Source organism: Acomys russatus, chromosome 27, assembly GCF_903995435.1.
Source record: "Acomys russatus chromosome 27, mAcoRus1.1, whole genome shotgun sequence".
Classification (NCBI taxonomy): Eukaryota; Metazoa; Chordata; class Mammalia; order Rodentia; family Muridae; genus Acomys; species Acomys russatus.
The window spans coordinates 26,757,881-26,902,059 of NC_067163.1; the positions used below are offsets into that span (position 1 = coordinate 26,757,881).

General features: G+C 39.7%; 1 protein-coding gene across 1 annotated transcript; it reads right to left on the reverse strand.

Annotated features, from left to right (window-relative positions):
- Positions 1-15,166: 15,166 nt before the first annotated feature.
- LOC127209837 (rho GTPase-activating protein 7-like) lies at positions 15,167-115,399 on the reverse strand. Its single transcript, XM_051169475.1, has 4 exons — positions 114,231-115,399; positions 33,870-34,019; positions 30,157-30,294; positions 15,167-15,274 (listed from the first exon to the last, which is right to left on the reverse strand). Exons 1-4 carry the CDS (start codon positions 115,251-115,253, stop codon positions 15,167-15,169), a joined length of 1,419 nt encoding a protein of 472 aa, XP_051025432.1. The 5' UTR covers positions 115,254-115,399.
- Positions 115,400-144,179: the final 28,780 nt, after the last annotated feature.

Genomic DNA, 144,179 nt, shown 5'->3' on the forward strand with positions numbered 1-144,179 from the left:
CCTGGGTTTCTATTTATGTTTTAATTGGTCAGGATCCAGCTTGCCCGGCTGGGACTGTTTAGTTTCTCATTAATCATCACACTTCAGGATTGAGACTCTGACATTCAGAAGGACAGCATTAATTTCATTATTCTGGTTACATAGTATGATTTACTTCCTTTTATAAATAGTGTAATCTGATCATACAAGCACCTCATGCCTTAAGAATTATCCCATTAGAAAGCCACTGAGAACTTTACCTACCCCTACCTTACTATTAGATAGAAACTGCTTTGTTTGTTTCCTTATTTCTATACTAATAATATTATATGGTTAAGTTCATGTAGTATGTGCAATATACTCCTTTTCTTTTTTCATGTTAATGTTATGGCACCTGTTTTCAATGTATTTTTCTATTTGTCCCAGAAATTTTAAGGAGCTAGCAAATGGTTAAAAAGTCCCCTTATATATTATTATATTGTGTATTTTACAGACAGTTCCAGATAAGGTATTAAGGGACTTTTGGGGGAAATTTTCTGCGGGAAAGCCAAACGTTCACGTTGGCAGGGTAGATGGGATATAATCAAGCTATACGTTCAAGGTAACTTGAAGAGGCTGGTAGGTCCTTTTGCCTGAGTTCCTTTCATCAACTATGTATATCACCACCCTCTTCTGAGGAAGTCTGGGCTTTGGGCTGGACATTTCTGTAAATTCTAGAGTACACTAGACTAGATCTGTGATGTAGTCAAGGCAGGATAAAGAAAATTAAGAAAGCATTTCTTGAAACAAAAACAAAAACAGCAACAACAAGAAAACCAAAGCACGGAGCCCAAGAGCAGCTGGATACAAAGAGGGGCAACCAGTAAACCATTTAGAGAACTGGACAACTCTGTAGCTTCGTGGTCTGAAAGAAGAAAGTGGCTCAATTTGCATCAGCCAATTGACAAGGCAGAGATTCAATAACAGTACTTAGCTTGAGTATGCCTAGGAAGTTGACACCAAATCTGTAGACAGTGACCTCAGTGCCACTTTAGAGCAGTTGTTCTCAACCTTCCTAATGCTACAACCATTTACTACAGCTCCTCATGTGGTGGGGACTCCAACTACAAAATTATTTTTGTTGCTTCTTCGTAACTGTAATTTTGCTACTGTTATGAATCATAATATAAATTTTATTTTGGAGATAGAGGTTTGCCCAAGGGTTCACAACCCACAGGTTGAGAACCAATGGTGTAGAGGCTGACCAGGAAGCTTCAGTGGTTTGCTGGGTGCTGTCTAATTAAGTGGGGGACTCACAGTATCATGGAGTCTAGTTTAAAATTGTTTTCTTAATGTCTTCCATAGTGGGGCACAAAAGCTTGACATTAGCATGCTTGACAGGGTACAGTTAATTTCTGTACAGGCTATAGCACATGGTGTCAGTGTTTAGCAGTTTAATAATGTCAGGGATGAGGCAGGACTTAAAAGTGAACTCTGATCTCGGTTAACCTTTGCTATTAGCTTATATCCTTTCCTCTTCTGAGCATGGTGGACAAGTGTTGCTCATAACACAAGATTAAATTATCTGTTCCCTAATTATCAAATGGATGTTAACTGTACCATGAAAATGAATCTATCAACAAGGAGAGATGTGGACAAAGAAAAAGGCCCTTGCACAATACTGAAAATAAAACTTACACTTACCCTGATCTCTGCCCCCAGATCTGTATGATTTGGCCATTTCCCTGTAGACCACACTGACCCCATTCTATTGCTAAAGCATTCCATGGCCTTTCCTGTCTCAAGATCTTTGCCCTGGACATTTCCTGTCTCAAATTCTCTTCTTTTGGCTCTTGTCACCTATGAGGTTGGCTTTTCATCAGATAAGAATTCCAATGTCCCAATGGGGCCTTTGTAGAGTGTCCTATTGTAAGTTTAGCTGCTTCGTGTCTATTTTTTCTAGTAGGTACTTACTTTTCATGAGGCTGTTATTCAGTGAATAATGCAAGTCAGATCCATATGATACAAGACATGGAGTTAGAGTTGGTCTCAGCCATCATGGAGACGCCATACATTAACACAGGACCTACACATTAACCAGATCACTTTACAAGTAACTCTAGGTCCTAATTTTATTAAAATCCACAAAGATATCCCACGCCTGCAACTCGGTGTTTCACTTTAGGTTTGTTTGTATTGGGAGATTTGCTCCTTGAAATACTTACACCCCAAGGGTAGTGCCCTTGTTTCCTGGCTGGTTCTATACTGTGTTCTCTCAGCAAGGGCTTAAGAACCCAGCATATGCCATTCACAAAAGGAATTCTAAACACTTATATTTACTCTTAGATTTCTTGAGAACCATGGGGCTCCTAAGTGTACAGTTATTCTTACTTTATGGACTAACACACTGCCACTCAAATAATCAATTCGCCCAAGACCCTAAGAAAGATGAAATTGACCCTACCTCATCTAAAAATAAAACAAAAGAAACAAACAAACAAACAAAAAACCCCAAAAAAGTCTTTCTATTATACTAAAGGCCTGAGAGAGATGAAGAATAAATTGATGTAAATTTTTTTGTTATGATACAGAATCTAAAGCCATTGGTTAAAGTATTTTCACATGTTCTCCCCATGAAACAAAAATAAAACAGCAAACCAAAGCAAACAACAGCAACTACAAAAACACCGTGCCAGAGCCTCTTGAAACTTTGTTTTCCAACAGCCTTGTAGAAGCACCACAACCTAGCCTGCCAAGCATGCTCAAACATTTCTCAGTATTCTGTGATTGCAACATGGATTTTACTTGGAACTCTTCACGTTTGGCAGAAGAACTACAACTCGAACACTCAAGAACAAAGCTGCATGCTTGTGTGGCTTTGCTTTACTAGGTTAAAGACAATCAGGCACAAAGGTACATAGGCCCTTAACCCTTTCTGGGCTCCAAGAGACTCTTTGAAAATGGAAAGTGGTGCAGTGGTGTCTTTGCTACTTATGACTTGAGTTATAAGGAAGTGTGCATGTGTGTAGACCTATGTGCTTGTGAACTTGTACGTACTTGGAACCACATCAAGGCTCCTACACTTCTCTTTGTCCCAGGAGCTTTTAGTCAGGGTCTTGGACAATATACTGTTGGACTTCAACTTCAGAAGAAAGAGACAGGGGCATGAGAAGGAGAAAGGAGTAAAACATTTGGAAAAGCAACCTCTCAATCCCCCATAAGAGAAAAGAGAACAGAAAATAAGGTCAATGTTTGTGCTCTGGCTTTTTGGATGACACGTCAACATCTGCTGGAAGTCAGTGCACCGAGCTTCCCTACTTTGCTCTTCCATCACAGTCAAACATTGCTCTAAGTGTCCATTTGTTCCATAGCCCCAAGTACTGGCACATGAATCTCTGTGCTTGTGTAGATTCCTCTTTTGGACTAGGGACAGATGATTTTAAAAAAATTGTCATATGCTATTAGGCTTCTTTGAAAACTTTTCAAGAAATAACCAAAAACCCATCATTTTCCCCCACCCTAATTTAATGTAAATAATTTACATATTAAGAAAAAACTTATATTTCTAATTAACTTACTTTTATCTAATTCTAATTCATTTACATTTATACTATCAAAACAGTAGTTATTATCTAAGACTCCTTTTAGTTTCCTAAGTAACAATTGCCAAATTCCCCATGTCTAAGATGCATCTCATATTTTCTCCAGGATTAAACTCTTGCCACATTTGGATGTACATGACAAATCTGTGTCCAGAGGCTTTCAACATTTTCTTCAACTGGAACAAATGTCTTCCTGTTCTGATACTTAATTTACATTTGATTCAGTTTGCATTCCATTTCCTATAATTCTTAGCAAACTCATTCCCACTTCAATTTCCATTTCACAACCCCAGTCCTCTTAGTACTCCTCACAGAGGTCAGGAGAGTGCCCTGCAGGGACCCTTCTGTTGGCAAACTGTGAGAAAAATACTCTGAGTCAGATTGATGAAATTTTCCCTTTGGAAGAGAAGTGTGTACTGGACTGTAGTCTGCAGTAAGTCAGGGTCTCTCCACCTTGGACCTGGTGTCTAGGGCTGTGTGTCAGGAGCTGATCCAGGCCGTCAGTGCCCTTTGACTCACAGCGAGCTCTCCATGAGGAGGAATTACTGGCCTCAGTTCATCTCAGCATGCTCCATTTCCAAAGAGCTCTGGAAAGGGGGAGGGTTCTCCTATAGGTGTGATCAAGGCTCAAAAGTGAGGACCTTTGCATCTCTACAGGAACCCATGCCAGACGCCGCATTTTATTTCAGATCTGGGAGTCTGCCTTCCTCGATTAAGCACATACAACACCTTCATTGTGTGCCCTTGATCAGCAGCCCCTCCCTCTAGGCTTCCAGACATGTGTCATTTCCACCGAATATTTAGTAGCGCATAACTGCCTGAGGTGGGAAGACCGGAATGCGAGGCATGCCTCACCGAGGAGTAGAATTCTTATTTTGTCAAAAATGACTCAAGTGTTCATGGAAACGTCTACCTCCCAGTCCTATTCTTAAAAAATAAATAAATATAAGGAGTTCCCCATGTGAGAGGCACACAAGGACTCAGGTTATTCATTTCCATGACGTCACTCACAGCAGGCCTGTCTGGAAAAACACTTTCATCCCCTGCAAAAAGAGGAGGGAGGGAACAGGCCATTGAGAAGGCCTAAGGGCCAGGACTTTAAAATGCAAAGTGAGTCTAAAAAAGCAACCCTTCAGCCAGGTGCCTTTGGACCAAAACCCAGATCGATCTCTGTACTTCAGCTGAGTGTGTACTGTGTGGAGGCCATAGAAGAACAGACTAGCAGGGGAAACATTTCTATAGACAGTCTGAGTAGCTGCTCAAACCTAGGCCTCCCATAGACCCAGCACTCTAACAAGGGCATCTAGAATACCTGGGATCCCTAGCGCTCTGCCCAAAGCAGCTCTGAGCTTATCTATTTTGTGTAGGTAGTGTGCTTTAATTTATTCAGCACACACCTACCAAGCACACACTACAAGCTGGGCAGTGTCTAAGCATGTTGATTCAGTAGTCAAGGCAGATATGGCTCTTGAGGCCATGGACCCAGTAGTCTCAGGACCTTTTATAGGATGGTCATGAGTGGTGGTCCAATCTTTGAAGATGAATTCTCTAAAACTCAGGCAAGTAAAGCCTTTGGAGGAGGAAAATAAAGAGACGTGGCTGCAGAGCATCTCTTACCTTCACGTCTCTGTTCTTATGGCCAAGTTTAGGCAAGAAGATTAGAGAGCTCATGTAGACGAGGTGCAAATCGCAAGCCTTCGACTTGGCTCTAGCAAGGTGCTGGCTCCACAAGACTCAGAATTCTCAAGACCAAGTCTCTGCTTCCTGCTTGGGTCACAGCGTACTTGGCTGGAGTTCATCCCAGGAGTCTTTCTTTCCACTCTTGCTTGAAGCCTCTTCTGCAGGTTCACCTTGGTAACTGTTACTACACTATGATTGCTCTATTCTTGATTCTCATTCTCAGCAACGCAGCATAAATACATAGAGACCTGAACTGTGAGGTAAACCTCTATGTCCCATTGTGCTGAGCACAGAGTAGACGTGTAGATTTAATGAGCTTCCAATAAGTTCATTTTTTTTAATTCAACCTAACCATAAACATTTTCATAGTGCCGCATGCTCAACATTTTTAGGGAATGGGGGAACTTGGCAAATAACAAACAAACACACAAATAAATAATCACTACTGTTTTCATCAAAATTGTCAAAGGGTGGTTTTGTCCATTGATATTTTTTAAATCAAATGGGACATTTTTGGTTCTTGTCTTATTTATATGGTTTTTCTCTAGCTTTACAAAAGTTCAAAGAATGCTTTCTAGCACAGTGCTATTTATCTTCTCTGCAACAACACATTCCTTTACTTTGGAGCATTCAAATTCCATTTTCCTGGAGGGTTTTTTTTCCCCTTAATTTTTAGCAACTCCAAAAGAAGCTTGGAAGTCATCCACCTTCTTTCTCTTATAGACCATAGTATACCTAATTCCTATTGTCCCCTCTCCCACTAAAAATTATACCTAGAATGTCATCATATTAGTCTACCCTCTGCTAACTGTCTGGATTGTTATGTTTGTCTGATAACTGCTCTCATATTCTTCATCACTGCTTGTGTATGCAGGTTGGTCCTTACATACTGTCTCCTGGAGCTCCAAGTAAGGATTGCCTCCTGGCCTCTTGTCTCATGAAGAATGGAAGCCAATGGCTTGGACCAATGAGATGGCAGACAAAAAAGCAGGTGCGAGCAAAAAGTAATGCTGCATATGCATGAAAATGTCATTCCGAAAGCTATAAGTTTACTTGTGAACTAAAATAATCACAAAGCTGGGAGTGAAAGAAACCAGTGAACCAATGGCGGTCCATGGGGCCTTGAATGGTTTGTCCTCTTGATTCTTGCTTAGTGACTTTTTTGCTGCTTTTCTCAGCCTGCTTTGTCCCTTCAAGGTAAATACGTACCATTATCTCTACTGCTCTTTAATACTCAAAATGCTAATGTCAGCTCAGTGAAGCTCATTTTGGTTACTCTGTACATCATCCATTTTTCTGAGGGCATCCAACCATTAAACATACTGAATTATATACTAATTTGGTTGGTTTGGTGTCCATCCATATACCGTTGGCTTTAAAATACCAGGAATTTGAATTTATTGCTTCATTTATTGGTATTGTGGTCAACTTCACACATTGATATAGAGTGTGTAACATACAGTCGGACAAGCACTTGCTGACTGACTGGCTGAATGTTGCTGTTGCCATGGCTTTAGCTTAATCTTTTCCTTTGGAGGGCTGGCTTCCAGTGTGGCTGAAATCAGGGGTTAAACCCAGTGTCAACAGTATGTCCTTCTTGCTCCACAACTAAGCTCTGTTTATCTCTTGCTACATTCTTGGGACTTCTTTGTTTGAGGCAGCAGGAAACATAGTTTTCTGGAGCATCACCCTATAGCATCACTTCTATAGCTTTTTTGGGAAAGCATAGCTAGACTGGCTCAGAGCAAGAGAATCCTAATTTTCCCATCCCTCCTGACACCCCACACATTTTCCCATCCCTCCTGACACGCCACACAATTACAAAGGCTCAACTTTCAAGACTAGTTTGGTTACATCATAGGAACCAAGTATTGTGTCTTGTCTGGGGTGGGGTCTATGAAGGTTAGTTTTCTATCAGTTTGACACAAGCTCGGGTCATCTTGGAGGAGGGAACTTCGAATGACAAAATCCCTTCATCAGACTGGGCTGTAGGGCATTTTATTGATTAATGATCGAAGTGGGATAGCCTACATTACCATGGGTGGTATCACTCCTGGGCAGGTGGTCCTGGGTTGTATTAAAAAAGCAGGCTGAGTAAGCCAGTAAAGCAGCATTCCTAGATAGTCTCTGTTTCAGTTCCTGCTTTCAGGTTCCTGCCTTGAGCCTTTGTCTTGACTTCCATTTAGGACAGACCCTGATCCAGTTGTGTAAGCCAAGTAAACCCTCTCCTTTTCCAAGATGGTTTTGGTCATGGTGTTTTATTACATCAATAAAAAGAAAACTAGGACAGGGTCCTTAAATGAAAGTTGAAGGTTGTTTTCACAGACGAAAATAGAGAGGTAAAATATTCCCTATCTTGACATCATTTTCCAGTTGCTCAATCATTTAGAATTCTTATTTCCCCCTCCTTTACTTTATATATACAACAAACTACTTCATTATAGAGATAGTAATTCTTTAATGTATTTTTTGATCTATCCATGCCTTTTCTTTTATACTCCTCACAATTTAATTAAAACACCATCATTTTGAACCTAGATTATTACAACAGTCTCCAAATCAATATACTTCTCTAGAGTCATTTTGATGTATTCTGTCTCCACTCAAATGAGATTTTTCACAAAATGTAAACATGACTCCCGTCCTTACCTTTCTCTCTGATCTCTCTGCCTGTGTTTGTGACTGCCTCTGTCTGACTTCTCCCCTCTCTTCCTTTCTACCTGTGATGGGGAGGAACCACATTGTTTCATGCTAATCTGAAATACTGCTATTCCCCAAAGGGACAGCAGGTGACCCTTCCCGTGTTTAATCCTTTGTTCACACAGATCCTTATGCCTGGAAACTTCTTTCCTTAGTTCTCTATGCGGTAGATTCATCTGACCTTAAAGTGTCAACATGCGGTTTTCTGTATCATTTTTCCTTGATTCTTTTGGCGCTAATTCAGGCATTCCACACAGGCTTCCTTGAGTGAGAAGTGGTTAGTTGTTAAAGTCTGTTTCTCTTCCACTGTACACCTCTCTCCAAGAGACCTGTTGTCTCTTTTCTTTTATACTCCTGGCATCTTAAGAAGTGCTTGGCACGTAATAGGCACAAAGTAGGTGATCATCAATAAATAAAGTAAATCCAGTAGTTGAGTTTTTAAAGAGCATTGCCATTACTAATTAAGTACACCCTAAAGGAGGTAAAGAAAAATTTGACTCCAGATTGGGATGTTGTGAAGAACCAAATTTTCTTGAAAATATAATGACCTGGGAATGGTAGGAACTGAAAACCAATATGTGGAAGTGTTCTAGGAGCTCATCTTCCTGTGGCTTTATATATTTTACTTGTGGGGAAAGACTGCTGCCTCATCACCACACACATTTCACTTGCTACCTCTTTTGAAAATGGTGTGTGTGTGTGTGTGTGCATGCGTTTGATAATGGAAAATAGGATCCGAAGTGTCCAAATAGATGTGATCACATGACCTTCACTAGAGCTTATTTTATACCTCCAGAGAGGTCAAAGGTTCAAAATTATCTTTCTTTATAATCGCTAATGAAAACTAAACATTTATAGTGAGAACTTCTAGCACTAATTTCATTGGTTCTTTGCGGCTACTTTCATACACCAGCGTTAGCACCGCTTGAGGGTTGGTGGTCAGTTCACGGCATTTCAAGAAAACATCCAAACACATTCCTCAGCCCTGAATGGGAGGACCACACATCTTCAGGCACCAACACAGGGAGGAAGCCCTCTCTCACTGCTTGTGTTTGTCACCCATGGAACACTGGTGCGTGCTCATGGACATCTGTATCAAACATGGTTCGTTAACTCTCTTCACAGTTTGTGTGCTTAAGTATGTCTTCAGAATTTAAAGGAGAAAAGAACACACCGCCCCTCGACAGAGGAAAGTTAGCAGAGACAAACAAAACATTTATCTTATAGGAACCAGTCATACTTATTCATTTTAATATTCTGTTTAACACAAAATCTTCCAGCCTAACAGAGAAGGGCCTGTGTGGTGAGCTACTGAGAAGCCAGGGGAACAAATATTCCAGGAATGTATGTATTTATACATCATGATATGTGTTCTTTGGAATATTCCTAATGAGGCACGATTGTCAGGATTTAGTCAGGCAGCAGCCACCATGGGTGGGCCAAGGCCAAGCAACAAGAAAGCACACCTTCTGAAAACTACAAGGACAGCTCTGGCCCAAATCCAAATGACAGCTATTAAGTGGAGGGCAAAGAGAGATGGTTGGATTATTAATCTTCACAGTCTCCATCTCCTCAGATAATGGCCACATTCACCAATGTCATATGGAACACAGTCGTGTATTGTGGCGTTTTCCATGCTCATGAAAGACCTCTTCATTTTTCAGTTTTCCCTGAGGTAGAATATTCCAGTCTTTCTGAGAATTCGACCTAGTGAATTGCTCCTTATCTTGTTCTAAGACATGGCAGACAAGGATGTCCTTTCTGAGATGTTGAAATTCTCTTCTTCTCAGTTAATTTAATTGTGGCGGTTGGGTAATTTCTCAATTGTTTGTGTGTTTCTCCTCAGTACAAAAAACACAAGAATGTGAATCAGCTCAAAGAAAAAAAACTGTTGTAGGATTTAAACAACACAAAACATATTATGTAAAGCAGTCAATTTTTCAGAAGGATTTTTATGCCTTACTTTCAGGGATCACACTGACTCTATCCATTGGGGGCAGAAAAAAGAGTATCCTAGAGGGATCGCTGTGTCTTTTTAGGATAGTCACCTCCATAAATGCACCAAACTTTTGGGAATCTCTTTAAAAAGGGTTAGGTTCATTATTTAACTAAAATTAAAAGGTTTAAGAACTAGTTTAGTAAAACACTAAGTGAAAGAGCACACAAGACTTGTGTATTTTGCATTCACACATAAAGCATATATACCTTTAGAAAAATTAGGAATGATTTATAAATGCATGGTGCTTTGCTTATAGAAACAGCTCACTTTGTAGATTTCTACTGCTTTTCAAAATGTAATTTAAGCTCTGCACTATAATAAAATGGAATAGAATAAAAGAGAAAAAGTGAGAATAGAAGACAAACTATCTGGACATAGAAAGTGGCATTTTCTGCATAAAGAAGTGTGTCTGGAAACCAGAGACCTAATATGTTTTTCTGTTTAAATTAGTCCTGGTGCAATTGGTCTCAGTTTGGAAGAGAAATGCAAAGTTGAGGTTGCGTACTTTGGTGGACTTTGTGCTGGAGCAGGGAACTCAACCCTCTGACGTTGCTGGGCAAAGGGTCAGGCTGAGTCCATTTGAAATTCCTCAAATCTTCTGTCTAAACAGGAAGTTTCAGTGACTCCACCACCATCATCACTGCATTTGATGAGCATTAAATAGTAGTTTACATACTCGATACCTTGTCCACTAGTCAATTTCAAAGAAAGCAAAGTGCTTGTGTCATTTTATCAAGTAAACGGTTCAGCAAAGTACTGGGTAACGAAGTGGGTAAAAACAGGAGAAAAAAAATATAATGAACATCAGTAGCAAAGTATGAGGGAATAATGACATTCTGCCTGTCAATGGCTGAAAAAGTTTAAACTGCATTGCTCTTACTTCTGCCCTAAGACAAAGCACTGAAAAAGGGATGTCTGTTTACAGTGTTGGCATCTTCCAAGGATAAAGAATGAGCGATGGCTTTTGCAGTGCATTGCAGATTAGTCACATTACAGCGAACATTTTGCAATGATGCTTGCAATTATTTACTTGTTTTCTTCAATAATAGGGAGAGAGAGAGAGAAGGATACTGCAGGTGAGCCAGGCCAAATTCCTAGGATTTGCCACAGACAAGAGGTTTCCTTCCTGTATTTGTGTAAGCCTGTACTTCCTGGAGCACTGGCTCAGCAATGTGTGAAAGCAAGGCTGATGTCCGGAATCTCTCTCTCTCTCTCTCTCTCTCTCACACACACACACACACACACACACACACACACACACACACACACACGTGAAGCTCTGCGCCTGTCCTCTAATCCAGTGCTTCTCACCCATCCTAAATGCTGCGACCCTTTAATACAGGGCTTTTAGTCAAAGTTGCTCATGTTGTGATGAGCCCCAACTGTAAAACCATTTTTTTGTTGGTATTTTTATAACTGTAAATTTTGCCACTGCTAGGAAACAATGAAACATAAGGTAAATAACTGTCGAAGGGTCATGCAGTCCCCAAATGGGTTGTGATCCACTGGTAGAGAAACTCTGCCCTAATCTCTACCCAAGACGCTTTGAATCAGCTAGTCTTTGACTATGGAGAAAGAAATGGTTAGTGTAGAACACACGAGAGCAGAGTTAGGTAAGCACTGTTAAGGGACTGGGAAGGTAGACACAGGGGTACATGTGTGGTTAGGCCAGAGCTAGCAACGGGACAGTGGAACAACATTGCATTTTCCATCTTTCTTTAGGATTCTGCCTCATGACATCTTTTGAAAGGTTTGGAAAAGTAACACCCTGCTTTCCTCTGTGTAAGTCCTATGCTTGATTGAAAGATAATTCAGGCTTTTCCCAGCCAACATTGGATCTTAAAAACCTGGTAAAAGAATCAGGGCCGTGGGTCCCGTTGTGTGAAGCCTCTTGACTTGTTAAGACTTGATGACCGGCCATTTGGTGAGAACTGTGTGTATCAACAGATTATAAATGTGAGAGAAGGAAAACGGAGACCCTGGCGGAAACCATCAGTGACAGAGGTTAAAATTGGCCCCGTGCCATTTTTAGACCTATGCACAGGCTTCACGCACTCACACCGTGACTCGGTAGCTTTTAGTTTCCTTATACTCAAGTGTTTTTGTTGGGGGTAAGTTAGGACAGCAGGATTCAGCACAGATTTTTAAAGGCCTGACCAAAAATTTTTACTAATTTGCACTTACAGTTTCAAGTCTGGGACAGCACCTTGTCTCTATCTGAATATTCTGTGCCTTGTATACAAGCTTAACACAGGATAAGATCTATATGTGGTTTGATGAATGAACGAAGTGGAAATACATGTGAGGAAGTAGTAAGAAATCACACTTCTACATAGCCAATCTAGCCATTGAAAAATGTATTGCATAGAAAATAATCTTCAAAGGAATTATAATATGAACAGCTGTATGGCAAGGTGAAAGGTGCCAGACATGAGACGTTATTGAAAGAAGAACATTTATATGGTAAGCATTTTTGTAAAAGACTGAAAGTCTTTCGAGGTGAACCGTTTTGAAAAGAAAGTGCGTAGAAATGGTAACAGCAAATTGATATTGAGTCAATACATTAATTTTGTATGAATTCTTAGACATATGAAACCAAGTCACGTATTCCCAGAGGTCTTTTCTTGTCTGTCCCTTGGTCTGCATTTTCTATGAAATGCACACTTGCGTGCCATGATGAGTCCTGGAGTGTCCTCTGTGAGTGTAACTTCCTACACTTCCTGAGGAGTCATTTCAATCTGCCTAAACTTGGAACATCAGAGCAGCAAATTCAACTGGGTCACTCCTAAAGTAGAAAAAAAAAAAACCATGAGTTTGTAGAAAGCAGATTTGTGTGACCTTTTGTGTACATGAAGTGATGCAGATTGACCACAAGATGGCAGCATTTAGAAAGGGAAAACTAAACAAGCAACCAGAAAGGGCAGAAAGGGGTTGTGTTAGGGGTTTTCGCGAAAATGTGAAGGAAGCGAAGCAATGTCATTGTGAACTGTGAAGTATTTGATTCTCAAAACTGCAATTTTAACAAAAAAATCAAGAAGGTTCTTTGGTAGAAAGCAGAAGCACAGACATGTTACAAATATTATTTTTCTGATTGATGAATGTTTAAAAGCTATGCATTTTTCTTAAGTCTATTTTAAGATCAGCCATCTGATTGCATGCGTTTGTTTCATTTTCAACAACACTGCAAGTTGCTCATCAGATTGCAACAATAACAGAATCTTCTTTATATTCCTGAGTTTCATAACTTTAATTTAATTAAAACACACACACACACACACATACACGGCAGCCTATAGCTCTAGTCTTTGCAATGTTTTTTCCAACTCATACAGGGAGTGGAACTATACATAATTCACCATAACTTTGTTTCCTCTGTGAAACTTAGAAACAAGCCAGGAAAATAATTGGAAAAATAACACGTACTGAGGGCAACAGTAATGAAAAATTGAAATAGTTTAGGTTGTGTGCTTCTTGGTTTGAATACATGCAGTTAATATTTTCTGGCTTTAAGACAATGTTTTAATGACAAATATTTGTAGGTATTCTTTAAGAAAATATTATAGTCAAGATTCAATATTTCAAAAAGTTTAAGAGAAATGTTCTTTTCTCTTGAGTGTGAATGCACTCAGGTATCCTTGGGGCCCTGTTCCTGCTACACAGGCTGCTGATGTAAGATTCTGTCATCTTTAATCCCTCAGAGCCAGCCTGACCTAGTTCTCTTCCCTGCTGCCGATTTGCCCATTAGAGATTCAGGAAGATACTTAGAGCTAAAACGTCCTTCATCTAGTGAACCTGCAGAAGCTTCCAGATCTGAGCCCAAACTTAACTTGTTGAATGAGAGAGATCTTCCCCATCTGTGCACAAGACTATCTGGCCAGGATGAAAGTAGTGTCATGACCATTCCTGAGAGCTGACACAAATCAGACTCAGCAACAGACAGACACTTATGCCATGCAGAGCACAAATGAAAAGCATGTCAAGAGGCGTGTGCTAATGCACACCTTTATGCCCAACATTTGGGAAGGAGAAACAGGAGACATTGTAAGCTAGGGGCCAGCCTGGGCTACATTCTGGACTGTGGGGCAGCCCAGTGGTGGAAGGCTTGGTTAGCATGTTTAAGGCCCTGTGGGTGATCCCAGGTATCGCAAACTGATGAACAATAGTAATTATTATTCCTGGATTAATACTATGATCTGTTTTAAACCAGCCCCCATCCTTTTTTGCTTTATTGTATCCACATTTGGTGTGTGTAATGGCGCTGATGGTAAAGTCACTGTGCATACAGTGTTGTAATATTTTGACATGCCACGTGATAAGCATGTGTTTTGACACTATTTTTAAGGAAACAGCTTTCATATTTCTCCCTCTTTTGCAATTATAAATCATCATACACCTTTGGGATGCCTGTACTTATTTTTAATTCTGGTTGTATATGGTTTTCATGGTGAATGACAAAAAGACAGCACCACGACCTTGAGGTTTTAATGCCCCTCCCAGGTGTCATACCACTGATGACAGCAATGAGACAATGTGTTCTTGGCACTTATGTCACAGTTCAGGACACAGATCTGTGTAAAATTAAAATTGCACCCAAACCCAAAGATGACAGATTTAATATAGAAGTGAATTGTGAGGCAGATTAAACCATAGAACTTGACAACATAGGTGGAGAAAATGATCCCCCTTCAAGAATATGAACCAGGCTAGCACAAAGGTGGCCCCATGTCCAATCCCTAGTATAAACAGAACAGAACAGCTGTGACAGAGGAAATTCAATTTTTAGTGTCAGTAAATGAAGCCTGGCAGCACACAGCTATGTCCGTTTCGTCTCTTTGTGCTGGAGATGTAGCTGTGTGGTAGGGAGCTCAGGCTCAGAGCTCCCTTCTTAGTAATAGGAAAGAAAATGTACATTAGAAGGGCTGGGGGGAAAAGTGGCTTTGAAGTAAGAGTTGCAAACAAAGTAAAATCAAAGCAACTCTTGTCCTAACAAAAAGGGTATTGTAGGGTACCCGTTCTCATTTCAAGGCTGATGGCAGGAACTTAAAAAGGAAGTGTTAGATGAGGACAGCTCGATGAGTGTCCCTGCAATGTGAAGGACGCAGGACCTGGGTTTGATCCGGAACATAGGCGGTAACGAGCCAAAGGATGCAATTGTGTTGATATCAGTTGGGGTCTGAGGTCTGCCAGTGCTGAGCATTTTTCATGGTTCACAGTTGGATCAAAGGAGTCACACCGTCATCTGTTCACAAAAACTAAGCAGAGCTGTGGCCAGACCCCGGACAGGAGAAGCTAAGAGTGTCATACAGTCCTTGTGGCTATATGGGAAGTAAGTGACCTGCAAACAGGAAGTCACAAAGGCCATGCATTAAGAGAACTAGAGATGATGTCACATATTGCCCCAGCCCTGTGTGGGCTGAACATTCCTTAGGATTGGTTTGCATGATCAGTAAAGCACAAATAGACAAGATGGCTTTGACAGCTAGTGCATTAAAGCCTTGCAGCACCTGATTGGTCTCCCTATGGTTGCTCACTCTTAGTGGGGCCTATGCTAGGTCTAAGGGAACAATATTCTGCTGCCTCATAGAGAGGCTCAAGTGAGGGGGATTTACCATGTACCTGAGTCAGCCATCTTGGAAATGGATGCTCTGGACCAGTGGTTCTCAACCTTCCTAATGCTGTGACCCTTTGATACAGTTCCTTACGCTGTGGTGACCCAATCGTAAGATTATTTTCATTGCTACTTCATAACTGTAATTTTACTAGTTATGAGTGCAATCATAATATAAATCTGTGTCTTCTGATGTCTTAGGCGACCCCTGTGAAAAGGTCATTTGACCCTTCCCCAAAGGGTTCTCAACGTGAGAACTGCTCTTCTAGATTATCTGGTACCTCACTGCAACCTCCTGAGAGACCCTATCCTAGAACTAACTGTGTGAGTGATCTGCTCCCAAAGTCCTCAATCTGTAAACCACAAAAAGATGATAATGTCTTTTTTAAAATAATATCCATTGAAGCTACCAAATTAAGAGCAAAGATTTGTGACATTGCAATGTAATTAAAACAGACTTCATTACCAGGAATCCAGTGTCTCTTTAAGACACTAAACAAAAGTAAGGCCTTAGAAAAGTGAGAAAATATCAGAGAACCTGTCAGCTTGAGGCAGGTGGATGCTAATGGACGAGGGAGCAGAGAGTGCTAGTCAAAGGCAGAACAGTGTGAAGGGCACCCCGTTAGCATTTGCTAAAAGCTTAAATAGAAGAAATCCAGTGTTACTTGACAAGGCAAATCCTTGGATAAAGGTAAACGTTTAGCAACATTGTGGTAGAAAATAGGACATGTGCCCACCAGCTTAGTGACAACCCAAGGGGATTTCCAGGAGAGAGGACTGAATGTTCTAGAAATAACTGTATGTAACTGTACTAAGATAAAAGGCAAGCAGTAAGGTCGAACCTGCTTTGTCAACTCTTCCCTCTGGGCAATTTAGTGGCTGAGATGTGTCTATATGGTCAGAGGTATATGTAATAGGCATACTATCCTAACATTTACTGACAATAGATCACAAGGTTGTTTAGAAACAACAGTTTGGTATTCATATAATGTTAACATTTGAATACGAAGGAGAAGGCCACGCCTTATGATTTTACACAAAGAATTTGTAAACTCTTGCTGAATATGTGATTCTTCACAACTTTTCAGAATTGATTGCATGTGTGTATGCGTGTGTTGTGTGGTTTTGTATGTGTGCACTTGTGTGAGGCATGAGAGCGCATGATGAGGCCAGAGGCAGAGCATCGGGTGCCTTACGCTATTTCCCTGACCATTATTCTCTCAAGATGGAGTTTCTTTCCTTTCTTTTCCACTATGCTGGTGGCCAGAGAGCCCCAGAAAATAATCCCCATCTCTCCTTTCCACAGCAGTGCTGGCATTACAGGCCACATGGCCACAACAGCTCTTCACATGGATACTGGGGATCAAAAGTCAGCTCCTCATGTTTGCGTAGTAAGTGCCTTTACCCACTGACTCACTTCCCCAACCTAATAGTTTTATTTATAACCATCAATGCTCTAACTACTGCTTAGCATAAGTATGTAGCTAAGAGATTAAATGAATATGTTTAAGGCCATTTTGGAAATTATTAGGAAGTCTGCTCTTAAGCAAAGCCAAGGTTCATTTAAGATTTAAAACACACACACACACACACCTCAGAGAGCAATTTTGAAGATCAAATTGTCTAACACAATGTAATCCAAACATATGGTGATTTGAAACTTACATGCTGACAAATGACAGAAGAAAAAAATTCAGTCCCTGCTGTCTGATAGCTAATTGACAATGTTTCTGTATAAACACACAACCTTGTATGCATAGTTAAAACTCTGCAGATCTAACATGTAATAGTCTAGATTCTCAACCAAGGTGTTGCCACAGCATCCCTTGGTTGCATGGCATGGCCGTGAACATGTGTGCTCAGAACCAAGGCTGCAGTGCTGTTGTGAAATGCAACACAGCCAAGTGATGTAAAACACATCCCATATTCACAACACATTTGATTTTGAATTTGCTTTGGTTGATGTGCATTCGGAAAACATTTACTGCTGCCAAATTGTTCATGGCCCTCCACGTTCATTGTCATGGTGTTAACTGTTAGCTTGGCTTAATCTAGAATCATCAGAGAGTTGGACCTCTGGGCATGCCTAAGGGGATTATCTGGATTGGATTAATTTAGGTGGGACCACCCATGTGGGTGGGTGGAGCCCTTTTCTGTCTGGGATGTGGGAATGCCTAAGCGGAGAGAGGGCACATCAGAGTACATCCATGCCGCTCTCCTCTCCCTGCTTCTTGATTGGAAATAAAATGTAGTCAGCTGCCCAACTTCAGATCTTGATCTAAAATAAACCCTTTCTCTCTGAAGTTGCTTTTTTGGTCAGGATATTTTATCACAGCAGCAGGAGATGTAACTATGACATTATATTATTAAAGAGTCTTTGGTGAGAGGCTGGGAGTCTGAGATTCTACGCAGGTTGTGAATAAGAGGATATAGGATGCTCATAGTGACAGACAGAAAAAGCAAATTAACTTTCCTTGTGATCACAAGTAGCATAAGGTGGCATTCCTACGGAAACAATAAAATACAAACTGCTAGATGTTGGGTGACAAGTTTTCCTCTGTAAGTCTTTGTCATTCATCGTAACCTTCAGAGAATCACCCACACTTAAAACTGGCATATTGCATTGTATGTAGATTAGTCTCCGATCTTCGATTTAAAAGGAAAAAAACCTTCATTACATTTTCTTTTCTTTTCTTTTCTTTTTTCTTTTTTGCTCTTGATCTTTATTTTCCATCAAACTCGTTATTCTTTCAGTTTCCCAAACTGTGCATCTTGGCCACTTTCAAACTCCATTAGTTCTATGTCCAGTCATGTGGCTGGTCTGTATTTTCCTTGTTTCCTATCCTTGGCTTCTTGAGGCCTTCTTGCTTGGATCTGTATGCCAACTTCTACATGCCCCCCCTTTTTTTTTTAGCTAGATACAACAACATTCTCCACATTGTGAACTAATTTTCCTGTACTGCTTATAGGAGTCAAGTTCTTTAAAATAGAAATCAACCATTTCTGTTGACTTCCTGTTTAAAAATCATCGCCACATTTCCATTACAGTAATGTCTGTTTCTCCATTTTGTCAGTCTTCACATTTGCTCTAAAAGCCACTCCAGTCATATGTTTGACTGCTACAGGCACATGCACTGTATCTTATTGAAATTAGGTTGCTTATAATACCCTGTACAGATTGCTTGTGGGAGTCTTGATGGTTTTTGCATGAGATTCCACACTCTACCTGGAAAACTCTTGGTGACTGGTCCATTGTTAGTTCCCTTGGCAGCTCTTAAGTGAAGATTTTCCTAAGTAAATTTGGTAATAATATCAATTGGTTACAGATTACAACATTTTTCAAAACCCAATACTGCTGTCTACATCTGTGGTAGAAAGTGAAAATGGCTATTAATGTCTACTGTCAAAAGCCTATACTTAGTGTGGTGGTATTAACCTGCTATCATATCACTAAAAGACACAGAACCCTGATAGAATTTTAAATAAGCCTTATTTCACCTGGGGCCGAGCAGATATAAACCCTTTCCCAGCCACCCCATCCCATGCTATTTGCTGTAATCATTCCTATCCGGCTACTTCCCACCCATAATTCCACAAACCCTTGTACATGCTTTTCATCTGGACCGCTTCTCTCCAACACTGCTTCAGAGTAAATTCCTTCCGGCCACGTGGTTCTCTCCACACTAACCCATGGCCATGTCGCTTCCTTCTTTTCTACTCTCTCTCCTTCCCATGACCCTTTGCCACCACCCCCACCTCCGAACCTTGGCCACACCTACCTCATTTCTGCCCCGCCCAGGTATAGAGGCATTTTATTAGTCAAACAGAGAATATCTTGAGGCAAGGTTACACAACCACATTTGGGGTAGGTGATAGTTTGTTCTTACGAGACAGCAAACAGACCTCAGGGAGCAAAATAATTAACAATCAAATACAAAGCACCAGACCGTGCTGTTACATGCGTCAGCCTACACAGTCCCTGAAGGCAAAAGCCATGGCATGAGTGTTAATATTCAGAAAGTCCTTCCTCAGACTGCCCTGCTGCTGGGGAGTAGAGTAGCAGCTGCCAACAGCTGCAGCTGCTTGCCCTGTTGGGAAATGTTCTTGACCTGGAGAGGCTACCTCATGCAAGGGTACACGATTCTGTAGAGGCAGCCAAGGACCAAAAACAGACTAGTGCGTGAATGGACAGCAACAGAGCAATTGCTTTAGTTTGTGAGGACTGTGAGGAGCTACCCAGGCTCCAGAGCTCTGGGCTGACTCCGCAGAGGCACACGCCAGCTCAGTGTAACTCTGCCTCAGCTCAACCTGACTGTCCTTCTGTCCTGCATGTCTGTGTCTTAGATCACTATGCCATCTCTAGGCAATGCCTGATCTTGGGTTCGACTCCAAAGATTCTGATCAAATATTTATACCCTTTGGAGAAACAATAAGTTTTGTTTCACAACAGTAGTAGTACTAGAGTTTGGCTACATTAAACATTAAAAAGGCATTTGCTTTTTATCTCATAAAAATATGGGCTAATTTTATACATAGGTTGATTAATAGGTATATACATAGCTAATAACTCGATTCTTTACCTTTTAAGATAATGCCTTCAATTAACTTATGAGTGTGAAAAAATAAAACAGTATTGGTAAAACCCTTCCTTTTGACAAATTTTCTATTTTTGTTCTATATAACTATATGAGAAATATGAAAAATGAAAATAAGATGCATATAGAGCTTCTTACCAGAGTAATATATAGCAATGCATTTAATACAGACAGAAAAGCCACGAATATGTTACCAGTGGAGGAATGATCACCCAGTTTGATGTATACTCTAAGTATCAAATGCAAAATTAAACACTTGTTTAACATTTGCTAGTGCAATAGTATTAAATCAAAACTCTATTTGTTCTGAGTTCTAAATTTTCAGGTGGGTATGATCAAGATACTTTAAATCTTTTAATTTATTCCAAATGACAAACAGAGCACTAAAAAAAAAAAAAAAAAAAAAAATCAAGAGTTATATCTAAAACTAGAGGTCAGAAGTATCGAGTTATCGAGGCCAGCGGCGTCACAAGCCAGGGCTGTGTGTGGCTGTTCTGATCTGTCGTGGGCTCTCTTATTCTTCTAGTTTGTGATTGCCTCTCCGGGTTTTGACTCATAGGAAGCCTAGGGTGCTGCCAGTAGGGAGCTTCTGTGTCAGAGACTCACACACAAATTCCTCATCACATCCCTCTCTCCTATTTGTTTAGTCTGAGCTTTAAGTGAAATTTGTGCTATGGATAGCTCACAGGCCAATCCTTACAAATAAAGATAAAAATAAATCCTGCTAGGGTAGAGGTTGGAAACCCAGTCTGTGATGTCTTGACCAGAATACGTGATGTGAACAGCATTGATTTGTTTGTCTGACTCTGCATTTCAGAACATGTCTAATTGAGTAAATGTCCATTTAATCAATTACTATGGTCTCTTCCCAAAAACCAAGACTTCAAAATAGATTGACAGAACACCAACAGGCACTGTATCTAGTTATTCGTAGGACAGATGGGATAGTTTGTTTCATGCACATCAATCGATTTTTCTCTGAGGACTACACTCACCTAGTAGATATGATTACAGTGTCTTGGTAACACAATGGGAACACAGAAACCCACCCAGAGTAGCAGGGACACCATGCAGCTATAGAGCAAGGCTATTAATTTGAAAGCAATATGAAGAACAGCCCCCACTTTTTCTTCCTCTGTTCCTTCTTTCCTCTTCTCTTTCTTTCCTTCCACCTTTTCTTGTCTCTTCTCTTCTCATCTCGTCTCTCCCCCACACTTTGTCCAAAAGAGTTGTGAAATGTCTTCCAGGCTGCTCTTGAACTCACCGAGTATTCCATCCAGTCTTTCCTTGGCAATTCTCTTTAGTGCTGGCAGCACAGACATGTGCCATCATGCCTGTGAGTGTCTCAGAGCACTGAACGGATTAATACCACACAGTTCCCTGCATTCATAGTTTTGTTATATGTTTGGAAATGCTCAGATTTTTGACCTTCAGAATACTGAAATGCTCGGTAGATATTCTCATTTTTTATGTCTTCATTTAGAAATTTGGTATGTGGTAGACCTTGCCCACAGCTATAGTTAAGAAGGGCCTCTGTGTAAACTTTGTCTCCTTGGTATTGAACATCTGTGTGGCATTGCTGGTTATACATTTCAAATTGCTTCCACCGTCTTGAAGAAATGAACGCAGAGGCTGCCAAAGGCCAAGGGTAGAATTATTTATCAACCTGTTAGCATCAGGTTAGAAAAACATGGGGAGACACTGTGTGCATAATTGGAATGTCCAGACAACCAGGTTAGCAAGCGCGACAGGAAGGTAAGCCCGTGAAGATGGCTGAGCGGCATTCTTTCTACTCAGAGTTGTGAGTTATGTTCCTGGTTGCTGCAATGTGGCAGTCTAGTGGCTTGTCATTCCATAGTGCACAGAAATAACTGGAAGATGTTATTTTTCTTGGGTGAAAAGATGAACTGGATTCAAGAGCTACACAGGTATAGAGGGCACTGCATTTCTCATGGTCACAATAACATGCAGAGCACAGTTCACTCTATGACATCTCAGGTTGTGGGGACGACTTTGTAATACTGCTGATTGTTTCTTGACCTAATGAAATCTATGCAGTCCACACTGTTCCCTCTTTGTTGGTCTTTCATTTAGTTTTGAGAGTTTTCTCCTGTCACTTTGTGCCCAGGCCAAAGCCAGCAACTCAGGAAGGAAGAAAGGCACGTTTGTTAACCCATGAAGTGCTTCAAAGTTCTAACTCAAAGTTTGGTATTAAGGACTAAGATATACAAGGACAAGTTTGACTTACTCTTGGCAAACTGAAAGTCCTAGATCAAAAGTGAAAAGATGTATTTAAGGAGGTCGAGGCGGCAAATGCCCCCCAGGACAGCTTTTCCTGTGGTGTCTGGAAATATGCTGGAAACATTGTCATTTCTTACAGTTCACACACAGAGTGGGAGAATGTTGAATTGATATTAAATATAAAAGCAAATGGCTCTGGAAAATGTGCTTTTTCAAGCCCTGCATTAATGAACTACACAATTTATTGTCATTTACAAATCCAAAATATGAAAGGGGACTCCATGGTGTTTCTAAGTTGTAGAATTCCGAGCAATTCCTCATAATGATCAATGACTAATTTCACATTTAGAAAAAATTTCTAGCTTTTTCTGTTGAAGTGGTTTCTCTTTCAGCAGAACTTCAAACTGTTTCTCTTATAAACAAAAATGATTTTTGTGGACATAGGCAAATATTTCCTTAAAACTCCACATGCTTTACATTATTGCTTAGCTATGTCAGGACAAATTTGCCACATTAAAAAGCATGAACATCAAAGGCATTTTTATAAGATGATTACATTTTTGCTTGAAATTGTAAACTGTACTAATTCAAATTTCTTGATGTTTGAGATGACTAAATAACTTTTCTTAAAAAATATGTGTGTCTAGTGATGAAATGGTTCAGTGAGCAAAGACTCCTCCTCAAGCCTCCTGACTGGAGCTTGATCCTCGGAACCCACATGGCAGAAGGAAGGAACTCACTCCTGAAAGTTACCCTTTAACTGGGTGCACACACTCCCATGCACAAGTGAGTACACACACACACACACGCGCGAGCACACACACACTTCTGTTTGTCATTTCTTCCTTTACCATTTTATTAGTGTATAAAATGAATAATGTGTGATATTAAATGTATTTAAAATCATACATAGTTTTTAATCTATCATAATTTTTCTTTCTATAGGACTTTCCTATAGGACAATAAAAGGAGTGCTGGTGGCTGTCATGTGCAGAATTGTGTTTTCTGCTTCAGTTTTGGATTAAATAGTGGAAAACACTACACAAAATTACTAGCCCTGTTAAAAGTTCTACCTGATAATAGCTAACAAGACATGTTATAATGTATAACCAAGTCTAGATATTGATAAAATAGATTGGGGACATTATAAGTGCTTTTTCTTTCACTTGCACTCTGTAGACAACAAGAACAGCATTGGCTTGTTTTGAGTCAATGAATTTGAGTAGCAACTTGTGGTTCTGTAAAAATGGTTAAACTATAAATTGGAGAACAAGACGGTTTGGGCCATATCTTTTTAAGTGAAGGAAAAAAAGATTATCTATTTACTTAGTTAATATGTGTGGGTGTATGTGTGTAAGTGTACACTGCATGTGCACATTTGTGTGTGTGTGAATGTGGGCGTGGTATGCATGAAGAGGTCAGAGGACAACCTTGGGATGGGTTTTCCCCTTTCACCATGTTTGTCTCCATATTGTTTATTCACTGTATACATTAGGTTAAGTGGCTTACAGATTCCAGGGATTCTCTCGTCTTCATCTTCCACCTCACTGTAGAAGTGTGTTGTTGTTATTATAGATACTCAATCTATGTGTTAGACTTTTACATGGTTTCTAGAGATTTGAATTCAGGTTTTCATACTTGTGTGGCAAGTGCTTTTACCTACAGAGCTATCTCCTCGGCCATATATATGTCAGCCCCTTAGCACTGGCATTATTACTAGCATGTATCACCCTGTCTGTATTAAGACAGTGTTATCAAATGCCTTAAGCCTTAATAGCATTCATTAAGAAATGGGTTGATGAAATGAACCGAATTTTTTGAAAGAAGAGAGGTAGTAGGTAGTATTTTAAAAGTATTTAGCATGCTGGAACGATGGTTCAGAGGTTAAGACCACTGTTGTTCTTGCAGAGGACATGAGGTTTGTTCCTCTTAGCCACATTAAATGGCTTACTAGTGCCTGACAATACAGTTTCAGAGCATTCGGCACAATTTGTCTTCTGCAGGCACCTATGGGTGTATACACCCCTCACATATAAATTAGAAAGAATCTTTAAAAGTGGTGTCTAACATCCATAGCCATCAGAGAAATGCAAACATAGACTGCTTTGAATCCCGTATCTCTTGATTCAGAACCGCTACCATCAAGAAAGTTGGTAGCAAAAGTTGGCTAGCGTGTGGGATAAAAAGATGCGTTCTATAGTGATGGGGATATAGGCTAGTACAGCCTTTATGGAAATCAGCATGTAGGTTTCTTAACCATGTAAAATTAAAATTACCAGATGATTCAGCTGTGCCATTCCTGGGCATCTTCCCAAACTCCCAGTTTACCACTGAGATGCACATTGCACCTTCATGTTATTGCTGTACATGTCACAAAGCAAAGAAATGGAACGAGCCATCAACAGATAAAGGGATAATAAAATTGTGGCACATATACACAGTGGATTTTACTAAGTTGTAAGAAAAAATGAAAAATTCAGGAAATTGGATGGATCTGAAAAATATTATTTTATATTATTTTAAGCTGGGCAACCCAAATTCAGAAAAAACAAAAACAAAAAGCAAACATGTTCTCCAAAATATGGAGATCACATATATGCACATATATGTGAGTGTATGTACAAGAGATGAAGGGAAGGTGAAAGGTAGTGCTGAGAAAGCAGGGTACGAAGGGGGAAGAGGACAAAAGGACACATGTGATATGGGGCAGGGGAATGATCCTAGGGGTGGGAAGGAGTACGGGCAGAAGAATCAACCAAAATAAATGTTTGAAAATGGCACAATAGGGCTGGAGAGATGGCTCAGAGGTTAAGAGCACCGTTTGCTCTTCCAATGGTCCCGAGTTCAATTCCCAGCAACCACATGATGGCTCACGACCATCTGTAATGAGATCTGATGCCCTCTTGTGGCGGGCAGGCACACATGTGGGCATAATACTGTATAAGTAATAAAAACAAACAAAAGAAAATGCTACAATAAAGCTTGATGCTTTGTATGCTAACTACAAAAGCTAGACTAGTAAAAATTCAATTGATGAAATAAAATTAGGAAATAAACAAAACCCAACCAAACAATAAAAGAATGTAAAAAAAATGTTACTCATATTCACCATCTTTCCTTACAATTTTTATAGATGACAACTCCATTGACGAGCAAATGTCAGACTGGAAAGGTTACCGCCTGATTTGATTATACAGTGGGAAAATGAGTAGGGCATATGGACTGGCCTCTCTCATTTGACCTCAGAGTGAACAGCTGTGCTCTGGGGTCACGGCAGGCAATTTTCTTTTCAGTACAATGTAAACTGAGTAAAAGAAACTCTACAACTGTCAGTAAAGCAGTTAAGATGTCAAGATTGGCCACGCACTGGCCGTTCATATGTAAGCGCAGACTCACAGAGTGTGGCACACTGTTGAGGCTCTATGCTGAGCATCTTCCATCAGTTTTAGGGAGGATCTGTTCTGAGCTCTCCTTGAAAGCAATCAGGTATAAGACTGGGTATCGTTCTGCCTTCCCTCAGCTCCTACCCCTCCAGGAGTGGACGCTTTCCACACTATCTGCTTTATCTTTACTCCGGTAATAATCAAAATAGTGGAAGTTGAATGCAACTCACTGAGTTGGAGCTATTGTTGCTACTTTGAGCTGAAGTAACCTATATATGACTTTTAATACTATAGCAATGACAAACACTGAAGGTTAATTACGTCTCCTCTTTGCAAGCCCGCCAACCAATGACTGGCTGTTAGTTAACACAGTACAGAGTCCACATTGGTGGATTCTCATGGCCCCCTAGGCTGGTGAGGATGTACTTACTGGTGAATTCCAGAGGTTCCTTAGGTTGTTCAGGATGTACTCCAGGCTGTTCTGCCCTGACTTGCTGAACAGATGCTAGTTCTTATCACCATTATTAGTATCTTGGTGGCGCCAGGCAACTCAAGGAGCTCCTCAGTGGGAGCAGTGGGAGACGAAGGTAAACCATCTTACCTTCCTTCACATAGCCTTGTTGGTGTTGCCAGTTATTCTGCATAGCTAGGCTGATTCTGTCGCTCCAGTTACGTTTCACAAGTAAAGCATGTTCTTGTCTTGTTATCTGAATCTTACTCTTTCTCCATAAAAGCACAGTTAAACGTGATTACACTAACATCTGCATTTTAAAGCATCCTTAAGATAAACAACAACAGCAGAAAGGGTGAGAGGCAGAGAAAGCTTGAGACAACTTCTTGGAACAAAACAAGGGCTCTCACTATCATCATTCTTCTTCATGTAGTTCTGGATAGCTTTGTCAGAGGCAAGAGAAAAACAAAACAAAACAAACAAACAAAAAAACAAAACAAAAAAAAAACAAAGGCAAACAGATCAAGGAAGAGAAAGTGAAATTATCCTTGTTTGAGGATGACATGATTGCTTATGAAGAAAACATTACAAAACCCACCAAACTAGTTGGAACTGATAAATGAATTCAGTAAAAATGTACAACACAAAATCAACAAACATTTCTATGTATTAATAATAAATGGTTGATTTTTTTCTTTTAGGAAAATATTCTTTGAGGAGATGTAGGAACTAGACTTCATTGTAGGTACAATGATAAGTACTTTGAATGTAGTTAGGGATTATGCTAGCTTAGGAAAGTGGTGGTTGCAGGTTCTTCTCCAAGATGCATGACTTCATTAGCTGTGAGCAGTTGGCTAGGTTTCCAGGGCCAGCCATACTTTCTCTCTTGTTGAGTAGGTCTTAAGTCCAATTAGAGATCTGTTGGTTACTACCAAGGTATGTGGGCTACTTCTGAACCCTTAGGGTTATCATGCCATATGGTTTATAGGCATCATAGCTGGATAGGATTGTCGGTGGGATCCTATTTAGAACACTATATCCAAATACTCAGATATAAATTTTACTGAAGAAGTAAACAAGAGGCAGCAAGATGGCTTAAAGGGTAAAGGTCCCGCCAGCAAGGTTGAAGACTCGAGTTCCATACCCAGGACATATTTGGTAGAAAGAGAAAACTGACTCTAGGAAGCTGTATTTTGACTTCCACACATGCACATATGCCTGCACCCACAAAAAAATAAACACAGAAATGCAATTAAAACACTTAAGGAAAGAAGTAAAAGATATCCCCCAGGAAAATTATAAAACAATGGAAAAAACTATAGAGTCTACAAGAAAACAACATAATTCCATACTCATCCACCAGAAGCCTTGATAACATGTTCATTCACATGAACACAGCCTCTAGGTAGACTGCAACCATGAGCAGAGCAATGACAATTATCATAGACAAAGAATGAATGAAAGAAACAAGATAAAGACAAAACATTTATGTGAAAAGCTAGGGCTTTGTAATACTTGATTTCAAAATAGACTGCAAGGCTAAAATGAACAAACCACCATGATTCTGACACAAAGCAGACGTAAACCAATGAAACAGAATAGATTACCCTCCCCTCCACATACACAGAAAGTCAACCCATAGCTACAGCTAACTGATTTTGGCAAGTGACCAATTGTGTATATCATAGAAAGAATTGTCTCCTCAAGTGGTGCTTATATGAAAACTGAAGAGGGAGGCAGAAAAATGTTACTAGATTCCCATCTCTCAAGATGGACAAAAATAGACTCAAAATGACCAAAGAATCTAATAAGGACTCTATGCTTAGAAAATACAGGAAAAGCACTTCATGACATTGTAACAGGTGAAACCAAGGTCATGTGGTGGTTTGAATGGAAATGCCCCCCAAAGGTTCATATATTTGAATGCTTGGTCTCAGTTGGTAGAACTATTTGGGAAGAATCAGGAGGTGTGGCTTTATTGCAGGAGGTGTGTCCCTAGTATTTGAGGTTTCAAACTGTCAAGTCATTCTCAGTGAGCTCTCTCTGTCATATGGTTATTGTCTCAATATGTAAGGTCTCAGACAATTCCAATTACACCAATATGACCAGGGCACACTACATACATGCATCAAATTATAATAGCAGACCTCATAAATAAGCATACATGTCAAACAACACCTTTAGGAAAATGTAAAATGAATTTTAAGACGGCTGTAAGCACCACCTGCTTTTAATCATATACATTTCAGACAAATGGAGAAACATGGAGAAACGTAATAAATATTGAGGAGAATCTACAATCCATTGCCAGTGTTAACCTGTTCTTTAGAATTAGTCCAGTCCTGGGTGGTAGTCACATCATCATACAAATGGCCAAGACTCTAGATTTCTACAGATGAGAAACCCCATTAAGTGAAACATCTAATATTAGTGCATTCTTATGCCATAAATGCTGTATTTCAATCAAAATATGAGAAGAATAACTTCTACCCACACTGAAATGGCAGAACCTGTAGTGTCCAGATTTTAAAAAGTATGTAGCATCTTTATACTAAATTATACATGAAGGATTTAAGACCACCAAGGGCACAAAGGCAGTGCAACATTGCACAGGGCTCTATAGGTCATTAAATAGCCTCTATAAAATGGTAAGCAAAGAAAGTTTATCATTAATATTAGAACAATTTCCATTAGAGTCTGCCTATTATCACATGTTACTATTGATGGTTTTTTTTATTGTATCCCAAATCAACATTATGCATGTCTTTTATTCCCTGCATACATAGCACTCTCAGTGTTGTAGCATTTCCTCTCATTTTACTGATTAAGTGTCTACACCCCTTTGCTAAAATGGAAACCATTTAAAGAAGTGGGTAACATATTATTTCTCTAGATATTTTTCTGTTTGGCATAGTTCATGGTACATAGTAGATACTGTGTAGATGTTTAGCAACAAATTATCTGAATATAAGTGACAGTGGGAAACTTAACTCCTATCTATGTAAAACTAAAGCCAGGCACATCTACTATTTCAACAGCATGCTTTCATTCTTCTTAAATCCCAGGGAATCTACCACATTTCAAATTCTGAGTATTCTTTTAGTCCCATTTTAGAACTGCCTTTATTTTAAAGACGGGAAAACAAACAGTACGAACTCATTTCTCTGTGTTAAGCTAACATGGGGATTAAAAAAATAATATGGCTCTGTGATTTTCACAGAAGTAGCAGAGCTTATTTTGGAACTGTGTGGACTTTAGATATTTGAAGCCGCAATTACTCCCCCATAAATGTTACCTTTTAGAGTCAAATACTATTTTGCTACTGCAGGTCACATTGTACTTAAAGGAAAAGGTCTTTTATTCAGAGTTTCCTGCACTGTGTTATTCTGTGTGAGAACTCTCCTTTTCGTTTGGGTTGATGGCATTGGAAGTCATCAGGGCAACAAGGACAGCAAATGACACTCCATTAAACATTGGGTTTCCCATGCTTTACATCACTGAATGTCCACAAACTATGATGGAGCGATTTCACACATCTGTAGTTCTGCAGATCATCGTATTGCCACAGGCAACATCTTATCAATCTATCCATCCATCTATCATCAATGCTTAGAGATTTTCTAACGAGTATGTGGTGTGGTCAAGATTATAATACCAGAAAACCCATCTCCACATTTTACACTCTTGAGTCTTTAAAGTTCTGTGACAAAAATTCACGGGCCATAATTCTGAACTCATGGGCTGTTTTAGTGAACTACTTAAGCAAATATTTGTGAAAATAAACAGCATGCATTTTTAGGGTGATGCTCCAGCAAGTAGTATCAAGCTGATACAGCTAAGACTCCAATAGTCATGCTTGCACACTCAATAGATGACTGCCAATGCTCAGGTCATGTTTGGCAACACTGACTGCTGAGTCTGAGGTTGTTTACAACTTACCATGGTTTTGGGTTTGGTTCCAGAATTGCTCGTTGGAGTAGCTGATAGATTGGTAGACCCGGTGTTAGAACACAGATTCACCTGTGTGTGATTTCCTGAGGTACTGTCTGTTCCACTTTCACATCCTGACTCTGGATCCTGTTTATATAAAAAAAAATGCACAGCCATGAAAGAAGGCACAAGAGTGTCCCCTACATGTCCCTTTCCTGCCATCTGCAGCCTTCACGCCCAGTAATTCACTTGCCTCACATAGGTAATGAGCTGCCTTCCAGGCTCCCTCACAGGACCTCATGAATACCAGAGAAAAACTTTCCCATTTTAGTGCACAATGTAAGCAATGCTTTTGCCCTACATTATAAACCAGGAATAGTATTGAAACTAACTTTCCACTGACGGAATGTTATAAGAGATATATAGTGGTTAATGAGTATGCAAGAGGTGTGTGCTCGCATACACATATGTGTGTTCACATGTGTCCACACGTGCCTTTGTGAAGCACATAATTATAGTCAAACTTCTTGTGCCTGGAATAACTTCCAATTAGACCATTTTTATGTCTTAGCATGGGAAACAAAAACATATATTATTCTAAGTGAAATGTGACTCACTTGAATTTCAAACTGAATTAACATGAAATGGATACCAGCAAAAAACCAGGTCGTTTATGACATTAAATGTATATCTATGAGCAGTAGACAGTTCATTTAATTTGCTATGTTTTTTCCGTGTGTGTGTGTGTGTGTGTGTGTGTGTGTAGCAGACGCCTTTTGCGTTTATTTTGCCTTCCTATTCATGACTTAATGAAGTGGTTAACATGGTAATCTTTTATTTTTCTAACCACACAATAATAAGTATGAGGTGAAGTAATTATTTTTTTCAATATATGCATCTTGTGTTGGTAGTTTGCACAGACCACACTTTACAGCTATATCTGACTCAGCTCATTCTTCCTGTGTGGAAAGTGTTATTATCATCAGCGAAGAGACAAAGGCATTCAGACTCAAGGCAGCTCTCTGGATTAAACTCACATCCAGGGCAGAGCTGGTATTAAATCTTGGGTCCTGACCTCAAAGCTCAACCTCATAACATAAGGTCTGTGCTGTTTTGCTGAGGGCCTGAAACACAACTAAAGAAGCAGTTCATGCAGCTGTGGATCTGAAGCTTACTAGAAATCCCTCTCTCCACTTCTCATTGTGAGAAATCACGGGTCATCTCTTCCAAGGTCCCTCACTCATTCCTCCCCATTTAACCATTACCCCCATTACACTGGCTACTCTTGCTTTTGTCATGTATCCGATGCCGTATTGGACTTTTGGGTATCATTGCTACCCTATGCTTTCACTGTATCTGGCAGAAGGAATGCACGCAGCTCAGGGGAGTTCTTCCTGTGGTGGGTTATCTAGGATGTTATGTGCCATAGAAGAGGTCTGTATCCTAGTCAACCATGGCATGAAATAGTGGGAGCCCTGCGATTCATCCTTTACACAGATATTCATAGCACACCATAAAGCTTCGCTGGTGATATTCACTATAAAGATGATAATGGAGGCCAGATGATTCCTATGGAGAATATTCAAAGTGATTCAATAGGAAAACTTAAATCAAGAATCTGGATAGAAGATGTAAAGGGAAGAATTAGCAAGAGGGGGTATTGAGGTCCACAAAATGTAGTTGATGAGGAGGTAATGGGAGAAGCAGCAGCCATCAAATGAGTAGTGAAAGTCAACGTGGAAAACACACTTGGATGCTACGGATAGTGCATGTACTCCTGGAATGTCACATCAGGGACAGGTAGTGTGGAGTTGATGTAAAACTGGCCAAGAATAAATTCAAGGACTACAGGCTAGGTAAAAAGAATATGAAACTCTGGGCCACAAAAGGTTTAAATGGAGTGATGCTTGACCAAAAAAAAACTTTTATTTTTATGTCTGAAATGAAAGAGACCAAATGCCATCTGTATCTCTTCTCTGTATATACAGTGAGCAATACAGTCTTAAGCTAAAGAACTTAGAAAATTAGGAAGACCAAAAACCACTGCACAACAGTGACCGAACTCCTTCAAAGGCAGGGATTTGGCTTTAGCCTATGTATTTCTTAAGCTTCTCTATGGTGAGGCGGAAGTGTCCTAAGGGATTATTAATATCCACTTGGTTACACATTCAGGCAAAAAACCATTGGTGGTTCAAAGCCAGAATATCTTGCTATTGAAAAGAAAAGGCCTTGGAAAGATTTATGATGTGGAAGAATGGAAGTTGGCTTTCCTGAAAGATGTGGAAGTGGCTCTTGCAAGCTGTGAGTCTCTTGGCAGCATCTCACTCCCCATCTGTGTGACCCCAGCAAATCCCTCATCCTTCCCGAGGCTCAAGGTGCTCATCATCAGATGAAGAGAATGAAGAAGGAAGCAACACACACAAAGCTTACCATGCACCGACTAGTACTGTTTTCTCCTCCAGCCCCACCCCCATCTCCCACCTGGCACCCATTCTAAGAGATCACATCATTACTCAGCCTTAATGGACTGTCACATAACGGAGGCTCAACGTCAATATTTTGGGTTACAAAATAAATCAGGTCATGGAGTTGGGAGAATCTATTAGGTTTTCTCTAAGCAGCTTCATCAAATCTTTCCTGCTTTCCTTTAAGATTCGCTTCACACAAACACTGCTCTGTGCCATCCCAGTCTATGGTTTCCATTTATGTTCTTTATTACATAAAACACTCATTCTGGGCATTTTCTAAGTGTTCTTATACAGGGTGGGTGGGTTAGGGGAGGAGTCATTGCTTCACTGTATGCCATGTTCTTCCTGCTTAAGTAAAATACATGATGGAGCAGGAGTGTGGGGTTGAGGAAGTTTCTCCCTTGTCTCTCTCTGGGTTAATGCTCCTTGGTGAATGATCAAGGTCATATTCATGACACCAGAAGGCTTTCATTCCCTGGCACAACTGTCAAAAGCAGCCGAGAGGGCAGGTGAAATAAATGTTATCATTAGCTTTAAACACACAAAAAGCAAAAAACGAAACAAAACCAAACAAAACCAAATCAAACAAAACAAAAAACAGAAAGAAAGACCAAGAGTGACCCAGAAACTGTAAAGATTGACAAATAGTTTTGAGGCTCAGGGACATGTATTGTTCAGTGTTTGATATGGGTGTAGGGTGAAACAGAAGAGAATCATCACTGGCCAAGCATACTCTGGGCCAGATCCATGCAAGTCTGCTTATGTATATTAGCTCATTGTCTCCCTAATAAGCCCTTAGTTAAACAGTGAATCTTTGTGTGTATCTATCTCTCTCACATGATCCTACAGTTGAGAGATTAGACAATTTTCTTATGGCTTTGGCTAGTCAGTTATAAAACTTAGATCTAAAACAGTCACTAATTGTTCGATCACCTTCAGTCATTAACATTCCTAATGCTTCTGCTGACATATTTTGTTTTACTCCAACTGTAATGATAAACAGAGAGTTTACAAATGGCCAGTCTGGGCTATGTAGCGAGTTTAAGGGCAGCCTGGACAACTTCTTTAGTCTGTGTCTCAAAGTAGAAACAGGGCTGGTGATATATATCAAAGTTGAAGATTGTTTGCTTAGTGAAAAATAAAACAAAACTAAACTAAAAAAAAAAAACCTTAACAAACACTAATCACTACAGCCAAACAGATGCAGAGGGACACTCTTCCACCAGGAGAAAGAGTAGGGAGCAAGTAGCTCACAGGCACATGCCGCCGCAGGTTCGTTGGCGTGCTGGATGGAGAGGAGGCCGTGCTGAGAGCATGCTCGATGTCTTGGTCTAGTTGGTCCAGTTTCATAATTAGCAGCACCATGGAGTCCAGCCGTGTCCTGTCTCGATCTTCCCTTGTTTCCTGAGGAACAGAACATGCTGTTACTAAATCTGAAAGGCCATTTCTTGGAAAGAATAAAAAGTTCCCTGTTCTTCATGGTGACAAAAAGGACACTGGATAATGGGCAGTCTTCTATTTGACAGGGAAGGGAAGGTCTGGTCTGGGTCATCAATAGTCCCTTCATGGAGAAGATGCTGACCTAGTGCCAAGAGTGCATTTTACATGAATATTCAGCACATGAAAAAAAGCAGAATGACTATGAGTACTTACACACACTTCCAGCTTCTAATTAATTATTAGTGGGAGAATTTATTTATAAGAGTTTTATTTTTAGGGTATACATTTATTTTGTATGATTTTAATCATTGTGAATTTGTACCTAAGAATGTATGTGAGAGAATATTTGCACCAGAATAATTTTAATTAAGGGAAATACCGTGGAAAAAATGAAGTTAGGCCGAGTTTTTTTGCTTGTGTCATGGGTAGTTCTCTGCATGCAACACTTACCTATTACTGTTTTGAGCTATGATACTGCGAAGAGTCCTTTGTAAATCTCTTATTATCTTTCCACACACTTAAAAAGAGGCCCCCACACCAACTAAGGACAATGCATGCGAGAACCTAGACTCCCTGTGCAGATCTAGCCAGTGGACAGCTCATTCTCCACGGTTGTGGGAGAGCAGGGAAGTGCCTTTGACATGAACTCTGATGCCCCAGATTCGATCACTGCCCCTTGGCGGGTAGGCCCTGTGGACACACAGAGGAAAGGGATGCAGGCTATCCAGATGAGACTTGATAGGTTGTGGCCCCCTCAACCTATAGGTCCCCTCTCCCCCTGTCAAAGGTCTAGGGGAGGGGACTAGGACAGAAGAGGGAGGGAGAGTGGGAATCAGAAGATACAAACAAGGAGATAACAATTGGGATATAATACAAATAAATTATAATAAATACAAAAAAAGTGAATAAATACATTTTTTAAAAAGAGAACAAATAGACCCCATAGTGATGTGTGTGTGTGCGTGTCACACGTGCGTGTGTGCACACACACACACACAAGCACATATCTCCAAAGCTTTTTATCTTGACTACTCTAAGATTTAGACATATATTTGGAAGGACTTTGATTTAAAGCAGTAACTAAAACGTCTATTGTCCTTGTAAAATTACTTGGACACAACTCTATAGAGTTCCTGTGTGGTCAAATAAAGTCAGTTAGTATTGGGAGTCTCAACCCTGTGTGCTATGCAAAGGGTCAGGGCCGAATAGGATATTGAGTAAAGAAAAATAAAGGACCATGTAAAACATAGACAACTTCTTTAGGAGGACAGCTCGGGGAGAGATGCAATGGACCTAGGTCCAGTTCTTTCAGTGTAAAGCCTCAATTGTGACTCAGGTTGCCAACTTCCCATATTTGTTTGCTGAGAACCAACTTTAGAAGGACCGATTATGGCCACACTCAAAGAAGGGAAGCAAAGTCATATTGGGACCTAGATGTGTCCACAGAGGATGCCAGGCTGGGGCTTTGTTTCAGTAACAAGTATCACTAAATGATGAAAGTAATGAATAGGACTCTGACATTTTGTCTTGTTCGGGGTCCTCTTCTCCCCTCTTCTCTCCTCTCCTCTCCTGTCTGTCTCTCTCTCTTTGAGTACATGTGGTAGGTGTACATGTTAATGTGGATGTATGCACACATGGGCAAGGGTACATGTGCACATGGGTGTAGATGAGTATGGAGGCTTAAGATGGGCATTAGACATCTTCTTCGGTGACCCTTCACCTTTGTTTTTTGAGATATGGTCTTTCACTGAACCTGAAACACATTAATTTTTGTAGACAGACTTGGCAATGAAATTTAAAGGTCCATTTGTCTCTGTATTCCAGAGAGAAGCTTGCTGAGAATCCTGGATTTTACATGTTCTGGGGTCCAAAGCCCCCATCCCCAGGTTTGTGCAGCTGACATTTTACCAACTGAGCCACCTCTCAAGTCCTTGGCATTTCTTTTAGTCCTTTTAAATTCCCGAGAACAAGGATGTCATGGGTTAATCTAATTCTATAGATATATTCCTTAAATAGGAATCTAATTCTATGGGTATATTCCTTTAAAAGCCAAACAAAAATGTTTTTGATACAAAGAACAACATTTCAGAGGTTAAATACTTGATTTATTATATTAAATTGGTCTAAGACTCAATTATTAGTTATCTTAACTTCTTTTCTAGTTACAGTGATATGTTGACAAGACCAATTTAGGAGAGAAAGGGTCCAGAATTACAGGAAGTCAAGGAATATGAAGCTGATAATCATACGTATCTATAACCAAGAGCAGATGGCAGTGAATTAGCACACATGTGCCAGTGCTCAGATTTCCTTCTTTACTCTTACACGGTCCAGAATCTTCTGCCTAAGGAATAGTGATACCCTTGGTTGGTATGTCTTTGCCCTTCAATTAGCTTCATCAAAGTAATCTCCATCAGATATGCCTAGAGTCTTTTTATAGTTTTGTCAAATTGATGGTTAGTAGTAATTAATTTGAACATTTTTATTTTATTAAGAATTTTATACACAGTAAAATTTCATAATACCCCATTCTTCCCACCAAGCCCTTTTTATTATCCACAGCATTTCCTATACACAATATAATATCTTTCTGTTTTTATTTTTGCTTTTGTTTTGTTTTGAGACAAAATTTTATTATGTAGACCTGGCTGGCCTGGAACTCAAAAACCCACCTGTGTCTGCTTTCCTAGGGAAGTGCTAGGACTAAACGCATGTGCCGCTATGCCAGTTCATTTTATTATTTTTATTTTTTCTGATTACCCACCTAGTTAATCTACCCATCCATGTATAGATGTGGGCCAACCAAAACTAGATATTCTATTTTTGAAAACAGAAAATTTCCTTGGTTTAAAATATAAATACAAAACGAAGAGGCTAGTTCTTTTCCCACAAAAACAGACTTTAAAATTAAATTGAGATTTTGGAACATCTTCCAATTTATTCAGGAAACTATGTAACTCCTATGATTTGATTTATTTTCATTGCCCCTTTCTTGAGGAACATCTAATGACTGATGGAAAACCGTGAACCACTGGGTTTAAAAGTATCTGTATACACAAAAATGAAATCTAAGCTTTATATTTCATCCAATAATGATACAGAACTTTGTTACATACAAAGCTGTTCTTTTCATAGTGAAATCCTCCTTATAACCTGAAATAAAGGTTCTGGAAGTATTATAGATCATTGCATCAAATTTCTTACAAGTCCTCCCAAAATTGGGGGAAAATCTTACTATAGTATCATTGAGCGAGTCCCTTAATTACTGTATCAATGTATTCTTTATATAATGTCCACCAATTTTGAATCTAAGTCACATTTGGGAAGGTGAATACTTGTGCATCTCTGTGTCCACATGTGGCTTTCTTTGGCTGTCATTCCCATCTCAATTATAACAGCCTCAAGGCCAGAATCGAGTTTTCTACTTAACAGAAATGGAATCAAGTCCTATACTCCAGAAGCAACAATTTTTCAGGAAAATCAGAGAGATCAATACAGCCAAGAAATAATAGCACACAGGCCTTGGAACATAGAAGCTCATAGTTTTCCAGCTACTGGTTAAAGTTGGATGCAGCAGTGCATCCGCCAGAACCCTGGACTCACCAGCGATGGTCTCAGAAACAATTTGTCTTTGAATCTGCTGGACATTAAGATTATGCTCTAAAAATATTTTGATGGCTATTGGCTGAGCATAAAATTATTCCAGTGATTTGCCAGAAGGGGAAAACCAAACAGTCTTGCCCCACGGTATTCTCTTACAAAGTTACACCTACGTTACGCCTACGTCTCTTCTCTGTCCTCCGTGGCTACCTTCTTACTCACCATCTATTACAGTCACTTTGAAATGTCAAGAGTTTTTATGCCACATATTCATAAAACCACCCAAAATAGAGTTACCAGAAACCTGATGCTTTGTATAAATATCCCTATCCGTATTTTTAAAGCTCAATTTTTAACATCTCAAGAAGTTCTACTTTTTCATACATTCAGGGCCAAACTCCAGCAAATAGTTCATGCCTGAAAATACAATGGTGTCTTTGCAGATTGATTCTGCACTTTTTGACTTCTTTAATGGAGATTTAATTTCATTCTGTTACTATGGTCCATGAAGAACAGTTTTTATCACATTAAATTATTTATTTATGAATTAGTTTTTCTGGAACTTCACTCCTCAATGCAAAGCCAGTGTGATAAATTTGCCTCCCCTACATCTACTTTTCCTTTTTAAAGTGTTGTTACAGCTATTTTAAGTGAGGCATCATTAAAAGGACTGAATATCCATCAGCAAAGAAGACAGCACTCCTGTTACCCTGAATGTTATGATCAGCCCTATGGAAACAGACAATAAAAATGAACAGATTCTTGAATAGCTTCAAATAGAAACCAGTGTAAGAACTTAAAAATAGAATAATGAGATAAACAGCTACAGCATTCCTGTCTACCTATATATGTCCACAATATATAAATATATAAAACAATTAACATATATTAATTAATATACAACATGTTAACCAATATATCAATGTATAATATAGAAAATTAATATCCAACATATTACAAAAATATGTAATATGGTCAGGAAAAAGCTTTCTGTGGAAATTGAGAGTCCAAGAAGAATGGGAAGAGAGGAGGTGCGGATGATGATAGGGTAAAGATAGAGATAGAGGATGGAGGGAAGTGGAGAAGGAGAAAGACATAGAAGGGGAAGAGTGGAGAGCTGGGAGGATAGTATTCCTAGTGGAATATAGAAGGATACAAAGGTAGTGAGACTACAATGAAATCAGTCCATAAAACACCAGGTTTGGGAGAATGGAGGTAGGGGAGGAGTAGGGCAAGGGAGTGGGAGCACCTGCACAAATCAGAGTTGGCTTGGAAGGTCATTGTAAAGAGGCAAACTTACTCTTTGTGTAGCAGAGCTCGTTGAAAGGACACAGGGAGTGATGCACTGTGTTTTATAAACTCTTCAATTTATTTTTAAATATGGTCAAAGAAAGATAAGTAGAACCTCAAGCACATTTGATACCAAGCAACGCCACATGATTAATAAGTGCCATTATTCTAAGGACTCTCTTCTAGTTCTTGCTTTCTTGTGCTGAGGTCTGAACTATACAGACAGTATACTGTTTATAAAGAGACAACAGGGTATTTATAAGAAAGACATACATATTGTGACTTTGAATGTGAAAAATAAGATCAACAAGCAACAAAGAAGGCCTCATGAGATTAAAAAGCCAATGTACGGCAAAGGAAACAGCCAAGTGAAGAGATGGTCTACAGAATGGGAGATGATCTTTGCCAGATATACATTCAGTATGTAATTAATTATAGAATACGCAAAGAAGGTAAAAACTAAACAACATGAAAACAAACATTCCAACCAGAAAGTGTGCTATGGAACTAAATACGGAGTTCTTAAAAGAAGAAACAAGTGACTAGTACACATTCTGAAAAGGGTTCAAGATCCTCATCTATTAGGGTTGTACAAATTAAAACTACGTTGAGATACTAGTGGCATGGCTATCATCAAGAAAACAGATAGCAGCCCACGATGTAGGGAAAGTGATCTCTTACGCACTCTAAGTGGGAGTGTAAATTGATTCTGCAACGATGTAAATCAGGATGGAGATTTCTCAAAAAGCTCAAAATGGAGTACTCCTATCCAACTATACCAACCCTGGCCATACACCCAAGGACTCTCTATTCTACAGTAGAGATATTACAATATGTGTGTGTGTGTGTGTGTGTGTGTGTGTGTGTGTGTGTGTGTGTGTATTTGTTGCTGTTCTAATTACAATACATAGGAAGTGGAATCTACCCAGATGTCTGTTAACAGGTGAATGGGTAATTAAAATATGGAACATATCCATGGGGACATTTTATTCAAACATAAAGAAGAGTGAAATTATATATTTGAAGGCAAATGGGTGGAACTGAAAAAATATAGTAACTGAGGCTACCCATGTGTAAAAAGACAAATATTATATGTTTTCTGTTTTAAGCGCATGCTAGACTCCCATTTTTGTATGTGTATTTACTAGAGAATGAGTCTCGGTATAGGTAGCCAAACCACAAATGAGCTCAACACAAGACAAAAAGGCTTTGGGCCACAGGGGAGGGTAGCAAGCATATGTAGAAGTGGGAGCAGGGATATTAAGAGTAGAGCCATATAGAGGAGATAGGGACAAAGAACCGGAAATGAGTATGGGCTCCAAATAAAAGTGAGTATTTAAGAAAATGCCACAAACCCTGCAACGTTGGAACTAATTAAAAAAGAGAGCAATGCAGTTCATATGCTTTAGGTAGGGGTGGGCAATCAATATGTGTTGGTAATTGTTAAGCAACTGGCTCTTCAGATAAAAAACAAAGTGCACATTTGCACATCTGTTTTTCTGCTGTGTAATATTCCCTGGTCAGATTTCAAGCTATCATCTCAACATAAGCCAAGGCTGAGGAAGAGGCCATCAAGCCTGTCACGGGGGCTGGTATATTGGGTCTGCAGGAACTAAGACTGCGGCCCAGCAAGAGGGAGATAGTTTTGAAGGAAAACATTGATTATTAAACCAATGGGAATTATGAAAACTGAAATGACGCCTTTGATCTATTTTGTGCAACTATTTTCTATCACACTTGCTTCCGTTGCCAGCTAAGGTATGGTCTATACGGTATAAACTTGAATTAGGTGTTTCTCTTAATTATCCTCTTTTCTCTCATGTCTATATTCCTTGCCTTATCTGTCATTTGTAAAGTTCCTTGTGCTTCTGTAAGTCAGATTTATATTTTTATATTTTTATCAAGTCAAAATGTATTATTTAGATGTGGAAACACAGAAAGGTGAAGTCATCTTGTCTGATTTGTACCCAGCAATCATTCAATATAGCTTTGCATGGTTATATCATGTGCTATTTGCTGATTTCATACACATGCTTATACAGCTAACAGTTTTAGGATGTTGTAGAGCTGGTCTGTACCCCTCTCTAATGTCTCAGGTTCCTTTTCTAGGCCAGCAGTTCCCAATCTTTGTAAAGCCATGACCCTTTAATATAGTCCTCATGTTCTGGTGACCTCCAGTCATAAAATTACTTTTGTTGCTACTTCATAACCATAATTTTGCTACTGTTATGAGCTATAATATGAACATATGATATGCAGAATATCTGATGTGCAAGCCCTCTGAAGGGGTCGTTTGATCACCAGAATGGTTGCAACCCACAGGTTGAGAACCACTGCTTTAGGTTGAAGCCAAAGAAGTATTATCTGTTCTATGAAATTCTATGAGAACTTGGCTGCTTCCATTTATTTTTATTTTTTAAAAATTATTAATGCATTTTTTACACATATATATTTATATTATTACATACCTATATAATGAACTGCATACAGCAAGAAGAACCAATCTCTACTGTTTTTATTTTATGGTTTTTCTAGAGAAATGTCCACAGTTCTGTTTCCTTCTTTGAGTTGGGAGAAGAGTTGCAAATCAAGTCCAGGGTGAAGTGTATGCCAAGCACACTTTATTACTGAGCTCCACCCTTACGCCTCACCTCCTTAAGTCACTTCTCATATAACATATTTTCAGATTGTCTCATTATTTCCATTTACTCTTCTCTGGATATGAATAATCCTGTCAACAGGACAGTTCATGATTGGTGCTCAGAATTAAACATATTGCTGTATGTATTCTGCTCTCCTGTGGCGAGAAGGATAGGCAGGGACATCCCCATGCACAGATAGCCTCAAGAGCGCAGAATCTACAGCTGTTCAGAACTACCATGTGCAGAGAGAGCCACAGTCGTTTTTTTCCTCCTATGAGGACAACGCACTTATTGGACTGCACTGAACTCCAGTCAGGAGTGTTGTAAATGTCTCCTTACCCAACACACACCCAGGTAGGATAGAAACAGAAGCATCCTATTGTTTTAAGATTGTAACTGATGGTTGGCCAAGTGTAGGCAGCGTGTGTTGCTTCTCTGGATGTTTCAGTTACCTATATCTCTCTCAGACACTGGTCAGTAGAGACTAGGCAGATTGGATCAGGATAGAGCGTCTATTCAGTATGAGTTGCTGTCCGTGTTGAAAACTCAACAATGCTCTTTATTTAGGCTAGAAGAGATACTTGGTCTGTGGCCAGTGAGGGGACTTTGATTGTGGTGGTATGTGGGAGGATACACATCTCCCAGAAGCTTCTGAACTGGTTAGGTTTAAGCGATAGAAATCTCCCTGATGCTGCTTTCCTTCTATGAAGGGAAGACAAGCCCCACTGTGTTTCCTTTTCCAAATGCCCTTAATTATGTATCAACACTGAAAGCACTCACACATGGTGGTAGGCAGGAGGTACCCACTGCCAGACATCAATACAGACTGAAGACAATATAAAGTCCAGAGAAAAATGTCTTCTCCTGCCCACATTGGCTCTGTTCTAATGTCAAGCATGTGGACAAGAAAGAAAAAAAAATTTCAAGAGAATAGCCCCAACACTTCCAAATCATGGTTACTTGGCAGAGCAGATTCAACACTGACTGAATGCATAGTTTGTCAGGGAGCCCTCACCTCCTGTAGATAGCCATAATCAATGCAAGGCTGGGCCAGGAAAAGGGCCACGACTTCCTGATTCTGAATTCAAGGCGCTGGCCCAGACACTGTCTTCAGTTCCTCATGCCTCTTCCTGACTCCTCTGAGCCAGTGATACTCTTTGCTTACCCATAAAAGAAAGGGACCTTTCAGCAATAGTCTTGGCTCCCTTTCACCCTCAATTATTTGATCTGCAGCCAGCTGGAGTAGTATGGAATCCCATATTAGTGTTACACGTTTCATTTGACAATAAATTCCTCTTTCTAGACTTTCCTTTCTTAAAATAATATCCTATTTAAAGAACTAGAAAGTTATTTAATCTTGGCTTTTTTTTCTTTCGGAACAGTGAAGATTTTCATATGGACTGACAGTCAGAAGTTGAAGATAATAAAGTTTTCCTTTGTCAGCACTTCCAGGCAAGTTAAGAGCGACAGCTTTAATTTTCTCTCTATTTTTCAATAGGAAACAATGGTCGACTTAGAGGAAATAAAGTTTTCCTTTGTCAGCACTTCCAGGCAAGTTAAGAGCGACAGCTTTAATTTTCTCTCTATTTTTCAATAGGAAACAATGGTCGACTTAGAGGAAATAAAGTTAAACCTGTCCTACTTGCCAGGCATCCTCTTTTCAAGCTCTAGTTCTTTGTGTAATGTCCTTCATATCATATGTGCTGAAATACTGGTGATTACAGGTGGTAGGAAAGGACAAACAACTTTGTCATTTAAAGTTACTACCAGGAAACTAGGTGTGGTATTATAACCTGGAATCTAAGCACTTAGGAGGCCCATGGCAGGTTCAACTCCAAATAAACTTACATAGTGAGAATATGTCATGAAGCACCCAGTCCAACCAAACAACCAAACAACCAACCAACCAACCAACTGACTGACCAACCGACCAACCAAAACCAAGATGCAAACAAACCCTACATTGCTATAAGGAATCTTTTAACTTATAAGCAGTTATTAGGCAATAACCACAGCCTTATATGAATCATTATAGGCATGCTTATTAATCTGCTCCTATTTATATTTATAAGGCAAGGTAAAAGAAACTGGTATGTCCTTAGCTTGAACTTTGACAATCACTGTTCCGGTGTGTGCATCAGAGTTTATGGGTACAGGGCCCCCAGAAGCAAAAGTGACGTTATCTGAGACCCTGTTAAAAAAAGACAGGTATTCCATCTCCAACCATAGAACTTGTTGCTGCTGCCACTGCTGCTGCACGCTAGTGTTTTAGAGCCCTGAAGAAGGTCAGTATTGATAGACTGAAAGAGAGAGAGAGAGAGAGAGGGAGGAAGGCATGATGGCAGAGCTGGAAAAAATCTGTGTCCTCTGATTGGTGCCTAATTATCCATGAATACTTTTAGGCCAGTGAGATACTTCAATTCCACAGGTGACCTCCAAAGCTATGTTTTCCGTTTAAACCTACATGCATTTGGATACCTAGAAAAAAATGCATCTTTATTAAAACAGCACACTGACTCACATATGGGGGGGGGCACCATTTTATTGTTATTACTTAACAGTAAAGTGGGTAAAACCACCTGGTTATTGAATTGTTTTCTCGTCTGTTTCCTGTCTTCATGCCTTCTTTCCAACACTGAGTTTTATCTCTACAGTCCTGAAAACTTTCACCTGCTAATGGGGGTGTAGACAAGGCCAAGCTACTCTGCTTTTTATGAGATCCACAGTCATATTCACTACATATGTAGTGATGGTGAATACTGTTAGAGATTGCACAGAAAGACTTTCTGGCAAAAATGAGGACAATTGGAATTAGATTCCAACAAAGAGGAATTCCATAATAAAAAATCTATTAATCCTCATAATAACATATTAAAGGAAAAAGAAAATAAATAAATGCCGGCATATTTGTAACATTCCAAATGTGCTTTAAATCACCTGCTAGTGACTAAAAACAGAAAAAAATATTAAAAGTTGCCATCACTAACCAAGAGTTAAATTAAGTGTTTTTCACTCAGGTAAGATACAGACACCTGGGGAAGCACTGAGGCTTACTTGCAAAACTGAGCAAAGTAAGAATGCTTGCTATCACACATACTAGACAGTGCTGTGCATGAGATCCTGGCTTTTATAACACTACTACAATAAAAGAAGATGTTTATGGTATAAGGACGAAGTTTCTTGAGACCCTTGAGTGTAAATAACTAGACAATCCAACACTTTATGGACACCAATCAAAGAACCCAACTCAGATGAACCCGAGAACATGTTTGTCCTTGGCTGTGAGTTATTAAGAATAACAGCATCATTGTAGCAACAAAGCTGTAGAAAGTAACTGAACTAGAAATAAAACCCAAAAGTTTTTAGAAACAAAAATCATGAAAAAACAAGAAATGCCAGTGAAGGCCATAAGAGAAGACTGAACAAATTGAAAGAAGTATAAGTTCTCTGGAGGGGAAATTTTCAGAAGGCTTTTCAACATCTTGTCTCATTTGTTTCCCCAAGTGGAATATCAGCTCTGCAAGGGCAGTATCAGGACCAAACCTTCCTTAAAAGATCCAGGAATCATGGCGCAGTAATCTGCATAAAATATCATACAATAAAGGTTTTTTTAAATGAATAGATAAACTATTAATTCTATTTGGATTAATTCATGAATTCACAGAGTCTAAAGGAGGGAATAACATTACTTTGTGAATTAGAAACTTACTTTGTAATGGTAACTTTAAAAAAAATTAAATACTTACTATTTTTATCTATATGAGTGTTTCAATAGAATGTGTGTATATTCTTCACTTGCATGCTTGGTGCTCTTAGAGGTCAGGAGAAGGTATTGGATCCCCTGAAACTGGAGTTGTGAGGCATGTGGATGCTGGGATTCAAACCTAAGTCCTCTGCAAGAGCAACAAGCACCCTTAACTACCAAGTCACATCATTAGTCATGTAAAAGCTAATTTAAACTCCCACAAAGAACCAGAAACCCCCAAAACCAAACCAAACCAAAGCAACAACAACAAAAAACAACAAAACCAAACAGAAGTACAGACAAATGTATAATCATGTAATCCAGGAAGTGCATACTTGATATTTGTGCAAATGAACTGATGCTTATTTAAAAGAAAGCAGAATTAAAAAAAAAACAAAAACTGGCGCTGGGTGTGGAAGATCACACCTTTAATCCCACACTCAGGAGGCAGAGGCAGGCAGATCACTGTGAGTTCAAGGCCAGCCTGGTCTACAAAGTGAGTCCAGGATAGCCAAGGCTACACAGAGAAACTCTGTCTTGAAAAAACCAAAAATAGCAAAAAACAAAACAAAACAAAAACCCAAAACAAACAAACAAACAAACAACAAAAAAACCAACCTCAAAACAAAAACAAATAACCCCCCAACCAACCAAAACAAAAAACCTGTGCATGAATACTTTGAATACTTAGGGTCTATCAAACTGTCTTCCAGTAGGTGAATATTCCAAACAATGGAATGACCATGGAGAGACACAATGGAACTTAAGGACACATTGCTAAGCAAGACAGGTTAAGATCTGAAGGCTGCATGTCATAAGATTCTAACCATAAGAATTCCGTAATGCTAAACATATGAGGATAGTAAGAAGAAGGTGGTACCAGAAGTTAACAGAGGAGGGAATAAAGAGGAGGCAGAGTACAGAGAATCTTTAGAGCAATGAAACAATTCTGTATAACATTACAAAGGTAGCACATATGTCTTCGTCAAAACCCATGGTGTACACACCGACAGTAAGCCCTAACACGAACTTGACTTTGACACAGATGTGTCGTTGTGGGGTCACTGATGATCATAAACATACCACTCTGGTATAGGATGCTGACCTGGAGAGTCTTATGCACGTAGCAGAGTAGACAGAGGACAGATGGAAATTCTTTGTTCGTCTGCTCATCTATAAGTGCTTTAAGAATTCCAGTAAAATGAAACATATGAGACTAAGGAGATGGCTTAGCGAGTAATGTCCTCACTGCAGAAACATAGGATATGGGTTTGGACCCCCAGCAGCCACATCAAAGTGTCATGTAGTATGGCAAGCCTGTAATACATGTGCTGGTGGCACACATGGAAGATCCCTGGCCAAGTGATGAGATCTGTGCTCAGTAAAAATTCCTGCCCTAAAATAAGATGATGAGCAATAGAGGAAGACCATGATGTCAATCTTTGGCCTCCACACATGCTCCCATCACACACACACACACACACACACACACACACACACACACAAACACACACACACACACACGAATGACAGTAAAGAAATATAGACAAAAAGAAAATCTCCAAAGGGAGTGTGCCTATGCACAAAGCAGAAAAGAATAGTAAACAAAGCCTGATTTGCATATCTAACTAAATTCTCCAATATTTGGTCATTTCTTAAAAACCCTTCCTCACATTTTAAACAGTATTGTGAGAAAAACCACAGCTAACATATATTGCTCACAATTGCTTATATATAACTTGATTTCAAAATTCATTTGAAAGACAAAAGCATAAAATATTTTTAAAAGCCCCAATTTTTAAAGAAACAAAACATGAAAAACACAAAGAGAAAGAAAGGCTGAGAAAAGTTTACAAACAATTGCAGGTATGGAGACAATGTCTAGCATCTAACCAACAGCAAGTAAAGGGATTGTTAAAGACAGACGGCAAGAAAAACAGTCAAGGCATACAATGAAGCTATTTTTAGAATTCATTGCCAGTCTTAAACCCTCAAACAGCATTGATGGCTAAAAATAAAGCCAATTATATAAAAGAATTGTTATCTTTTGTTTGTGAAATATCAAAAATGAAAAACGTTTTTTACCACACTCAAAGTTGACAGTATTTTATAATCTCTCTCTTTGATCCTGAAGGCAACTGTTAAAATTAAAGTAGGGCATGTTCATACATTTGGCAAATTTAATTTTAGAACTGTGCCTTAGAACTTACTAATACCAATGTAAGAGTAGTGTGATTAATACTATCCAATCAAATATTCTTTCCCAGTGGCCAGAGAACTGGAAGAAAACCAAATCTCTATCAAAAGAAAGTAATTTAACTTAATTGCATGACTAGTGTTTATTAGGTCACTGGGTAGTAGTTGCGTATAATTAGGCCATTTCCCTTGTGCTGAGAACCTTGGGTAGCCCTGGTAGAAATGCAGTGTGAGTTAGACTAGTACACTCTTTGGATGACCCTAGAGCTGTGCCTACTGCACACAACATGGCTTCCCCACCACCTCCCTCCCACTCAGAGCTTTCAGTCTGCTGTCCATGCCCGTGGCTCAACCTACGCAGCAGACACTGAGACTCTTCCTAAGGGAACATACGGCAAGAGGGTTTGTTAAGATGAGGCGAAAAGTGAATTATAGTACTCAATAGCATGAAATATTTAGGCAAAACACACACACACACACACACACACACACACACACACAGGATGTGGGGGTGGGATTCTTTATCCATAAATACAGAAAGGCACAAAACTCACTGAGAAGCTATCCATCTTGAAAGACCTCCCCCCCCCCTCTCTTTGTGCTAGGGCTTCAAAAAAGCAAGTGTTCTACCACTAAGCCACACTCCAGCTATGCTTTCGCTTTTTTGTCTGCTGTTTATTCCACCACATGTTGAAGTTCTACCATATGCTTCTAAACTACTGACAGCACTGGTAAAGGGTACAAGTTCCCTTCAAACTAGTTACTGACACTTAGGTTTCCCTTTGAATAGTCTGGTAGAGAGTAAAATTGCTGACTAGTAAAAATAAAAACAAAATGCTATCAATTATTTTAAATCAGTTGTCACTAAGTAGTCTGGCCTGTACTCGAGTGAAGCATTGTGGTGGGTATGTAAAAAAGGAAGGCCCACGGAACACACTGAGGGGCACCCATCAGCTCCCAGGGAACACATTGAGGGGTACCCATCAGTTCCCATGGAACACACTGAGGGGCACCCATCAGCTCCCAGGGAACACACTGAGGGGCACCCATCAGTTCTCATGGAACACACTGAGGGGCACCCATCAGCTCCCACAGAACACACTGAGGGGCACCCATCAGCTCCCAGGGAACACACTGAGGGGCACCCATCAGCTCCCAGGGAACACACTGAGGGGCACCCATCAGCTCCTACGTGTCTCTCTATGCCCTAGTGACTAAGGTCTTTCTATTGGGCTGAGAATGTATTTGGACTTTCTTATAGTCACACAATAGGAAGAAAGAAGAAAGCAGAGTGGAAAAGCAGGTTGCAGACGCCAATGTATGCTTATCTTTTACCTCTGACCTCCGCACATAATAGCGGCCACATGTATACATGTGTACAAAATATATTAAGAGGAGGAGGAGGAAAAGGAGGCTAAGGAGGAAGGAAGAGAGGAGGAGAATAAGACAGGAAGAAAGAGAAGAGGGGGGAGGGAAGAAGACATAAAACAGAATGTCAAACCATGAGCAGATATTTCAATATTATTAATATAATGTCACAGACAGGCTAATAGGCTTATTCAGGCCACATGACTATCAAGTTCCTACCTAGTTATTTTCATGTAGTATGGAAGAACACCATACCTGCTCATATGAGAAAGTCTCTTCCCCTAATTTGGGCTCCTGTTTGGTTTTTGCTTTCTGAGAAAGCTGGGTGGATATTTCTAGCATGGACTGATAACTAAATGAATTCTTATCGTGGTCTTCATTCTGGTTAAATGATTTTTTTATTTACTAAGAGTGAAAAGAAATTGCCACTTTCAAAAATCAATGACAATTTATTCCAGAACACTCATAATTTATTTTAACTATGAATATTCTAATAAATAATTTTTATTTTATTTTAATAATGTATCAGTATTTTAATAAAAGTTATTAATATTTATATATATTTCTTCCATTAGTTTTGTTATAATTATTAATCAAAATAAAAAATCATCAATCTAAAGTACTAAGGTCTTCATGTACTTGCCTCCTGATCAATTTTTAAAGTCCATTTCAGAAGTCACTAGATCTCAATACAGAGAGTAAGATTGAACATTATTTTTGATTAATTAACAATGAGTTTGTGAGTTTAAACATTTAATAAGCACCTACATAATGTCTGTCGATCTATAAAAATCAAATTTTCTACAGGAAGAAAGTGTAAACTGCTTCATGAAACTTTTACGCTAAGTCAAAAAGAACCTTTTGTATTTACCAGCTGGTGACTGGTGGGTGGTTCACTGGGAGCATCCTTATAGGACTCAGTTAAAGACACAAAAACAACCTTTGTGCTATTTTTTTTTTTTTTTTTTTTTTTGAGGAAAAAGGGCATTTTTGCTTGCAAAGTGAGGCTATGGCTCCTCCAATTCCCTGAGATTGTTAAGCCACATTTGTTTGTCTTTCTCTGCTACACAGAGAAACAAAACAATGTTTTCCTTTTTTTTCAATATGAAAATAACTTTTTTAAAGATTTATTTATTATGTACACAGTGTTTTGCCTGCAGGCCAGAAGAGGGCATCAGATCTCATTATAGATGGTTGTGAGCCACGTGTGGTTGCTGGGAATTGAACTCAGGACCTTTGGAAAAGCAGCCAGTGTTCTTAACCTCTGAGCCATCTCTCCAGCTCAATAATAACTCTTAATCCAAATTTCTGCCTAGGCATCTATCTAGCACACGAGAGAGACCTTTGTCTTTATTTGTTGATGTGTTTTGGTTGTCTCCCAAATTGGTAAATACCAAAGGTCTTTTCCACCCAGAGTAAAAGTTCCATCGAAGCAGTTTATGTGTCTTTCTGTAAATCTTTTTTTTTTACAGATTACTAGACATTATCTATATGCTTATTAAATATTTAAACCAATAAACTCATTGTTAATAAATAAAAAATTTTTAAATCTTATTCTCTGTATTGAGACCCAGTGACTTCTGAAATAGTCTTTAAAAAATGATCAGGGGCCAAGGGTACGGAAAGTTTAATACTGTAAGGCAGGTGGTTTCTTCTTTTGATTAACAATCATCAAAGGGAGAATGCTGAAAGAAATAGAAACATAAAAATGAAATTTTCTGGACTAAAATCTCACTGATTTTTGAAAGGGGTGCTTTTTTCCTTGTTAATAAATAAAAGATGATTTAACTAGAAGTGAAGACCATGATGATAACTCATTTGGTTATCAGTCCACGATAGAGAGAGCAACCCGGCTTTCTCAGAGAACGCACACTGTGTGCCCATGAAGGAGACGACAAGTTGCTGTGGCTTCTCATTCAGTTGGTCTCTCCTGCAGTTGACTAGTCCGTGTTGTCTACAGAGGGCAGTCCCGCTAGGCTACCGGTTACATAAGCACAAATCAGCACATGGCTGATGAGTGAGAGAACCTAAGAAGCAATTGCATAGCACCTTCACACAAATCCCAATTGCGGGTGTTCTTGAAATGCTGCGTTTTGCAGTGTCTACATAGAACATATATTTAATGTGGGTTGGATTAATGGATAAAAATAGTTTTTGTATTTCTGTATTTTCATAAGCCAGGGCATAAAACTATACAGAATCTCTTTTCTTGGAAGCTCAGGGTAGATGAAATATTGGTTAGTGACAAAATTCTCTTGTTTTCATTGCTTAATTATGAAAGACACAGATCATGAAGTAAGTCAGAACATGGACGCATTTCAGGGATTGTGTTAACTTCTTTGAGCCAATGGAAAAACATATTCTAAGACTAGTAATATTAAGTATTAAGTACCTTCCTGGTTTTTTTTTTTCATTCTTAAAAATTTATGGATTTATTTATTTATTTTTATTTATGTGGATGTGTGTGAGCCAATGTGAGTATATGTAAACCATATGTGTGGGAAGGAGCCCTCAGAGGCCAGAGAAAGGCCTCAGTTGCTCTGGAACTGGAGTTACAGGTAGTTGTGACTGGTGAAGGCTCTTAACTACCTAGTCATTGCTCTAGCATCAGCTTCCTAAATTGTGACTCAGGGAGAGCACAGTTGCAGAGAACGCTAAATTATAACTCAGGAAATGTCCTGTACGTATTCACTGACAAATAGACCTTTTACCACTGAAGACTCCATTTTCTTTACAAGTGTTTAGAATGATCTTGGAACAAGTTTGATTTATTTTCTTCCTTTCGTCCTGATTTCAAAGACAGAGGTGTGACTTAGTATTTTTCTTTCTTTGTCGAATGATTATCAGTGATACTATGTTCTATAAAGAATAACAGACAGCCTCTTTCTTCTTTTAAGGGGTTTATATTGTGTGTAGGAGACTCGTTCACAAACATCTAGCCAAAGTGCAATGAACCCAGAGCTAAAGTTCTGTCAAAACATCAGCAACAACTCCAATGCCCCAAACAAATAAAAAGATTGTTGGTATAATAAGTTCCTGCTTGCCAGGATGAGCTTTCTAGAGAAGGCAGCATTACACATGACACTTACAATAGAATAAGTTTGGCCTTGCAGTGTGAACACGGCTCAAGTATGGACTGTGTTTGCCCAACCGCTGGCACTGGTTTAGAAGCTGGTGGAAACATGGTGAGTCCAACTGGAGGACGTAGGTCCTAGGAGGCCTGCAAATGAAGGTTACACATGCTGTGCCTTTCCCTTCATGTACACTGCTTCATGTAAGGAGCTTCGGGCCCACGCTCCTACTGCCACGATGTTCTACCTGACACAGACTGAGAAACAGCACAACTGGCCTTTCAGCTGAAGCCTCTGAAAGCATGAGCCTCAGTAAGTCTTTCCTCCTTACAGATGCTTTGGTAAAGGTATTACTTATCATATCAGTGGGAAAGTCACTGCAACCAGGACGGATGGAATGCAGAGGCCGCACAGTGTAGTGGCAATATGGTAGGATGAGTCATGCAGAGGATGGTTTTGGGACTTTGCTTCAGTACCAGCACAAAGTGCAGGGAACCTACATTTGTCATTTTAAGTGACTGGCAGAAATAGATGCACAGCATAAACTGGGGGAGGCCTTTGAACATTTGATAACGTTTCACCTTAGTGTTCTTTGTAGACCGTCATTGACTCTTGATGTTGCAGAAAGCAATATACATACATACATATGTACATACATAAACACATCTATATATGTATAACATATACGTATACATTATGATATACACACCTATAATATATTATATATACATGACCATAAATATGCATTTATAATAAATCACACACACACACACACACATATATACACACACACACTGTTAGGCACTTCCTCACTGTACTGTGACTACTTACTCAGAACTGGCATTTCTACAAAACTTGTGCTTTGCTGTCAGCCATTATTTAATCTGATACAATTCTATTTGGCCACTGATTATTTGTTGATCACTGAAAGGTCAAGTAAATGAGAACACATAGATCTCTAGCAGAACCTGTCACCGTTACAACCAACAAATGATTGGGAATTCATGTTCTGTTGCAAGGAAGTTAAAAGAAGAACTAAGCGTTTTTCTACTGAGTGTCTCTGTGCAGACTGGAAGTGTTGATCTGTTACAGACTTAGAAAACCCATCCAAGGGGAAAATAAGAATTATGATCTCATTATTTGAAAGATTCAGTTATGTGCTGAGCACAATATAATCCAAATGTGAGTTTTACTACTGCTACAAAAATAGAAAGTAAATTAAATAACCCTAAGCAGTGTCTTTATTTTATTTAGTAGAACCTTAAGAGGATGCTTCCTCCTCTAATTTTAAATAGAAACACAACAGGATTATTCTCACAGACAGTTCTTGAAAACTTGGAAATTAAAAATAAAACAGCACAATTCATTGCCCTGCCTAAGAGAAACAGTGGAGACCAAGTCAGGTCTCCATGGTTGGACTTCAGCTGCTCTCTCTGCTCTTTGCCAGGCACTGGTGACTGCACAAAACTGACTTGTGAGTGTGCATTCATTACACTATCTGAACTAAGCAATGTACCACACCAGTGCATATGGGATATAAGTGGCTATAAGTACCATCACACGAATTAATTGCTCAGTTCTGTCAGGGAGTTTCCTGGCCCCCACCCCATCCCACCCCAAACATATGACGTCTCCACAAACACAATTTTTCAAAGCCCTCTAAAATACTCAGGGTTCATTTCTCCTCCCAAGTCCCTGGAACATCATGTGCAGAGAGAGAGAGAAGGGTCGGTTACTATCTCTCAGGGAAATATGCAAGCGCCACAGACAGATGTGCAAGGGAAGATTCTGTTTCCCACACACTCCATGGCTCCTCTTGAAGACAGGAAGGAAAAGAAAAATCCTCCATAAAAAATTAACCACATGTTAGTACTGAAAGTCTGCCAGGAACACAGACAGTTCTGAGGATTTGTTTCAAACCAATCCTGATGGAGCCTTGGGGGCAGAAAAGAATGGTGCGTCTCATTCCTAGTTCACAGAACTGAGTATTTTTATTTATACAGAAAGAAAAGGAGTCCGAAAACAAATGACAGCAAGAAAGATATTGCCAAACATGCAGCCTGGCTGTTACGAATGCAGAATAAGAAAGTGGTTCACTGTTCAGTTGGTCTCAGTGACATCCCTGGGATGCAGAGGGGCCACTTGAGTGGAAGATGGTGGTGAAGTCACAGGTTTCTGTTGCTGTGATGAAACACCACGACCAAAACCAAGTTGGGGAGGAAAGGCTTTATTCAGCTTCCACTTCCACAACACAGTTCATCATCAAAGGAAGTCAGGACAGGATTTCAAGCAGGGCAGGAACCAGGAGGCAGGAGCAGATGTAGAGGCTATGAAGGAGGGCTCCCTACTGGTTTCCTCCTCGTGGCTTACTGAACATGCTTTTCTATAGAACTCAGGGATGGTACCACCCACCATGGCCTGGGCTCTCCCCATCAATCACTAATTAAGAAGGTACCCTACAGGCTTGCCTACAGCCTGATCTTAGGGAGGCATTGTCTTAATTGAGACTCCCTTCTCTGATGACCAGCTTATGTCAAGTTGACACAAAACTATCCAGCATATGGGGAATTATGAAGTTTTCCTGGTGATTGAACACAGTCCTGTGCTGAAATTGCTGAACTGAGTCAATATCATGATCTTAATATGGCATATCAATGATGTCATCAAGCAGATTGTGGTTTAAACTGAATCAAAGGCAACATTTCCCAACCCCAAATACCTCCATTTGGTATTATCTACTAACTAAAAGCTATTCAGGCTTAGTGTTCTACATAATCTTCTTAAAGAAGAGAACAGAATTGAAAGCTGTTGTATGTACAGTTTACCTCCATCGAAGCTGGCAGCCAGTACCTATATGTCAAGTAGTTTTTCTTTTTTTATTTTCTGAAATTATCAGAGCTCTCTAGATTGTACATTGCTATGTAAATACACAGGATTTTTTGTCTTCTATCATCTATCTATCTATCTATCTATCTATCTATCTATCTATCTATCTATCTATCTATCTATCTGAGACAGTGTCTTACCATGTAACTCTGGCTGGTCTGGAACTCCCTATATAGACCAGGCTGTCCTTGAACTCACAGCCTCCCAAGTCCTAGGATTAAAGGCATGCACCACCACGCTCCTCTAACATTGGCTTTTAAAAAAATTAGTTCTGGTAGCAACAAATGGGATGGGAATTGCACAGCACTGTTTTCAGTTATCTAAATATTTATCTCTATGTTTCAATAAATATTTCCGTTTATCTCAGATAAAATTCATCTGATTCATTCTTTTCATTCCAGCAAACCCTATTCTTAGATTTAAACCTCATTTTCTCTCTTCATGCCATCTTTTCTCTGAGGATCACAGAATTTAAAACTCAAGAAGAACCATTTATACCATTTTGGTGTTTATGCAGATCGGAAAACAGGCTTGCAGAGGTAATGCTGATTTAGAAACTAGCCATACAGCCCACAGGCCCATGCTTTCCCCCTTTTTCCCCTATATATTGCACATCTCAGCAGGGCTTTGGGACTTGTGGCGAAATCTCTGATCTTTTCTTTAAACACTGCCACAGCTGCCTCTCTAGGGATTTAGTTAATTCTTGCTGTACTCAACACCCCAAGTTAACTTTAGTGAGACAGTGTTGGAATGTGTCTTATCATATCACAGGTGTTTCTTAATTTTTTAAGGATTAGTCTACAGCATGCCATTTATAAATATGCATTTCCCAGGCTTTTGTCTGATGTAGCTGTGGCCCAAACAAGACTGTGGCAGGTTCTGCTGTCTGTTCATGTTCACTGCATCTTGAATTGCTGTTTTATGGTTGTAAGAATGTGTGAATGGCTCCTGGGCTCTCTCTAAGGCAACCCTGCTCAACACCCACCGAACATCTGTTTCAGGTGTCCAGCTATGTCTAAAACATTCTTCAGCCATCTGTGGCAGAACTCCTTCCCACAAGATTTTCCCACACTTGTTTATTTGGTTTTGTAAGTTCCCGGTCTGATGCTGGATTCTTCTGTTCTATCCTCACAGTCTTCTTGAGGACAACAGGCTTAGTTCCTGAGGATCACTCTAGCCCTCACTCCCTGCCCTTTTCTATACTTACATTCGCAGTGGTAATTTGTGGTACCCCTGTGGCTGAGGGCCACTGACGTACTGCGAGGAGAAGCTGAGTACTCAAAGCCTAGCTGTCCATAGTAACTACCATTATGGAGCAAGCTTGGTGGTCAGGTTTCTAGAAGTGAGTGCATTCTTAGGATGACTCTTGAAGTGATGGTGTACATCCCACTTGAGATACATAACCAAACCATTTCAGTAGGCTGCCAAACTGGATCTACCTTGAGCTCCAAGTGGCTGCCACTTATGGGCATCAAGAAAGGTGACCCAGAAATGAAGGCATCGCACAGAGGTCTTGTTAGAAGACATTGTAATATGAGGGATACTGTGAATTGTGAACTAATGTAAAAAAGAAAGATTATCAGGAGCAACTATAAAGCAATCTATCACTGATGATTCAGTGATACAGTACATGCTCCTGATACCATGATTTCTCATTTTAATGGTAAAAAATTGCAACCCACACACATATAATTGGCTTATTTAAATTCTATTAAATGTCATTTGAGGAGAATTTGATTCTCTTAAGAAAGGCAAAAGAACCCAAACATATCTTAGTCCATTTTAAGATTGTTGTTTGCTTCTTACGCCTGGAAAAGTCGTGTCCATGCCTAGGAAATGTGTGATGGAGACTGTGAATTGCCTCCCTCATAAAGAAGGCAGACAAGGAAGACTCAGGTGAGCTTCGCGGTTGGCAGCCAGCAGAGAACTAGTGGCTTTTGTGAGGCTGCTTTCAAGAGACAGAGTTGAGAGGGCTGCAGTTGTAAGAGTGGAAACACATGTAGACAGGATGTGAGCAGACAAAGACAACAGTATCAGTCTTGTGCTTGTTAGAAGGTTGACTGAGAAGGAAAACAGTGTCCAGGAGTAGGTACCACATGGTGCTAGGTGCGCTCTCCCCCCCTCTCCTGTTCCCTCCCCTCCCCTCCCCTCTACTTTCCTCTTTTTCTTTTTTCCTACCCTCCTTTGCCTTCTCCTCTCTGCTTCCCTCTCCTTCCCTCTTCTGTCTTTCCCTTCCTTTCCTCTTTTCTCTTTCACTTTCTTTTTTTTTTTTTTTCACCTCCACTCTCTTTCTTTGCCTCCTTACCCTCCTTTTCTTTCCTTTTCCTTTTCATGAGCGGGGAGCCTAGAGGTATTTAAATGTTGAAATGAATCAATCAGTTTAGAAAGAAGAAGTCATGGATAGTGTGGAAACTTAGGGCAAGTGGTGAAGCCATGCCCTGGAAAGGCAGGGGTAGACACAGACACAGAAGGTCCTGGCCACTGGGAGGAAAGGGACTATTGAGACCAGTCCAAGAAAGTTACACACATTCACAGAGAACAGAACAGACCTTAAAGAGATTTTCTGAGCCATGGATACTTTCTCTTTGGTCAAATGGACCACTGCTGGAAGTATTTGGGTATGTCCCAGGTCCCAGTACAGCTTGCCAGACATGACAAAATCCATGTATGTGTGGCAGCTACAACCAGAAGTGGGAGTGTTATATTCTCAAAGGCGGGACTTCTATTAAGGTAGTTGCAGATTGGAGAAAGCAAAGATTCATAGCTATCCTTAACAGAAACCAACTGCAAGGGCTTGCCCACAGGCAACGTTAGCCAAGGCTGTTTTTTCTCATTGTCAGATGAATCAATGGGACACACAAGTAAAGTTTCAGAGTATCAAAGTCTCTTTTCACAAAATGACACATAATAGAATTTTTTTTTCTAAAACTGACATAGTAAGATGAGATATTTCAATTATACACTGGTTGTTAACTCGGTTACATGTATTATCATGGGATTTTAGTCTCATGGATTTAGTAGGAATTGTGACATAAAAGTATCTTCACTTTGGGGAAAAATTAAAAATGGGAAAATATTTCTTTTTTTCATGGGATGGAGAAAAACAAATGGGCATTCTGCACAGTCAGATTTGATAGCTTTATAAACAGCGATATTACCAATGCTCATGGCACTCCAGCAACTATTTAACAAGAGTACCGAGACAAAGAACTCTCCAGCGTCTCATATGTTACCGTTCTAGATTACATACATAAAGCCAGAACCAGACATGTGTTAGCATTTTTATGTGAAGCTATAAAATGTGGAAGCATATAAGTATTGAGAATGTATGTGTGAGTATGCACATAGAGATACATACACACATACACAACATGTGGTGACAATTTGGAGAGAGAGCAGTAGTGGAATAAGTAGTCTCTGGTGAGTGGGATATTACCAGTGGAATCACTGTTGCGCATCTGTGAGTGTAGAAAACCACACTAGACTAAAAGGAATAAAGAAATGACTGGCATCTTGAAAGTCTCGGGAATCCAAGATATTCCTTAAACATTTCAGGAAAACACAAATGGGGGGAGATAATGTACCAGCAAATAGGAAACAGAAGGAGGTGACTTTTCTAGTCTTCACAAGGCACATTTCAGCATCGGTTGATCCACTTCCTGAACTTGCTCTTGAAATTTTAGGCCGTCTAGATCGGAGGGTAAATGTGCCTGTTCTTTAATTTTTAAAAGTGGTATTACGTCAATAATTCTATTGTGGGTTTAGGTTTGCTCCCCAAAAGAGATGTTAAAAGAAAGCAAGCCATGGTCAAGCTGAACCTTTCGTACCTGTGCATGTGACCTCATTTGTAATGGGTTTTCCGGATATATCTGAAGAGGTCATACAGGCTTAGTTCAGGTCAAGCCAGTGACAATCCTTATGAACAGTGGAGGATTTCCACACTCAGACCCATGGAGAGAAGAGCGTGTGTGATGGAAGCAGACGCGGTAGTGCGTTTGCAAGCTAAGAGGCATGAAGGCTTCTCGGCACCTGACAGAGGCAGAGGACAGAAGCAGGAAGATTTCCTCCCCTAAAGCCTCCAGACAGAGGGCCTAGGTCAGACTCCCAGGGCTGTGCTGGAACTCGTTACCATTGTTTTTAATCACTTGCCCCAGTCCACTTGCTCTGCAATTCTCAGAAACTCATATGCATGATTTCTGATTAGCCCTCAAAGTGTCAAGACTGCAAAAAGATGACAGTGGGGACATAGACAAGGAATTTTAAAGCTTCAGCATCAGTTTCTCAACCGTGACAAAAGGAATCTAGTTCTGCAGGGGTAGCTAGTACCCCAGGCTCCTGACAGATTAACAGGAAACAGGAGCCAGAAACCAGAGACCTGCCTTCCCAGTCTGTAACTTTGATTTTTCATATTACTCAAATGTACATAAGAGCACATTTCTGCCCTACAGAAATAAAGCTGCAAGCTAAGAGACTACTATTGCTTGGTTTGCTTTACTGTGCTAGCCCAGCTGATCTTAAGCTTAACTTGACAACAGCATCAGATCAGATTTTTACCGTTGAGTATTCAATTACCCATAAAGACCCAATCTCTGAAATGGGAAGCCATTAGTACCCCTAAAGCCCTTCTGCTTTTTCCTCACCTTCATTATTTTCATTATCCCAGATTCTCCCATAAAATAGGCTCTTCTTTCCCTCCCTCCCTCTCTTTCTCCCTCCCTCCCTCCCTCTCTCTCCCTGTAATGCCATTGTCTAAAACTTTGGGCCATACAAGTTTAAAGACTCCTTTAGGAATAATGGGGGAAAAATCTTCTTACCTTTTTTAGGCACTCATTTTAATGCCCTGCAACTAGACAATTCTGCAGCCTCACAGGCCTAGGAGAAAATGGTAGTTTCCAACAGCTCTGCTCTGTTGTGCTGCCTTTTAAGATGGAGTGGCATTTAAAGTGTGCTTCACAATATAAGCATCCATTTATCTGAACTATACTCTAAGTGCATAGGATCCTCCTTAGAAATCATGTACCGCTATAAATGAATTTATTCTACAGATGTTTATAAAGTAGAGGTTTAAAAGCAAATTTTCCCAGCTTTGTACACAATGCTGCTGGGGTGGGGGTGGGGAGGTATACACCCCAGCCCTTAATGGAAACTGAAAGCATTTTACATTTAAAATTCCATAAAATCTGAATTTCTAGGGCATATATTAAAGAAGAATATATTTTAACATATAGCCACACCATTTTTAAGTTGACAATCAAAAAAATAAGCTAAATAAAATTAAGGAACAAATACAACCTCCTGCCTAGTTTGTAGCAGTATAATCTTTCTGCTTTCTTGAAATCTTTTTTTTTTCTTTTAGGAAGAATTGGAAAAATTGTTCATAAGTCATTTTGCCTATTTAACACTCCCAGCTTTGATGTCATCATGCATGTGAACATTAAAATAATTGTTAATCAAATCTCAAAGATCTTACAGAAATCTGAATGCTCCCGAATTTCAGCTTTGTCTTTGATGCCCATGTCTTTCCCATGGCTAGTTGCTGTTTTTCTCCTGTTTGTACTATTTCTATGTTTTCTCCGGTTAACGAGCTGAAATCTGAAGAGCGTGGGTTTTCGTTTAAACAAGAATATCAAGGTGATGCACAAACAAGGAGTGGTGGCGGAGAGCCCTCATTTTGATTGTCAATAGACGGTTGGTGGCTTCCAGGCCCACGGCGACTGCTCACATTTCCAGAATATGCCACTTGAGCATCGTTTAAAGGAGAAACACCTTTTATTTCCTGACAGTCAACACACAAAGTTCCATCTCATACTTGGTCTAAGCAAAGTGAATCATTTTCCCATTAAGCAAGAAGGTCTCCCTTTCTCATGATTAAGTTTATGTTTATTTCTTTCAACAGTTCACATCTGCACATATGACCTCATGGAATGGCTATGTCTGAGGCTTACAAGGTCTGTCCCCATGCTTACATATAGCAAATAATATTGTTATATTGCCCTGGTAACTGGCTCCTGGGGACTGCAGAGTAGGCAGGCCTGCAGGAGCTGGGGGTGCTATTTCTTAAGCCATGTCTGGGTACAGACAATATGCTTTCAACTCTCAACTTATGAAATTTCCTGCCAGAGAATGCCCTCAGGTCATCAGTGAAATAAAACCTGATTCAAATAACAACATTAGGAGGCTGTCTGGACTCTTTGAAGGTCATTGATGGTGACCCAACCCCTACACAGACCTATGCCTGCTTCAGTCAATAGGTCCCACTAGGATTTTATAACTGTCTAGGACTCTGAATGATTTTGAGATTACTATTACAGACTGAGGAAGGGTGAAACTGCATAATCCATGTTGTGAATAAACTGGTTTGTGTTTTTCTTGCCAGTATTTTACTATTAACTAGACTATACATTCTACAGTTGTATGATGTTTTTAGTACATTTCTTTAAAACAGTAACTTTTAATTCTCTTTGGCCACTGGAGAAGTCTAGAAAGTATTGGGGATAGAGAGGTGACTTAGTAATAGAAGTACTTGCTGCACAAGTGTAAGGACCTGAGTTCAAATCCCTACCAGCCACAAACCATGTGTGGTAGGCCACACCAGTAGTTTTAGCCTTGGTGTTGCTGTGACAGAAGGATCATGGAGCTCATTAGCTATTCAGTCTGGCCAATCAGCGAGGCCCAGGATCAATGAGAGATCTATCTCAAGAAAGAAAGATGGAGAGCAACTGAGGAAGACATTCAGATATCAAACTCTGGCCTACACACAGACAAAGAGAGAGAGAGAGAGAGAGAGAGAGAGAGAGAGAGAGAGAGAGAGAGAGAGAGATGGGCATGCAACTCCACATGTACACATGCAAATTTGCATACATTCCCCACATGAATGTGTACATGCACACATATACACACCTGCATGAAAGAAGACAGAGAGCTTTGGAAATGAAGAATTAATACTCAGCCAAATGAATTTCATGCAAAAGCCCATATGGCTTGCAACACTGGTCCTTTAAAAACTGCGCATGAGATTTTACTGTGTGATGATGGGGATGGATCGTCTTTGCTGTTTCACAGGTGTTTAATCAAAAGTATTTTTAGTAGTCTGATATTTACGTGTGTTTTTATCTTTTAAAAATTGAAATGTTCATACTTTATTCTTAACCCATTCTGAAGTGAGTTTATGAGCCACGGGTGTGTGTGTGTGTGTGTGTGTGTGTGTGTGTGTGTGTGTGTGTGTGTGTGTGTGTGTGTGTATGTGTGTATTAGTTCATGTTGTTCCTATACCTCTAAAACAATGCAACGCCTTCCCAACAGTGGTGATCTTCACTTACTGTTTCTAAGGAACTGTGCCCCAGCCTTTGACTAAGACACCATGAGTCTTTCCTGTTTCTTTCCTCTTGCTGGTTTCCTAGATATATTTGAACAGTATGATTTCCCTGTCTTCCCAGAAAGCTCTCTGCTTGGTTCTTTGAACTACAGGCTGATTTCCTCATTGTTTTCGGATTTCTCTCTTTTCTAATATCAGCTTTTCATAGAGTCCTTCCTCACACAAAAGAGCTACCCCCTATCTCTATGATCACGTCCCATCCACTGATTAATTGCATTTATGTCAACACGCAGCTACACCCTTGGCAAACTAGGGCTCAGCAGCCTTTGTCTATGAAAGACCAGAGAGCAGCTGTTCTGGATTTTTCCAAGCCATCAGATCTCTGTGGCAACTGTTCAGTGTCACTGAGAAATTCAGTGGTAATTAGCACCAGAATCAATCTTTATATTCCTTTAAACACAATGAGAAACTATATCTCTGTTCTCTCCCAGAGTCAACAACCCTTCGAGGGACAAAAGGCAGGCCAACTCTGTTCTCAGTCCTTCTTTGGGGGTCTGTATCAGCTGCAGCATCAGGAGATGAGTAATTCTTATTCGTGGCTTCATAGAGAGAAGCATTCTCTCATACTGAGCACACTGGGCAGCAGCTAGAGTGTAGTGGCTGCACAGTACTCGACGGCTCTCTTCCTAAACCAGGTGATAACAGGGACACCTGGTGGAAATGATTCTTTCTCTCACCATCAGCTCTCTAACTCTTGCCTTGCATACTCTTCCCAGAAGAGGAAAGACAGGACCCAGAGTACAGTGCTATGCCCCTCAAAATGTGTCCCACCAAGCAGGGCATCTACAAAGTGACCATAGATATTGGGAAGGAGAAGAGCTTTCCGACCTAGTAAATTTGGAAATTGATTTAATAACCACAGGGTTTTCAGAACTTTGTTTTGTTAGGAATTTTCAAAGAGCAGCTGGGGGACTGGTTTTCTCATGTGTTTTGTTTAGAGAAACCTGTATTCCTTTTGTTGTCTCTTGTTGAAACGGTGTCCTGTGGAGTCCACGTGGAGAAACACAATTAAGTCAGTGCCCACTATACACTACATGGTGATCTCCGATGGCTTCCACATTTCACAGACACTGTGACAAACTTCTCTGCTCATTGTTTTCATTCAAAAATGTGCAAATAAGAATCAACTTTCTCATAAAAATGCCACCCCCACTCATGTTGATTGGACTGGCTCTATATCTCAGTACAGTGTCTAGAATGGTTAATGCTGCCTTCATGTGTTTGAGAATTTGGCAAAAAGTTGCATAGATATTTTATCTGATATTAAACATGCAGTTCTTTTCATGTAAGATAGGAATCTGTCAACATAGGCATGCATGGCATCTCAGAGGGTGAGAGCACAGTAAGAGTGATGTCTTCATGCCCCTGGAGATAAGAAAATAAGCCAAAGCCATGCACAACATATAAAAGGGACTAATGACAAAGGGTGTGTGTGTCAGGGGGATACAACAACTTCTTTTTTTTCAACAATGATCTTTTTTATCTTTCCACTTTCCTGCTATGTGACTGTCAGTGCACTTTGACTGAAGATGCCTAGGGCATTATTAAACATACTCTACTTGTCTGTGAGGTCATTTCTAGAGATTAGATTACTAGGGATTAGTGGATTAATTCCTTTAGTGACCAATAATTATATGATAGCATCATTAAGAGGAGTGAAAAGTAGTTGGTGGAGTTTAAAACTAGGAGGTGGAGCCTAGATGGAGGAAGGAGGTCAACTGGCAAGGGTCCTACAGATATCTTGTCCCTTGGCACTTTTTGTTTTAGCTTGATATTTTCTGTCTGCCATGAAGACTCAGCCTCCTCCTTAACATGCTGCTAAGACCAAGGTGTTTTGATTTTGTAAGAGCTCAGAAACATGAAGCCAAGTGCCCAGGGACTGAGCTCATTGGAATTATACACCAGAATAAGTCTCTACTCCTTTAAGTTATTCTGTCAGGCATTATATCACGATGGCAAAAACAAAAAACAAAACAAAATAAAAACAAAAACACCCAAAAAACCCACCACCACCAACAACAAAAAACCTACTTTACATCCTTATTGCAGCCACCCCTCCTCTCCTGCCAGTCCCACCCCTTGCCTATCCCTCCTCCCCATTCTCCACTCTTCTTCTCAGGGAAGGGGGCGGTCTTCCATGGGTACCAACCTATGCTGGCACATTAAATCCCCATAGACCTAGGCACATCCTTTGCCACTGTGGCCAGACAAGGAAGCTAGCTCTGTTAGGGGAATGGGATCCAAAGGGGAGGCATCTGAATTATAGAGGGCATCTGCTCCAGTTGTTCCACATGAAGACCAAGCTGCACATCTGCTACATATGTGTAGGGGGCCTAGAACGTGTACATACATGCTCTTTGTTTTGTGGTTCAGTCTCTGTGAGCCTCCGTTGGCTCACGTTAGTTGACTGTATACATATTCTCCACAAGCTACTTTTACTTGTATGTACTATCCATGTATATGCTTAAAATATTGTGTAAGAACAATCTTGTATTCATACTTTGTTAGGAAGCACATTCTAATTATGACACATAATATTAATAGTCAAGCATGTTAAACATGAAATATATCCTAAAATAATGCTACAAAGAACCATTATGAAGGAATACATTCATCTTCAATATACCTTAACTGCTGAAATGTACAATTTTGCCTGTTCTGGCAGAAGAAATATGTATTCTGTGCACATTTGATTCTTCCCCATTTTGTTCTCTAACCAATTTATGTTGCACCCAAAGGAGGATGTGTGAGAACTGCCAAGAATCCAGAGGCAACCTTTCTTTCTCTTCAGCTCTCAGGACCTTGTCTTTATAGTACACTTTGAAGGCTAAGTATGGTGAAGCAAGCCTCTAATGGCAGCCCTCAGGAGGCTCAGGCAAGAGAACTTTTGCACAGTGAGTTTCAGAGTGAGACCTTGTCTAAAACCAACAACCAGCCAACCAACTAAGCAACCAACCAAAAAACAACCCAAAACACAACAACAAAAGAAAGTCAAACATAATTATCGACTACAGCATCAATATAAACCTCAGGGAATAACACAGTGAAATGTCTAATTCCAATTCTTTGTGTTAAACACATTAGCCCTTCTTATTTCTTAACTCATACCAACCCGATGTGAAATCACTCCTCATGACCTTTAGAACCTTCAAGGGAATCTGAGCGTCTGGATGAGACTTTATCAAATGGTTAAGCCAAATGTTAACTGAAGCCTATATCAACAGAATATCATGAAAAGACTACTTTTGGTCATTTGAGTTATGGAAACACTATGTTAAATGTATAAATACTTCTATATAGCAATATTCCTTGGAAACTTTGTATTATAATGAGCATGACTTTCTCAAAGACGGAGTTTTTTTTTTCTTTCACACACACACACACACACACACACACACACACACACACACACACACGCCATGCATTTTTATGCTATGGTGTTGCTCTCAGGAAGCTGTGCTCTTCCAGGTAATGTCAAATATTTAGCATTCATCTCTTCTTTTTATGCAAGATTCACTAGCAATTAAGATTTACACTAAGCCATTGGCGTCCAGCATCCTAGGCCTAGTGACAATTATGGTTTTCAGAAAAGTCGTTCCAGTCAGTTTCATAGACTCCAGAAGACAGTGACAAGGCTAATGTGTTCATATCTAAACCCTTTATCTGAAGGATTAAGAAGGAAGGAAGAAAAGGAAGTTGGGGAAGATGATGGCAGAGTGGAGGAAGAGAAGAGGAGGAGAGAGGGAGAGATGGAGAGGAGGGTCAATTGACAGATTTGTGGTTGGATCTTACTGCTCTTGGTCTCTTTCCACTTCCTTTCAAAAATCAGCTGCAGCTTACTACAAATTAAGCTGGTGCATAAACCAATATATTTTTGCAGAGAAGGGGTAAAAAAGTAAGTGGGGGTCACATGCAAGAAGAAGTACTGGGCATTACACCCTACAAATCAGTTCTTCAGAGTCAAAAGCACAGAGGGACAGGACAGAGAGCTACAGGGCTGGCAAGACAGAGAAGAGCCCACCAGCTTTGGTACCTTCTACCGTCAACTCCAAGGTAGAAAAAGGCCAAGACAAGAGCAAGCCATCATTAAGGCTAACACATAACAACCAACATGAACAGACCACTTGCTGGACTCCTCACCAGATGCAGCAATGAGGACAGAATTAGCCTCTCGGATGGGCTGGTGACTATAGACTTCACCAGCCTTAATGATAGGGGAGCTTCCTTTGTGTGTGTGTGTGTGATACACACTGTACCCTGAGGTACAATAGCTTGAAAAAGGAAGGGAAACAAAAATAACCCAGACAGCTCTTTTCCAGGTTAGTAGTTACTTAAAAGCCTCAAGGAATTTGCACACTCAGCACCTGAGAGTTGTTTAAGGAGCCAAACTTAATTAAGTATATGTGTGTGCTGGTGAGAGTGTGAGCAACAGAAGTTTCAGACTGTTGTGCCCATATTTAGCATTCTTCAGCTCCAGGGAGACAGATAATCCAAAAAAGGAGTCATGGAACGCTCTGTCTTTACTTAGTTCTACGGCTGTCAAATGAAATAGGCATCGGCTATTAACCTCTTATATACATTATGACTACTTGAAAGATTTAGCTCCAGATCAAGGTGTATCAGAAAAATGCTATAAAGATAAGGGATTTTTGGATTGTTTTCTAAAATTAAAATAAATAAATAAATTGGCAAATCATGACGTTAAGTGGAATGACCATATTTGCCTCCTGAATCAATATTACAATATTAAGGTAATATGGACAAATTTCATAATTTAGTCCATAAAAGGATAAAAGGAATAAGCAATGCTTGTCCTCAGTACTGATGGTATGTCCACTCCTCTCACTTTGTGATGGTACCACTCCCTCAGGAATATAAAATGTACACTGTAATATACTTTACTGTCATTGTCAAAATCTGACAACCCACATGCTACTGAGTCATCTAATGAATCTGTTCCTTTTTGTCCACTTATTTGTGTGTGTCGCTGTGGGTGAGGTTGCCATGGCTTGTGTTCAGAGAACAACTTGTGGGCGTTGGTTTTCCCCTTCCACTGTATGGGTTCTGGGAATTAAACTCAGGTCACTAGGCTTGGTTTTAAGTGACTTTATCCTCTGAGCTATCTCATTTGTTCCTTTTTTCCCTTTATAAGAATACTCATTTCTTGTTTTTTTTTTTTTTTTCCTGAATACTCATTTCTTAACATTGTCTTCTGATTTCCACAAAGCCTTCTCAATGAGAAAAGATGTTATTAGAGATCATAGCCTGGGCCTGTTATTCAGGCAGGATGAGAGTCAAAATCCATGCACAATGTAGTCAGAACCACTTGGCATGTTGTATATTTTAAAAAAGAATAAAGAAAAGGTGCCAATCCCCTATAGTATTTGGTTCTTATGTATGTTATGACTTTAAACATTTTATTCTAAATTTGTTCTGTGTCCAAGGTTATATAGACTTCATTGCAGTAATTAACATGGGTGTTATGAGTCTACACTTGTTTTTTAAAATTTATTTCTATTGTGTGTGTGTGTGTGTGTGTGTGCATGTATGTATGCATGCATGAATGTGTGCATGCATGCATGTGTATGTGTGTGCACTTGCAGAGGCTAGAAGAGGGTACTGTATCCCTGGAGTTGGAGTTGTGAACCACTGAGTGTGGCTTCTGGAAATCAACTTTGGGTCCTATGGAGGAGCATTGAATTTCCTTAATCACCAAGCCTATATTTGTTAACAGCTATTTTCCAATTTTTCTTTTAATCATAACATACTTGATTTTCTATAGGTTCAAAATGGTCAGCCTCAAATTGTGATCCTCTGTATCCCTGAGAATAAAATATATAGATTTTAAAAGCTAAGCCTTTATGCAGTCTTTTCTAATATTATGTAATTCTTATTTTGTGTGATGTGACCCTGAGTGAGACCTATTTAATATGAACTAGATTGGGCTACGGTGGATATAGGTTTGTGGAGATGCAGTTTTCTATACATTGCCAAGCATTTTAGCCAATGTGTGAGTCTTTTCTCTTTACTACACTTTAATAGTAGTTTAGAAAAGAAGAGGAGACTATCACTGGATGAAGGTCTTTAATTCTCCCAGGGAATAAGCCCTCCAACAAAACATTAAAAGAAAACCTCCCTACGTTTTTGTCTATTTTGGTTTGTGCAGAGGAAAGGTCTAGATCAACAACACAACACGATATGAAAAATACTTTTCAGTATTTATTCTTGTTTCCAAACAGATGTTGCTGCTGTTTGGTATTTTGGCTTTGCTTTTTGTTTTATAACTCACCCCACTTACACCAATTAAATTACTTTTCTTGGCTCTTTGAAAATACTTCTAAAACTAATTTTAAACAAGAAACTATCTAGCTTCTAGGTTGACTTAGTTAATATTCTATGGCAGTGATCAAGGTGACTTATAGAAAAAAAGAGTTTATCTGAAACTTACAGTTTCAGAGGACTGTGAGTCCATGACCGTCATGCTGGAGGTGGGGGTATAAAGCTGGAGCAATAGCTGAGAGCTTACATCTTGATCACAAGCATGTGGTAGGAGGAAGAGAGAGAGAGAGAGATGGAGGGGGAGAGAGAGGGAGAGAGAGAGGGAGGAAGAGAGAGGGAGAGGGGGGAGAGAGAGGGAGAGGGAGGGAGGGAGGGGAAGAGGGGGAAGAGAGAGGGAGAGGGAGGGGAGGGGGAGAGGGGGGAGAGAGAGGGAGAGGGAGGGAGGGAAAGAGAGAGGGAGACAGAGGGAGGGGGAGGGAGAGAGAGAGAGGGAAAGGGAGAGAGAAGCAGGGGGGGGGGCGGGAACAGGACTCACATAGCTAACTGGGAACACCATAGGTTTTTGAAACTTCAAAGCCCAGTGACAAATCTCCTTCAACAAGGCCACACCTCCTAGTCCTTCCCACATAGTTCCACCAACTGGGGACCAAATATTCGAATGGTACCTATGGGCACTATTCTCATTCAAACCACCACATAGGTTCAATATCTTTAAGGCATAATCTGCATTTTAATCTAATTTTGCCATGCTACCTATGGAATACTGATATATTTAAAGGACTCAGGGATTCAGACTCATGGCAACATGGATAACTGAATCTCAATAAATAGAGCATTCTTAAAAGTACAATTTTGAAATAACTCTCATTTTTAAGAGTACTTTTACTAGATTTTGTCAGTATGACTCGTGTCCCTTGGCAATGGTTCAGCCATGTTGTGTCACTGTGGGCCTCCACTTATCACATGGAAAAAAAGGCCAGTTGTGACTCACAGAGTCCTGCAAGGCACTTTTATTTTAGAGTAGTATTCATGGACTTTCCCAGGATGGGAAGAAGAGCTTCTGCCCTGATTTGAGAGTTCTCTTAGGTAGTGTCCACATCATCCTTTCAAAATTAGCCTAGTCCCTTTCTTCATTCATTTTTTCCTTTTGTTCTCTGAATGTTAGAAATGACTTGTCTTTGTTTAGAGCATTTTCATGGAAGAGGATGTTATTTTGAATACACTGTTATGGAAGCATAAGGGCATTCTTGGAAAAAAAAAAAAAAGGAAATATTGCTGCTCTTTGACCATTTCCTGGGAGCTACAGGAGATTGTGAGGCAACTGCTTTCCTGCTATGAGCCAATTCAGCCATTTTGTTTGGAGACCTCAATGAACTCCATCTACTGATGCCAGTTTGCAGACATTTCAGTTAATTACCAAAAAAGCCAATTTAATGAGCACATGGTCCCTTACAAGCCACAACCATTCTAGAGGTTAACCTTATAAAGCAATTAAGAAAAGTAACCCCAGGATTGTGAAATGACTGAGAGTCAGAGGTTGCTGGACTTGACAAAGACTCTTTTTATTCAGAAAGCTAAGTATACCTTTGGGCTGGAGTAAATCATAGTCCTTGGAGATGTAGAGGTTGGCACATGGCTTGACTCCAGTAGAGTCAATATATCAGAGTACTTGGGGAGACCTCTGCCTTTATAACAGGAAGGGAAAGAAAAGGTCGTCACTGCAGAATTCATGGAGCAAAACATCTCAGTGTCAAGTGAGAAGTACTTGCTTTGTCCAAATAGTAGATGGTGGTCATGCTCATTTTAGTTACACCAAGAAGTGTACTTTTCACTCTTTGATTTATTATGCTGAGGGAATATACTTTTTTGCGCTGTTATGTACTATAAACTAGATATTGTATGCACTACTGTCAATCATGGACCAGCATTTAGGACTGTGACATGGGAGTTGAATTCTGCATTGCCTTTTCACAAACTAGTAGTAACAGGTGATGATGTGAAGAAGAAACAACAAAAAACCTGGATCTAGAAGATGTGAGGGTTCTCCATCCAAGACACTGTTTTAGTTTGGTGACAACTACAACTCTACAGCATTGATCACATGGTTTCCCAACTGCTATTATTACATAGTCGACGATTAAAGATGTCATTATGACTGCTGAATTTTGTTGTCCTTGAACTTCACAATGACTTAAAACTCCTTTCATGTAATTTTTATCTAAACAGCTCTTAAGGATGGAAGGAGAATGTTTACACTGAAGTATTGGGTAATAAAATAGAAAGCTTATTCTGAAAAGAAAATTAGACTTGGAATTGTAAGTGTACTCTTCCCTGAAACTGTGTGGCTTATTTTATGATTTTTCTTAACGACCTTTACCATAAGGCTGAAAAAGTCTTATGTAAATTAGTCTCACAAAATTGGTAGCCATGAGCAAAATTTTCCAAACGAAATTATTGTCTTAAAAATGGGAATAGGGCTTCCTCAAGACCCAGCTATTCCACTCCTTGGAATATACCCAGAAGATGCTCCAGCACACAACAAGAAAATTTGCTCAACCATGTTCATAGCAGCCTTATTCATAATAGCCAGAACATGGAAACAGCCTAAGTGTCCCTCAGTAGAAGAGTGGATAAAGAAACTGTGGTACATATACACTATGGAATACTACTCAGCTATTAAATACAAGGAATTCCCGAAATTTGTGGATAAATGGATTGAGCTAGAAATGATCATAATGAGTGAGTTAACCCAGAAGCAGAAAGAATCAAATGGTATATACTCACTTATATCTGCATACTAGCCCCAGGGGCATGTCCCACGAAAGCCTTCACTTACCAGGAAACTGGGACAGAGGGGAAGGCATCCTATTGGGACTCTAAATGAGAGACGCATGGGAGAATAGCAAAATAAAAGGATACAGAGGGTCCTAGAAACCTACAAGTAGAACAATATGATAGGCAGATTTGGGCCCAGGGGTCCCGCTCAAACTAAGGCACCAGCCAAGGACAATACAGGAGGTAAACTTTAAACCCCTTCCCAGATCTAGCCAATGGTCAGAATATTCTCCACAGTTGAGTGGAGAGTGTGATATGACTTTCTCACGTACTATGGTGCCTCACATTTGACCATGTCCCCTGGAGGGGGAGACCTGGTGGCACTCAGAGGAAGGACAGCAGGTAGCCAAGAAGAGACTTGATACCCTATGAGAATATATAGGGGGAGGTAATCCCCCTCAGGAACAGTCATAGGGAAGGGGAATATTGGGAAAATGGGGGGGGGGAGGAATGGGAGGATACAAGGGATGGGATAAACATTGAGATGTAACAAGAATAAATTAATAAAAAAAATTGAAAAAAAAGAATAAAGAATAAATTTTAGCCAAATTTTCTTAAAATAGCTATGAGAGAATGTCAGATTGGGAATAAGTGCACACTTGTAAAAACAAAGCTACATAATTACTTTTTATTTTGCCCAATTATGATAATTTTAAATTAGTTTGTTGAGTGCTTATAAAATTTGAAATTTAACTTACATTGACTATACATAGTAATGGACTTCACTGATATTTCCAAATATGCAAATTTGATCTGTCCAGGTTGGTTTTCTCTTTTGTCAACTTGATACAAGCTGGAGTCATTTTTAAAGGACTCTCAATTAAGAGAATGCCCCGATCAGACTGACCTGTGGAAATTCCTGTGAGGTAGTTTCTTGATTAATGATTGATGTGGGAGTGCCCAGACCATTCTGAGTGGTGTCAACCCTGGCAGATGGTCCTGAATTGTATAAAGAAGACAGGCTGAGCAAGCCATGAGAAGTGAGCCAGTAAACAGCCCTCCTCCATGGCTTTTGTTTAAGGTCCTACCTTCAGGTTCCTGACTTGAGTTCCTGCCCTGACTTTCCTTAGTGTTGGAGTATGACCTGGAAGTATAAGGTGAAACAAACACTTTCTTCGCCAAGTTGGTTTTGGTCAAGGTGTTTCATCACAGTGATAAAAATCCTAACTAAGACTGCATTGAATATGACTTCCCACTGAATCTAGAATTCAAGTTGAGATGGTTTAAAAATATTTTATATGAAAAATAGTCACCCCTAAGAGTTTCCTAGTGAAAAATGCTTAGTTGATTTTATTCAAAGTAATTATGTTTATATCTGACCATAACTTACTTCATCTGAGTAAATGAACATCAAAAATGATGACACAATAGGAACTCAATTTCTTGTTCCCTTATATACAACTAGAAATGAGACTGAAATACTTCACCCTTGTTATCAAAATGTCCATGTATCCCTATGCCCAAGTTAACTATGTGATTGCCATAATGCAATGAGTTTGAAGTTTTCACCCCTTTCCTGCTACATCAGGTTCACGCACTATAATACTAATTAGGAGGAAATAAAATGGCCAATTGAACGTGTTGCTTTCTTCTCCAGCTGTACCTCTGCAATACCTCACGATGCTCTCAGGATGAAAACGTGCCTCCATCCGCACTACGCCTATGGCAGAAATGACAACCATGACCAAAGGACGCTTCCTGCACTGCAAGTCTGACCAACCCGCACATTATGAGCAAATCCAGGAGCACTTTTATCTGCTGGTGAGCCTACACACACGCCCACGCTTGGAGCTTGGTGATTCTGAGACTGGGGAGTTTGCTATGTGCTTCCATGGTCTGTATTTGCTTCATGTTACCTTCATGGTCATGCTGTTTGTAGTTTCCAGATAATACAACTAAGTGACCACAGAGAAATAACAATAGTTATTTCTTGTCCACCGTCATTATCTTACAAAGACCTTATAATAACCTGGTCAGGGAATTTAATCCATATTCTATAAAAGAAATAGCAAGCAGGAAACTGACTGTGCAAATCATAGTGCCTGGTGAGTGTTCTTGTTAAGATAAGAAATGTTTTTAAGCCTGTAGCTATTTATCAAAAAGAAGAAAAAGAATGTGAGTATATACAAGCAACAAGAAAACTGAAGATTGTGTGTGTGTGAAAGTGAAATGTGTGCAGGCCAAAGCACAGCTTCTATGGAGGTCAGTCTTTGCCTTTGCTCTGTCTGAAGTCAGGGTGGTTGGCTGGTAGGCATGCTAGCTGGCCCTTTAGCTTCTGGGAATTCCCTCATCGTTGCCTCCCTGCACTGTGTGAGCACTGGCTTAGATGTTTGGCTGCGCCTGGTTTCTATGTGGGTGCCAGGCATCCCAACTCAGGCCCTCCTACTTGCACACCAAGCACATTACCCCACTGAATCATCTCCTACACCCTGAGGACTTAATTTGCCAAAAAAAATTATTAGGAAAAGAACGCTCCAGTTCCAGGTATTCCCTTTTTTTGTTTGTTTACAAGAATTACAAAAGTAGATGAATTTCTTAGATGACAATTAATAGGGTGGATGGTCCAGGGCAGTCTCTTCTATTATTTTCACATAGAAATTTTCTTTTTTAAAAAAGATTTATTTGTGATTATGTTCACAATGCTCTGCCTACATGTACACCTGCAGGCCAGAAGAGCGCATCGGATCATATTATAGATGACTGTGAGCCACCATGTGATTGCTGGGAATTGAACTCAGGACCTCTGGAAGAGCAGTCAGTGCTCGAAACTTCTGAGCCATCTCTCCAGCCCCATATAGAAAGCTTTACTGAGAGTTAACTGAACAACCAATTCATTTGTCTGGCTCAAGGAAGCAATCCGTCATTTGAGATCGCATGACTATCCTCAAAGGAATTTACAGAAATGCCACGAGTCCAGCTGGGTTTTCTTTTTCTTTAATTTCTTATAATCTGAAAGCACATAGCAGTCTACTTAGTTGTTGCTGCAGAGTTCCTAGTCTTTAATGTAACAACGATGCCTCATTTAAGAGCTCTTAAGATATATGAGTTATTATTTATGCAAATAAGAATTATCTTTATGCACACTTTCTTGATAACAACAACAACAACAAATTAGAACACTGTGAAAACTGTCTCAGAATATTAAAATAACAGTGCCAAGCTTAAAGCCTTTCTCCTGGTCAAATGTTAACATTAAAATCCTTTCACAACCACTGCACCAGAATTCCTTGAATAGGACTTCTTTTTTTTAAGGGGTGATGAAAAAGACAGAAAAATTTTAAAACTACGTGCAGTTTGACTTGTTCATGTAGTTACAAAAAAACAATGTTTATGCAAGAAAATGCTGAGAATCATGTCTCCAGGGAAATTTACACAAGGTCATAGTTTTATGAGCATTAAAAAAATCCCGTAAAGCAAATGAGCATGTAATATAAGAAAGCAAAGAAGCTGTGGGTGAAAATTTGTATTTTGCTGGCTAAAACATGTATTAAAACAAAAATGTACTGTCTTGCTAAAATACCATATGTCATTTGGAAAAACTAATATTTGAACAGTACATTATTTTCTTTATACACACAAATATAATATATAATATATATTATATGGTCAAACCAATTTCCTGAGAAAAAAGTGGGGTAGTGGTCAAATTTCAACAATATTCCAAAGAAAAGAGTTAAGATTTGAAACACAAGTGTCTGGTGGATGTGTAATAAATAGAGATGTCATAATGGTGGTTCCTGAAAACGTGCAGAATGTGCAATCTTGGGACACTTTGCTGCAGGAAGAGGGCTACAAAGGTGCAGTTTTCTGTGTGCAGATAGCATGGCTGCAGCTGCTCTGAAATCTAGGAAAGGTTTCTTTCATGCATTATTGTCTTCACACATTCCAAATGCACGGTCCGTGGAAGGCTCGCACCGAGCATTTGCTCAGTGGCTATGAGATCATGATTTGTTCACAGAAAATACGTGAGAACTGATTTGGTATCAAGACCTAGGGGCCTTAAGTTGAAGTAGCTCCTTTGTTTATAAATAATTACTCGTGCCCCCCCTTTTTTTACTTATAAAGCAAATATAATAAGCAAATACAATGAGAATAAAAATATTTGCCTTTGGAGGAGATAGTCAATGTTGTATATGTGACTCACAGATGTACACAGTATGCATACATTGTACATGTGCTGCTCAGAACATACTTGATTGTGCCATTCTACTGTCTAGTTCTCCATCCCCCAAACCTCCCAAAGACCTCCAGAACACTTGGGATAAGAGCCAAAGATATTCTGACCCACACAGAGTCTTGCCAGGCCCTCATCTCTTCACACTTGTGTCTCTTCCTCTGCAGGAGCCACCCCTACCCTCCTGTTCCTAGGACAAGGTCTGTAGCCTGGATAACTTTTGATTCCAGTTTCTTTATCTCACTCACACCTGGAAATCATACTCTTGCCTGCATTAAGGTCACTCCTTCAATGTCACCTTTCCACTGTGACGTCTGACCACATTTTGAAAGTCACACTCCTACCTCATTTCCTTGTCTCATTGTACCCATACATTTTCCTTCCAGATCTTTTTGGTACCTGCCTCCTTCATAACCAAGCACTTGGTGAGACTACGTAGTCACTTTTGTAGCTTTCATGTATTTTAAAATTTTTGTTCTGTGCTTATTTCCCTAGCATTCAGAATATATTTAGGAAGAAAACATTCTTTGAATTAGTGAGTGAACCTGTGAATGAATGGACCAAATTAACCTAACATTGGGCCTTTCAGATTAAAGTCTTTCTATGTTCTTTCATTTCTAAATTTTTGAAGGATGCAAAGTGACTGACAGGACAACTGTTAAATGAAATGACAACTCATAAAGGCAGGGAGGAGATAAGAAAATTTTGTTCCCAAAAGAGGGAAGAATAGGTCTTCTCAGATAAAATAAGATGGTTTTTGTTTGTTTTTTGTAATAGTAAGATTTTAAATTAAGGTTTGGGTTTTATTTGTTTGGTTTTTATTTTTGTTTTCCAAGACAGGGTTTCTCTGTGTAGCCTTGGCTTAGTAGACCAGGCTGGCCTTGAACGCACAGCTATCTGCCTGCTTCTGCCTGAGTGTCAGGATTAAAGGTGTGTGCCACCATGCCTGCCTGGCCACTTTGTAGTTACTCTTTATCTTTGTATTTGTGATACAAATGATATGTAAGTAAAATATACAGTATCATATACATAAAAATAAGACCATAAAATAAAACAGCAAATGGAACAGTGTCCGATGGGTCTGGACTCACACAGATAGATGCCTGTTAGTATTATGTAGATGTGTATTATGTGTAACTAGTAATCGATTTTGTTAGTTGCTCAAAGTCACCTTTAAGGAAGTATAACCAGGATGCAGAAAGCTGGTAAAATCATCCACCTGTGACACCCTCTTTGGAGAGACCAGAATCTCAACTTCTGATGGAGCTTCCAGCATACTAGACTGTCTAGCAGATTTTCCAGTTAGTTTTCATCAGAATGTTAAAATTCAGTCTCCAGAATCTGTGATCTCCATTATGCAAATGCTTAACAACCCCACCCAATCTCTAAGAGTATATAGGAGCCTCTAATGCTGTTGTAGAGTACTCCAGTACTGTTGCAGGGTATTCCAGTACTGTTGCAGGGTACTCCAGTACTGTTGCAGGGCACTCCCATGTTGTTGCAGGGTACGGTTGCTGTCTATTAAACTGCAGAGGATGAACATGTCCACATTTGTGGCTTTGAACAGCCTTACCATCATTGCATTTATAGCTGCCATAATTGAAAGCATTGTCCATATTTAGAACATAACCCCAATTGTGGCTTAGGTAATCTGCATTAAACTTAAAACCTGATTTAGGAAACTGTTTAGTCTTAAGGTATCTCTGTAGCTGTAGTTGGACACCCTGGTTATTTGAAGTGCTAAGACGGCATTTTGAGAAAGCTCTAAAATAATAATTTATTCTCTGTTGCTATGGAAATGACACCGTGCTATATTTGAAAAGGGCCGTTTGGTATTAAGTCACTGCCACAATTTTGAAATCGCAAATCTTGCTGGCACTTGGTATGCCTACAGCGGAAAGGGTTCTGGGTGACCTTTGGAAATCTCTGAGTCTATAATCGCAATCTTTCCCTTCAAGCAGAGCTGACCTTTTGTATGCATTTTGCCCTATCATGTAAGATGAGGTCTGAAAAACAAGTCCCTAATTGTATTTCACCTAGAAAAAGTAGGCTATAGCTTTTGGTTAAAAAAAAAAAAAAAAACCTTTATATACTATACTTAGTGTTTATTCTGCCTGTACACTGGTATGTAGATCAATTTTCATAAGATGTAGTAATGTAGAGTTTTCCTTTAGAGGAATAAATCCAACTGATTTGCTGGTCAGCTAAGGATGTTAGGCTCCCGTTCAGTTCCATCACAATGGACGCATTTCTTGTACCCAGCTAGTGAATAATGATTCTTTTCTTTTCCAATACGAAATGTTTTTTAAGTATTTCTACAAACGATGGCTGTGATTTTCTAAAAGTAGAATTTCTACAGTTCTCTACAGTTCAGTCCCTTCCCTGCCTCCCCCCCCCTTGCTCTCTGGGGACTCTCTGAGTTCTGTGAAGTCCTGTGTTTTGCAGCTTTCTTCCTTTCCCTCCCCTTCTTTCCACCCCCCCCTTTTTTTTTCTCTTTCTCTGGGACAGGAAGTAGAGCCTGTGACCTCTTCTGGATCCATCCCAATGTCCGAAGGTGGTCCTCTCAAAAAGATTCCGAGGCTGAATTTCCTCCTGATTTTATTTTTCAGATAACTGTGTCAATAAATAAGCTGTGAAAGTTAGTCCCTTCTCTGCTCACAGCTGTATAGTGAGTAAACTCCTCTGAGGCTAATTACTCAGCCCTTTGGATTTCTTCTTAGAGAAATTGGTGTTATCTGCCTGTGCTTTGGAGCTGTACTGTGTTTTTCTGACAGGGTCAGATGGGGGTGGGAAAGCATGGTGAACCCTGGGCCAGGGGATCCTCCCTCATCAGTGTGCTGCCTGGACACTTAGGCACAGGCAAGTTCTGAAGAGTGGCTGGGATGACTTTCCTTGCCCATCCGGCCTCAGTAGAGACCCTTTCAATTTTTAGGGAAAGAAAAGGCATGTTATGGTAAAATTACTTCCTGAGAATAAGCATAATAGAAGTGGCAGGATTCAAAAGCCATACAAAACACTCTATAAAAAGAGATTTGTGCATAACCCTTTTCATAAATTGATGTGTGGGAGGATGTCCTGGAGAGCACACACCCGACTCACCCAGTGAATACTTCCTTGGGTGCCTTGTGCATGGAAAGCCTCCAAATTCTTCTGTTTGTTCCTGAACCCGCCCATTTTCCAGTTCCACTGGGTTGACATCATAGTGGCCATCTGACCTTTCCTCCACCCCAGAGCATTGTACTCAGGTCATTGGCTGAAGCTCAGGGCTGGTGCCTGAGTGCTCACTTAAAAGCTGCCTAACGGTGAAAAATGAATCTCAGATCCACAAAGTTGACTCTGAGTGGAGTTCTTTCTGTATGTCACTTGCGGGTTGCTAAAACGAGGCTGCCCTGTATTGTGTCTCTTTGAAGAGACCCACCCATCTACCATGTTTCTTCTCTACTGGAAACTTCCAACTCCAAAGTTCCTTCCTCATAAAATGCCTTACTTGTTGCTGAAAAAAAAAAAAAAAAAAAAAAAGCTGAGCGAACGCTGCCTAATTAACACGTTCACAGAACCATCCGAAGTCCCCATGAGTTTTCTCTCTAGTCGTCTTACATGCATATTTGAGATGAACTTCACTAAAGTTGTACAAGTGCATTTTGAAAAAAAAAAAAGTAACAAATAGTTTCTACCCCAGAGAATTTCCTAGGTCTGAAAAAAAGTAGTTGATAAAACCCACACAGTCCAGGCCAAGATGCGTCTTAGTCATCGAGTAATACCTAGCAAGTACAGGCCCTCAGTTCAATCCCCGGAGCCACAAAACCAAGCGAAATGAATGAACCCCCAAAGGTGAACAGCTCAAGATAAGGCGAGTCGCATGAAGACTGCAGAAATAAGGCTACGAGAGTGCGAGGTCTTGAGAAGGCGTGGAGGGAGTGTTTGGGGAGGTGATAAGTATAGACCAGACTGACCCCCCACTCCCTGCCTCCCATCTTTCCTGTTAGCATGTCTGCTATTCCAGGCTTAAAGGGATCCTGTACAGGAACGGGAAAGAGGTTATAAGGGAAACCAAAGCCAGGCAGCCTGAGGAATCCCCACACGGGTGGCAAACTCCAGTTGTACAGGGCTGACTCTCAAGATAGACGTCTTGCCTGGTGGGAGTTTGACGGTTTGTCTCGCAGGGTGTTTGTAAGCGAAAAACGGGACCCTGTGGGTATTTAAAAAAATATATGTGCAGAAACTACACAAGAAAGATGCAAACTAACACATCATGGAATTAGCCTTATCCCACCTCAGTTTTTCCTGGGATAATTTCTTCATTTCTTTATGTGGGGATCCAACTCCTCCATCTGCACAGTGTTTCTCAACATTGAGCTGCACGCCCAGGAATTTCCCTTCAGCCATGTAAGGATCATTAACAGTTTGAGCCTCTCTCCTTCCTTCCCCTTCTATCGTTGCCTTGCCAAGGACATAACAATGCTTTGAGGAGATGCTACTGTGTAGTTATCATGCTCCACCTCATGAGGTGGGTTTCTCTTTTGGCGTGGGTATGTTCTTTCACAATGAAAATAGGAAAACAATAGTGATTTGTTATTTGACGGTAGTTATTACTGACGTCAAGCTATGAATGGTCCTTTAAGAACGGACATTCCTTCTAACCCTCTCTCTATCCTCTGTGTAAAGTGTAAGCCACTTCTGTGTCTGACAGGGTAGGCAGCGCTTTGGAGAGCTCCCTTGAGATTACAGAGTTTACAAGTGGAGAAGCCGGTAGGTCCCTCCTCTCCCCTCTCTGATATCAAGGTTTCTTCTATCACGGCACAGGTCTTGCTTTTGTCTAGGTCATTGTACATAATGTCTAAGGACGCTAACTGACTACATTATGTGGCCCTTTCGTGTACATAGAAGCATCACTGAGTGAGGTTTGCATCTCTGCTGGTATCCATCGTGCTTGCTCTGTGAGTAGTGGGGAGAATGCATAGTTTTAGGATCTTTTGCCTTTTTCATTTTGGTTCCTGTCTGTGCTACAAAGGATAAAGCTACATCATGTGTTTGGGTGCAGGATGAGACTAACACCTCTAGTCTAGTCCTTCCTTAGCAGGGCTGTTGCTTGGAGGCCATAGGACGTATACATGTTCTCATTTGGCCACCATATCTTCCAATTAGCCCATCAATTCTATCTACATCTATTCAAGAAGTGATTTAATATAATTCACAGTTTTCTTATGTCATTTCATCTGATAGTCTAAAATATTCTGCAAATGCTAAGACTATGGGGGGGGGGAGGGCGGAGGAGAAGCCTCGGTTTTGCTGGGAACTTTGATAAGCTTGCAGGAAATTCATCCTGAACAAGAGGAATCAGATGGCTTTTCCTTCCAGGCTTCTGATTACTTTTATTGTAACTGTTTCTATTCAGTGTATCTAAGTCCAAGGCCCTTTGAAGCCAGAAAGAATTTGCCTGATTGAGATCAGGTCAACTCTAAGGTGTTGAGGCTCACCGTGTACCCATGGTGTTTAGAGAGGGGCACATGTTCCAGCTGTTATAGCTCCTTCTGGGGCCCTTAGGTCACCATGGGTGCTAATGGATATCACTAGCACAAAGAGAGAAAACAAGTTGGAGGTAAACAGCCTTTTCCTTTGCCTCTACAGACAACATGAGTCTGACATTTTCTCATGGAAAGAGCTGAACTTCTGAGACACCCTCATATATATCCTTAGAAAAACAAACACAGCAGTTAAGGGATGCTCTTTATCTCGTGGCTAGCTTTCAGGGAACCTCACAGGAAGCTTATCTAGTGGGGTAATGTGGCGTGATTGAATATGTACGCATTTGTCCTGGGACTCGGGCCTCAGTGGTAACTCAGTGTTTCAGCATCTGGTAAGTCCTGGGAGGAAATGCTTGGACAGAGCACATGTCCTTATCATAAAGCAGCAGAGCAGTCTGGGAAAGTGAGTACTGAAACAAACCACAGGCTGCAGATTAGTTTCCTCGGATTTGATTCAAGGCATCAAAGAGAATAACTGATGCACATTACAATTAAGTACTATTCGCCGTCTTGCTCCCCATCCCCTCCTCAATTCTTGTTTATGAAAAAGCTTTACTTTTGTTTACCTGTGAATTAGGTCTCTGGAAACTGGCCTGTGAGGTTGGTAAAGACTTCACATCAAATTGACATGGAGTGGTTTTTTTTTTTTTTTTTTTTTTTTTTTGTGCATTGAACTTCTCCACATTGGGACTGGCCATTTCTGGCCATGAGGAAGCAACATTGTTCTAATGGCCACTCAGAGCTATTATTTTTGGCTTATTGTTCTCTGGTGAGGAAACAGGAAGCTGACATTTTGCTGCATTCCCAGGACCTATGTCTTTAAAGACTAGTATGATCAACCTTCCCAAGAGACTTGTCCTCTAGGGAAAGGGGACCATCTGGGGATGGAGTGGCAGTTCTATTTGTGGGGACATGAAAACTTAGAAGAGCTAGAGGGAGAACATAGTTAACTAGCCGACTTCCTTCTTTGCAGTCCCACAGATTAAATAAATAAACAAGATAAACTAAAAAGAAAAAAAAAAAAAAAAAGGAAGAGAATGTAAGAGGACGTTTGGACATAGTGAAAGAGGTTCAGAATCTTGGAAGACCCAGGATCTAGGCTAACAGCGTGGCTGTGGCCTGAGGCCTGGGGGTACTTGTAGAGCAAGAACTGGGTATCATGGGGACTTTGACAAAGAGTGTTCCTGAAGCTGTTAGGCAGACAGACCTCTAAATCCATAATCTAGAGGATTAGCTGTGTAAGGCAGATCATGCTCCATGTGGGAGGTGTCACCACCGCAGCAGTCTCGCATCCTGTTCACTGAGTGTGGCTTAGAGGTCTAAGTGCCTGTGCCTGTCTTTGAGCAAGTCGCAATCTATTTACGGAAAGGAAATCTTAAAAATAACAGCTTGAAGCACAGCGATACAACTTCTTCTGAATCTTTATGCTTCAACCCATACAAATCCGCTTCAAGTCAAGGTTCACCCTATTCCAGTTGAGCACATTAATGGATACAGGAAACAAGTTTCACTCCTCTAAGTTGCAAGGGGCAATACTGTGTTGTGTAATGAGAAGCAGACAGAGGATTTGCATCTACTTATATGGTCCTGTCATATGCCATGCCATCCACCTCTCACTGAGCTACAATGCTGCCCTAAGTGTTTTTGCTTTGCTCCTTAATCTTTGCTGGTCTAGAATACAGACTTTTAAATTGCCCGCGTATGTGTTAAAATACGATTCTGTGTTTATCCTGCAAGCATGTGTAATGCTCTGTGTGAGCCTCTAAAGCTCATTTCCTTTTTAATCTCCACAACATTCTTTTACAGAACCTCAGTGCTTGGAGTTAACTACACGCCTGTAAAAGGCATCTGTGTGAAACATACATGCTTTGTCCACTTTCTTGTCAATGGTCATTTGAATGATTTCTAATACTTTAGTAGTACAAAGGTCACTCTTCTATGTCCATCCAGGAGAACACATGATGCTCCCACATCTAGAGGTAGAAAAACTTTCTGAATTTTGGAATGTGTAAAGGCTGAAGCTATAGCACTAAGCGCTGTGGCTCAGACCTATATTCCCAACATTAGGAAAGCTAAGGCAAGAGAATCATGTTCCGGGATAACCTGGACTACGTAGCAAAACTGACATTTGATCGTTAGTTACAGCCTACGTGACTTACGACATGGCTTTCCACCCTGGCATCGACTGTCTAGACTTGTAACAGTGCGTACCCTTCAGTTACTGGGTCACTTCTCAGGGCTTCCCTGCCTTTTTTGCTTTCAACCTACCCATTACAACTTTCCATAGAGAGGGAACTTAGGGCCATACACTGAACTATAGGAAAGGCTTTTGTCCTTGGGTTCCTGGTAGTCTCTCGCTCTCGCCCCCCTCCCCCATCCCTGGGTGAGCTCTCCCACTGAGCTACATCTATTCCTTGAGTGTACTGGCTACCTCCACTCTGCTAGCTGTGGAAGCCACTGCCTTCTTCTCTCTGGGATCTGTAACAGAGTGCGTGGTGTATTTCATCTGTTAGGGTGCGTTGCCTCATCTGTGTCTCAGCACTCAAATCTTCTTCTGGTCAGGTTGTCCTGGGAAATAGTTATCTTGGATGAATGAAACTGGCCACAAAGTGTTCAGGAGCCATCAGAAGAACAGCTTGCTGGTATAAACAGGTTTCCTGAGAGAGAGACAGCTGGTCACAGGGAAGATACCTAGGCACCAGGCTGCTGTCTGGAAAACAGGCAGAGTGTAATCACCAGGCACCACTGCAGCTGGAGCTGTGAGATTAAAGGATGAGTCCATCTCAGCTCTCTCAAGAAAGAACTCAAGGCCCAACTAGGAATAATGACATCTTATTTTATTCTTTTTTTTTTTTTTTTTACTCATTCCTAAGAACATGAGAATCAAATACCAGAGTTCTCCGCATTGTGAGGTTTATTTAGATTTTGTTTAAGTCTTCTCCTCAAATAGCTAATTTGTCTATTGCTCCACAAAACACATTACATTACTAATAACATCTTTCTAAAATGTCAGTATTTGAGGTTATCAGTTCTCTTATCTTTCATTGCTTCAGTGGTCTCTTTCCAGTGTGCTTCCACACAGACTTTGGGGCCTATTTGCTAAATGTCTAGAAAAGCTTAGAACTCTGTTTTTCTTTGCAGTGACTCTAAGGTTCACAATAATGAATATAGATATGAAGACAGTATAGCCCTCTATCATTTATGTCCTTATCATCTTTTAGGCCACTGTTTGATATCCTTGCACAGGACACTAAAATGAGGGGCTAGGAAGGTGGCCTCAGTGGGTAGAGAGAGCTTGCTGGGCCAGCATGAGGACCTGAGTTTAGATTCCAAGAAACTCATATAGAACCAGGTGAGTTAATGCATGCCAGGAACCATAGAGCTGGGTGGTGTATGTTTGTGGGGGTGCTGGGTGGGGGTGCAGAGATAAGCAAATCCCTGGGATTTGTTAGCAGGATTCAGTTAAAAACTTTGCCTTAAAAAAAAGATAAGTGGGTGGGTAGGAAAAACAAAGGGGAAGTGATATAATTGCATCTTAATTTAAATGTATTTACAAATGTAAATGCTGCTAAAATTCCATTTGAGTGACTAAATGTTCATAATAATAGATTTAATTTGGAATCAGGAAAATAAGAAAGTGACTCTGAATATGGTCAAAATACATTGTTTGAAATTATAAAAACAAATACAAATGGTTCATAAAAAAATCAAAGATATATGTGTGTGTGTGTGTGTGTGTGTGTGTGCAAGTGCACATACATACCTAACACACAGACAGACAACAGACACACACACAGAGACACACAAAACATGAAAATATGTAACACCTGAAGATTTTCCGATTTATTTCTTTGTAACTTATGGTTTCTAGAACCTTCATAAAAGATAATTTTAAAAACACATCTTCTGGAGATACCCAAATGTGCTCAACCTACTATTTGCAATCACGTGTGTGGGCAATCACGTGTGTGGCTGCTCTGTGTGGGATTTGTTGATTGGACAGTCATGGGGCATGTAGTTTGATTCTTTTGCCTCTTCCCCTGGGGTGCAGGTGAGGACTAGGTTGTACAGGTACCACAATGGGAGCACCATTCATTACCAGTGCTATCTGCCTTAGACTTCTACAGGTCTGTGGGCCTTTGTCTGTAGGTGGAGGAGCCGCCCCCTCCGAATAAGCTTCCTGCTGGCTCGGAAATAGGCTGGTGTTCCCCCTGCTGGCAACAATCCACAAGGCCAAAATGTGTTAAAAGGCTAGTTCCTTGCAGGGACACTTGCAAAGCAAACTGCAGACATTAGACCAAAAGGTGTCAAAAGCTGGCTCTTTGAAGAAACACGTATCAAAGCTGCCCTGGAGACAAGCCTCGGGAGGGGTCCTGGGTGTGGCTCCTGCAATTCACATACCCTTGGTTTAAAAGCCCAGAGGTCTGGGATGGAGGCGCTCACTCCCTGCTTCTCCCTCTGTAGCTTCCTGTCTTTCTCTTTCTTTTATCATTAAGCTTAGTTAATTAAAATCTAGCTTATCTGGCATTTTCACAAGTCTGAGGCTCCCTTCCCCCACCTAAAAGGGACACTGGACTCCTGACTAAGCTCACAGCCATCCTGCGCTCCCTCAAGCTAGGGAAGGTCCCTCACTGCTGAGGAGGCCTTCCTAGTGACTGGTTCACTGGGAAGAGCCTTCCTCGGCTAGCCTCCAGAAGGCTCAAGAAAACTCTGTGACCAGATTCTTAGCCCAGCCTCCCAGAGACTGGAACCTACACAGGTCCCTATTTGTAAAATTAGACAATTCTTTCAATTCTCTGAAATTTCTAAATACCTTTTGTCTCCATTGAGACAAGCACACAGTGTTTCTTTGAACCTATTAATAAACGTCTTTAAGACAATCCAGAACACGTAGGCTTCTGAATACTAACATGTTCTTTTATTCCTAGCATGAAATTAATCCAATTGACATGTCTTCCCTTATTTTTATACTGTTGAGTTCTCCATGCAAAAAAATCTGTTTAGTGCTTCTGAGTCTACATGGGAAACAAGATTCCTTCCTTCGTGTTCTCTGGGAGAATTAACAACAGACTGAAATGATCTCATTTTTCAAAGCTTATTAGAGTTTGGTATGATAGCATATAGGTTTTGGATTTTCTTTAAAGGAAGTAAAAGGAAGATACTTTCAAAATAGTGTTGATGTGATTTTTTGGATTGATTTGGTACAGCTATTCTTTTATAGAAATCCATCCAGTTCATGGAAGTGCCCAAATTCCTTAACCAAAAGTTATTTTTTTGCTCTATTCTCTTATTGCTTCTTTAATCAACACTTTAACAATAAGTGTATATATATATATATATATATATATATATATATATCTTTATTCATAATATTTATTTTTCTCTTTCTTCTCTTGAACAAGTTAATTTTCTTAGTGCCTCCAAGGGATAACTTTGTTGTTGATTCCCCCAAATTTATGACTAACTTTGTTTTCTTAACTTTGACTTTTATCCAAATTATTTCCTTTCCTTAAGTGAATTTGCATCATTCCTTTTCTAAGTAACCCTTTCCTTATTGGGAAGTTCTGGGTTTCCTATAATAAACCGAGAAGCTGTAGACACTATAGAAATGCTCACTATCGTGAGCCAGTGTTGGCCTTGAGCAGCATTTACAGGAGCCTGCATTTAATCCCCAGCACCACATAAAACACCAGTCCTACACATCTTAGAGGATGGGCCTCTCACATTAATGCTCACTCCTGGGTCAGGGTGGCTTTGGGGTACTGACTACATGAGCTCTGAGTGGCAATTTGTCTGGGACCTCGATTTGTCACTTACTCATTTGTCAGGATGTCAATACTTTTTATCTATTTGTATATACTTTATAAGTTTTTGTGATGATTAAAGGAGAGAACTGATGAGGAATGTATGCATGGCAGTGACATATATTTAATGCTCAAGTAGCAAGAATTATAGATATTCACCGAGGTAAATTTTAGACAGATTGTTTAAGTTTCCATATTCTAAAAGTTGCACTATCTACATTTGAATCTTAAGATTAACATAAATTTGCAGTAATAAAAGACATTAAAATGGCATTGACATATAAACCCTACATAATTTTTAAGATATTTGTGACTTCCTATTAGTCTTGAAAACTGTGATAATTGCTTTGCTGAAGTCTATGAAGATATCCAGATGCCACAAGGGTCTTGAGTCTTTAGGAAGGAATAAAAAATATTTGAAAAGAACTAAACACATAGGCAGATTCAGTCAAATGATATCATCAACTCACTGTGGGAAAACATCCAGGCAGGGCAGCCAATTTTGCATAAAATGTGGCAATTGGATTTCCTTTGATTTTTCTGTGGTTTATATAAAGCACCGCCTAACAATAAATTCGCTTGTGCTCTACCACCAATCTCACCTTATTTTCCCTCTTACTGAGCAGAGTTACTTCCTCCCACGGAAGAATTTAATAAAACCCTTGAATAAAATAATCCTTTGATACAGCTGGAAAAACACATCTGTCTCATCTGATTACATAAGTTAAAAGTACTTCAGACAAAAAGCATTTTATTGCCCAAAGTGTTTTTATTTTTTATTTTATCTTTTGTGTTGTGATGTGTGTGTGCATGTGTGTGTGTGTGATGTGTGCGTATGATGTATGCATGTATGTATGTGATGTGTGTGTGATTTGTGTATGTGTGTGTACCATGCATGTGTGTGATATCTTGTGTGTGTTTGTATATGTGTGTGACTTGTGTGCATGTGTATATGATGCATGTGTGATGTGTATGAGTGTATGAAGTGTATGTGCATGTGTGTGATGTATGTGTTTTTGACATGTATACATGTGAACATGATTCATATGTGCGTATGATGTTCATGTATGAACACATGTATACTGTGTATGTATCTGTGATGATATGTATGGTATATGTATGTATGCATGTTGTGTGTGATGTGTGTGTGTAGGATATGATATGTATGCATGAATACTTTTGTGTGTGTGTATGCGCACAAGTATGTGTGTGTAAGTGTGGGTGTACATATAGCATGGCGCATGCGTAGAGTCAGAGGACAGCCTTCAGGTGTAATTCCTTGCCTTTCCACCCTGCTTGTGATGAGGTTTCTCAGATGTGGCTGCTGTGTCTATAAGCAAGGGAGTTGGCTTAGCGTTTCAGGAGACTCTTGGGCCCTCTCCAGCTTCTAGTATTCATGCTAGAGTTATAAATTCTGATGTCATTTTTTTCTGGCTTTCATGTGGGATCTGGACATGAGAACTCAGGTCATCAGGCTTGTTCTGTGGCTACTTTACTGGGTGAGCCTCAAGCCCTCGTTTTAGATCATAATGTTCTAAGTAACTACAACAATTTGAAGCATTTGCATGCCACATATCTATAAAAGGGAATTATATATGCAAAATCTGTAAGGACTCCAGACAACTGAATAGCCCAAATCCAAAACCACAACAAATGATGCAAGAAAATCCAACAGTAATAATCCAATGGTCACAAGAACCCCAATACCTCATTTGAAATAATGTGAAAGATCTAAAAGGGTATTTTGCAGAAGAAGATACACAGATGATGGACAGGTATATGGCCACTTATCAGAGATAGTGCACATTGAAATCATACCAATTCATAACCAGGTGGTGGTGCACACCTTTAGTCCCAGCACTCTGGCGGCAGAGGCAGATGGATCTCTGAGTTTGGGGCTGGCCTGGTCTATAGAGTAAGTTTCTGGATAGCAAGGGCCATACAGAGAAAACACTGTCTCAACTCCCTGCCTCCAAGTTATACAAGTACAGGTGAGAGCACCATCAATCTAAAAAATTTTTGATGATCAATTAACTGAATCTGGAAAGGTGAGACTATCTATCCAATAGAGCAAATACTGGCATTTTTGTACAACTAATTAAGACCGAAGGATGCGCTACCAAATGAAATGAGCCACATACAGAAAGAAAGACACTATGCACTTGACCTCCCTCTCTGTGGGAACTAAATCAGTCACACTGAAAGATGTAGAGGGTAGAATGGGAATTATCAGGAGCTGGGAATCTAGAAAAGGAGGAGGCATTGATAAGGGATTTTCAATTGGTCAACATAAACACCTTTCTGAAGACTTAGTAAACAACTGTGTGAATGTATGTAACATGTTTATAGGCTTAAAATTTGCCGAAAAGGTTGGGATTGAGTGTTTTCACCTAAAAATAATAGCAATTAAAAAAAAAATCTAACAACAAAACCCAGTAACTGAGTGAGGGGATGAGTATGGTAATTAGCTGGGTTGTAGCCATTAGTTCTTAATGAATATGAACAATTTGAATGGAAATATAGTATATCCTTTAAAGACTGCTTATATTATGTGTGTGTGTGTGTGTGTGTGTGTGTGACAAAGAGAGAGAGAGAGAGAGAGAGAGAGAGAGAGAGAGAGAGAGAGAGAGAGAGACAGAGAGACAGAGAGACAGAGCAACAGAGACAGAGAGACAGAGAGACAGAGACAGAGAGAGACAGAGGAGGAAGGAGGAAGAGATGAGAATGAAGAGAAGAGGAGAGGAGAGAAAAAGAATTACTCTTTGTCACAGTCTGTTCACATCCACCCATGCCCTAACCACTCTCAGTGTCACTAGATGATGTCAATCTAGGTTCTCCCCTGGAAGACCTCAGGGATAAGGGGTGGCCATGAAGCTTTCCCCATCTGGGGAGCTTGAAAATCCCCAAAGTTTTCTTAGTTGACACTCTCTAAAAATGAAGGCCCTATACACAGAGGGTCTGTTTCTATTTCAGCTGTGTATCCGTTAAGATGGAAAAATTTTAAAGTCCACACAGATGGTAAATAAATTTCTGCTACATGAGGCAGTTCCTGGAATAAAGCAATTTTCTCAAATAACAAGTGCCAACTTATTTTTTCAGCAGGACTTATTTTTAACTTTCCCAGGGAAGGGGAGAGACTGAGAACAGTATCCTTCAACTTAGGAATCCCAGAGGCCTTCCAGAAGAAACTAGTGTGTTCTAACTATAGATATACTTACATGCACATGTCTGTGTGAGTGTGCGTGTGTGTGTGTGTGTGTGTGTGTGTGCATGTGCACGCTTACACATACACATACACATACACACACAAAGAGAATGAAGGTAGTGGTTGTTCACTTTCTTGAGGAGGTGAATAGTGAAGGAATGAGAACATGGAAAATTTGCAGAACTATTTATGCTTTCATCCAACATTTAGCTTTCTATAACTTATTCCAAACAGTATAAAACTGACTCATATTCTTGCTTAGGAATTCATTAAGTCTTGGACAAATGATCATCAATCTTTGGACATTCTTTACACACTGTGAATCTTGGCCTGTGTCCCTAGATGTCTTCTGTAATAGTCTCCAGAGACACAGTTGAATCCCCCCCCCCCCGCCACCAATGCTTTGCAAGGTCATTGGGAAGAGCCATCCATGGTCTGAAGTTGGCAGGGAACGCTGGTATCTTAAATAAAACCATTCTGTGTGCCAAATCAGGGTGATTCACACACTTCTTCTTGTAGTAGGGATTCCCTCTTCATAACAAACCCAGAGACTGACCATTAAACATTTAAATGTGTTGCTAACACTAATTACTTTGAAAAGGGCATTATGACATTGTATCTTTATAGAATATTTCACAGCTCAATAGACTGTTGATCACCTTATAAATGTTTATTTACTGAGCCACTGTAGGAGTAAGAAAAACAGAAGAGAATATTTTGCCTTACAGAGGTTATAGTTTAAGGAATAAGGAGCGCCCTGGGAGCCAGACTGAGTGAAGTTGGCTGTTGCTGTGTAAGTCAGTAGTGACATGATCATGTGACATGTCAGGAAAGCCCACAGTGCCCTGCAGGTGGTAGATGAGAATGAAACATGTGCACACAACAGGAAGACATATTTTCAGCAGAGAATCCCAAGTACACTTTCTAGAGACATTATTGTAACTTTGCACTTGCAGAGGCAACTTTTGTGTATTTCTTTACCGGTTTCTTGTGCCTGGGGGTAAACACTGACAAGGAAGCAGCTCTCATTGACCACAGATCAAATGAAAGCATTGGTGGGGATGAGAGAAGTGGAGAGCTCCGCACGGCATCAAGAGTTCCTAATGGCTCACTTTCACCTCAGAAGGTGACTGACAAACTCTAGGTCCAACGGCTGGAGCGATGGACCACAAAAACAAAAATATTCTTCCATATGCAGTTTGTGCAGTAATAATAATAATGATAGTAATAGCAGTAATAATAACCAATCAGAAGAGGGCGTAGCCTTTAAAGGTGCTTTCTTCCCAAGACTGTTGGCATGAGTTGGGTCCTGGAGATCCCCATGCTAGGAGGTGAGAACTGACTCCTGCTAGTTTTCCTTTGACATTCACATGTGTGTCATGGCATGTATGTGTGTGCACATGAACAATTTACGCACAGCCATGTACATACAAAATAAATAAAATTAAATAAAATGTCAAATCAAGAATGTATGAGAGAGTTTGTTACTGTGATTTATCGAGAATCAAGGACCTCTGGAATTGATATGTTCTAAAGGTACACGCCCATTCAAAATTCTTGCGTTGTGATCCAATCCTTGGTGGCATGGTACTGGGAGATGGGAGATGGGTGTTTGAAAAGTGATTAAGTTCTGTGAAGGAACCCTAATGAATGAGACTAGGGTCCTTAAAACAAAGAGCTTCAAATCCTGATGTCATATCACATGGCTCTAATCCCAGTACTTGGGTGGCAGAAGCAGGAAGATGTTGAGTTTAAGGTTAGTCTGCTATATATGAGATTCTCTCTTAACATCATCATCATCATCATCATCATCATCATCATCATCAACAACAACAACAACAAAAACAACAGCAAGAACCACAAAAGATCCAAGAAATATACCTTCCATTATATGGAATTTAAATATGCCATCTAGGAACTGAAAAACAGATCACCAGGAAATCTTAAATTTTCTACTCCCTCTGATCTTCTCACTCTTTAAAACTATAAGGGGTGAACCCCTGTTGTTTATAAACTTCCCAAATGGTAGCAGCTTATTTCAGCAGCCTAAATGATTAAGGGAAATCTTAATTTTTTTCCTTAGCTCTCTTTTACTTGAACGCTAATTTTCCCACAGTTTTACACTTACTCAAAGTATAGGCATTAATTAAATGAGAATATATCTTGACAAGGATATATACAAATAACAGTCTTATTTAATTTTTCATATACTTTTAGGATGTTTTCCCATTCTTTAATCCTTCACAGAGTCTCCCTCCCTCTCTTCCTCCCCACTCAATTTCATGTACTCTACCTCTGTCTGTGTATCTGTCTCTGTCAAAACAAACAGAAAATCTAAAAATCAGAACAGGTTATGGTAGGGGAGGTGGTCCCCTTCTGTCAGAGGTCTAGGGGAGGGGAATGGGCAAAAGAGGGAGGGTGGGTGGGAACGGGAAGATACAAGTTAGGGGATAACAATCGGGATGTAATCTGAATAAATTTTAACAAAAAGGGAAAAATTCAGAACAAACAAAATACTATTAAGTCAAACGGCAATTTTAGAGGCAAAATGATTAAAACTATAATTGTAGTTTTAAAATATAAAACATTTAAAAACCTTTATAGGTGCTTTTACTTGTTGTTCTCAATGTTTTATATTAGGGATAAATTTTGATAAAGAATCCTTTAAAAAAGGATGCATGCTATGAAGTAATACAGACATTATTTTTTCCTGAAAATCTTTACTTTGAAGAAAACCTCCATTTATAATTTTAGTTCAAAAGAACTTTGTAATGTTGAAGTGAAAAGCCATTTTTCTATCAGGCCTTTGATGAACTCGGTTAAAATCATCAGCTTCCTGTTATTCTTAGTGTGTGCCCAGAAGCCAAGGGGCTTTTGGATTTAGTGAATTAAACAAAAAGAAAGCAAAAAGATCATACTATGAGTAACAACCATAGAAAACCAATTTTATAAACTGTATAAAGAAAGACATAACCATAACCACAAATTTTCAGCTCTGTGGTACATTTGGGGACTCTAAAACCTGTGGCTGACACTCCGATGCTTAGAAAACACTATACAGAGAGGTATGATGTTACAAATAAAATGTGAGTGATTTACAAGTATTTAAAGTATGACACCAAGAACTGAGTTTGTGAGTTAAAGTGACCACAGATGTCATTTTGAAAAGCTAATTAAAGATGAACGAGATCAAGAAGTTCTTCAAAACAGAATGAACCATCACTTCCGTCTGGGATTTTCTACAGGACTCAGACTTGACTCATTATTTCATGATTAGTTCTTCACTGAAATCTGAATATGTGTCTCAAAATTACCTCCTCAAATAATCAGTTTAATAGATTCACGCATATGGACACCAACGCACACCTCTCTCTCTCTCTCTCTCTCTCTCTCTCTCTCTCTCTCTCTCTCTCTCTCTCTCTCTCCACATAGCTGATTAGTTTCAGGCTGTACAAAAGGGCCATAGTAACAACAGCTACAGCCATATTATTTCCGACAAAGGTGCTCTAAATACTCATTGGAGAAAAGACAGCATCTTTAACAAATGATGCTGGGACACTGGATATCCATATGTAGAGAAAGGAAACGAGATCCTTATCTCTCCCTTCACACAAAGATCAATTCTAAATAGATAAAAAAATTTAACATAATATGTGCAACTCTGAAACTACTAGAAGAAAAAGTATGAAGAATATGCCATAAACTCAGATTAAGTATGTTCTCAATAGGATTTTAGTCATTGAGGAAATGAGTCAAATATCTGACAAATGAGACCCCATGAGATTATAAAGCTTCTATATAGAAAAGGGAACTGTTAAATGAGTTAAGAGGCAGCCTAAGTAATGATAAAAATAGAGGATTAATATCTAGAATATATGAAGAACCCAACAACAAGAAACAACAACAAAAAAACCTCAATTAAAAAATGGAACAATGATCTGAGCAGAGAGTCTCAGGACTCTCAAAAGGCCAGTAAATACATGGAAAAGTTTTCAACATCATGAGCTATCAGTAAAATGCAAAGTAAACCTACTCTGTGGTCCCACTCCCTGACCCCCGGCCCCCATTAGAATGGCTATCAACAGGAAAACAGGTAATAACAGATGCTGGAGACGTTGCAAGAAAAGAGGAATACTTATCTACTATTGGTGTAAGTGTGAGCTTCTACAGCTGTTACAAACATCCGTGTGGATGATGCTCAAAAATATAAAAACAGAATTTTCATATGACACAGGTACATGATAGCGGGGCATATCAGAAGAACTTTCAATCCCAACCCAGGCACATTTGTACATGCATGTTTGCTGTTACTCTTTCCACAGTTAGGAATTGGGATCTGCCTAGACAGGTCTCCATAGACAAGTGGACTCTGAGAATGCAATACACATGCATGATAGAATTTCATTTTGTTGTAAAGAATGAAATAATGCAATTTGCAGAGAAATGAAAGGAATTTGAAAATATAGTAAGTGAGGCCACTTAGACTCAGGATTTCAGCTTCTTTTCTATATGTATATAGAGGAATGGAGGAATGAGGGAGGGAAGATGCCAGGAAGCTAGTACATCAGGGACCCATGGCACAAAGACAAGCTATTTCAGCAGACAATCACCCTACAATGAAATCTCAGTCAACCTTATTTGTGCTGTACGTAAAACAGAAGACATGATTAACTAGATTGGCACCAGACCCATTATGAGGTGTTCTGAATGCCTGATTATGTTCTGTTTGAATTCCTTTTTAAATTGTCTTCCAGATGTGCTTTGTCCTCTGATTACCAATGCTACGAACAATGCCACGCATTTGGCTTTTGCAGATTCTATACTTTAACTGTTTCCACAGTTTCACTTCGGTTTTGATTTCAATGCCTCTAATCTTCTGATACTTCTCATGTAAATGTTAATCTTTCAGTAAAAGTCATCATTTGAAAAGTGGGGAGTGTTGATTTATTCTTGACTACAATGAGGAGATGGGTTAGATGTACTTTTAAGGGAAATAGCTGTCTCTCAGGAAGATGCAGTGTGATCATACCGTGTGGAGCGAGCTGGGAGAAAATGCTGCAGAGGGCATGGGGAGAATGGGAGAAAGAGCCAAGAAGGGGGTCTATAAAACAATATTAATATTTATATTTTGTATTCTTAGAGGTTTGAAAAATGTTACATTTATAAACTTGAACTTTCTTCTGAAGGATACACCTCATAGTGTGTTTTCTCTTCATTCTCCCTCTTGGGTCAAGGATGAGCTAAGCGCTAAGATTCTTTTTTAAATATTTGTTTTATTATTTTTATTTTCATTAAGTGTGTGTGTATGCATGTCTCTGCCTATGCTTGTGTGTGTGTGTATCTACATGTGTGCTGGTACCTGATGCCAGTGTTGAGAAATGAACTTGAGTCTTCTGCCATAACAGCAAGTGCTCTTGGCCTCTGAACTATTGCTCCATTTCCCTTAGCTAAGGCTGTCCTCAGATCTATCCTCTGTGCACTGAGTCCCCTCCCACCTCATCAGTTTGAGAACAGCACCGTCAAAGCTGTCTCTTTTGGCATATAAACATTTCCTTTATTGGATCATTCCTAATGGCAAGATATCTGTAAATATTCCTAGGAAACTGATTAAAAAATGCATCAACTCCACATTCCTTTCTACTTTCCATTCCTTCTATTTCCTTTCCTAGCAAATATTAAACAGTCCCTTATTAACTGGTTTGGCTTGATTTCTTAACTCCCATCCTCTCTTCTAATCTTGAAATCACTGAATCCACCAAACACAAGCTTTGATTCCTAAGAAAGTCCCACTGGACAGCTTGGCGGGGGCCTTCATACTGGCTCCATGCTACTTGTCATCTTCATCCACTGTGCCTTACACATGGTATTCAAAATGGTGAACAACGCTTGGACTTTCACCAATCTTGAAACCATTTGTTGTATTTTGGAATTTTGAAATTATAGAAGAGAGCGGGCCAAAGGCGTATTATATAAAGCTATTCTGGCCTGCAGTGTGAACACCAGTTTGTTATGGGGCAGCACTAGAGGCTTAGAAGCCAGTTAAGGTGTTTCCACAACCCAAGACAGCAATGGTGGTGACGATGGGCAGGGGGGATGGATATGTAGGTACTGGGGACTCGACATGATCATTTCATCAATTATTAAGCCCACTAAGCTCACAGGCACACCTCTAAAAGTCAATATGGATCTCAAATTTCTAGGTCTTGCAACTCGACATTCTATAATAACTCATCATTCCATGGGTGTATATGGGCATGCAGCAATATGATTCTCATAGGCAATTTTATAAACCTTAAAGCTCCATGCACATTACATACATGCTGTACCACAGAGCCCTGATTTCAACCCTTAATAGACATTTGAATTTCTGAAGCAAACATTTTCAAGGTGAGCTGATTTCCTTTCATTCTTGGAGCGACATGTGAATTTTAATTTGAAGTGCTTTAAATCCGTGTGGCTTTGTACAGCCCCTCTCTTAAGTGAAGAGGTGGGATCGAGTGCACAGTTGACAGAGGTGTTGTTTTTGGCCTGATCTGAGTGGGCTCTGTTTATTTCAGATGGTCTCACCACATCCTTGGATAAAAAGGGGGAGCAGGGCAGACATGTCTTACAAATGAGTCGATGGAATTCCATGAAGAACAACTGTAGTTTGGATAGCGAGAGACGGTAAATATGTCACTGGGGGACAGAAGCAGTCCCTCAAGGCTAACGGTGCTTCACGCCAAGAAGTACATCTGTGCCTTCTCACCTGGGTGCCCATGGATGGTGACACAGATGTGCACAGTGATAGACGTACAGAGGAAAGCTTCCCATAATCCTCCAGGTGGCTTCAACAGCAACTTTTATCTATCTGTCTGCCAACTATTCTTAAGAATCAGGCACCTCACCTGTGCCAAAAACTTGTAAAAGTTGTCTTAAAATGTATAACTTCTCAGAATTTGAAATGGAACACAACAAGAGAAAGCTTTACCCAAGGCCATTACTCACCTTAAATGACTCTTTCAATCACCTATAAAAAGCAGAATTTGGGTGGTACCAACACCCTTCTATTGTATTTTTTTTTTCTCCTTCACAAAGAGTGACTTTTATTTCTCTCTTCAAATCCTCACACTGGAAAGGAAACCAGTGTGTCGGCTATTGTCCTATTTGGCTTTACCCTCCTCTCATTAAAACGAGTTCACCAGATGAAAATAGGCAGTATCATAAAAGTGATCTTTCTTCGAGGCTGTCACTATCAGTCTTCTATGGAACCTCACTCCTTAGTCTTCCCACCTCAGGGGACTTTGGCAGTGCTCAGTTTTGCTGTGACAGTCTGTGCGGCACCTTGTTTTAGGAAGACAAACTAAGGTCTCAAGTACTGAGAACAGTTTCTGCACACAACCCTCTGTACCACTGCGCTGACTTTTTGAAAAATATCTCCAGAGCAAAGTGGGAATTTCAGGACAGTCGAGATTTATGTAGAAATTAGAAATTAACTCTTATAAGCAACCGATTACAGAGAAGCAACACAAGTGCTGTCCATTCATTCTCTCTCAGTCAGTTTCAAGGCTGGAAATTTATGATTACAATAATTAGAAGGTATTCAGTATTGAAAATAAATTTATTTCTCTTCCACATTGCACAAGACAGACTCAAATGCTTCCAAGCATCCATCTTATTTCCAAGATAGTAAAACTTTTAGGAATTAAAATTTAGAGCTTTATGTGATTATTGATATGCATGAGAGGAAAATCTGTTTGAGATTATATAAAATGCACTGTCAGCTAAGAATCTTTGTCCCCTGCTTTCTTTGTGATTGTTCCCAGGGCAGACCTTGTTAGAAATACTACTCAGCTTGTTTAAAATTCATCACGCCTCAATCCAAACACTGTGGACATCTGAGAGAAAGTAATCTGTAAGTTCTAAGTAGACCAAAAGAACTTAAAGATGAAAGCTTATGTTGATTGTGGGTGGAAAAATGCAGATAAATTGAATTTAGGGAAAAGTCATATCTTAGAAAAAGAGTGACATTTTTATCACTAAACTAGAATCCAGGAGAAGCTGAGGGAAACAAACACCATTTTAGATGTCATTTTCAATTTTTTTCTTTTTTCCTTTTTTCTTTTCTTTTCTTTTCTTTTTTTTTTTTTTTTTTTTTTTTTGTATTTTTGTCATCATATACCTGAAATGGAGTTAAATCTTCGAGGATATCTTTTCCCCCCTCCTGCACACAAAGTGAACAGTTGTCTAAAATAGAGGGATAAAATATTTCCTTTCATCGTTCAAAGGGGAAAAACCCTTAATATTAGGTTTGTGTTACATTTTGATGTTGGCCAATTCTTTCTGATTACTTTTAAATTATAGCTTTTCTATAATAATATGCAACTCAGCATCTTCTACGTGGGGCCAACAACTTTGCATTGGTAGTAGGGCACACCACTATTAACACTCTAAATTACAGTTCCTTGACCTTGTCAACACATGTTCATTATTCTAATTAAAGTGTATTGAAGGGATGTTTAAAGTTCCTTCCATTTGTGGCATTCTAGGAACACTTGAAAAGCAAACTCTCTTTCACTTCATATATGTTAAGAAGATGCTGCTTGCACCAATCTAGTCAAAAAAACTATTGCTTAGTGGGTAAATGAACATGAAAAAAAAAACGCATTAAGTAGCACACCCTTTATAACAAAGTGGAGTCAAAATACAAGGGATATCTTTAAGGAGTGGGTAGAAAATTAAAACACCACCTACATAATGGCAAATACATGCTGCAAGAAGGAATTAGTGTGTACACAAGAGGTAGGTCATGTGTTTCTAAGTGAAGGCACTAGTTAGCCATACTGACTCAATCTTCCACTTCCTGTGATAGGGAAACCTGTCCATAGGACTCCAAAGGTGAGCCAGATGCCCATCTGCATTTGCACATCCTTGGGAAACACGGGCGAGCAGACCACATTCAGCCCACTTACATCCTTGTGTTAGTCACAGCTTCACTCATATTTTGTCAACTGTTCTACCACAAGTTTTAAAAAAAGACCTCTCATAGGGAGCCAAATGTGGAATCCCATATCATAAGTGGTTGTTACACATATGGACTATAAACTTGTTATTAACCACAAACTTCCCATTTGGTGTATGTCTCTAACAAGAAGAGATAAAAGTTAAGTCATTGCGTTCCTGTTTTCTGAACACAGTCATCTGCCAGGGTTCATAGCATGCACAGAGCCTATGGGAGCCCACGCTGTGTTCTTCATTAAAATGTCTTTACACTGGTTTGAAAATGGTAATTTTAATTATTTGTCTGTTCTACTCTTATTCACATACTTTTGGGTGGCTTCCTCTGAGTGAGTCTAAAGAAAATTTCCCGTTATGCATTAATCTCTTGGTTTTTTGGCTTCTCATGCTGTCAGTTGGACAGACTTTTAAATTTCAGGTTTGAACCATTCCCATGGTTAGAGTAAGCAACCATATTTCTGTTGTGACTCGTAGGGGTCAAGAAGTATGGTAAAGTTAGCGGGAATGGCTACCCCAGGCCCTTCTCGGTTTGTGATCAGTATCTACTGGTCACGTCTAACTGTCCAACCAGTTTTTGTGATCTGCATTTACTGTTCTTCTTCTAATCAATTACTAATGAATTGCTAGTGAGCAAATTAATCTGACTGTAAAGCCAGCACCATTTTGATATTCACCGCTATGTAGAAATCTATATTTACTTTTTATGTTTTTTTAAATGAAATTTTAAAACCCTAAGTTGGAAAAGAAGAAGGTGATTCACTTCAGTCAAGCCTTGGCTCTCTAGTCATGTCACCTTCTTCTGGTTTTCATAGCAATGGAAATAGCTGAAAAGAAACCTTATTATTTAAAAGTCCCTGTTCAATAATTTCTTTAACGCAACGTTTGATTGTTGCTTGAGATTTTAAATCTATGGTTTTTTTTTTTTAAATAATAGCTTTCTTCAGAACAATTAAAATAGCCCAGAAACAGTCTCCTCCTTCAATACTACAAATACAAAATCCAAAGTGCACTCTTCAGAGCTCCACTAGGGCACAATTAAAAGAAGTTCCCTATTTGGAAGGGAACTCTTTTCTAACACTGTTTATCAGGCATATTTATGCTTTCTATCTTGAATTATGTCGAACCATGAAAGTTTACTTATTTATTTGTTTACATCATGATCACAGTCCCCTTCCCTCCCTCCTCTTTTTCCAGCCCCACCCTCATACTTCCTCCCTCTACTTCCTGCTCTCATGTGTACCAAGCTGCCCAGGCACATCAAGTACAGCAGGACTGAATATGTCCTTTCCCACTGAGGCCAGACAAGGCAGCTCAGCTAGTGAAAGGGATTATATTGGCAATTCAATGCCTAATATTGTATTAGAATCCAATACTGACTCTATTGATTATTACAGTATAATTTTAGACTAAAGTTAGTTATTTCTTTATTACATTTCCATAAACAAGACACAAGCTTCTTTAAGTTAAGAGCATATATAAGACTGATAAAGCTCATGGGAAAGAAAAGGTGCTTAGTAAAAACTCAATTGACAAATGCAAATACTAGACCGAAGAGTATAATGGTAAAGTTAGATAGCTAATGTGTTCATATGGATGGCCTAAATTTGTTGTCTCTGAATCCTTTCCCCTTCAATTATTCCCTGACATTTCAGCTTACTCTCAAATCTGTAACTAGATCAAGTTAGTAAAACAATTAAAAATGACTGCTGATGCTAATGATAATTAGAAACACATGGTGTTTGTTACCCCTCAGGCTCTGTTTTCATTGTATGTGTCTATTCATATACGTGTGTGAGCAGATATGCTCTTCTTAACAACGGAGCGACACTACATTACACATATGGAAAGCCGAGGCACAGAAAGAGTAAACGATGTGCTACATCACCAAGGTGTAAGTGCGAGGCCCAGGCAGGTTGGCCTCAGCATCCGGTGGCTTCATTGCTGTGTTTAACATCTGGTTCTGTAGCGGAGAAGCTGCTAAAGTTTCCCATGGACCATGAGTGGACCTCTGTTGAATTTACTTTATGCAACTGTGTTTGTTTCTCTTAGCTTATTTCTCAACCTGGTTGTCACACAAATAATTGAAACTCTTATAATACAAGGCTTCACAACACAATCTCAGCAGTTCATGTCTGTTCTTAACCCTTTATGCTATCCTGTCTTAATCCCAGGAAATATCCCAGGGATACCTGCACTTTTGTATCTTTCCTCGGCTCCAGCTCCTTCCTCCTCAACTTCCTTGGCCCTTTCAGTTGCTTCTTCTCTAACTCTGCCTAGCAGGAAGTCCAGCCCTCTTCTCTCCCCTGCTCATCGATTGGCTGTAAGCTGCTTTATTGATATAACAGAGGGACAATTGGGGAGCAGAGTTTATACAGCATTTAGACAGAAAATCCGAATTTAAACTACATAGTAATCTATGCCTACAATCCTCCAGAAATTTATGGATAAAAAAGTATGTACTGGTGTGCACAGACAGTGCATATTCAGCCAAATTAGGAATTTCTGACTGGAAGACATAATAATTTTGTAAATTCCTCACTTACATGACAGCCAGATTTTCATCTCAATTTTACAGTAAAACTAGGTCTACCCTCTGTAACTATTCAATCACATTTTATGAATCTTTTTACGAATCACATGAAGGAAAGACAATTGTCCCTATGTTCAGAGGCATATATAAATCACAGAGTTTAAATAACATCCCTGATTTAGGTTGGACTCTTTCCCCTTATCATAGCTTCCTTTCTTGGCAAGAAATACCAAGCTCAGACCAAGCTATTCATTTTCTAAAGCAAATAGTAACTCTAACTCAGCATTACTAAAACCTCTGAGTTAATTTTCAGTGCACATAAAAAGCAATAAACCCTTTTGAAGTTTTCACTGGCTTAAGAAATGGAACCTGAAATCCAAAGAGTTTCGTTAATCACCTGTTTTATTCCTAAACCAACGTAAAACTAGAACACGAAGACTCAAAGAGTAAGGATGTATGTTTTCTAATTGTCTAGTTAATTCTAACTGTTGCTAAGAAAATTCTGTGCTTTATCTCGGAGTCACTGCTGTAATTGTTGGTGCCGATAGAAAACGATTTGAGAGACAGAGATGTTGCGGGCAGCGAAGGGTGTGTGTTCTTTCTAAGAACAGACGCCAGAAGCAGAGCAGATCTTGGCGCTCAGATAACAGTGGCAGGGTTCTGCAAGATCCTTTTCAACTACTGTGGATATTGGCATTTCTTCCAGGGAGGCAGCCAAAAGATCTGGCGGGTGTCTTTGGTATTAGAAGATTAATACATTAGTCTTGGTGTATAGTAACAGAAATCCACGAGGAGGAAGCAAAGTCAGAGTCTCTGTTACCATAGCCTGTAATGTGCAGTTAGCTCTGGAGCAACCATTCATTCCCGGAAATAACACTGTACACGTATTCTAATTCTCACTCCAGTAAAAGTTGATGTTGACTCAATGTTAAGTTATTAACGATTACATTAATAAAGAACGCAAGCTGGCAGCGTGGGTCACTCATTAGATCAGAGGCCTATAACACAGTATAACTAGGTTTTCTATAATACTTAGAAGAAGAAACTGTCAAATCTAATCGCTTCCTTCAGAATGCATAGATCCATGTACACGTGCATAGACATTTCCATATATACATTCCCCCAATGGTATCTGGCAGCCAAGCTCCTACTTTCTGTGGTACTCTCGATAGACATTACAAAGATACGTGCTGAAGTCTGAAACTTTCTAAACACATTTTCCTTACTCTTTCTATTTCCTGTTCTGACACCTCCCTGACACCTACCCTGTGCTCCTTATTCTCCTCTATCCACTTCCTCTTTCTTATTAAACTTTCCACCATTCAGTGGCAGCCTTGTACATTAGCAAACAGAAGATGTACTTGACCTTTACACAGGGATGTAAGAAGCATAAGATCCTCTGCTGTGTGGCTGCTGCTGGGGTACCCAGCACATACATCCTTTCCATACCACCCCTAGCTTCCTCAGAGTGACATTAACCAGAAACACCATGGACTTCCTAGCCTAGTGGCCCTACGAACTGCTTGATTGTGCGCTTCTCTTTCAGCATATGTCTCAGTTAACTATAAATGATAGCCATGCACTTTGATGGTAATATGCACATATATCATTTTATATATACTTTATCTATAACTATATCTATAAATAGAAATAAGCTTTAAAGTAGAATCATATATATATATATATATATGTCATCTATACCTATATCACTATATAGGCTAAAGCAATGTTAATGGATTATCTGTCTTTTTCCATTTCCACTCTGTTCACTCTTGTCCAGAGGCAAACAATCATATTCTACATAATATTTACCTCTCGCACCGTGACATGTGCTAAGTAAGTTCTGATCATCACTTTTCAACTTGAGGTGAACACAGACCCAGATCTTATATGGTGGTTTCTTTTCCCCACCTCCCTCATTCCTTGTTGTAAAAAAGGAGATTGTGATATAAAGTATAAGCTATGGGGCCAATGGTTTGCTATATTTGACTTAATTCTTCAAAAATGTGATCAGTGATTACCCTGCCTCAGCCTCTCAAGGGACCACCATAGAAAACTAGAGTCTGGCTGTCTGATTTACTTTCTTTAGATTTTTGCAATGTAGACATTGAAAAGATAATATAATTTGTCTGAAAAATAATTATGCTAATAAGGAATTCACCTGATTCAGGCATTTGCAGACTGGTTCTAAGAACTGGGTAGCTGCTACAAATGTAAGGTTGAGATCTACTTCACATGAGCTTATGTTGTGGTAAGCAATGTAAGTGAATTTGTTGTTTATTATATATTATAGTGAGAGAGGATAAGAAAGATGTATACATCATGTTAGGAAAGGTTCATAAGCTGGCATGGTGACCCACGCCTTTAATCCCAGCACTCGGGAGGCAGAGGCAGGCAGATTGCTGTGAATTCGAGGCCAGCCTGGTCTACTAAATGAGTCTAAAACAGATTAGGCTACACAGAGAAACCTTGTCTCGAAAAACCAAAAAAAAAAAATAAATAAAAAATAAATAAAAATAAAAAATAAAAAAAAAATAAAGAAAGAAAGAAAGAAAAGGGGAAAAAAAAAAGAATGATTCGTATAGCTGGGCGTGGTGGTGTACACCTGTAATCCCAGCACTCAGGGAGGCAGAGGCAGGTGGATCTCTGTGAGTTTGAGGCCAGCATGGTCTACAAAGCAAATCCAGGACAGCCAAGGCTACACAGAGAAACCCTGTCTCAAAAACCAAAAAACAAAAACAGAGCAAAACAAAACAACGGTGGCATTTGATCAGTATCAATTTTAACACATGACATCGTTTTCTGACATAGACAGGTAGGACGCACTATGAAGTTAAAGTGCCACACATGTATGTAGAATGCAATGGAACACATGTGTAAGCTGCTATTCTTTTTACAAGCACTGTGACATACTGGGCTATAGTAGTATTAAGTGATCTTTTTCATTATGTCCATGGTAACCTCCCCATCTAAATATTCCTATACTTTCTTGATAATAGAAAGTTTTGGGCAAACATGTTTTCTATAGCACACACTCTAATTCTCAGCCCCCTGATAGCTTAGTATAGAGACAAAACTAAATTCTAGCTTATAAATTCTGAGACAAAATAATATGAGTCTGTCTTCCAGATTCTCTGTATGGTGGAAGGGTGTACTCACCCTTTGTTATTTCCCTGTCCTTATGGTCTGAATATGATGAAGATTCAAGAGAAGGAAGAAGATTGATAAAAAGAGGCCTGGAAACTGGAAAATACAAAGCCAATACATTTGCCCGTGCCTGCTAATACCCAGCTATTATGGACAAGTGAAATAGATTGCCAATGCCAATTCTTGTGCAGGCATTTAGTGACAGTGGCCAAGCCTAACGTCTGAATAATAGAGGTTAAAGGGTAAGATCCTATAATTTTTCTTATCATTTGTGTCTGTATATGTATGTGAATATGCATGTGTTCATGTAGGTTCATATGTGTGTAAGCATATGCACACATATGTGTGAGAGAGTGTGTGTAGGTTAGAGATCATTTACAGGTATTCTCAGGTGTTCTTTTTGAGCAACTATCCACTTTCTTATTTAAACCAGGTCCTTGTGCTCCTGCAGTACCCACTTGATTGACTGACCTTCCTCCCCAGCCCAACTCTTTTACGAGACCTGGCATTGTAGTAGCACAGGCTGGCTCAGAACTTATAATGTAGCCCATAGCAATCGTTCTGCTTCAATCTATCAAGTGTTTGCGATTTCATTTATTTTATTTATATGACTTTATTTTTACATTTTGCATGCCTATATGTATATGTGTGTGTGTGTGTGTGTGTGCGCGCGCGTGCACATGTGCATGTGAGAGAGAGAGAGAGAGAGAGATAGATAGAGAGAGAGAGAGAGAGAGAGAGAGAGAGAGAGAGAGAGAGAGAGAGAGAGAGAGAGAGAGAGAGAGAGAGAGAGAGTGCGCATGCACTGGTGCTCCATAGCCCATGTGGGATGGTCAGAGTATAACATGTGAGAATTGATTTTTCTCCTTCTACTACATAGGACAGGACATATAAGTCAGCTTTTCAGAGTTTCCCTGCCTAACTATCTTGCCAGTTTCTTCCTTGTGTTTTTAGGTAAGGTGTTTCCCAGGCCTGGAGCTCAGTGAGTATGCTAGGCTGACTAGCTAGGAGTCCCCAGGACCTGTCTGACTGCCCACCCCAGCACTGAGAGTGTACACACAGGTTTCTAGGGATGGAATCCAGGTCCCTATGCTTCGGCAGCAACCACTTCACTGGCTGACCTTCCTCCCCAGCCCAACTCTTTCTGAGGCCTGGGGTTGCTGTAGCCCAGGCTGGGTCAGAACTCATGATGTAGCCCATAGCAATATTTCTGTGTCAGTCTATCAACCGTTGAGATTAAAGGCATAAGCCATTCCATGCACCAAGAATCCCAAAGTCAAAAGTGATTTGTTGTTAGATTGAGGGGGTTTCTTGGAAGTGGGTAAGGGTGTCACTTCAAGGTTATGATTTTTGTAATTTTTTGGAGTTTTTCCTGCTTTGTAGTATGGCTCATGTCTCATCTAAGTATGCTAATAAAAACACATTCGTACATTTCTTTAACTATAATATTACTTAAATGCCTGGCAAATATTTAAACGTTCTCTGCAGAAGACAGAAATCGGGACTCTTTAATTAGTAAACCACCGTCAGTGACAAATAACATTAGTTTTCCCAAAACCTCCAACCTCAAGACTTTCCCCACGGCTTTTCCATCTTCACATATCTTTTGGTTTGAGAGACCACTTCTCAGACTGTCTCCCGCCTCCAGACTTCTGCGGAATGTGTCTCTGAGGAGTGCTTTTAAGCCGCTGCCTGGGCCAGGGATTCACCGAAGACCACACGGCCATGTTGCCCATTCACTAATGCTCTTGGTTTCCCTTTGATTTTTGTGGTTTCAGTTTCAATTTCATGAACTATCTTAACATATTTAAGCTCAAAAAGTATTATTAACTCAAAAGCTCATTGGATAGGTATGCTACACAGTCCTCTGTTATGGAGACTCCTTAGAAATGTGTGTGTGTGTGTGTGTGTGTGTGTGTGTGTGTGTGTGTGTGTGTGTGTATCCTGGATTGTCACAAGCATTCCTGGACAAAGAAAGTCACGTCGAATAGTAAGTAGTTGCCAAACTTTACAGGTTCCAAAGAGTGTTGCTGTACACAGGAAGCACACCATGTCTGGAGGAGCTCTAGGCAACATTTTTAGGAGATCATTCCTTTGTTTCTGTTGCTCTGTTCCTTGATACAGGACCTCATCATATAATAAAAGCTGCCTCCATATTTATTGTATAATGAAAGTTACCTTCATAGCTCCTATCCTTCTGCATCAGCCTCCCAAGTGGGGAGAGGTTTCAGGCCTGTATTGCTGTTCCCTGCAGACTAAAGAATCTTGTATCCTCTGTTTTGCTGTCTCGTTTTGTTTTGTTTGTTTTACTTAAGTCTTAGAACACAGACTATTTCCCAATGAAAGAAAAATCTATGCTTGAAAATTCCATAAAGGATTTTGCTTGTTTGTTTGCTTGATTTGTTGTTGTTGTTTGAGAAAGGGTTTCTCTGCTTAGTCTTGGCTGTAGACTTGCTTTGTAGACCAGTCTGGCATTGAACTCACAGAGATCTGCCTGCCTCTGTCTCCCAAGTGCAGGGATTACAGGTATGTGCCACCTCACCCTGCTAAATTTGGTATTCTTATTTTGCATTCAATTAATGAGGTGATTAAAGTTCTCATATGATCTCACAGCCATTTTCGCATTTCCAACCTCTCTTTTCATGTTATACCATGACCAAGAAGCAATTTCATCTAGACAGGTGGCTCATCAAACTCCAGTATCTGGACTCTGACATTGCCCAGACATGAAAATGGGGCTCACATGTGTCCCTGAAGACACTGTTGTAGAAAACCTGTGTCACGGAGCTCTAGTCATAGCTATCAAGAAGGCACAACCCCTATTCAGATCTAGCCAATGGACAGCACATTCTCTACAGTTGTGGGGAGAGCAGGGACTAATTCTGACATGAACTCTGGTGCCCCATATTTGACCACTTCCGCTTGGTGGGGAGTCTTGGTGTCACTCAGAGGAAGGGTAAGCAGGCTACCAGGATGAAATCTGGTTGTGGTCATATGGTAGGGGAGGAGGTCCCCTTCTGTCACAAATCTAGGGGAGGGGAATAGGATGAAAGAGGGAGGGAAGGGGGAACAGGAAGATACAAGTGAGGGGATAACAATTGAGATGTAATCTGAATATATTACTTAAATAAATAAAAGAAAAGAAGAAGAAGAAGAAGAAGAAGAAGAAGAAGAAGAAGAAGAAAGAAGAGAAAGAAGAAGAAGAAGAAGAAGAGAAGAAGAAGAAGAAGAAGAAGAAGAAGAAGAAGAAGAAGAAGAAGAAGAAGAAGAAGGCAAAGCAGAAAGATTCCAGGTTTGAGGCTGCCTGATCTACATAGTGAATTCTGGGTCAGCCTCGGCCAGCTCAGAGGATCCTGTTTCAAAATAAAAAGTTTGAAAAAGAAAAGGTTGGGAGTATAGCTCTGTTATAGGGCTCTTGCCCAGCGTCTTCCCAATTCCATGCCTCCCCCAAACACACATGGATGCTTCTCTCTTTTAAACTGGCACCACTGAACACTGACAGTACATTTCAAGCTTCAGTTAGAATTCTTATGGCCATTTTGAAAATCTATAAATACTTGCTTTCATTTTCACAAAATAACTTTAGTGAGCATACACAATATATTCCAAATACTTATATTTATACTGCTTTATTTTTGTACTTTACTGTATTCATTTCACCCATAAGCCCATCATCTATAAGAAATATATAGGCTACAAGTAAAAAAAAAATCTCCTTTTATCTGTCTAATTCCACACTCATTTAAATAACTGATGCCACCCTGAGCCCAGCTAGAAGATATCCAGCATATTCTATTTAGTTATAGAGTGTTCATATCTCCTATTTACTTATAAAGATTTTATATATTCTATTCAGTTATAGAGAGTTTATTCTTCTGTCTGTAGTGTGGAGATTGAATAAGAATGTCACCCATAGATTCATGAATTTGAATGCTCAGTCACAAGGAGTGGCATTGTTTGAAAGGATTAGAAGGATTAGGAGGTGTGGCCTCACTGGAGGAAGAAAGTCATTGAGATTGAGCTTTGAGGTTCCAAAAGCCCAAGCCAGCCCCAGACACACTCCTCTTCCTCTTCTGCCTCAGCTTCTATAATACCAGGATGTAGGTCTCAGCTACTCCACCGAGGCCTGCCTGCTTGCCACAGTGCTCCTCACAATGATGGTAATGGACTGAACCACTAAAATTGTTAGCAAGCCCCTATTAAATGCTTTCTTTCACAAGAGTTAACTTGTTCATGTGTCTCTTCACAGCAATAGAACAGTGACTAAGACAGAACTTGGTACCAGGGACTAGGATATTGCTGTGACAGGCCTGACCATGCTCCATGTTGGTGGAATGTGGAATTTGAGAGTTTGAACTAGAAAGCAGTTGGCATTTTAAGTGGGGCCATCCTAGAAGGGGCAAGGAGAATGGTGCTGAGGGTACTTTGTACAGTGGGGGCCCAACACAAGAAATTTCAAGGAAAGAATATTAATAATTGGCCTAGAGACATTTCTTGTGGTATTTTCGTAAAGAATGTGGCTGCTTTTTGCCCTTATCATAAAAATCTGCTGGAGGCTAAGTTGAAGAGTTTTGGATTAATGAGATTGGCAGACTAGCTTTCAAGACACCCTTGTATTGAGTGTATACTGTGGGCAGTAATAATCACCCTTATGAAAATCTACAATGAAAAGGAGCAAGCAAGCTGGACAAAGATAAATACAAACTGTACAGTTTGCTAAAAGTTTAAAGAAAAGCCAGATGCTAAATACAATAAAGGGAGTAGTGATCTCAGGGCAAGCCCTCCCTTTGCTAAGCTTCCAACCTGTGAAAAAGAATTATAGAAAAGTTTAAACAGTGAAGGAAACCATCAACAACAGAAAGCTGATACAGACATAACTGGACAGGGAGCCAAGCTCCAGCCTCATCAAGCAGCAGAACTTGGCAGCTTTGCCCTGTGGTTCTGGCTTTAGAGTCAAGAATACAAGAGAGGGGCCGTGGAATTTCTCTTCAAGGCTAAGAAAAGCTACAGAAGCCAGGTATGTGCCAGAGGTGTCCCGGCACAAACGCCCAGAGAGGTCATTGGCACAAAGCTATGAAGATGAATCCTGGGTGTCATGGGAGAATCCAAGATGATGAAGATGCCAGAGTACTGGAATACCTTCAAAGAGAGCTGCAGACTAGGTATGACACCATTTCAAGAGAGGAAAGTGTATTGCAGTCAACAGAGATGAAAATAGTTGGGGATCTGAAGAGCGCTTTGACATCACACACAGGGATACAGACTTTGGAATTTATCCTGCTGCTTTTTCCGTCTCGTTTCAGTCCAGTATTTCCTCACAATGCTCCTTTTCCTCCCTTTTGGAATGGTGATATATAATCTGTGCCATTGTTTGTTGGAAGTCTGTGATCTGCTTTTTTATTTTACAGGGGCTACAATTAAGAGGTTAGCGTGAGTCTCAGAAGAGACTTAGAACTTTGGGATTTTAAAGTGTTGAGACTGTCAAAGACTGTGGCAACCTTTGAAGTTTGGCTAAATGTATTTTATGTTATGATATTGTTATGAGCCTACTGGAGCCAGGAAGTAGTGGTTTGAATTAGAATGCCCCCCCCCCCCATTGGCTCATAGAATTGAATGTTTAGTCCCTGGGGAATGGCATTATTTGAAAGGATTAGAGGGAATAGGAGGTGTGGCCTTGTTGGAGGAAGTGTGCCACTAGGGGTGAGCTTTGACCTTTGAAAAGCCTTTGCTAGACCCAGGTTCTCTCTCTCTGCCTATGAGTCAGGATGTAGCTCTCAGCTTCTGCTTCAATGCCTGCTTACTTGCTCATCTGTTTCTCACCATGATGATAATGGACTAAACCTCTGAAACTGTAAGGTAGCCCCAACTAAATGCTTTCTTTAATAAGAGTTTATAATTTCCAAATATACAAATATGTTTTTCACTCAAACAGGAATATGCTATACTTACTAATTTGCCATTATTTTCTTCTAGATGAACAATATCATGGATATCTTTTCAGATAAGTGCCATGATTTTTACTTAATCTTTGTGTGTGTGTCTGTGTGTGTGTGTACACACATGTATATGTGTTCATATGTGTGCATATGATTGTAAGGGCATACATGTATGAGGAGGCCAGAGGTTAACACTGAGTGTTTTCCTCTGTCACTCTCCATCTTTTTTTTAAAATTTCAATTTTATTCTGTGTATGGGTGCTATGCCTGCAAGTATGTGTGTGCACCAAACTCATGTCTGGTGTCCATGGAGGTTGAAAGAGGCATTTATTCCACTGGAACTGGAGCTAAAGATGGTTGTGAGATACCATGTGGGTGCTAGGAATTGAATCAGGTACCCTGAAAAGAAAATACTCTCAGTGCCCATAACCTTTGAGCAATCTTTCTGGCTCCAACGCTCCACATTAGTGTTTGAGACAGTGTCTCTCATTGGCTCTGGATCTAACTGCTTGGTTCTGGTTTGATCAGCTGGCTAATAAGCCCAGGGACCCCACTGCCTCTGAACCTTGAGTGCTGGGGCTACAGGTATGCCTTGCCACACTCAGCCTTTTATGTGTGTTCTGGGAAATAAAATTCAGTTTTTTCTGCTTGTATAGTAAGCATTTTACGGACTGAGCCATTTCTACAAGCCCCTCAGTCCAAATCTTCAAAGACTGTATAGTATTCAATACAACTCATAATAGTTAAGTTTAGGCTGTTTCTTTTATTTTTAAGTTATGTGAAGCAAAGAGCCTCTCTGTACATAAATTTCTTATATACATTTGGTTATTTTGGTACAATTTGTCCTAATTTTCAATTTACAGTTATTTAACATTCATTAATAGATAAACAAAAGTTATTACACATTTTATTATAATTATTTTTATCTTAGCTGCCTTTCTATAACAACTTTTGAACCTAACTGTGTGCATTTAATCTGCTCACCACAAGGCATGCCAAAAGGTTGTAATGTCAAAGTAAGTATTTCAACCAACAATGCTGCAACACTTTGGGGTGTTGAAATGCTTAAAATAGAACATTTAAATTAGAACTTGCAAATGAGATATAACTACAGATGTCAAAGTACAGCCTTTAGCAGTACGCTGAAGAGTAGATTCCTTCCAGCATTCCTCATATTGATATCAATGCCCAACCATGAGCCAATGTTGCAGGAATGTTTACTGTGTCTGTAGGCAGTTGGGCTAGATTTGTCTTATTTTAGGGAGCTATGTCGTAAGTCAGCTAATATTTTCTTGTGTAATTATTGCATTCTCTCCAACAGATTTCAGAGGAGATATGGAAATTTCTGGAACTGTGACCTGAGCATTCGAATCATGATAACTTCATGGAGCACTGACACTTGAGCACAGCTTGCATAAGGAAGAGACCCTTTTGCCAGAAGCACAGAGTATTCTGTAGGAATATAGTCTGAGCATATTGCTTTTTGCTGTAACATCTTTGAGTTCATTTAATCAAACTAGTTTACTACATTTAGTTTAATGATCTAGTTTGTTAACAAAACCACAGTGTATGGACATAAGAAAGAATTGGAAAGGTCCCCCTCATCCTATGGGTGGATGGCCCCAGTTAAAGAGAACAAAGCATTTCTGTCCTTTGTTTAGTAAAAGTGAATTTATGGATTAAGATTATATCAGGAAAGGAGAAGTAAAGGCTGCTTTTCTTATGACACAAAGTGTCCAGGTATTCCGGGTTTCTTCAACTGCAACAGGAAAGTGATGGGAGAAGAAACTATCAGTTAGATTTATATCACTTTATGGAGTACTATGTTATCAGAAAAAAAATGTAGAACAAGTCTGAAATCTTGAATAAAAGTTCAATGCTAACCCACAGTCAGGTAGAGATAACCCTGTACTTTCCTTATGTGGAAGCTTCCTCAGGGAATCTGTAAAATCCCTCAAAAAGGCTTTGCAATATAAGGTAAAATAGTTAGATAAGGTCTTCAAAAGACCTGCAATATATGGCATTTTAAAGATGTTTTTATTATTTTAACAATTCTTTGACAAGACAGATTAACTCCTGGCAGCCCCTAGCCTACCTCAAAGAGGATGATGAGCATCAAAGAGATGGCTTCAAACAGTGGCTTCAAACGAGGCAAAATGTCCTCATTTCTGCCACAGACAGAATTCTGCCTAAAAATTGTCAAGCTTGGATGCAGGCAGAGTCAATGGCCAAACTCTCCCAAGACAGGATAAGCAAGTCCTCAATAGTTCCTGCCTCACAAATATGTCTGTCTGATACACTGAGCCAGAAGGCTGAAGATGATGCTTCAACATTATAAAGAATTTTGGGTGACTTTTCAGGCAGTAAACTGTCTCTGTCCAATTTTTCATTTTGGAAGCTGCTGACCTGTACTTCCGGTTCACTCAGGTAATTAAGTTTTATTCCTTCTCAAGTCTCTGATGGTGTTGAATACCAGATTAAGCTTAGTTGTTTAGGAGTTAACATGATTTTAGGTCTAGATAGATGTTTTGAGTTAATAGAGATGAGCTATAATAGATGTTGATTTTCATTCAGAATTTTAGACTTACCAAGATAGGAAAGATGTTTTCTTCAAGTTTGCCAAATACAAATAGCCAAACCACTATGAATATGACATTTATATAATTCTTGATTGTTTTTTGGTTCTTCCTGCTGTATGTAGCTTATTTTATTTATGTGTAATAATATAAATGTATATGTAAAAAAGAAATATAATAAAAAATATTAATATCATGTATTGGCCCCTTTCAAGGAAAAGATGTAATGATGCATCTATTGATAGTGGATGTACTAGTGTGACAGTTAAAGTAATATTAGCACATGCAAGGTGTTGTATTTCTATATTGAAAGGGTTATTTTGAATTTTTAGGAGTTACATTATTTTTAATTCCATGTATGTGCGTAAATCAGCACATGGGGTATGAATGTGAGTGCAGAGGCCCTTGGAGGCTGGGAGAACGCATAGAACAGCTGTGAGATACTCAACATGGGAGCTGAGAAATGAACTCTGGTCCTTTGGAAGAGAGCTACATGCTCTTAACCTCTGAGCCATTCTACCACTCTCAGGTTGTTTTTATTTTAAATATGTGGCTGAAAATGACTAAATACGTTCTTTGAAAGGAAAAGAAAGCAAGCCCATGCAAATGAGACAAGATTAAAGACACCTCTGTTTTTCCTATAAAAATTACGTGTCACTTTTCAGAAGTCCAGGAACTACTAAGAGAAGGGCAATGGTGAGCGCTAAATTCCTAGGGAAGTAAGCCATGCTGTGTTCTAGCTCAGCACAATTTTAAAGGGCCACAAACCATCACCATGTTATTAGTGAGATAGTAAGATTGTTTTAGGTCAACTCTCACATATTTCCATGGTTTTATCAAGTGAATAGTCTTTAAACTGTACTAGTTCCAAGACAGGGTAAGAACAACAAAACAAAATGAAACATCTGTGCATCCTTTTCAGTCCAAACACATTTCATGAGTGATGAAAATAAGGATATTTACAAAAGCCAGATGATCTACGTGTGAGGCTTACCTTTCTCTTGCGCAGTCTGACTTGATTGTCTATGGTCTCCTGGGTGGTCACTGGGCCCCTTAAATGTAAACACTGCATGCCATCTTCTGTGCTGACCTTGAGAGGGCTTCTGTTTTGATGTCCTGAGAACCCACCCTTCTCCAGGTCATTTTCTGCTGACATTCCACCAGGGCAGGAAGGAGGCTGCAGAAGGTAGCTTCCGCAATCTGCTTTTAATAATGGCAACCCGCTGTCTGCAGAAGGAGCAGCCAAGCAGTCTTCTTCTACTACAGGGTGGTGATTTTTTTCCTGTTCATCTTTAGGGGAGTCAGGTTTCCTTCGTTGTTGAGCCATCACTGCAGAAGTAAGCAGTTGTGTCTCAGGTGTGGTATCTTTCACATTCAAAGACTCCAACGTATTTACTTTGGGTACATCTTTTGTTTCACTTGAACTTATATTCTTACAAAGCTCCAGGCTTTTCCTTATAGCATCGGCATCTTTCTTTTCCCCACTTGCTTCTGCTGGAGACATGTCAGCTTCACCAGCCATCCTCCAGGAGTTCTGAGAATCGTGGTTACTTTGCATGGTGGGCAGTGTCTGCACGAAGGAGCCTGCTCCTTCGACACCATCTTGGCTGCCTCTTTCATGTTGCTGGGGAGTTAAAATCTGTGAGTCATTGGTAAGGTGTAGATCAAAATCAGAATCCTCATCAGAAATGTGCACTAGTGTTTCTGTGCTGGCCTCTAGCGAAAGAAACTGCTCTTCCCCTTCCTGGCTGTCACTTTCATCCACCTCCTGTGAAATGTGACCCATTGACCTCCCAGGAAAGTCTCCTGTCTCTGACCCACCACAGCAGTCTGGTAGAGAGGCACATTTCTCTTTATGGTCCACATTTAAGGTTGCATCTTTTTCCATACTTGCCTGCAAGTTGTTGGATACCAGTCCGTGATGACATGCTATGTCATACTCATCAGAATTAAAAGGCTGTTCACTCTGTTGGGTCACATGCTCTTCCCAGCTCCTCTTTCTGATAGCTACAGACATGTCATCATAGTTTAGCAAAAGATAAGGAGATGCATTCCATATGACACTCAAGGGGATGTAACTTGTTAAGCGATGATTTCGAATTCACGGATCAAGGAAGAGTGTGTGATCTGCCATTTTGCAAACTGTTTTAAAAAATTGAAAATATGCTGTTATAGATACAAATTCCAAGGTAAAAATATTTCATGGCAAAGAATCTCATCTGTGCTATGAAGCAAAGGTAAAGGATAATACAAAGCTTTTGTTTAATAGTCTTAAAGGTTTTGTTTCCCAGAAGCAGTCTAATACGAAAGAAAATTTGTATTTAGTATTTGTAGCAAATATTTATCAATACATAAAAAAAACAATTGAGCTGGTTTATTAAAAGAATAAAGATATAAGTGCCAAAACATTTTAAGCCCCATTAAGAAAATATTTGGATTGCGGTACTTAATAAAATTCACTGGAAAAACTAACTTGTTGCTCTGGTTTTGCATGCTTTCCTGATTTACTTTTGTGAACAAAAGCCATTAAGGAAATTGATTTGCTGTTTGCTTTGAATTGAAACAAAGGTCACCGGGGGACTCGGTCCTGCAAAACTTGAGCAATGGAGACAGCATGTGCAATGCATTAGTGTGTAAAAGAACTCACACTGGTCCCAGTGACCAGGATGTCTCTACCCCAGGGGAATAACAGAGAAGCAGAATAATACAGTTTAGTTCTGATTAACTTACAATTCCTGAGTAGGAAACCATGATGTATCCCATCATAAGGCTTTAGAATAGATACTTCTATCCATATATTCATTTTCTGGCATTACTAATATTGCCGAAGCCTAAAATAATATGTAAGTATTGTCGAAGCCTAAAATAATATGTAAGTGTTCCAAGCAATGGATCTAAGACATGAGCCAATATTTAAATTATGTCAAGCTTCTAAGGCCCAGGCTCAAATAACCAAGGGATTTCATTGTCTCCATAGAATTGTAATATTTTAACCCCCATCCTCTTTCCTCATGTCTTTACTGTGTATGAACTCTAACCCCGCCCCATGAAGGAATTCATGTGAACCAAAAAGGAGATATGCACATCACTGGACAATTAGGACCAGTCTTCTAGTACTCTAGCCTCATCATCCTCTTTCCATGGAAGGATATTAGTACATTTCTGTTAGGATTTGGACCATATGAATTTAAGCAAAACATAGAATCACATGTAAGATAAGGTCAGAACCTAAGAGCTTGCCAGGTCTCCGTCCTTCTGCCTTGAATTGTTTAAACTACTTAAAGCAAACAAGTTGTGTCCTTGTTAAAGTCACCCTTCTAAAATGGACTAACTCAAACGTCAATCTACAGTGAAAACAAATCACTAGACTGTGAGTGAAAACTCCCATGGAGAAGAGCAGACCTTTTTAGTTTTTGCTCTGCACAGGAACTGCCAGCACATGATGCTGCTCTTGCTGTACACCAGATTAACTGCGGGGCTAGCTTCAATCCCATCTCTTGAAAAGGACTCTGCTTCCCACCAGAAATCTCAAATTATTCCTGATAAGCACATGCCTGAAAGGTAGGTAGTCCCCGCTATAAAGATGGATGGAATGAAGATGTGCTAAGCATTTTGGTACCCTGGTCAGATCAAATCTCCTCCTGGATACTTTTTGGTTCCTTCAGTGGCCATCTTTGAAACTGCCCATCACATTTTCCATGTTGGCATTCACCTTGCACTGAGAAGGAAAGTATAAAGCTTCTGAGTGCCATGCATAAGTCATTATGGAGTGGGAGGTTACGGAAAGTGGGGGAAATGCTCAGATGCAGGCCAGGACATTTCTGCTTTCATGGGCAAATTTGGGTTGTAATAGGGTGGTTCTGTTTTAGATGCTTTCTTTTCTATATTTTTATCCAGTGTAGAAGGAGCAGGCTAACTTAAGAAATGCCAAGTGGTATTACTGTGTCATTCCTAAGCCCCATTTATGTTTAGGTTGAGCCTCAATTCTGGCTTTATTTCTTTTACTAAGAAAAAAAATGCAGTTCTTTGAGCTCCTCAGAGAGCTTGAGCGGAATCTGAAAAATCAATACACAGTTTTTTTTTTCTTCTAAGAGCTTATGATAGTTTTAACTTATTTTACTCAGCCACGCAAGCAGGAAAAGTGTTCCTGTCATGTTGAAGGATGATAGTTCAACAAATTTAGAGACAATCTAAAAGCACATGGAAATTATAAACTTCTTAGGCTCAATACACTGTAACTCTGCTATCATTTCTAATTTAGGTTTGAGGGCATTTAAAATCATTTTTATGACTCCATGTTATCTATTTTTAGGATAAAATAATTCTTACTCATTACAATCATCATCATTATGTTTTCAACACCTATTCCATAGTCCATGGCCTGATAGGTTTTAAAACATTTCATCCTCACCATCTTTCCTACACACACTTCTAATTTAAATCCAGTTTAGGCTCATAGTTAAACCTTCCACCTAAAGCCCAAGAAGTTTCTAATGAATAGAAGCACTGCATATTGGCACTGCATCTGGACATACCAGGCATGCTTTCCAAATGTTCTGAACTGACTAAAATCCATGCTGCTGGATGTATTCTTTCTAAAAAGTCTGACTTTCCCTAAGAGATTCTATATCAAGCTGCCTTATTTAAAGTTATCTTTCAAACTATATACCACTATCCTACATATTTCTGTTACATTTTCCCCCTTAATCCTTTTCAGGCAGTTTTATTCAGAATGAGCCTGGCTGCTGAGGACTTAGATGGAGGGTGGGTCATCCTAGGGTGTTGATTTTATGGGGTGAATTTCTGCAGGGGTTTTTACTTCTGAAATGCATGTGTTCCAACACCACTGTGTTTGTGTGGCTAGAGACTCTGCACACTTCTGGTCATGGAAATGCCCTAGACAACCTTTATGAGATGCTCAAAGCCACTTTTTGGTAGTATCGGTGCATAAAATATATATACAGAAAGTGATTTCAAGTTTATTGTTCATGTAATTTTTTACTACTACTCCTTAATATAAACATCTCATGGAATGCAACATATTTCAGAATCAAACACCATTGAGTATTACAGAATCTAAAAATGAGAAGGGCAGACACTCTAGTTTGAGAATCACTGGCCAATTTGTCATATTAAATTGTCACATTGTTATTTACACTTCTGACATATGCATACTGCTTATAATTTGCTCTGCCAATTAAAAGAACCTTCGTTGACTATTGTCAATTCTGCATCTTTCAAGAAGGAGGAATAATTAAAGGTCCCTGTGGCTGGAACAGTGTGTGGTGGTACCCAGTGGACAGCAGTAGAAAGCACAATCAATATTAAAACATCATTTACTGTCTAAAGAATGACAGATATGGTGCTGAACATAGAGCATAGAAATGTAAATATTGTATTCTGTCCTTTTGGTTGCATCTTTTAATTGAATGAGAGATATGCATATATAAACAATGACGCAGCATCACTGATGGATGCAGATGTTATGGAAACTTTCATCTCAGCTGGGAGCATCATCCCCTTTGTCCTGCTTTCAGTCTCTCTCCTCCTTCGTTAACAGAGAGGATGATGGCTATGGTAAATGTGCTAGATAAATGTTCAGAGTGAAATCTTTTCTGGTTCACTTTCTGCCTTTACAGCATCTAACTCTAGTGGTCAATTTGGTAGAGATGCCTACTTGATGAAAGAAATCTTCTGCTTCCAAGAACTTAACTTTTCAGGACCCTTTTAGGCAAGATAAAATAGATGCAGAAGTAAATGCTGGAAAATCATCTTGATTTTGAAATTTATTAGTCCACAGAAAAATGTCATTCCTCTGGAGCATTTCATTAAAAATGAAGAGAATCTTTTCTTCAAAGAAAAATATGAGCCAAGTACATTGTATGCATCTGTAAATGGTTCATAACAATATCAACACACTCTGTGTGTTATCTTTCTAAGATTTATTTTTTTAATGTGTGTGTGTGTGTGTGCGCGCGCGCGCGCGCGTGCGCACACACCTGTGTGCCTGTGACTGCAAGTGCCCACAGAGGCCACTGGAATGATAGGTAAATGTGAATTACCTAATGTAGATACCGGGGATCAAGGCTGGATACTCTGAAAGAGTGGTGCCTACTTTTAACCTCTGAGTGACCTCCCCATTCCTCTGTGTTTAAAAAAAAAAAAATCAGACAATATCCTAGGACTAGCTATCAAGTCTTTAGAGCCAGAGAATCAAGGAATACACAGTAGAACAAAGGAATAAAAAGTTACTATACTCAAACACATCTCTGTGGAATTTGAGAGCATATGACATCAAGCAAAGACCCTTAATGCTTTCCGAGAAACAGAAGATTACATTTTAGAAATTCTGAATGAATATAGTGTTAGATTTCTCAGAATTAACATTGAAAAGTAAAATGGCAAGAAAATATGCCTTTAAAATCTCATGTAGGAATTTGTTTCTATTTTAAAATATATTTTCAGAAGTGACCAGAGAAACAGGCAAGGCAAGAAGAAAGCCAAGAATTCAGTGTAAATGTCTGTGCAATAGAATTTCTATGATAGAAATTTATACAGTGAGTTTCTGGAAGAGATGTTGCTAAGAAAACCATCTTTAAAGGGAAATACGAATGCATACACTGAGAGGAATTGTATAGTAATGAGAGATAATTTGGGTGAAAGGATGGATTATGATTAATAGCAGAAATCACAGAAATCATTAGAGGAATCAGATATTAACTCTAGAAAAACAGTTTTATCAGAAAGGAAATGCAATCATCTGTGCTACCTGGAGAAAGTGTATATTGTTTATGTAGTAAAAATAATGCAAATAATCAATACTGAAAAAATGGGAAATAGCCATTTTCAAAGCATGGGGTTTTGTGAGGGGTGGAGTCAGATATATGAGGGAAAATTGAAAAAAGTACTTGTTTTCTGTAGTAAAAACTCAGGGATGCTTTCCAACATGGAAAATACATCATATTACAAAGTACTGTTTAGAAATATGGATATAAATCAGAAGAAATAAACAATACAAATATAGAATATGACTTCATTTGCTCAATATAGAAAAATATCTATTGCTGCAGAAGCTTCCTAAAATATGTACATGTTCATATATTGAAAGAGTTGAAGCTAAGCTACTCTGTAATGGGAGGTGGGAGTGGACAATATTCCTGCTAAATACCACAGGCTAGCAAATAAATAAAAAAAAAAAATCCCAATGGCAACAGTGTGCTATCTTTTTTGGAGTTGTTGGCTGGCCGGTTAGCATAGGTCTACAAATATTATAGATTATTGCTTTTACTTTGATTACCTTCCAAAATTTGATGGTAAAACTGCATTGAGAATGACAAAACTAGACTCCTAAAACATGAAATAAACCAAGCCAGTCCTAACTGAGAATCATCATTCTTAGTCTCTAGCTTTCATACTGCTGGAGGGAGTTTTGCATTTGACAGGACAGTCATCAACAGTCTTACGTGACTATGAACCCCGTGAACTACAGTATTGACTGTCCCTGTGAGACATGCAACAGTGGAAAGAATATCACAGGAGTAACCAACCACCTTCTGGTTGGATTTAAATCTCACTCTTTAAAATGAAACTCATACATGGATCTGCTATTGGGGCCAATAACCTGTGCCTAGGTAGGTCATGGGCCCTAGGGGAGAACCTAATGCTATTACTTTGCTAAATGGACATAATATTAAGCTGACTTATCACTACTATAAGAGATTCTCAACACTCATCAGAGAAGGTGTTTGTTTTCTTACACTAAACTGTAAATTAAGACAGTGAGCATCAATTTGTCTTGGTTCATAGAATTAAAAACTAAAGACTGTGGAGTGCTCAGCCCTACATGGGACATCGAGCTTTCTATCACACTTCTTCTTGACAGTGCTCAGAGGTCGTCAGAGAGGAAGAGGTTGAATGACTGTGAGACCAGAAACAGTGAAGAACTATAAGGAGACAGTGTTTTCCAGACACAACAGGGCAGCTGTGCACATGAATCTAGTGTGCCAGCGCACACACCTGTGCAAGCTCAAGTCAGGGACAGTTCCAGCATGGAGAGTGGAGGTGAGATGGCAGTCATGTTTGTGAATAGCCCATGCTCCCTACAGACGTACTTAATCAAATTAGAAAAGTCAAGTAGACAACTGTTGAGAAATAGACATCATTGCACAGAAGTCAGACCTTCAAGTGCAGGCTCACTAATGTCAAAGTTAACACTTCATCACAAAGGGCTAGTGTGGAGCACAGAGATTTATTTTCTCAATAAAAGTATCTAAGTCTAAGTTATACAGATGGTGACGTGTGGGATACCTGCTCACTAATACAATGAAAAGGAATGTTTTCCAGGATCAAACTGAAATAAATTAAGCCAAATTTTTATGTATATTGAAAACTCATAGCAGATATGAATTTTTTCTTAAGGCCTTTATGTGAGCACACAAACAGCAAAGGTAATAACATACTTCTAAATAGAATTTGTAGGAGTCTCACAAGCCAGCCAGCTTCCAGTAAAAGAATTAGTGCTTTCTCCACAGATATTCACAGTACTGAATCCAAAGTAGAGAAAAGTAGAATTGAGTTGTAGGGGAGAGAAATTTCCAATATTGAGTGCAGAAATTTATGTCTGTAGGCTGTTGTGAAGATATCCTTTCTTCAGCAGCAGTTTATGCCTTACTCTCTCACAGAACCATTGCCTAAATACTTTCACATAATAATTATTATTTTAAAATTTCCTTAATCAAAATATAATTATACCAGATCTTCTCTTTTTTCCTCCTTCCAGATCCTCCCTCAACTCCTTGCCACGTTCCTCTAACTCTCAAGTTGATAGCTTCTTTTTCGTTGATTACATTTATTACATATGTGCGTGTACACAAGTAATATATTGATACAACAACCCATTGAGTCCATATTTGTTGTATGTGTGTATATGTTTTCAAGGCTGAACGTTCCGCATTGGACAACCAATAAGGGGATTCATCCCTGGGGAGGTTGACTGTCCTTTTCCCAGCATTCCTGCTGTCATGGAAACCCTCAACTGGACACAGTGCAGAGATCAACAGAGCACGCAGAGCCCAGCCTCAATAGATATAACTACCGCATGGCTTGAGGCACATCACTGAAGACAAACTGGAAAGATTCTAAGACTCAGAATACCAGGAAGTCGGCTGTGAAACTGTCTGTCCCAGAAATGGCTGAATAAACTAGACTGGAACAAGAGTAATTTCAATGGATGTTGGAACAGTAGTAATATCAATGGATATGTTACCATGAAGAGAGGGAATTTCATGGGGTCTCACCCATGACAAAGAACTTCAGGCAACTACTGTCACATACCTTAATGCACAGCGTATTCATTGTGCCTCATTAGCTGTTAGTAAGAAACATCAACTCATCAACTCTTGTTAGGACTCTTTATTGGTAAATTGCTTCATAAAGCTAAAAATATTATATATAAAATAGCTTCCATGTCTCCATGCCTTCAGGTCTCCAAAAATATAACTTTAGTAAATTATAAAATAAGCCACTCCTGACAGAATTAAGTAGCCCATCACTATTTCCAAGATATGCTTCGTCATGCCTATTAATTTGGGGTTTTAGAAAAAAATGAAGTAGGCACCCAAATTAAAACTAACTTTTCAGTGTTCAGTTATTTAATGCATACCTTGGAGCTTCTCCTAGATTTGGAAATCCTTTTCACATCCTTTGCTCTCAGAATAGAATTACTCCAGTAACTAAGGAAATTTCAAAATTAACCCTTTAGATCGACTAAAAGTCCAGTCATTGGGAAAGAACAGGGCATTGCAAAATGGCAAGCTATTATTTTGGAAGCGCCCTGTTTTTACCTCCCGGCTCCTGAGCAGGGTCTAATTTCCTTGCAGGGAGGAGTCCAGACCTGGCAACATTTGCCTCACACCCTCTTTACAGCTCAGGGCAGCCAGTTTAGCAGACTCCCCTAACATTTTTATAAGCATCCCACATGTAATTTGAGGAAATCTTGGAACATTTCATAATCTTTTTTTTTTTTTTTGCCCGCTATCAGGATGACTGGTCTTGGAGCTTGCGGATCCCAAGAGATCCTGGAATTAACAGTCACGGGGACGATACACGGTGTGAAAGCAGTATTTCCTAGACACCAGTGTTTTTGTGGTTTCCCATGCTCTTTCCTTCATATGCAAACACTTAGAAGCACGCTGTGCCTTCATTGAAGTTTGAAAATAAACTTATTAATGGCTGGTAACTTCACACGACTCTTTTCTCTAGAACAGTGGCTCTCAATCTTTCTAATGTTGCAAACCTTTAATACAGTTTGTAAGTCGTGACTCCCAACCATAACTTCCTAACTGTAATTTTGCTACTGCTACGGATTGTGAACTGTGAGGTGAATGCCTGGATTTTCTGATGGTCTTAGGTGACCTCTTTAAAAGGGTCATTTGACCACAGGTGGAGAACTGCTCTTCTAAAATATCTCATAATTGGTGTCTGTACTCTGAACTTGTTCCAGGTGGACTTTTTCATGTAATAGGGCCAAACTTAGAGTTAAGCTTGGTGTTGGAAACTTGCTCTCTCCACTTTAACTAGTATACACATTATAAAACTAGTGCCTCTTTATAAAACATTATTTCTGTCGAAAAAGGGACATGGCTTATAATGCTTTATCATCATAATAGCGAGATGTGACTTTGCTTTAAGTGGCCACTTTATTTTTAGGTTGGTTATCATTTCTAGGAACTCTCTTGCAGTAGAAATAGCTGTCACTCAGTAAGCGTAAGAGATAAGGTGTATGCTGCACCATCGACACAGGTGCTTAGATAACCAGGTGACAACAGGAAACTGAACATCTAGCTGTTCCCTAAGCATAGCCTTCACTGAAATCAAGAAGAACTTCTTTGGATTTATCTCCTCCTGTCAGCTCACTATCCTATCAGGGGCCAGCACTTTAAATTTCAGCTTTTGTCTCTTATGTGTAGTATGTATAATTCCATCTTAGTTATATCTACCTGCAAATATACAGTTAAGCCATTTATCAAACACATAAAATGGATCAAGTACAAAGCTAAGTATCTAGCTCAATGTTAAGTACCTTTCAGTAAAGATCTCTCTCTGTCTCTCTCTCTCTCTCTCTGTCTCTCTCTCTCTCTGTCTCTCTCTCTCTCTGTCTCTCTCTCTCTCTCTGTCTCTCTCTCTCTCTCTCTCTCTCTCTCTCTCTCTCTCTGTGTGTGTGTGTGTGTGTGTGTGTGTGTGTGTGTGTATACAGGTACGCTATCTGTTAATGCATATTTCACCCCTTGGAGATTTCCATTGTTTCTTAAATCATTTGAACTATGGTTTACCTGTCCCTACAATGAAAGTAATGAAAACATTGATAAGAACATAACAATGTATTAATGTAACATGATTTAAGAGGATGGCTAGAGTGCTTAATCAAAGGCACATTTCAGGCACTCCCTAGATGCTAAGTCATGCTGGTGTGGGGAGAGGAGGAGGACAGGGAGGAGATAATTTCATGAGGACTGCTCCAGCTCATATTGGCTGCAGAATCAGAGCCAAGTATGAACTGGAATTTACCTCTTGTCAGCTCATGCTATTTCAGTGTGGATGTGGTACATCAAAGTGTGAATCATGATGATTCGAGCCAAGGAGCACCGAGTAGCAGATGGAATCAGAGTCAGTGTCCTGAATCTTTTATGAGTCTCTCAGTACCCTGTCCTATGCAAACTGGAAAGGCCTCTAGCTCCCCTCACGCTGCCTCCCATAAGCCTTCATTTCAAACTATTTCTGGAAGCTTGTGCTTCTGGATCTTAGTGAATTGCAATGTCATCCTAAAAGAGTGTTGTTAACCTCTGGCCTTTACTTCTGAGGGCTTCTGCCAACTACTTATCTCCTTTCCCCTTTAACAAGTATTACTCCATCATTTGGAGATGTCTGGAGAAGAGAGTAAAAGTCCAGTGTCGCGTATTAACCTTCTGCAACACTGTTTTTCTCTTTTTTTCTCCTTTGCTCCCATTCATTCATTCCACAACTTAACACCTTACTGACAAACAAGTATTGATAATTCTGAATGGGTTAGAGATATTTTTAGTTGCTGGGAACGAAAATAAACTTTCTAAATGTGCTCTTTTAGCTCAAAAAATTTTTTTCCTACTTTTTGCCTTTTCCATTAGTAGTCCCATTTTCTCTTTGGTTTCCCTGAATCGCGTTGCCAAAGCACCTTGGGATTTCAATACAGTAGAATCACTTGACACATGCAGCCCCTGCCCTGTCCCTTCTGCTCACTCAGTTCAGCGAATGGAAAAGTCCTTATGATGCTATCCACACTGCTTCATGGGTAAAATGTCACTTTAGGTGTGCTTCTCTGCTGATTCTTTTCAAGGTCATGCACATAAATACCTTATAATCTGTTGAGTGAAATCAACCTCCTTTTAGTCAGATTTCAATGTCTATAGTTTGCGCTCATTTCTTAAGTGCTTCTTTGAAGGCTAAATTCATGGACTTCTCAAAACTCTTAATCTCACAGGCAGTTTAAAACCAGAGGAGATCCATAGTACTAAGCGCCATAACACTTCAAGGCTGACTAAGAGAGGTATCTCTAGGTAGGCTTGTTTAATTTCAGCTTCAAGAAACATATACCTATCTGTAATTGATGGTATTTTTGACTATATTAAAAACATCCAATGAGTCAACCATGGGTCATTTTTCACCTGAAACCTTCCTATATTAAAATGGTTTCAAAGAGTTGTTCTCATTTTAAGACAATGTTGGTGTTTTCCACTTTCTAAGAAGAAATAAACAAACCAACAAACAAAAATCAGATGCAAGCTCAGAAACGACCCATTTTAGAGCAATTTTAAGCCCATTAATCCAACTATCAGTAAATAAGACTAAATATATCCCAGAGACTGGCAGCAAGGTGTATGGGATTGAAAGGGTTGAGAGGGCCAGGGAGGCCTCTTTTCTGCAGATGAGAATGGCCTTTGGAGCACAGAAATGAGCAACACTCTCTGTTCATTATGTTCAGAGTTCATGCTGCTAGGTCCCCAGGCTGTTACAATGCAGTGTGATGGTGGTTGGAGAGGGTTTAGAGCATTACAGGTTTTAATATTAGGAAACCCATAAACTAAAAGCAAAACAACCCCATAGCACACAATCTAAGGCAGTGGTTCTCAACCTGTGGGTCGAGACCCCCTGGGGAGAATTTAACGCCCCTTTCACAGGGGTCCCATACCAGATATCCTGTCTATCAGATATTTACATTAGGACTCACAACAGTTTCAAAACCACAGGTATGAAGTAGTAATGAAATAATTTTATGGCTGCGGGTCACCACAACACGAGGAACTGTATAAAAGGGTCCTGGCATCAGAAAGGTTGAGAAGCACTGCTCTAAGGAGAGGGCACCTAATATTAGAAACAGAACATATTTGTTTATGGGAAAATCTTTTCCCTGGAAGGCATATTGCTGCAGCAGACATATGTTGCCAGAAAGGGTGTATGATGCAGAAGATCTAGCCAACCATCTCATTTGATGCCGCACTGGCGCGCCCTCATATAACGTAAAAGAGGTTCATAGTATACTGCTGTGAGAACAGGGGTTCTCAACCGGTGGGTCATGACCCCTCTGAAGGTCTCATATCGGATATCCTCCATACCAGATATTACATTACGATTCATAAAAGAAGCAAAATTACAGTAATGAAGTAGCAACAAAAATAATTTCATGGTTGGGGGTCATCACAACATGAGGAACCGTATTAATGGGTCACAGCATTAGGAAGGTTGAGAAGCACTGCACTAGAGAATTTTATTGAAGTCTTGGAGTAGATACAGTGATCAAAAGTTGAAGAAAAGTGAAATGCACACTTACACTTTCTTATGGACATATAGCCTTTTGGCACTTAGACCTGGAAACGGGCTGTGCAAGCATTTAACTGAGATGACAGAAAGATTAGTGAGAGTCTTGAGACAATTAAAATGGAGGGCTGAAAAATTACTTCTGAAGGTCCTTAGTGAGAATAAACTTTTATTATAGCATTTGAATATAAGGATATGAAATGGGAGCATTCCTCACTAAGTCATTTTCTTTAAAGAAACACTAGTTTTAAATGAGTATCATTATAGCATATAGGTTGGCTTGCTTGACATAAGAATAAGATTTAACAAAGTAGCCGTTCAAAAGTAACTATTTTAAGACCCCAGACTAAAGCATAATGAATTCTTTTAAGAAATTGTAGCCATTGAGAAAAGAGTGATAATTAGTGAATTTGAATGTTTGGTTTTGATTTTTTTTTTTTTTTTTTTTTAAGATTTCCAATTTCTTTTCTGAAAACTAGCCTCCTAATGGGTGGACAAGATCAAGCTTTACTGTGCACAGTTATCATTTGAGAGCAAGGTCTGTGATATAAAGACTATAACACATAAGGCAGGGGACTAAGGTTCCCCTGTGGTCTCCTCTCCTAGCAGTGTGACCTTGGACAGGGCACTTTTGAATGTCCTTCCTCAGCTTCCTTGTTGGCAATCTCTGCCAACACCAGAGAGAGTAATATTAGGGGCCATTTCTTTCGCTATTATTCTACTTGGTTATTTTATTAAATACTTTTGACATGCCAGGATTCCTTTTTTCTTGCTAGTAATGGGGATCGAACCCACGGCCTTGCGCTTGATATAGAACTCCCCTCCCACTGATATGTACTCCTAAAGCCACAGTTCACATTCTACATAGTAAACATCCGTTTTTACTCATATTTTAAAAAGCCTTAACAACGCTTAAATTGTTAGAGACAATGTCAAAGCATCAATATAAATCATTCTAGCCTAGAAATTAAGAACTAGATTAGCCAACAAAGAAGTTAGCCATCTTGTACTTTATAAAAGCTTACAGTTAAAGCCCTTGCTGATTTCTTATGACCCAACAACTATCGAAACTGCTCTTCATTTTCACTTACTACATTTTGTGTTTGTTTCGTAGTTTTGGAGAGAGGCATGGATGCTTGTTTTCTTTACATACTGTTCCACACAATTTTTCAAAATAATTTCCTGCTAAATATCCAGAAATATAACATCATGCTTGCTGTTATTATTCTAGGTTATTTTTGCCATTGCTACATTTATTAGTCACGGGTCTCACATTTAGGCATTAAGACAATTTAGAGGGTTGAAGTGTAATAATATGACTTCATGATGACATGAAGTATAAAAACGTATGGCCAGTTAAATTTTCATGTGACTGGCATGACTGCGTTGCCATTCAGATTGCTTCAGCTACACAGATTACTCATACAACATAAGATCTGAGCAGGGATTCCAAGCGTAATGTAAACAAAACCCATTTCTGACATTTAAATTTCCGAAATGAAAATTAAATACATAGAGACAGAACTAAGTTGGAAGTTTGTATGTCTTCATTTCTCTTTTTAAAAAAATTGAGTTGTGCATAAGTAATTGGATATGTGACTGAAACTAGTCAGGGAAAATATTAAAGAATTTGATCTCCATAATTTTTAATAAGACACGGGATAGTCTTTGAACTCTCATTATTAAGAAAAGAAAATCATCATAATTTTATGCACTCTTTTTGTTGGGAAAACAGAGAGGAGGAAGGATTTCCTAATGTTTCACACGTCAATGTGAGATTTGTTATCCTCAAGCAACTCTACACGTAGCACGTTATAGATGGATTGGTCAGAAAGTTAAGAATAAAAAGAAATCAGAATAAAACATTTTTGTACGGGAAAAGCAACTCAAGCTGTATGGAACATATTTTAGAAATGACATTTTGCTAAAAAGATTTGACTCACAGCTTTCTCCTGACTACACATTTTCCCTTCTGCTTTCAGGGCTCAGCTCCGAAAGCCATCAACAGCTGGGCTGAAGACACCAAGGTTTCCCCACTCTGCCTCCTAGATGACAGTTGCCGCCTCTTACCTGGACCAGGAGCCGCTGCTGCCTCCAAGACATGATGCTGCTTCAGCGAGGCTACGAGAGCGGTTCCCCCCTTAGAGTCTCCAAAATCTGAAGTTCACATTTCGTGGCTGAGGTCACGCTCTATTCTAAGCAGTTCTCTTTAACACAGTGTGTGATTCTAACAAAAACACCCTCTGCAGCTGGAGGGAGCCTCTGCTAAAGCCGGATCCTGTCAAGGCGTTCCTAGTGACTTCTGTCTTCTAAATGCAGACTGATGTTTTGCGAAAGGGGCCTCCACAGCCAGGCCCAGATTGCCTGCAAAGTATTTCCTGCCTCTGAGAAGTTTGCATGTGAGAAAGCCTGCACGACGCCGAGGGGAGGGGCAGAGCAGAGCCGGCTGGGCGTTGAAGCTCTGATTTTACACAGAACTGAAGTGAGTTTGTCAAAGCACTTGAGATGATTAGTCCTAGAGTCCTTCCTATCCCACAGGGCTCATGGAAAACAAGGAAGAAAGAAAACGCCGCTCTCCCCTTCACAGCCTTTCCACTGTGTTAGAGACCAGAATACTTCTGCTCTCTTATTTCAAAAGTTTTTTAAAGATAGTTACATGAAGTCGGAGAGTTTTAATACCGTAATTCTTCTAAAGTTTAGAACCTTTAAAAAAAATGACTTAAATTTTTACACCCTGCACTTGAGAAAATCTGTAAGTAAAATTCCGAGAACCCAGGAAGTAGAGTGTTTTCTTCTTCTCTTTCATCCTCAGAATTCTTCTCAGAACACGGTGGTTTGTGTTACAGCACATGCAGCCTTACCTCCAGCCGGGGGTCCTCCGGATACAGACACCAAGGCTGGAAAGGCAGACTCCATCTTGATCATGTTAGACTCCTGCTGACATTAAACACTTGCAGTGCTTCCTCCTGCATGGCCCATTCCCTCAGTCACATCTCTAAAGTGGCCAGCTGAGTGTGTGCATCCTTCCTCAGACATAGTTTGTGAACTTTCATCTGTTTATCTTCTCTGCTTTTGTGCCTTCACTGAATGACTTCCTCCTAGCTGCCCCTAGCCTGGGGAGCTTGGGCTACCATTTGGTTTTGATTAAAACCAGACAGCCAACTCTGGAGAATTTAAGGAATAAGCTAATGGAAACTGCGAGTATGGCTTTAATTAGTGCATCAATTAATAATAGATGTTAGCTTGTCTTATAATAAGATGTCATAAACGCAAAGCTCAAATCATTTCTGGAAAGAATTCATACCGAGTCTCTTTTATGACTGGGAATTCTCCCTGAGGGAAAGTGCAAGGGAAGGAAGGACTGTGGCCTTAGGACATGAAGGTTGTGGCCAGGCCAGTGGGATAGCTTTCTTGTTTATACCAGAGAAACAGGAAACAGCATCCCTCCATTTATCTTGTTTGGTTGAAACTGTACAATACTCTTTCCCTCCCACTTCAGTTACAGTCAGAGTGTTCCTTCGATAGCTCTTGGTGATTTAACCAGTTCTTGTTTGCTTGTTTGTTTTCACTGATTAGTGTTCACATGAACCTAATTACTTACTCTTTGTGAGGGGTGAACATTTTTAGGTGGCTGATAATGGGAAGTGCAAGAATGATTCTAGTGTTCAAGTAAGGAACGGGTTTAACACCACATAATGAGATGTAAGATACTATTAAGCCCACATGTCTCAACATCTGTCCTCTTATCTGAAATGTAAGTGATTTTTTTTCATTGTTTACGTATATTCTCAGGTAGTCCTAATTCTTACAAATGCAGGCACATCTCCCACTATCACAATGGCCATATTTTATTTCTCCCTGAAAACACTGTGTAGGTGATAACACGATGGAGTGTGATGTTATAACTGCTGCATCTTTCTTCACTGGACAACTGAAATAGCTCACAAGTGACTTCGAGAAGAACCAAATAGCAAGAAAGACTTAAGCCATGCACAGACTGGAAAATGAGATGCATTCTAACATAAATATACTGCTAAGGTTTGCCATGGTGGCAAAGTTCTGGGAATCTCAGGTTTTGGGAGACAGATCAGGAGTCCAAGGTCAGGTGGTTCTACGTAGAAAGGCCAGGCCAATGAGAAAGAAAGGGGCTGCGGAGACATCTCAGCCACTAAAGTGCTTGCCACACTGAGTGATCCGAAGACTTGAGTGTGCTATCCAGAACCCACCTAAAAGGAGCTGGGTATGGTGGTGCACTCCTGCCTGTACTGTCCGCACAGGTGTGTCCCCAATAGCTGGGTTTCTGGAGCTCACTGGGTAGCCCTACTTACTGAGGCAGAGCCCCAGAAGAGGGGGCTTGATTAACAAATGAACAATGGAACTAGAACAATGACACAAAGGTTGTCCTAGAACATTTCTACACACACACACACACACACACACACACACACAGAGAGAGAGAGAGAGAGAGAGAGAGAGAGAGAGAGAGAGAGAGAGAGAGAGAGAGAGAAGAAATGAACCATCCTATATAGTTATTCTCCATAGAGAATATGCTGTCAGAAAGACTTAAAATTGTAGGGGCTAATCATCTTACTTAAAATATGATTATTTCGATTATTTAAATTAAATCTTCAATCATACACAGACAGAATTCCATTCATACATCCTCCCCCCTTTTTTTTTTTCTGGTCCTAAGGGTCGAATTGAGGACCTCACACTAGGCAAGCACTCTGCCCATGAGCTATGATTCCCAACCCGTCATTCACTCATTATTTAAAATCTATTTATCCTCATATTCAAATCCTTCCACTGTCACTGGTCTTCCCAACATTCTTTGTACTTTTATTTTGCAGATAAAGTACTAGGAAATAGTTTTCTCCCTGCCAAGGGATGGAAAGTGGCCAAGCCTACTCTGCAGCCCAGTTCCTCTCTGTTCTGTGCTTTACTTTATCTGCATTAACCGTCTCCCTTGACGTCCACTAATCATTGCATGGAACTGAGGAGACTTCTTAAATGTTGTGTTTCAGCTCTTCCTTAAAAATAGCCAGATTCCACACACCTCACAAGTTGGAGAAGAGGATATCATTTACATGTGCATGTATTTATATAATGTATTTGTTTCTTTAAAGAACGTCCTGGAGCAAAGTTGAATGAGAATGCCTGGAAACAGCTTTTTTATAATGACATTTGTCTCTGTTTTCATCTCTCTCTGACTCTACTCCCATGATGCTACATGTTGATTGTTCATTGTCTCAGTGGCTTCTTAACCAGCTTCATCATGAAGTCCATTATCCCAGGAATGCCATTGCCAGGGGTCTCATTGCTTCTGTGCACATTGAGAACACTACCAACCGCAGCTCACTTACAACAGTGAGATGCCTTGGTTGCCTCCACAGTCCTCAGTAAGTTTCTACTTAACACCAACTTCTCTTTACAAATGCATAGCCCTTACTTTCTCTGTATTGGAGACATTACTTGCCAGATATTTGATCATATTTGTTTTTCATTGTTAGTTGCCAGACTCTAAACAAATTGGGAACTTATGTTCTCGTGAAGACTATTGTAAACATGTATATGAAGACAATGAGGTGACTTCCTAAGGACTTGGTATTGTCTCAGACTGTTAGAAGAGGTTTAAAATATATTTCCCTTTATGTTCACAAATCTAAACTCTTTACTCTTCTAAGTGTGAGACATGGCACAGATGCTATTAGAACTTGAACGCAAACTATCAGGACTACATATGGCCCTACAGCCAACACAAATGACCCTGTGCGAGTTCCTAAGTATTAAGCATCCATGCTGTCAACTTGGCAGAACCTACAGTCACCTAGGACTCGAACCTCTGGGCACACCTGTTAGGTGTCATCTTGATTATGATAATTGATGGGGGAAGAACCATCTCAATTGATGGTGGAACATCCCCTAGGCAGGCAATCCTGGACCATATAAGGAGGAATGAATAGTAGTCTGAGCACCAGAAATCCTGAGCACATTGCTCTGTTTCTTGACTCCAGATGCAAAATAGGACAAGCAGCTGCTTCACCTACCTTCCACCTTGGCTTCCCCATCATTATGGGGTGGTTCAGTACCTAGAAGCATGAGCTAAAATAAGCCCTTCTTTTTCAATTTCTTTTGCCTGGGTCTTATTTATTTGCCAAATTATTTATTTTATCACAGATCCTAAAGCTTGTTTTGGGCTTGCTATGAGCCTGTGTAACCAGTAGTTTTCAAAGTCAAGGAACCCAGCCTCCCTCTGTAGAGTGTGTAGGCTTTATGGCTGGTACAGGGCTCACTGATGGCTCAAATCACCTTTGCTATTTAAATAATTTAAAATAATTATCCACTTTGATCAATGTATCTGTTTGGATAATTTACTTTTCAGAATCTCTAGCTATCCATCAAACTTCAAGCTACATATGTACATTTGGAACTGTTCTAATGGTGCAATGGCTGTGAGATCTTTGTGAAGAAAAGAAAAGTAGCAGGGTTGGAAGATGTTTTAAAACTCTTAACACAGGCCATTATGTGGGAGTGGATCAGTAGGGTCTGATACACTCACTCCTCCTCTAAACATTAGGTGGCTAAACAATCAGCTATTGCCATTGCTCTCTTTATCCTACAGAACTTGATGGAAAGACACTATAGCTGAAGATGCGACAGCTGAAGATGCTGAGGATAAATTAAGCTTGCATTAACCTGAAAGCATCTACTACTAGGTAGCTTTCATAGTACATAAAATATGCATGCCACAGGGGAGAAAAGTCGTCAGTAGTCCTACCCAGCGATGGACGCTGCAAGCCACAATCAAGCCTGGCCTGACAAGATAGGTCCGCTGGTGCAATAGCGGCATAAATGTTCCAAAAGCAACCAACCACTTTCTGATTGGATTTAAGTACTATCTCAGAAGGTGGAAATTATGCCTGCTATTGTTTTAACTGGATCAAAAGCCCTGCAATTGGCTGTGTTGCAGGCTCCATGGGAGATTCTGATACTATTATTCTCCTAAATAAACATAGTATTCAACTACCGCCAAGCCCATATCTTTATAAACACAGCTTAGTGTATCTTTCAAGTCCCATCAGAGAAGCTTCTTCTTGAAGTGAATGGTAACTAATATGGAGACCCATAGCTAACAAACATGCAGAAAATAAGAGTCTTTGGAGGATGTATCTAAATGGGGCATATAAATCATACTCCCCCTGTCAAGGCTCAGAAGTCAACATGCTAGAGGGAGCAGAAAATTTATAATAGCTGGTTGTAGGTTGTAGTAAATGCTTGTGATAGAACAATATTTTCTGGCCATAGCAGGGCCCACTGAACATATGAGTTCACTGTGGCTATGACTGCATGCATAAGACCTGTACCTGAACAAGGCAGCCAACAATCTAGGCATGTAGAGGTGAGAGCCTCATAAAGTCCTGCCCATAGCTCAGGAGTTATAGGCAACTCATGGCCTCTGGGGTGAGGGAGAGTTAGATTTCTCCAACAAGGTGGCCCCTGAGCAGCTACCCATACCCCAGCAATCGGCTCATCCACTCACAGGCAACCCTACTTGGACTCAATGGATTTTTAAAACAGAGGACATGAAATCAGGATGGGAAAGTGGTGAAAAGGATAGGGAAAGCCTTTGAAGGGAGGGATTAGGAATGGTCACAATCAGAATACTTCATATGCATGCATGACATTTGATATAGTGAAAATAAAAATAAATGAACTAAAATGGGGAAAAAGAAGGTTGCGTTTTGTGTCATGATACTATGGATAAATTGTTTCTGTCACCGTGCTCAACTGGAACTGGGTAGGCAAGAGTATCCATTATATACACACATACACACATACATACACACATACACACACACATACATACACACATACATACATACACACATACATACATACACACATACATACATACACACATACACACATACATACACACATACATATATACATACATACATACACACATACATACACACATACACACATACACACACACACACATACACACATACATACATACACACATACATACATACACACATACATACATACACACACACATACACACACACATACACACATACACACACATACATACATACACACATACATACATACACACATACATACATACACACATACACACATACACACATACACACACATACATACATACACACATACATACATACACATATACATACATACACACATACACACATACACACATACATACATACATACATACACACACACATACACACATACACACATACATACATACATACACACATACATACACACATACACACATACATACACACATACATATATACATGTACATATATTATATTAGCTAGAGAATGTATTTAGAAAACCTTTGGCTTCAATGAATTTCTTTGCTGAAAGGTAGAGTTTCACTATCAAAATAATTCTATTGTGGCACAAAATAGTATTTCCTCTACTTGTTACTAGTGGGGCAAAGCATCGTGTTGAGCATCGCTGGCAAGTCCTTCTGTAGAAGGATGGATCAGAGAAGCAAGGTAGCTATTTCATTTGCGGCATTGTTGAGCTTCAACTTTTTTAATGAGTTAAAATAATGTTTTGAGTCTTGAGTGAAAAGTATGAACTACCATAAAAAAAGACATGTGATTTCAAAGTTTAGAAAAAAAAATAGTTCCATGTGTTAAGTCAACTTGAGCAACAGGCCCACTGAACTTGGAGACAGAGCATCTGAGTGACGTGCTCTGTCGTGAGCTGTGTAGTGGTGGAGTTACTCGGAAAACACTGGAGTTCTCGCGCCCCCTCCCCAAATTGCTTTAATCCTGCCATATGAGCTCAGAAATCACCTTACCTTGTGTGTAAAAAGCCTTATTGACAGGAAGCCAGAGAAGGGAACGATACAGTTCAACAAGAGAATGAATAAAGCCAAAGAATGTGCAAGCATACAGAGGTAAGAGAATTAGAAGAAACACTTGTCCTAAAGCAGACTGAGTTAAGTAGACATTATCTGCAAGTTTTTGTGTCCGAGTTCTGGTTAGAACAAAAAGGTCAATTAAGCTGCAATTATCTTTGAGCACTTATGAGCAAGATGCAACGTTGTGAGGGATTCTAATGATAGGGGTTACGGTAGCCTTATAACCTGGTTTCTTTGTAAATATTTAGACATTGATGGCATTTGAAAGTGCTTTACTTTCCATTTTAGGTAAAAATCATTTTGAGATTTCTTCTCAAATCCTTGTTGCCATAAGTCATAACCTGCACATCTGCTTTGCTGTAAATTCCTTCTCAGATGATCCAAGACATATTTAGCCACTGCCTTTGTATTCTTCTCACACATTATTTTGATCTGTAATCAAACATAACTTATGTACAGAATACTGCAAGGGAGAATTGCCACAGGTGCATCCCAAATGGAAGACTGAGCTCTTGGATTAAGGAAGATTATTTCCGGCAACTGACAGAGCTGCAAGAGAGAAGAAAGCAAGTCACAAAGAAAAAGAAACACCTGTCCTGACAAAGAGGTGAGCCTCCAGATCCCTAGAAACCGAGAGAACGCTGCAGCCAGGAACAGCCTTTACTAGATTGTAAATGCTCATTATTGCCATGCGTGCGAAACAGGGTGACATCATTGTCGTGGCAAGTTCAAATCTTTCCTCTTGTCACTGTATTCCTAACATGACATAGTTAAGAACAAAGGGTCAGTGGGGATAGCAAGCTGTCAATAAATAACACTGTAGCATCAGCATTATTAGGTCTTTTTCTGTCTGTCTTTAGACGAGGAGCAACAGCAGTTTTGATTAGTGTGAACTATGGAGGAGGAGAGTTGGGGAAACTAGAACACGGGCTCATCTGCCCATACACAAGCTGAGTGGCTGTGATGGTATGGTAAGGTTTGTAAGACAAGCAAGTCGTGATTGCAGCCGCGGGATCAAAGGGAAAAGTGAAGACAGAAATACTGTATAGCATTATTGAAGCTGACCAGTATACGCCTTCCCCTTTTCCCATGTCACGTCTCCCCGTCATCTATGGCATTTGTCTACCAACCTTCTAGTGTTCAGAGAACATCTATTAATACACCCGGTTTTAAGAGGCAACAGAGCTGTGAGATAATGCAGAAAGAAATTTACTGCTGAATTGAAGACATTCTTGAAATGCAAACCGCAAAGGAAATACCAAGTCGCTTCTCTAAAGGATGGGGGAAATTTGTAGCCCAAGAAATTCCATTGCTGGTTTTTTTGACTTCACTCTCTGAAGACGCTTCTGTGATTCTTGGCTCTGTGTGTGTGTGTGTGTGTGTGTGTGTGTGCATATGTGTAAGAGCTTATGTGGGTGGGTCTTTCCAGATCCACGTAGAAGAGAGTTGAGCCAGACCACATGCCTATGAGTCAAAACTTCAGCTTGCATTTGTCTGAAGCCATGAAGCTCTGGGTGTGACCTAACAGAACCTGGCAGGTTGTCTGCAGAGTTCTTTCAACACTTGAACCAGAATGTATAAATCAGATGACATGTTGTCCCAGTTTTACATTCGTGCTCATATTTTAATAAAATAAGGAAGGGTGTGTTCTATCAAGATTTTTTTAAAAAATGCAAACAAGATCTAGCTACAGATCCAAACTATGAGAGCATTTAATATTGAGGTCACAAAATGGAGCTAACTTGATATTAAAAAGCTTTATGTAAGATAGTTTGGCATTTGCTATGGGATGAATTATGTCCCCTCCAAAATTCATATGTTGAAACTCTAGCCCTACCACGTGAAGCAGCTTCAAGTTGGTACCTGAGAGGTAACTATTTAACCTAGGAAGTCTGGAAGGTGAGGCCCCATGATGGTCCTTGTGTCCTGATGAGAAGGAGAAGAGACCCATCACTTCCCAGAATATGATGCCAGGAGTACAATGCCTGTCAGTACTAGCAATAAGAATGACAGTGATAACAATGGTGGGGTTTGATTAATTGTATGTACGTCTTACTAATAAATACCCAGGGGAAAGGTAATTGAGCCAGGGCGCAGATTTTATCCTTTATTCTAATGTTAGTGAGGCAGGTGATGAAACAGGAGACATGTTCAGCTTGAGGATCTCCATGTAACATAACTAAAAACATTCTGCATGCTTACAGGCCTCTCGTGTATTACAAAAGTCAAACAACCAGTACTTATTTCTCCTGACTTTTAAGATAGATCCTGTTGATGTGACCTTCAAATATCCAGTCACTCAGCTGCTGAGTGGGGGAAGCTCCCTCCCTCAGGAACTAGTTAAAGTCCCCTGGTCACAGGACAGAAGCCCATCTGCTTGCAGAGGACATTTTCCTTGAGACTCATTAAGCTGTATTTGAACTCACTGGTTTAATCAGAACTGGAAAAGGCTTCTTCACAACCTGAAGAAGAAGGCTTCCCCAACTGGTCCCTCGCGCTAAGATCATAGGCACTGGCCTATCTTGCTTCCTGGGTGGAAAGAGAGTAAAAAGGAAGGGCAGGAGGAAATGCCATGAGGGAGGTGACTTTGCACATGACTTATGTCTAGTGCTCCTCCTCATCTGCTTTTTTTCCCATGTAAATTGGCACTTAAGATCTCCAAGAATACGGAGTCTATAGATGTCTGTAATTTCTCATGTTCAGATATTCGTTGAGCTCTGCTTTAAGAGCTGTACAGAATGACTGCTTAAACCTGTGAGCAGTCGCAGCATGGCAGGCCTACGATGGGTGCCTTCAGCAGCCAAGGGAACAGGCTAGCATGCTCAACCATCCTGTCAATGTTTGCCCAGCGGAGGGTGTATGGACCATCAAAGGGCTTCAGCACCAGGCTCCTCAGCACCAATTCTCCATGGGTTATGGTTGTACTCCTTGTTAACTTTCTACATTACTAGGCCTCTTCCTACCATTGCTAAATGACTGCATGCGACTTTTCCTAAGTTCTTTACTGCTACCTAAAATCTTCCAAAAGAAACTAAGGCACAGAAGAAAAATAACTACTGTACTTAGCACACTTATGAGCCACACACAAAGTACTTCCTGATATGGACTTAACCTCATGAAAATTTTGGAAATAATTTATAGAATAATTGTCAGGTAAACGTGGAGTTGAAATGCCAAGTGTCATTAATAATGCTTAGATTATACTGCCAATCAGAATGAACAAGAAAAAAATAACACCACCCAAAAGCAACATTGCTGAAGGTAAGGACTGAGACCTCAAGTTTGTAGTTTGTGTATCCTCTTATGTACTTGTATACACACACACACACACACACACACATACACAAAGAGAGAGAGAGACCCACAACCACCAACCACCCCTTACACACACACATACACACACACACACACAGAGAGAGAGAGAGAGAGAGAGAGAGAGAGAGAGAGAGAGAGGCACTAGAAACACTGGAAAATATATCACTAAACATGGTAGAACGCAGGAGGATGGAGCCTCGAAACCAGAGACTAAGGTATCATCAGATTCTAGGGGGTAAGAAGTATTACATAAGTGTAACCAAAGGACAAGCCACCTGTGGCGGGCCAAAGCATGCTTTTCCAAAGAAGGATATAAACAGATAACAATAGCTGCAATGAATAATCTGAAGTAAACATACTCCTATCCACTACACCTAGGAGGAAGATGAAAGCACCTTCCAAAGAACAATTCTGTATTTTTAAAGAAACTGAGGTCACAAGACTCTTGTCATATTTTCCAGGCACTCTCTTATAAGCAATCAGAATTTCTCCTGCAAGACGCCATTCTTGGACCATGTTATGGCAAAGGGAAAATGAACATCCAAGTAACAGATTTCTTTATATTTGGTATTTAATCGACACATCTCCCTGTTATTCCAAGCATTGTGGCAACTGTCATCCTCCCTTCTTTTACAAGGTCAGAGTTGAGCCCATGCGACTTTTCTCCAGGTCACAGGCTCTTTCAACTCTACCATGGAAATCTTCGTTTCAAAACACCATGGTCCAGCTGTGGGCAGTGTCATGGTCCCATTGGTGAATTCTGGAGTTGAGGTGTTTCACATCCAAGTGATGGTGAAACACGGATGTCCATAGAGGACCTTCAGTCCTCTCCCTTTAAATCCTTTGCAACTGTAAAGTACTGTGCCATCTGTATCTCAAAAATTACCTCAGACCAGTCAAAACACTGTTGCAATGTTTCTATATTTTTGAAAAGCACATTATTAAGGCATGTTGTTGGAGATCAGGGACTATGATGGAAAACGCTCCAAATTACTAACATCTTTCTTGTAAAAAAAGCCAATATAGTACAAGGAGGATCTATGAAAGTTCGGAGTGATGCAATTAATAGGATGGCATATGCCTGCATCCTTAAGCTGCTATTTTAAACACATTAAAGAGTAAAATGATTCTAAGCAAATTTCAAGTGAGTTTGAACAGAAACTCATGCTAGATGTGTTCTTGGTTATTTTTAGATTAAGGAAATGATTTAAGAAAGTTAAAAAGTCTGCCTTTCCATTAACAGACCAACAAGTATTTATTTTTCTTTTCATGTGTGCCTTAATTAGGGCTTCTATTGATGTGAAGAGACACCATGATCATGGCAACTCTTATAAAGAAAACTCTTAATTGGGGTTGGTTTATAGTTCATTTAGTCCATTATCGTATGGCCATGGTGGAAAATGTGGTGGCGTGCAGACAGACATGGTGCTAGAAAAGGAGCTGGAGGGCCACATCTGGATCCACAATAATAAAAATACTATTATATTATCACTATGAGATGAAAAGAGCAGAATTATTTTACTTCAACCCTTACAAGCCCTCAAATGGTGTGGATCCTCTTAAATGCTGGGATGTGTGAGCAGAGATACTATGGGATTCACCCAAGTATTGATGCTGTTTTGCCCCTATGATAAAGAAAGGTACCTGCTGATGGATGTGTCTCAGGAAGCTACAGAATACAACATTTATAAACATGAAAATGGTTTGGAAGAATGGGGGTATGGAAGGACCCAGATAGTTCAGGAGCCCCGCAAGGAGACAATGAAGGCTGGCAAATATGGACCCAGGGTTGTCTGCACAAACTGTTAGACCAGCCAAGGACAATGCATGTGGTAACCCTAGACCCCCTGTTCAGATCTAGCCAACGGACCACCCATTCTCCATGGTTGTGGGGAGAGTGGGGACTGCCTCTGACATGAACTCTGGTGCCCCCAATTTGATCACTTCCCTGTAATGGGGAGGCCCAGAGGTACACAGAGGAAGGGGAAGCGGGCTATCTGGATGAGACTTGATAGGCTGTGGTCATATGGTGGGGGAAGAGGCCCCCTTCTGTCAGAGGTGTAGGGGAGGGGAATAGGGTGGGAGAAGGAGGGAGGGTGAGAAAAGGAAGATACAATTGAGGGGATAACAATCAGGATGTAACCTGAATAAATCATAATAAAAAAGAAATTTAAAAACATTTAGGTAAATGGGAAACATGTAATTGGGGTAGACAAAATACTAATACTAGCACAGAGTATAAAGATATTTTGTGGCTTGTGAGTGCACACTGACTGAGCATGTTTTGTTAAGTGTGAAATAAAAATCTGTCCTCATTACAGTGAGTAATTTGAAACACAGTGGCAGGATGAGATAAGTAATCTCATTTCAAACACAGAAACATACAATACTAAGATTCAATTGACTGTAACTAAGTGTATTGAGTTTCCATTGTTACAGAAAAGTGCCTGAAATAATCAACTTAGAAAGAGGAAAATTATATTTTGAGTTGTGGCTTCAGAGAAGGCAGCTTATGGCTACTTGATCATGTCACTTCAAAACTGTAGCAATACAGTGTATTATGGTGGTAACACATGGCAGAGAAAGCTGCTCACCTGGGGGCATCCAGGAAGGAGAGAGAGAGAGACAGCGAGAGAGAGAGAGGGAGAGAGAGAGAGAGAGAGAGAGAGAGAGAGAGAGAGAGAGAGAGAGAGAGAGAGAGAGAGAGCCATTTCTAGGCTATGACTCCAATGATCTAGCTGCTGCCTACCACTGATCCCACTGTCTAAAGATTCTACCAACTACCCATAGTGCCACTGGCTGGTAACCAAATCTTTCAGACAAGTGCCTTTGAGGAACATTATAAATCGGATGTATAGACTATGTATTTTACTGGAAAACTTTTGGGTAACATGTAGAACAGGCAGATCTCTCTCTTAGTCCATTGACTTCTACTCTTTGTAATTGCCTTAGTGGATGGGAGTAAGTAGTGGTTGACAAAATCCCTTTTCCTATGTCCCAGCTATGTAGTCACAGTGTTACCAACTACTCTTGCCTAAAAAACACCAGCTGCATCATAAAATTTTCTCCAGTTTATGATTCCATCTCATTTTTTAAATGTATGTTATATTTTTCTGTGTAGTCATTTACATTTGTTAATTAATTTACTAATTATGCTTGTTAATTAATTTTAAATACATGTGTTAATTAGTCATTAATTAATTTTATTAATAAGATCCTGTTATTTAAATCTTGGCAAATAGTATTATTCTGAATAATTTCACAAACATCTATTACAATTGGTCATAACGGGGTTTTAGCTAGATTACGGCAACTCTTTAATCTGCTTTTATGTTTTGGTGACAGCTCAGATGATATCAGAAAGAGGAGAGGAAGGTCAGTGGACTTATTGTAACTTACCCCTTTCGCTGGGGGTCACCTGTCCCTAGCCAGGGCCTGACATGAAAAAGAGGCTAGGAAATATGTTAGGGTTAAAACCAAAGACTCTGTAGGCAAGTAAGGGAACTGTTTTCTATGCTTTTCTTCCTGAGGATGAAGGATTGAACATTTTCTATTTAATTAACAAGTGTCTAAGATGGAGGGGGCGTGGAGGAGACGAAAACATGTTTGACTTATTGCAGAATCAGAAACTTGGTTTTTTTCCTCCTGACCAAAGCTTGGTAGAATAAATCTTGTTGAAAAGAAGGAAGGAATTATTATAAACGGAGATACAGGCATATTTGAGAGACTGTAGAGCTACAGGTCATAGTTTTGGATGCAGCATCCAGTAGGCATTAATATAGCTCTGCAGGCCTACTCCCAGAAGACTGGATTCCTAGGAATCCAAGTGAATCACCTGGGCCCCTGGGGAACATTCTCATTAAACCACCAGTTATTTTCATAGTTCTCACCAACATTTCACTGGTAGCGTAATAAAGTATTGCTATGGTCTAAACCAGATTAGCTTCAATCAGTTCTAACTAACACAGAACCAAATTCACCAGTTAAAAAATGTGTTAGCTGATAAGTTTTGATAGCATATCAAGTCCTGTGACAACTGCCAAAGTTGCATCATATGGACATCTTTATACTAGAAAGTTCCTTAGCGTGCCTACAGTTATCCCCTTCCCTCATTGACCTATCTGTCAATATTTTTGTAGTTTCTTGTGACTGAAATTATATGTTATGTTTTCTTTTGGACCTGAGTCCTTTTACTCAGGAAAATATTTTTGATATTGAACCAGATTATAGCATCTTCAGTATTTATTTTGCTGAATCAGAATCCAGGATATGGATATACACATCTAGAGACTGATAGACATTTCGATTGCTTGTTGTTTGGGATTGTAGACAATATTATGAGCACAAAGCCATTACAAACGGGTGAGTACTTGTGTGGAAATAGGTTTTTTGTCTTAGCTAAATACCTAGCTATGAAATTCCTGCATATTTAATTATCTAAAAGTCAGCTACATGATTCTAAGATTGCTAAAAAAAGGTTTCATAGTCAACACTAATTTCTGAGAGATTTGTTTTGTAGCATGAAAATACTTTGTAGTATCAGAACTACTTATTTCTTTTTACGTTATCAATATGTGTGTTTTGCCTACATGTATGTATGTATACTCTGTGTATTTAGTGCTCAGGGAGGTCAGAAGAGATGGTGGATCCCTGGTACTGAAGTTACAGTTGTGGTGAGCTTCCAGGTGGATGATGGGACCTGAATCCAGCTCCTTTGCAAGGGAAGCAGAGTCTCTTAACTGATAAACACTCTTTTCAGCCTCCAGTGTCACAATTTTTTATTTTAGTCTTCAGAATCAAAGTATAGAGACCACTATTGTTTTACTGTTCATATTTTTAATAATTTGGAAAATATTTTCA

Coding starts and splice junctions, on each gene's coding strand:
- LOC127209837 (XM_051169475.1), bottom strand. CDS start 115,253: ATGTCTGTAGCTATCAGAAAGAGGAGCTGGGAAGAGCATGTGACCCAA. Junction 34,020..114,230: donor TCAGACTGCGCAAGAGAAAG/GTAAGCCTCACA, acceptor TCTGTTCCTCAG/GAAACAAGGGAAGATCGAGA. Junction 15,275..30,156: donor GAACCAAACCCAAAACCATG/GTAAGTTGTAAA, acceptor TCCTGTTTGCAG/GTCACTTACTTCCCATATAG.